Source organism: Oryza glaberrima, chromosome 12 (genome assembly GCF_000147395.1).
Source record: "Oryza glaberrima chromosome 12, OglaRS2, whole genome shotgun sequence".
In the NCBI taxonomy this organism is placed as follows: domain Eukaryota; kingdom Viridiplantae; phylum Streptophyta; class Magnoliopsida; order Poales; family Poaceae; genus Oryza; species Oryza glaberrima.
The window spans coordinates 5283095-5427273 of record NC_068337.1 but is presented as its reverse complement, the minus strand read 5'-3'; the positions used below and the strand labels follow the sequence as shown (position 1 = coordinate 5427273).

General features: G+C 42.9%; 7 protein-coding genes, 1 long non-coding RNA gene and 4 pseudogenes across 9 annotated transcripts; 2 read left to right on the top strand and 10 right to left on the bottom strand.

Annotated features, from left to right (window-relative positions):
- Positions 1-6468: 6468 nt before the first annotated feature.
- LOC127756860 (adenine DNA glycosylase-like) lies at positions 6469-8733 on the bottom strand (annotated as a pseudogene).
- A 93-nt stretch (positions 8734-8826) lies between these two features.
- On the bottom strand, positions 8827-10509 carry LOC127756861 (uncharacterized). Its single transcript, XR_008013316.1, has 5 exons — positions 10429-10509; positions 10161-10251; positions 9320-9467; positions 9096-9228; positions 8827-8867 (listed from the first exon to the last, which is right to left on the bottom strand). It is a non-coding gene; the product is annotated as an uncharacterized LOC127756861 (long non-coding RNA).
- Positions 10510-13069: 2560 nt separating this feature from the next.
- Positions 13070-27858, bottom strand: LOC127756856 (uncharacterized; annotated as a pseudogene).
- LOC127756859 (uncharacterized) lies at positions 22713-24825 on the top strand. The gene is made up of 2 exons (XM_052282245.1): positions 22713-24165; positions 24447-24825. The coding sequence occupies exons 1-2, from the start codon at positions 23178-23180 to the stop codon at positions 24488-24490; spliced, it is 1032 nt and encodes a 343-aa protein (XP_052138205.1). The 5' UTR covers positions 22713-23177; the 3' UTR covers positions 24491-24825.
- A 5349-nt stretch (positions 27859-33207) lies between the features above and the next one.
- LOC127757397 (uncharacterized) lies at positions 33208-35209 on the bottom strand. Its single transcript, XM_052282896.1, has 2 exons — positions 34849-35209; positions 33208-34420 (listed from the first exon to the last, which is right to left on the bottom strand). Exons 1-2 carry the CDS (start codon positions 35207-35209, stop codon positions 33576-33578), a joined length of 1206 nt encoding a protein of 401 aa, XP_052138856.1. The 3' UTR covers positions 33208-33575.
- A 2453-nt stretch (positions 35210-37662) lies between these two features.
- Positions 37663-41116, bottom strand: LOC127756858 (uncharacterized; annotated as a pseudogene).
- Positions 41117-44050: 2934 nt separating this feature from the next.
- LOC127756193 (uncharacterized) lies at positions 44051-50457 on the bottom strand. Its single transcript, XM_052281585.1, has 3 exons — positions 50388-50457; positions 45440-45676; positions 44051-44877 (listed from the first exon to the last, which is right to left on the bottom strand). Exons 1-3 carry the CDS (start codon positions 50455-50457, stop codon positions 44051-44053), a joined length of 1134 nt encoding a protein of 377 aa, XP_052137545.1.
- Positions 50458-51691: 1234 nt separating this feature from the next.
- Positions 51692-59423, bottom strand: LOC127757553 (2-dehydro-3-deoxyphosphooctonate aldolase 1). Its single transcript, XM_052283091.1, has 14 exons — positions 59279-59423; positions 59083-59167; positions 58067-58164; positions 57889-57985; positions 55616-55681; positions 55028-55087; positions 54832-54906; positions 54131-54215; positions 53518-53576; positions 52889-52933; positions 52506-52604; positions 52334-52381; positions 52161-52208; positions 51692-52083 (listed from the first exon to the last, which is right to left on the bottom strand). Exons 2-14 carry the CDS (start codon positions 59119-59121, stop codon positions 52027-52029), a joined length of 876 nt encoding a protein of 291 aa, XP_052139051.1. The 5' UTR covers positions 59122-59167; positions 59279-59423; the 3' UTR covers positions 51692-52026.
- Positions 59424-83507: 24084 nt separating this feature from the next.
- LOC127758006 (leucine-rich repeat receptor protein kinase HPCA1-like) lies at positions 83508-90390 on the bottom strand. Its single transcript, XM_052283604.1, has 19 exons — positions 90127-90390; positions 89919-90039; positions 89764-89835; positions 89566-89640; positions 89417-89488; positions 88501-88662; positions 88334-88408; positions 88173-88244; positions 88012-88086; positions 87859-87927; positions 87671-87745; positions 87472-87543; positions 86983-87117; positions 86416-86906; positions 85862-86023; positions 85630-85769; positions 85317-85536; positions 84696-84931; positions 83508-84310 (listed from the first exon to the last, which is right to left on the bottom strand). The coding sequence occupies exons 1-19, from the start codon at positions 90212-90214 to the stop codon at positions 83819-83821; spliced, it is 2904 nt and encodes a 967-aa protein (XP_052139564.1). The 5' UTR covers positions 90215-90390; the 3' UTR covers positions 83508-83818.
- Positions 90391-92992: 2602 nt separating this feature from the next.
- On the bottom strand, positions 92993-96260 carry LOC127756895 (glutathione S-transferase). The gene is made up of 9 exons (XM_052282280.1): positions 95986-96260; positions 95416-95460; positions 94932-95017; positions 94744-94815; positions 94438-94491; positions 94241-94316; positions 93861-93922; positions 93467-93526; positions 92993-93369 (listed from the first exon to the last, which is right to left on the bottom strand). The coding sequence occupies exons 1-9, from the start codon at positions 96065-96067 to the stop codon at positions 93268-93270; spliced, it is 639 nt and encodes a 212-aa protein (XP_052138240.1). The 5' UTR covers positions 96068-96260; the 3' UTR covers positions 92993-93267.
- Positions 96261-114588: 18328 nt separating this feature from the next.
- LOC127756226 (putative disease resistance protein RGA4) lies at positions 114589-120944 on the top strand (annotated as a pseudogene).
- Positions 120945-121589: 645 nt separating this feature from the next.
- Positions 121590-129599, bottom strand: LOC127756227 (uncharacterized protein At4g10930). Of its 2 annotated transcripts, XM_052281624.1 has the most exons (15): positions 129287-129599; positions 129019-129161; positions 128227-128312; positions 127596-127686; positions 127385-127434; positions 126912-126981; positions 126703-126812; positions 126540-126605; positions 125857-126434; positions 125369-125462; positions 124063-125242; positions 123883-123957; positions 123239-123728; positions 122334-122968; positions 121590-122190 (listed from the first exon to the last, which is right to left on the bottom strand). In XM_052281624.1, the coding sequence occupies exons 2-15, from the start codon at positions 129085-129087 to the stop codon at positions 121978-121980; spliced, it is 3807 nt and encodes a 1268-aa protein (XP_052137584.1). In that variant the 5' UTR covers positions 129088-129161; positions 129287-129599; the 3' UTR covers positions 121590-121977. The 2 variants fall into 2 exon arrangements, with proteins under 2 accessions (XP_052137584.1, XP_052137585.1); XM_052281625.1 differs by lacking the exons at positions 127596-127686; positions 128227-128312; positions 129019-129161; positions 129287-129599 and having other exon boundaries at positions 126540-126609.
- Positions 129600-144179: the final 14580 nt, after the last annotated feature.

The window sequence follows — 144179 nt, the reverse complement described above, 5'->3', positions numbered from 1 at the left end:
AATATACCAAACAGAGGCTTAATACACGTGAATGCAATGATATCTTGACATAAAGGGCAAATTTAACATGTCAATCAAGCATATAGGATAAAGAATAGTTAAATCAGATACGATCGGCTGAAACTCCGATGCTACTCTAACTGGCAACTAGAAGGCAGGCTAGGGATTGATATTCTAAGCACGACTTAATAGATCAAACTTAACTGATGCAGCATTAAGTATGAAAAGAAGAACAATATCTAGACAATCAAGCCGCTAGAAGATTCATAGAGTGGTAGATATCTTATACAATCCAAATCAACGTCAAGATCTAACCTAATCGGCTGTCTTTTGCATGCAAACGTTAGCCGATAATAGATTAAATAGAGATATTGTTAAGGATTATGTAAGATATATGATAACTCGGCGAATTATATAAACGAGATTAGAGTGTCATGGAGATGTAAGCACTAATCCATGAGAACATAATTCGTCATAACGAGTTTTACCTCTTGTTGAAGATCGAAACCGATGCAGCTCAACCCGAAAGCAAGAACTCGTCAAAATAAAACAAAAGCAAAAGGTGGCGATGCGCCGGAATTGTATTGAATGTATCTTTCATTTACATAGGGTTCGGGGTCTATTTATACCCGAAGATTACAAGATATGCCCGTACTGGCCACGACCATTATCTCTAACAAACTCTAAAATATCACGAGTCTTTGCGGCAGACTCTTGCGCACACTTATCTATAAGGAATTTACATAAATAATCCTAATTAATAGATACAATTGCCTTCCCAGGACTCTATCCATGCGTGGCAATCATCTTGAAGCACATCAACCCGAGCCCGATGTCGCGCACAAGTTCTATCGTTAGAATCGGCTATACCAGCTTACTTAACTTAACTCGACCTTAGCCGATCTAGCCGTAGCCGATCCAGACTCCAGCCGATTCTTGCTCTGTTCCAGAACTCGGTCTCCGCCTCCAACTCTTCTCCGATCAGATCCCCTTTCCTGGTACGAATACTTACCAAATTTGGTTGTTAACAAATATGAGCAGGTCGAGAGATCAAACCTGGGTCTGCTAGGTGAAAGCAATCAACCCATACCAATCGATGTAGGCACGATTCTCAAGGTATCAATATAGATTTGCCTTGTTCAAGAAAGAAGTTCTCCTACATAGTTGTAGGACAAAAGAGGTTCTACCTCTATGTCACACAGTGCTTGATTGGTTACAAAGTTTATGACATATAACTCTTTTTTGGTTCTCTTTCTTTCTCCTTTTTGTAACTCCTATTGTACAGTCATTGTTTCATATTTATAAAAGTTAACTGCTGAGCAAGCCTGGTAGTGATTTCAGTAAAAATGTCCCTAGGCAGCTGTAAAGAAATATTCACCCAACTCAAGAATCGTCATACTCTGTTGGTGAAAACACAGCTAATAAAAAAGGTGTGCACAATCCTCATTAGCCCTCTCTCATAGCCGGCATCTTTGTTGATTAGACCACCCCTTTTCTAAAGATTGTCTGCCGCGAGATATCTTCCGTTGATTGCCAACCACATGAAGAATCTGACAATTGATGGCGCCCTCGTCTTCCAGATCAGTTTACCATAGCTTGATTTCTTCTGGCCGTGCAGAACATGTTGTATGGAGAGGAAACGGAAAAGTGCCATCAATTATTCAATGGCGTCCCATCAATTAAAAGGCTTTGTAACTCCTTCTCTAGCTTCATACTCGGTACCGTCCATGGCCAATCAGATGTGCTCGTCGGTTGTCGCTACACTGACCATTGGAGACAAAGCGTCTGTCCAAACAAATAGAGATCTTTATGCTGGTGACCCTTTTCAATTGGCATGCAAACCATGCACCATGCTACCAGACAATGTCCCCCACTGACCTCCTCTTGTCCTTTCCACAAGAATCCTTGACATTTTTGCTCAATCTCCTCGATCGCCCATTGTGGTAGTTGCAATGATGCCATAAAATGTACTGGTAGTGCCATGACACCGTTTTAATTAGTCTGAGTTGACCTCCTGAATGCAGCAGTTTTGGCTTCCATTTAGCCAACATCAGAGGTTGTAACTCCGCTTTTGTTAGCCTTAGGAGGGAAAATGGCGGCCCAAATAGCTTATTTGGAAATCCTCAGATCTGCAGATCAGAATTGATTGAACCATTTTCACCGATGTTTCATCACATCGTATGTGGGTGATCACACTTTTCATCAAGTTTGTTCGCAATCCAGTTGCTGCCCCAAACATATTCATGATATTTTTAATTGGCCAGGCATCTTCTTCTCTTGATGGGACAAAAATAACCGTGACATCCGCATACATGGAGACCACTGGCGCTGTCAACTTGTTATCAACCTTGGCCAGAGTCCTTGCATCGATAGCCTTGGACAATATGACATGCAAGGTATCCATTACCAGAACAAAGAGGAGGGGTGACAGAGGGTCCCCCTGATGCAGATCCCTTGCTGGCTTAAAGGGTTCGCCCTCTACCCCATTGATTCCCACTGAAGTCTCTGCAGTGAGAAGTAGTTCAGTAATCTAGTTCCTCCACCTCAGGCCAAAACCCTGGTGCTGTAGCATTTCAAAGAGAACCCCAAAAGACCGGATAAAATACCTTTGTAACATCTAGTTTAAGGAGAATCATTGCTTTGTGACACCATTGGAATTGTTGTGCCGTCCCTTCCACAAACATGAAATTTTCATGAATGGCTCTTCCTCTAATGAAAGCTGATTGTGTGTGTATAACGCCAATTCTCAATCCTGTTCGCGGAGTCTTGTAGCCATCAACTTAGGCTGTGTTCTTTTTCAAGGGTTCCCAACCCATCTCCCTCGTTTTTCGCGTGTATGTTTTTCAAACCGCTAAACGGTACGTATTTTGCGAAAAAATTATATAGAAAAGTTGCTTAAAAAATTCAAACTAATCTATTTTTGAAAAAAAAAAGTTAATACTTAATTAATCACGCGCTAATGGACCGCTCCGTTTTCTGTGCGGGTACTACATGTTTGCGCTAGTTTTTGTTGTTTTTGATGTTTTCTGTGCGGAGGATGAGTTCTGAACACAGCATAGTGGCCTCGGCAAAAACTATGAATCAAACTTATGGGCCGGTAGTCCTTCAGCATCATTGGGCCTTCCTCTGGCAGCAGAATGACCCTGTGTTTGTTGCCATTGTATAGCTTCTCCAGTGCCCTCATGACTTCTCGTTTGATCATGGCCCGGCATGATATATAGAAAAGACCCGTGAAACCGTCTGACCTTGGTGCCCTTTTACTGGGTAATTCCTTGATTACACTCCACACTCCCTCTTCTGTGAATTGCGGTTCTAGGTCAGACAGATCTGCTGTTACCAAACCTAGTGCTTGAAGGTCCATCACTCTGTTTTCCTTGTCGGAACCCCCATCACCGAATCAATATATCCCCTTGCCATGTGACCATCATGATTCATGCTAAGGGCCGATAATCAACTTGTGCCGTCACACACTTACGCCTTAGCTTTCATGTGGAAGAAATATGTGTTTGCATCGCCCTCTTTAAAAACTTTATTCTTGCCCTTTGCCATGCGCTTATCCTCGCTAGGGAGGCAAGCGTCAGGTACAGCCTGCCCTTTGAGTCCAGCCCTGAATCGCAGCTCTTGCGACAACAGGGGCCTGTTTCCTTGTGCTACATCCAGTTGGAAGATGATCTTGTTTGTGATCTGGAGACGCGGCCTCAGGTTGCTTATCTTCCTCTGTCCCAATGGCGCAACTTCTTCGCCGCTCTGGCCATCTTGACAAAGAGTATCGAAAAGGGACCCTGACTGTCAACCTTCTGTTGCCACACCTCCTGGACCACCTCCTGAATGTCATCCAGTTTTGTCCAAAAATTTTTGAACTTTGACTGAAGCACTTTGGCAGGAAAGTGAGAGCGCTTGGCAGCAACTAGAGACAGAGGGCACTGGAAGCGACTGGGCTTTGTGTCACTGCAGAGTGTCGCTCCTAGCTCCATCATTGCTTGGTTCAAGTCTCCTCACCTTGAAGGGTCGAATCACTTAACCATTAAGCTCCCTGTGATCAACGAGTCAATGTTCAAGAGACGTGGAAGTTTTCAGATCACTGTAAAGCTTAGCTGTATGAGAAAATAATATGATTACAGGAGGATTAATTCAATATGCAGCTGTATACAGAGAAGGCTTGTTCATGGGACTGCAAATCGAGCTTGTAAATTGCGGTGCAAATTGGTTTTATGAACATGAGCAGTTTCACTGAGTGGTATATCAGCCCAATGTCAGTTCCGTGCACCATACTGATATGCAATGAATTACCAACTCGGTACTATTTTAGTATTACTATTTATAATATGTATGTGTACAGCTTTACTGGTGACCAACAAAGATAGTTGCTTACCAGAGTCTCTTCACCAAATCACCGTTGAGGAGGGTTATCACTTATCAGGGATATTCTTTACCTGCTGATAACTCGAACAACAGTACCATGATTGCAGCCACAACAGGGACAACCTATATTAGCAGGAAAGTTGCATAATCATGTGTATGTAAAGGATCATATCCATAGTGATTTGAATAGGATATAATTATGTGGAACCCAACTTCATTGAAAGATATAATTATCTGAGGAAATATTTTTACTACAATGAGTTGTGCGTCCCTTCTGGATTCCTGCTGGGTTTGTTCGCTGCTATGCACGGCACGGACGACGGTGGGGATGAATGGGGAGGAATGTGACCCGATCAGTTTGATGAGAGGGTTGCGCCAGGGAGATTCGCTGTCACCACTCCTCTTTGTGTTGGTGATGGACGTCCTGCAGGCCCTGGTAAACAAGGCAATCTCAGCTGGCGCCATGTGCGGGATGGGAGGCAGGCTGCGGCCACCAGCGATTTCTTTGTATGCTGATGATGCATTCCTCTTTTTCCGGCCGATGCAGCAAGATACGTGGGCAGTGAAAGCGATCCTTCAACTCTTTGGGGAGGCAACTGGTTTGAAGGCGAATTTTGCGAAGAGTGCAATCACAACAATCCGATGCTCAGAGGATCAGGCAATTTTGGTGCAGTCAATTCTGTGTTGTAGATTGGAGCCGTTCCCAATCACTTATCTGGGCCTGCCGCTTTCACTCCGGAAGCTCACGAAGCAAGATGTTCAGCCTTTGTTGGATCGGTTCTCTAAGAAGTTCGCCGGTTGGAAGCCTAAGTTCCTATCCGCTGGAGACCGTCTGACCTTGATCAAGTCGGTTCTGTTCGCTCTGCCTGTTCATTACTCGTCGGTGCTCGAATTACTGCAGTCTGTGATCAAGGAGATTGATAGGAAGTGTCGGGGATTTCTGTGGAAGGGACAGGAGGAGGTGAGTGGCGGGCATTGTTTAGTGGCATGGAAATCGGTCTGTATGCCATATGAAAAGGGCGGTTTGGGGATCAAAAACCTAAACTTCTTCGGCATGGCGTTACGGCTTAAATGGTTGGCAAAGAGAGGAGAGCATCGCGACAGACCTTGGACAACCGTTGAGACCAAGCAGCCGAAGGAGTTACAGGACCTGTTCTTCTCAGCCACACGGCAAGTGTTGGGAGATGGGGAAAACACAAAGTTTTGGCTTGCGGATTGGCTGCCAATTGGAGTATAAAGGCGAGATTTCCGTTAATCTTCAGTCATGTGGAGCGCAAGGGTTTGACAGTGGCGAGAGGACTACAGAACCATAGGTGGGTGCGCGACATCAAAGGAGCTCCATCCAACCGGGCCATTGGGGAGTACTTTCAAATTTGGGATGCGATCCAGGAGGTGCAGCTGCGAGGAGGGGAAGAGGATGAGACAATATGGAAGTGGGCCTCGAATGGGAGATTTACCCCTTCCTCTGCCTATGACATGTTTTTTATGGCAAACACAGAGGCGCGTTGTGGCAATCTAGTTTGGCACACGAGAGCACCGACAAAGGTTAAGTTCTTTATGTGGTTGGCAGAAAAAGGCCGTTGCCTAACGGCCGACAACCTGAGCAAGCGCGGATGGCCACACCATCAAACATGCTCACTATGCACCAGCAGCGACGAGGACCGTGAGCATCTCTTTGTTTCCTGCCCGTACACCACCAGAGTATGGAGGATGATCAAGGGTTGGGCTGGAATTGGCATCCAACTGCCGGCTGAAGCAGGGTTGGAACTAGGGGAATGGTGGCTCTTGGCGCGGCAAGGAGTTCAGACTAGCTGCAGGGGCGCTTTTGACACACTAGTTTTGCTTGTCTGTTGGATGGTTTGGAAGGAGAGAAACGCACGTGTTTTCCAGAGTCAGAGCCGGACAGCGGGTAGCCTCTTTGCTTTGATTAAAGAGGAGGTTGTGGTCTGGAAAGAAGCCGGGGTTTTCAAAGTTTTAGGAGAGTAACAACAGCATGATGTAATTGTTTTTTCTTTTGGGAAGTTGCCCTTGTGACAACATCCTTTTACTTCGACAGCCTCTTGTCGAAGTTGGAACCTTGTAAATATGTACATACCCCTTTCTTAAGTAAATTTGGTCCGCCTATCTTAGGCCGGCCCGGCTAGGTGTCAATCCCATGCGACTACATTCTCATCAATGAATCTCAGTTTTGGTGCTATCTTGTCCCTCCTTGCATAATCGATCCAAATCATCTACAGTAAAAAAATTAGGCATAACATGAATGATAGGATGTAACTGCTAGTATGCTAGTGTGGGCAACAGATGATTACCTTTCAGATTCAAAATCATCAGCTCAACAAACATCGTCAAGCAATTGTGTGAGACAATGTGAACATGTTGGCCAAGATCTTCCTTGAGAATCACCACTGGATCTCCGTTTCACATTTGTCCACCTCTTTCTCCTGTTCAATGCACCAGTCTCTTCATTTACAAGAACAGATGGGAACTCCCATAGCCCAGAGCGCAGGCCCTCTTCTGGCCACTTGATCAGTAGAAAAAGAATATTCATGCCCATCGCATCTGCTATACCTTGATCCAACCCGTGTGCAATTCGGACAACACAAGCAGCAACAAAATCACACCGTTTTGGTTTTTGGAACCAGTCTGTGGGTAGTCTGTAACTCTGACTTAAGCATTTTGGCTAGAAAGTGCGAGCGCTTGGCAATGGCTAGAGACAGGGCACTGGGAGCAACCAAGCTTCACCTTGCTGCAGAGTGTTTCTCCTAGTTCCATCATTGTTTGGTTGAAGTCTCCTGGCCTTGAAAGGTCAACAGGTTGACCAGTGAATCCCCTGTGATCAGGAAAACAATGTTCAAAAGCCATGTGAAAGTTTTCAGATCAGTATAAAGTTTCCAATTCAAAAATAGCTGTATGAACCGTTTCAAAAAACAAAAAGCTGTATGAGAAAAATGACATGATTAGGGCTTGCACTTGGATGAGGATCAGGGAACTGCAAATTGAGCTTGTAAATTGTATTGCAAATTGGCTATATGAACATGTGCATTTTGACTGAAGTTGTATACAGGTAGTTCAGTACAATGCCAATGATGTGCAAAATAATGATAATGTAATACGATGTATCACCAAACTCAGTGCTATTTTAGTACAAGTCACAGCAGTGGGATTGAAGACCTTGGCCTGGCAGACTGGTGGATGCAGGCCAGACTCTGTTTTCGGAAGTGCTACAGGACCAACTTCGACCGCGCTTGCATGCTGATTTCCTGGCAGATATGGAAGGAACGCAATGCACGGGTATTTGATCAACGATCCAGAAGCCCTGACCAGCTAGTGGAAGCTATAAAAGAAGATATTGTGGTGTGAAAAGAAGCTGGCTATTTCACGGCATGTAACTCTTAATTTTCCAGCTGCGGTGTTGTAGTTGTTCCTAGCTTGTGGGGGCTGCGTCTTTGCCACAGCACCAATTCGACAGCCTACTGTCGTTATAAGCAAGAAACTCTTTGTAACTCTATTTTTTTCCCCTATCTTAATGAAATTTGGTCGCCGGTTCCTTTGGTCGACCCGGCAAAAAAAAAGTACAAGTCACAGCACATAGGGATATGTATCTGTACAGATTTATCAGTGATCAACAAAGATAATTGCTTACCAGAATCTCTTCACTGTTGAGGATTCTTTTGGGTTATCGGGAATAACGTATAGCCTGCTGATAACTTGAATTTCCATCCCCAACAGGGACAACCTACATTAGCAAGAAGTTGCGTAATCATGTGAGGATGTAAAGTATCATAGCCATGGTGATTTGAATAAGATATAAATTGTGCTTCTGCTGTGCAAGGGAACTCGCATTTTCAACAATTTGCTTTGCTCCCTACTCTGCAACAAAAAAGGTAAATCTTATTAAGCTATAAAGATATTCATCCCAATATGCATGCCGAAAATATTGCTTTGCTCCCTACCAACATTTCTATTAGTTGTCTGTCAATTCATCTTTCTTGTGCATTGATTCTGTGTCCACTTCACTAAAATACGAGCCTAACTTTTTTTGCTGCTGCCACAATAACTGATTCTGGGGATGCAAATCAATTGGTGCATGCCCATAGACACTTGATAAGTCCAATGAGCTAAAGAAAACACACAATCTGATGAGCATGTAAGAATGTAATATCCAATGTTAGCAACAAGAACCAATATGGCCCCACTTACAACACAAACAGTAATTACTATACTACTGCCAATGGTAACAAAGTGCACTGAAGAGTAGAGCTTACAACACTCCAGCCTTCCAGGTAAGGTAGGTCTCCCAAAGAGGTTGGCAATGCACCAGTCAATTGATTGATTGTTCTCAAGGTGACTGCAGCTCAGAGGAAAGCATCCTAAGGAGTAAACAAGAAGAATAAAATTTCCAAAATATACAAAATAATGGGAGCACACATATACTGTAAATCACGGCAGTACCGCACCCAGTGAAATCAGGATTTTGACCAAATAATGAGCTACCATCAGCACTTCTGAACTTGAAAAAAAAATATGTAGATCAGATAAAAGCCAACTATAAGCAGAGGAGAGGAAAGAATTAACATTCTGAGCTTAAATTTTACAAGCCCCGATAGCATCATTAATTCCTTTAATGTTCTTCCCTAATAATATGCTGGAAAAAATAATCCTTAGATTTCAAATACTTCAAATGTTGACCAGAAAACCACATTAAGAGAAGGCAGATGACATGACCATTATACATTGAATGTATGTGGGGTCCTGCCTCTGAACTGCATTGCACCCAAGACCATCATGCTCGTAAGCAAAGGTCACCACCCTCTTGCACCCAACCCGATTGAGAGTACCGTGAGACCAAGATGGACATGGCGCTTGCTGTCAATATTTACCATAAAACGGAATTAGAAGAGAGCAGGTGATTTTTTTTTCATCTATTCTAAAACACACAGACATACAATTGCCTTACCATCTTGTATTGGTAGATCTCCATGGAATTCAAGATAGAGATAGGTCGATCAGACGAATCATTTGTCCTCTTGAATCCAAACCAAAAAAAGATGGCAGTGGAGGTGGAACATTTGTTCATATAAGCAAGACCTTCCCTGAGCATTCTCCTGTACATCAACAGTTGGTTTAATGAATTTTGTCTTGCCTGGAATGGCTAGACATTCAATATTTGCAAAATATGAAACTGCCCATGCATTTGCTGGGAAATCTTCCAAATAAATATGGTAGGTAGAGCACCCATTTTTACCAACTACAGCAGTTTGCATAACCGACCTTTTCAGGTGCTACTTTGTAGACACTACAAATAGGAAATTTGTAGTTGATATTCTTTGTCCCTAGAGCAACATCGAGAAGGTAATTTGCTCGTGACACTAAATCAGGATTCTATATACCATCAAATGGAGTATTGGATACCTGAGCAATAAAAAAGGAACAGAGGAGGCACAACCCTTCAGCTAGTTGTCTACATCAAATGTTCTTTTCTTAAAAAGTGCTATGTGTGTTGCAGCATGTCATACCAATTGAAGTGGATACAGAGATCAAGCTTGTTAAGCACACATTACTGTAGTTCAGCTACCTCTCTATAAGACGACCTTTTCATCACAATAACATATGCAGTCAGTTATTTCTTTAACACAACATTATATACATTATTGATGTTAAGTTTTACAAATGAACCACATGTTGTAATCTACTAATATTATGGGTTTCTAAACAACTTATTTCATCCAAATGTTTTGAACCCATTTAAAGCTATTGACAACGAAAGTATTAACACAATGCTATGCAGTAGTGCATACCTGACTGACACATTGCTTTATGCAAACTGGACGGTCCAAGAGCCCCTCCTCCTCAACAACACCCTCAGGTAGGCCAGCTGAGCATCTTCTTCTGTTTAATATTCAAAATCAACTACTTTTCAAGGAAAATATACATACTAATGTGAAATTTTAACACGTGTTTTATGTGCATTGTGCTCACAAGCAGTTGTATTACTAATCCAAATGAGAACATTGGAAATTTGAAATGTCTATGATAGTATGAATGTATGATGTCAAGTAAACTGACCTCTCCAAAAGCCTCCATTTTTAAAATAATATTTACTGATTCAGATTTATCCCTGATCTACCCACTGAACTGACTTATTCCTTCTGCAGAAAGATAAGAATGACACACTTTCAACACAATATGTAATTGAAGATGATTAAGTTCACACATTCGGATTTTCATTGCAGACATACTCTATGTAAGATGCACCCTCTAAAGACGGCAAATTGCTAGTGTCAAACTCAATTATGTCTTCAGTATTTGGTTCTTCTAAAGAAAAGCAGGGGAGTCCTCCACAGGCTCAATAGTTGAGGTGGAAACAGCTTTAGGATAATGGGTGACCTCAATAGGTTCAATCTCTTTGATAGTACCCCATACCCCGTTCCTCAGACAAATCATTGAACTCATTGGGTATACCATTTCTAGCACCATCACAACTTTTAGAACGAACTGCTGTGTAGTAGCTCTGATTTCCAGTCAACAGAAAAACAACACCTGGCATTTCTTGATTACTTCTGTTTTCAGGATTTTTGTTGAGTATGTTATAACACTTTCTGAAAAGGATTGCTTCAGAAACAAACATTGGCATCCTCAATACCAGGAAATGAAGAGACCAAAATGTTGAGAGTGCCATTCCACAGGAAGATTAGAAGCAGCAAAGAAATTGGTTGGTGGCTGCTTTGTTAGATGGGGTCTACCAGTTAGATCCTCAGGCTGGTTAGATCTGGGAGGTTTTACAGCTGATCAAATATTTCCACAAAAGCACCTTGCTGGATTTCTTTGAGCAGTATCACCATGTAATGCAGGAGCCTTTCCCTTAAAGTTAGTCAAACAATGAGGTATTTAGGCCTTCAAAAGGAACATTCTCATGAAAAATGAGAAACTCACAGAAAGAAGGGAAGAAACAAACAAGAAATACAAAGTTGACATATTGAAAAAGTTCATAACTAGAAGTGCTAAAAGCTAAATTTTCTCCAAGCATGATAAATAAAATAATTACAAACTCGCATACATTTTTACCCTCTAATAATTTCCCCATCACCTCAGGTTCTACATATGCAATTACACATGATTATTACCTTAAAGTTAGTGACTAGCATCTTCCATATGAATCAGGTGCCACAATTTTTTCCATGCATTTTTAGTTAATAATTTGCAAAGATTGGTTAGATGCAAATAAGAACTTAACATGGAACATAAATATATTAATACCTCAAAGTATCTGAAAAATAACATCTTATTTTTCATGCTATACGTAAACAAGAAACAGCATCAATGACTATGTACAAAAGAGCATAACAGATACCTGAGCGAAAATCCCAACTAGAGGTGAAGGGATTCCAAGTGATGGTGACTTAGCAGACATTGGTGTAGGGACAACAACAGAACTGAAGGTATGGCCAAGATTGTTAGGCCCTGCTTGCTGTCAAAGGATTCACTGTCGAGCCGCCCGAACAGTGGGAATGATTTCTTTTCATTATCCCGACAACGTTTCATTAGTTACTGTAACTGTCTATTTAAACATATCAATATCCTCATAAAAACTGTCCCCACACAGCATACACATGACATTCACATCCACTAGACGATGCCTTCTTCAGGATATGCATTTCCATTTCCCACCTTCCCATCATCTCCTTCCTCTAGCTCCAGGCCTTGATTCTTCCGCCTGTAACACACCATGTGGTGTGACATTGCCGCCCCCTTGAGGCGATGACAGAAAAAAAGCTTGCATATCATGGTAATCTTCCAAGTAGCACAAGCCGATGGCATTTCTCCCCATCGCACCAACACTTGAGTGTGAACAGTGTTAACCTTTTAACAAGACGGCAATTCAGAATTGCAGATGGTTCCAGTTCTCTGATGTGCTGTTGAAGTGGAGAGGGCAATCGAGAAAAGATCGGAACATGAGCTGGCACAAACTGCTTGAGCTGAGAGACATGAAAGACAGGGTGGATAAATGAATCTCCAGGAAGCCTGCAATTTGTATGCCACTTCCCCAATGCGAAACAAGATGGAAACGGACCAAAATACTTAAAAGCTAACTTGGGTAAAGCTGAAGCAACTGATTTCTGATCATAGGTTAGAACTTCAAATACACTTGTTCTCCCACTTGAAACACCAGCATACTGTTTCATTCTATTTTTGGCCTTAGACAGCTGCTGCTGAAGCATGTCAGAAAATAATTGATGATCTTGCAACAAAGTGGATGCCTCGTCATCACCAGCACCTCCAGTAACCAGCTCAGAAGGAAGGAAATGGCATACAGGATCAGTACCGTACAGAGCCTTGTGAGGAGTACAGAACAATGAAGTATGATAGCAGGTGTTATACCAGAACTGAACCAATGATAACCAAGAACACCAATGAGAAGGAGAAGCTGATGTCGCATAGCAGATTCGCAACTTCAAGGTAGCCTGAACCCCAGAATGTCCCACAAAAGCAGAAGAATGATAAGCTGTGATTTGACTCAGTCTGCAATGCAGAATTTTCAACAACGCATACTTTGACCTTGTGTTTGATGAGCCCATCCACCAAAGTAAACCCTTGAGAATTAGTGCCTGATGCTGCCAATTCGGTGAGAAGCTTCTGAGCAGAAGGATCAACAACCCTCCTACTGCTCCCCCCCCCCCCCCCCCCTCCCTTTTTTCTCTCTTTTCCCTTAATCCTCTGCCTCTTCCCTGTTCGCTTGTTCATTGTTCTCACGTCGAATGTCTTCAAGCTGGCCAAACTTTACTAGGGAAGTTGGTGCAGGTGTTCGTATGGCGTTCTTTACAGTGATGCCAAATGAGACTAGATGAGAAACCAAGTGATCACATTCTTGTTTCTGCATCTGCAAAATGAAGCGATAGAAAAACACCTATAATTTCAATATACCATCCATGATGCATGCATGCCGTTCAAATGATGAGAGAAAACGGAGATCTTACTTGATCTCCCCCTTGCACATATCGAACAAAAAAATCCGGTGCTGTTGGGGGTCCTCCAAGCCCACCTCCTAAGAGACCCCGTGCTCGCTTTGAACACATCTCTGCAGTTGCAGCAGAAGTACGCTTGTGTCCACGTCCATGTAATGCTGGCTCCTGAGGTAATCTTATGTTTGCATCACCCACCCCGGGGTCAACTGCAGACCATTTCATCTCTCTCGGAGGGGGTGCGAGACTCTCATGCTCAAACAACCCTCCATTCCAAGCATCAACATGAAGGTAATAAAATACCTGAATCAGATCATCCAATGTAACCAATACATCAATGCCACAGTCATGTGGATGGTGTGTTAAATTCGTCAAGGACCCCATCACTTGAGCACTAATTGAACTCCAGTTCTTGATAAAACTATTGACATAGTCTCTACCCAACTCCGGTGTGATCACCTCAAGGATTGCATCGCAATGACGCCTATGGATTTCACGAGATTTGGATTCCATAATCAGCACAACAAAAAGACCAATCCACATTGGCAAGTCCTTTGGGTCCTGACACTTGCTTGGAACAAAGGTACACAATCCGTGGAAGCATTTTCTAATGAATTGCAAATTAACAGTAGTGTTTCCTGTCCCATTGGGCGATATGGTATGGTGATTTCCTTTGAATCTGAGAAGGTGGCTATGGACACTATCCATATAAAGGCCCATCAAATCTTCAAATTCCATTTGGAAAAATCCATTTGTAGTACAAAAACCAATTAGCCATGCCATCCTGGCTAATACTACGAGTATGACATAGCGACCTTCATGTTGCAGGACATAGTAAAATGTCCCATCCAAAGGGGTAGTGTATATAACTTGGTCCCCAAAACGTATGCGGAAGGGTGAATTCATGAGAAGCCAATATTGAAAATGAGCCTGGCATCTGTTGAAATTTTCCAAGAACTCTTCCTCGGTACCTTCAAGACGTAATGTCACTGTGTTCTGCGAGCACAAAGAAGAAAGTTTAGATTAATGCCATAGAAACTATAAAGAGAAACATAAATTTGTGAATAAATCCAAAATATAGGAAAACCTCATATTAATGAGACAAAAGAAATAAAACCGTCCAATCTAATTTCATTCTAGAGGTATAACAGACCAAAGAGGCAAAGAACACTTGGGACTACATGATCCAAAGAACTCTCCTATACAGTAAATCATAAAAAAACAATTCTTGATAAAACTTACTCAAATGCACATACTAATTGAAAGTTTAGAGGCTCCCAAAAGCTCACACTGCCGGACCACAAACACTGGCAACAGCGGCATCCTATCTTACCCCCAGTGGCAGACATCGCACACCCCATGACCGCTCCTAGTAACAATACTGCACACTACCTACAAGGGGTCGATGAGACAAATCCCCTTCCCGTTGTTATGACCCAAGCTCGTGAGAGATCAAATCACATGAACTGGTGACAGTGTTATGGGTAGAATTTGGGAGAATTTGGGGGAGAAAACAAAGTAGGTCAAGGGGAACAGGGGAGCACAGGAGAGAAGAGAACACAGGAATTGTACTCCTGAACTCCTCACTGGAATCAAAAACTTTCACATCACCATAATATCCTTGTAATTATCAAAGCCAAGAGTATGCAATTATTGAAGCCATTAAATCTCATCAAGTGTTCCTCTGCATCTAGTTTATGTGCATTGCCATCCACAAGCACACACGATATTTCTTAAAACACTTGATCTGCTGCCTCTGCAAACAATGAAACTCCACCGACATGAGTGAGCACGATGTCCTTTCTCCTCCAGGCCCAGCGCACAAGACAACGAGCAATGCGTATTCGTGGCACCCACTTGACAACATGATGGTTACACTTGCTCAGCATGGAGGATGCAACTGATCTTCAACTACACTTATTGGACTTGAGGTATAGCTAATAAGTGAAGTGTCTGTAGGACTGTAGCTGCAGAGCCTGTCGAGGTGGCAAGTCCAATGTCCAGGATTAACCATCAAACACATGGGGGCATCGCTAGCTTCTGGTCGCTGGAGCACGGGCTGCACATACTTGACATCTAACAAGCAACACCAGCGTCCACGGAGTTCATGTTGAGCTCGTGCTGCGTCTTGGCATGATGTACTTGAATGAGACCGACAGCCTCGGAAGACGAGTACCCACTACCCGTCACTCTCGCGCGGGCGGCTCGGGGGGGCGAAAAAACCCTAGCCGCCCGCGCCTCTTCTCCATCCCCGCTCCTCGCCGCCGCTGGAGCTCGCCGGCGGCGAAGCCGGCAGCGAGCAGGGAAGGTGGCGGCGAGGCCTTTTTCTTCGTGGTGTTTCCTTCCTCGGCGCGAAGCGGACGGGACGAAGACGACGAAGTCCCCCACCGGCACGGTCCGAGGCGGCGGCGAGGTGGGGAGAGACGGCGGATCCGGCGCCCCCAAGGCCGGATCCGGCCATCCCCCACATGGATCTGCGCGGCGGCGGCGCAAGGGCTTGGGGCGGCGCGGCGGCGTGCGGTCGTGGTGGCGGCGGCGTGCGGCCGGCGGCGCGGCAGGCGGTTGCGGCTTGGCCGGCCCGGCTCGGGCGCAGAGGTGGCGGCTGGCTGTGGCTCGGCGAGGCCAGCCCGGGCGCTGAGGCGGCGGACAGCCGCGGCTCGGCGACGGCTCAGCGTGGCCGACCCGCGCGCAGAGGCGGCGGTGGCGCGGCCGGCTGCCAGAGTGTAACGCTCCGCTTTTTGCGTGACGTTAAAAACTAATTCGGCAAAATCCTATTCGCGAAAATTTTCGTTCTTTGTGTGAGAGTCTAAGTTGTGCCAAGGATCTCAATCTAATCCCGTTGTTCCCCCTCATCGAAATCAAAATCCTCCACCTCAAAAATTCCTCTTCCGATTCGAGTCTCCGAAATCAAATTCCGAAAGTCAATCCCTTCCCTTGAATCCTCTCCAAATAATTGTTCCCATTCCCGAAAGTATCAAACTCCCACTTTGTTTCCTTACTCGTCTCCTTGAACCCTTGTGTACAAGTATCAAATTTAGATTCAAATCCTTTTTTTTGAATCCCGTTGGCGACTCCTCCCTCTCATCCAAATCCCAATTCCGGAAGTCAATCTCTCCCTTCCTTGAACTCGTTGCCAAATCTTTCTCCCGATTTCGAGAGAATCGATCCTCATCCAAATCATTTCCTTGACTCCACCCTATGTTCCCGAGAACAAATACCCAAGTATTCCTTTTGAATCTTTTCCATGACTTCTCCTTGAGTTTCCCTTGATACATCCCTAAACCCTCGAGTTCGAATATCAAATTTGAATTCGAATCCAAACCCTAAATCTCTCCAATTCTATCCAAATCAGTTTTCTCTATGAAAGTCTAGTTTGCCTCCCCCAAGTTCTATGGGCCGAACACCCCCCAAGCCCATTTCTTCCCCTCTGCTGTCCTCCTCCCTCCTCTCGCACGAGCGATGCACGCGCATGAGCCGAGCAGAGAGAGAGTTCTCTCGCTCTCTCGTCTTCTTCCTCTCTCTCGCTGTTTCTCTCTCTCATCGAGCTCCTCCCCGGCGCCAAAACTCCCGCCCCCGCCTTTGAATTCCGCCGCGCCCTCGCGTCGCGCGCGCGCGCCCGCGTGGTCGCCGCCTGCACCGCCCGTGCCGCGCCTTGCCTGCCCACCGCCCAAAACGGAAGGGACATGCCTCCCTTTTCACCGTCCCCCTCCCCTTTTTCCCTTCTGGGCTAGGTCTCTCTCTCTCCCGCCCGTGTCTCCTTGCGCCCGGAGGCAGAGCACCAAGACGCAGACGCCAGCGGCCAGCTCGCCGCCCCCACCTTGACCGCTCCATGCTGCCAGCCCGCGCTCGCGTTTCAATTTTCGCCGTCCGATCCACCGCCTTCGCCGCCCAACGCACCCACGCCGTCCCCGCTTTCGCACTGCCCACGAAACCGCCGCTGCCGCCCGTGAACACCAGCCGAGCTCCCTTGACTGCCAATGTTGGTTTCCCTCCTCCAAACCGACCTCTCCTCCTCGCCTATAAAGCCTGCGCCTTCCCCTCTCGTTTCGTCTTCGCCTCGCTCGAAACACCCGCGCCATTGTTGCCGGCCGCCAGCTGCTCGCCCCCGCCCCGCCGCGACTGCCTCCTCGCTGCCGCGCTGTGCCAATGGCCGCGTGAGCCTCGGCGTCGGCCTCGTCAAGCTCGGTACCGCACCGCCGTGGCCAAGAGCGTGTGCACACGCTCATCATCCTTTCGGCATCGCTGCCTCCCTCCTTTCCCCGGCCGCACCCTCTCGGTTCCACGCCGCCCCGCCGTCGCGACCACCTCGCCACGACTCCCTCCGCGTCGCCAACGCTGCTCCTCTCTCGTCGGTGAGCTCCCCACCGCATCCATCCTCCTGCCGCACGCCATAGCCCGCCGCACGCCATTGCTCTGCCCTGGAGGTTGCTTGCCGTCGCCATGGCTCCCTAGACTAGCTCGTCGCCGCCCGACGCTTGAAACGAGTTCCTGAACCCGTGAAGAAGCTCACCACCCGGTGAATTGGACACCCGTTGCCCCGGCGCGTTTTCCCCTTTCTCCCCACCGGCGATGGCCGCCGCCACAATCCGCCGCCGTCGGCCCTTCTCTCGCCGATTCCTTGCGCCGTGACCCACCCCGTGTCCTCTTGAACCTCCCCGGCGCGCCGCCGCGGCCGCCCGCCTCGCCGACTGCGGCCGCGCCGTGCCACCCATCCCGCCGCCGCACGGCCGCCGTCGCCAGCCGCCGTGTCGCCGCCTCTCCCTCATCCGCACCGTTGAATCCTCCCGCCTTGACCCCCTCTCGCTTCCGGTGCCCGCCGCCCACTCCGGTTCGCCGCCGCTCGCCGGAACTCGCCGCATGCCGTGAGCGGTCGGATTGGCCGCCCGGCCTCCTCCCTCGCCCGTGCCAACGTGGCTGTCCACGTGGACGCCACATCTACCTGCCCGGCCCCGCGGAGACCGGTCAAAGGTCTCCCGGTCCTCCAATCCATCGCGCCGCCTTGCGTGCGCCCGGCCCGCGTGAGCCGTGTCGCCGCCTTGTCGGTCCCACCTTGCGCCCGGCACGGTGGACCGCGTCCACCGGCTTGCGTCGCGTAAGCCGCGCCTCGCTCGGCCTTGGGCCGCCTCCCTCCCGCGCGCCGGCCCGCTTGCCTCGGCCGAGCCGCAAATGCCCTGGGCCGCGCCCTCTTCGCTCGGCCCAAGTCTAATATACATCCCTCCTTGATTTCCCTTCCAAAAAGGGATTTAATAAATCCTTTTTCCTTTGTTCCACAAATCAATTCCTTATTCCAAAATTCTGTGAATCATTTTCCCTTGGTCCTGCTTGTCAGTGAAATTCAATAATATTCTTGAGAATATTATTTCTATAAATTCCATAGACCATTTCTCGTCTTCTAGAAATTCCAATTAAACTTCCAAAATTCATATCTCCTCGACCGCTCGTCCGATTGACTCCGTTCAACTTCTAATAATTCCGTAAAATTGAGATATATTTAATGGCACTATTAATTAGTCTAAATAGGGTTTTTCTTTTGGTCTTTTTAGGTTTTCGATTGTTTGCGTATAGTCGCGGTTACCGGATTTTCGTCGATCACGGGTTTTCTCAAAGATTCGTGAAGCTTCGTGAAGACCTTGAGCAAGGCAAGTCACCCTTTGATCAATTGCTCCTATAATTGGAAAATCATTATTAATTTGTTTGCAACTTGCATTAGTAGAATCACACACTCAACTTGCTTGGCCTCGGTTTGCGTGCCAAACCGACGGACCTACCCAGTAGTCGCACTAATTCCTATAGGTCATACTACCCTGATTCCTTGTCGCTCCACCCTTGTGGTACCTCGGTATTCGTGCTCTCTGAGCGCGTATACTAAATATCCCACATACACCGTTGTTTGTCGAAAACTTGGGAAATGGGTTTGTGAAGCCTCGAAAACCCGACATATGGTGTCGGTGTGTTTGAAAATAAAATGAATTGTGAAAACTCGCGATGCGAGGGTTGTGCCTATGTGGCACTGTCCCGTATTCGCATATAAGGACCGATTCCTGTGGGAAACTCATCGAACATAATCAAAATGCAACCACAAGGTGGAATGGGACACCCTGGCTAAGTAACTAGTCGGTTCAGGGAAACCTCGCATGCCAATAGTTGGGAACGCCGGGGCGGGGTCGGTTGGATCCAAATCGGGTTCCTAGTAAGGCAAGGAAGAGAAGCTTGCCAGATTACCGATCGAGGTGGTTGGAGTTTGATTTGTGAAAACTAAAATGGCCTATATTTATGTGAGGATTTGATCCTTCTATGTGGCATGAGGTATCCCTGGGTTGGCTTGGGAAAGGCTTTGTTGCGAACCTCCGATACCGACGGGTGTTCGGAATAAGTTCGTATCTTGTGGGTAAAGTGTACCCCTCTGCAGAGGTTAACTAACTGTTCGAACAGCCGTGCCCACGGTCATGGGCGGATGTGAGGTGGTTCCCGTTGCGTAGATTTGTTTGCCTATGCTTTGTGAAAAGTTGTTGTGGTGCGGGAATCGTAACCAGAATCAGCCTACGTGGCAGATGGATGACCTGAGTGGTCAGAAACGAATCTGTGTGGTTTGGGATGTCTGCGGGCATCATAGACTAGGCTTCCCGAGTGGAAGCGGATTGTTGTGCTACTGGGCAGCTGGACTCTGGGAGTCCGAGAAAATGAGAAAGGCTCTAGGAGCCGATTAATCAAGTGAAATGGCTCTGGGAGCCGAGAGGTAATGATCTGACCCGGGAGGTCGATACATTACCAATTGAGTTGTTGACAAGCATCTCTTAAGTCGATTTGAGACGCGAGTCTCTTTTCGGCCCAAACTTAACAAGAAGTGAATCACTTAGTGATTTCAAAATGGTTTCAAACAAAGGATTTGCAAATCAACCTTGCCTCTCTTCCAAGCTTGCATTAAACTCCTAAATTCCCGTGACTTGCTGAGTACGAAAGTACTCACCCTTGCTCTATATAAATATATATAGTTCCTTCGCTCTAAAGCTGAAGATGAAGTGAAGTGAAGATTAGGGTTTCGTCCTGGTTCCCAGCCGTCGCCTGTGGTGTTGGGTGTTAGTCCGTTGGCTCCGCTGCTGCTGCTGTTGTTGGTGTTTTCCTCGTCCGTGTCGTCGGTTGCATTCTCGGGCTGTTCTGAGCTGCAACCTAAGTTAAGGTAAATAAGTCCTCTATTTATTTTAAGGATTTGCAATGATTCATATTTGTCACCGTGGGTACCAGCACTATGTCCTGGGACTGGTACCGAGATCGCGGTTTCGTAGGAAGCGGTTCGCGCTGTTATTCCTACGACACGCTCCTATTAGGTGCCGTTGTACGGCGGTGCCGGATTGGGGTGTGACACAGAGGCGGCTGCGGCGCCCAGCGCGACGGCGTGCGGGCGTGGTGGCGGCGGCGTGCGGCCGACGGCGAGGCGGTAGGGCGGCGGCTGGCTGTGGCTTGGCAAGGCCGGCCCGGACGCTGTGGCGGCGGACAGTCGCAGCTCGGCGTGGCCGACCCCGCGCGCGGCAGCGGCGACCCCGCTCGTCCTAGCCGGGCAGCTGAGATGCCGTCGCGGTGGCTAGGTGAGGCGCGTGGCCGGATAACGGGGGCGCTGGCGGGTGGCGCCGGTCTGGAGCGGCAGCGCCACCGGCGGCCAGATGGTAGTTCTAAGGGAGCTGGCGGCGGTGGGTCGTCTTCCTCGTTGCCGGTCGGCACCCTCGCCCTTCCTGGAGCTCCTCCCCTTCTTTGCGGGGAGTTTCTAGGTTGGATTGAGGCGACAGCTCGTCAGCGGGGGAAGCTCAGGCTACTGATGCAATGCCACCTAGTCCCGGGTTCTCCTTTGGCCAAAATTGGCGAGGCCGCCGGCGGGTGGTGGACCAGAGGGGTCTTGGGTCAGCTCTCAGGGGTGGTGGCTCGATGAAGTCGGCCGACGGAGAGGCGTCGGTGTGGTGTGGTGGATGCTACGTGCTGCCATTTGTCTGTGTGGTGGTTCTGAGTTGGTGGACGGCTACCTGCAGTCAAGGTTGTAGGGTCCCAGGCAAAAGCCTAGTCCGGTGGTTCACTGGGCCGGTAGCGGCTACGTCTTCGGGCGTCGTAACCTTTTTGGGGCGTTGTCGAGGGTTTCCCTCTCCCTTTCTCGACGAGCTTCTCTGGGTGAAAACCACATCTTTTTCAGATGGGCAATGGCAGCATCCTGGATGTCGTGACCACCTTGGTGGCATCGTTTTCGGAGCCTCGTCTATGTGGTGTTGCCGTTAGCCTAGCGGCATTCGGCCACGCTTAGCGGGGGTCGTTTGGTGCTAGGCTTCACCCTCAGCGGTTTGTGCTTGGGTGGTAGTGCGTGGTGTGTGGCTTTGCACCTTGGTGCATTTGATGTTTTTTCTTGTAACTTTTACTCCTTAATATACTCGGTTGGCCTCCTTCGGCCTTCCCGGCGAAAAAAAAAAAAGAGACCGACAACCTCCACATAAGTAAACGCCTCAATTGCATTCATCACCTGCAATACGGAACAAATACTTGGTGAAGCACCTCTGTGGTCACTGGACAGAGCACACGGCTCACGATGACGCGAACAACACTTGCGGTGGTTAGCTCCTTGTTTCTTGGCATTTCATCAAACATCTTCTGGGCATCAACACTGGAGGTCACCTCTGGATTTGAAACTTGAAACACGAGGAATCCGCGTGATTTGAAAGGTGGTAAACAACCCAGAGCCACGGTCCAAGCTTGCCCCCAAACTCATCAGGCTTCGCCCAGAATCAAAATGCCACCACACATGGCTTCCTTCCTCTGTTCCCCTGCTACTCCAGTGAGTCCAATGGCGATGATCCCCATCAACACGATAACCGCCGCCTTCCCGGCTTCCCGCTGGTCGCGCTCGCGGCCGCCGCCGCCGCCGCCCTCAGCGCCACCGTGTGGTGCTCTCTCTCGCTCGCCGCCCGCGCGTCACCGCCATGCCCCCTGCGGCCATGCGCAACCTAAGATTCCTCATCAGATGGGCTGGGCTGGGCCGGGAGCTATCGGATGAGGCCCAAGAACAAATCACCCACGCCTTCCCGCCCTTGATGCCGCCTCGCCCGCCATTGGTGCTCCTCCCAGGCTGCGCGCCGCGGCGCCGGCGACCAAACGACGACGGTCGATCCCAACGCGCTTGATGCAAAGATGATCGGGGAATTCCCACGACCGCGCGACATTTGCTAATACCGCTTCCGATCCATCTCAACAACAACAAATCGATCATGAAAGTGTTAGATATGTGTATAGCAATGTAACCTTAGACTTATTTTACTGTTGGCCCATGAGGCCCATATACCATTGTATATGCTAGTGCTCTCCTGGAATACACTGTACTGATTTAGCACAATTCACATGGTATCAGAGCAAGGTTGCTCTTGCGATTCCCGTCGATGTCCGCCGCCGGCGAGCTCTTCACCGGCCTTGGTCTCCGGCGAGTGTCCTCCCTCATCTCTTCTCCCAGTGGAAGTTTTCTGCTGTGTGTCCTGTTTTTCGTGGTCACTTGATTTTGGGGATCGACCCTCTTCTCTTCTGGCTGGAGCATCTTTTTCTCCTGCTGGATCTGCTTGACTGCTTTTTCTCCTGCTCGAGGTTGCATTATCCAATTGTGCCAGCTGCAGTGGTGTCGGCTAGCTGCAGCCTGCAGGACCTGCAGCCTCCATCCTTTGCTGTCGCACTTGCCGCCAGGACTCTTTCCAACAAATCTGCCATGTGCTGGATCTCCTGCTGCTGATTACAGTACCTAATTGCAGCCACTAATTGCAGCAGCGGCAGCTCAGTGCAGCAATGCAGTAGCAGCGTTTCAAGTGCAGCAGCAGCTCAGCCTTTCAGATTGCAACCATGGCATCAGATCCACTTGGGAATGTCATTCTTTTGCCTTTGGATATAAAACTCAATGGCCAAAATTACCGTGAGTGGGCTTCCTCTGCTCGTATGCAACTCAGGTCGTATGGTGTGGCCTCTCACTTGAATGATGATCCACCTCATGAGAAGGAAGATGAGAAGAAAATTGCAGCTTGGCAGCGTAATGATGAGCGTGTGATGGCCTTCTTGTGCATGAGCGCTGAGGTCCCCATTAGAATGAATTTTATTGATCTTTCTTCTGCTAAGAAGATGTGGGAGTATCTTCAACAACGCTATCAACAGAGCAGTGCAGCTCTCCGCTTTTCTCTTCGCAAGAGCTTGCAAAGCCTTGAGCAGGGCGACATGACCATTGAGGAGTTTCATAATGCCTTCACCTCCTTGTCTAGACAATTGGATTCTATGGTGCCAAAGGCTGGAGGTGGGTGCAGACAGTGTATATGCAAGGAGAAATATGAGGAGCAGAGCCTTATGTTTGATTTTGTGATGCGTCTTCGATCAGACTTTGAACCTATTAGGGTGCAGCTTCTTGGTCGGTCTACTCTTCCTACCATGGCTGAGGCTCTCGCAGACTTAATTGCCGAGGAAACTCGTCTACAGTCACTTCCCAACGCCACAACACCGCAACACATTGTCCTTGCTTCTTCATTGATGGGAACCTCCTTGTCTGGTGATCATGCTTTCCAGCATGGGTCCTTAGCAACTTCTTCCACTCAGATTGTTTGCTCCCACTGCAAGAGGTCTGGTCACCGTATTGAGAAATGCTTCAAGCTACATCCTGAATTGTTGGCTGAGTTTAGGGCCAAGCGTGGTGCATCTCGTCGTGCCCCTAGTTCTTCAGTTACACTTGCTGCTCCCACTGTGACTGCAGCTTCAGTTAGTGCAACTTCAACCAATCATGGTACCAATCAGCCCTACATGAATGCTTATCAACCTAATGGATCAGCTTCTTTGGCCCCTGCACCAGGTACTTCTCAGTCATGGGTGTTAGACTCAGGAGCCTTTTTTCATATGACATCAGATGTGTCTCAGCTTGCATCCTGTCAACCAGTTATCAATGGTACATGTGTTCAGACAGCTAATGACACATCCTGTTTAGTTACTCACCAGGGCACTCTTTCCACTTCACAACTCACTGTACCAAATGTTTCTCTTGTGCCACAACTTTCCATGAATCTCATTTCTGTTGGACAACTCACAGACATGAACTATTTTGTGGGTTTTGATAATACCTCTTGCTTCGTGCAGGATCGTCAGACAAGAGCACTCGTTGGTACTGGCCATCGCCATAATAGCTCTCCTGGGAAGCTCTATGTTCTCGATCACTTGAGTCTTCCACCTTCATCTTTTGGCTCCACCACCACTAGTTCCGCAGCCTTGGGTTATGCATCTTCTGCAACTTTTCCACAATGGCATCATAGATTGGGGCATCTTTGTGGGTCCCGCCTTTCAACTTTAATTCGTCAGGGTGTTCTAGGTCATGTCTCAATTGATACTACTTTTGATTGTACGGGTTGTAAACTTGGAAAACAGATACAACTTCCTTACCCTATTAGTAATTCTAGGACTAGTTGTCCTTTTGACCTTGTTCATTCTGATATATGGGGCCCTGCCCCATTTGCTTCTAAGGGTGGACACAAATATTATGTCATATTTATAGATGATTATTCAAGATACACTTGGATTTACTTCATGAAACACCGTTCACAACTTTTATCCATATACCAGTCCTTTATTCGCATGATCCATACTCAGTTTTCTGCTGCTATCCGTATTTTTCGTTCTGATTCAGGAGGGGAGTACCTCTCAGCTGCTTTTCGACAACTTCTTTCTTCCGAGGGTACTCTTCCTCAGCTCTCTTGCCCTAGTGCCCATCCTCGAAATGGTGTTGCTGAGCGCAAGCACCGGCATATCATTGAGACTGCCCGCACTCTATTGATTGCATCATTTGTACCTTCTCATTTTTGGGCTGAAGCTGTTTCCACTGCTGTTTATCTCATCAATATTCAGCCATCATCTCGCCTTCAAGGAAAGTGTCCAGGAGAGGTTCTATTTGGATCTTCCCCATGCTGTGATCATCTTCGCATTTTTGGTTGTACTTGCTATGTTCTTTTGGCAACTCGAGAGCGCACCAAGTTGTCAGCTCAATCAGTTGAGTGTGTTTTTCTTGGCTATAGTATTGAACATAAAGGGTATCGTTGTTATGATCCCTCTTCTCGTTGTATTCGCATATCTCGAGATGTCACTTTCATAGAGGATCGTCCATATTTCTACTCTAAAATCTCGCCCTCCTCATCTCCTCAGGAGTCCATTTCTTTTCTCCATCTTCCACCTATTCCTTCTCAAGACCTAACCACCATCAGTGAGACACCTTCTCCATCTTCCATTCCTTCACCCTCTTTGGATATACCATCATCCACTCTAACACCAAGGTCAGAGATGTCACCTTTTCCTTTCCACTATAGTCACCGACCTCGAACTCCACATGAGTCTCAGCCTCCCTCTTGTCTTCCTTCAGATGTTCCAACTAGTACCATTAATGCTCAATCTGATGATCCACCCGTTGCTCCGCTCATTGATGATCCACTTGTGTCATCACCACAGTCTGCTACACCACGATATGGTCTTTGAGATCGCAGCAAGATAATGCCTCATCCTCGTTATATGTGTGCAGCAATTGATGGTGTTCAGGAGCCTAGTACATATCAAGAGGCTGCTGCCATTCCTGAGTGGCAATTGGCTATGACAAAGGAGCTTGCTGCCTTAGAGCGAACAAGAACCTGGGATATTGTTCCTCTTCCTTGTCATGCCATTCCAATTACTTGCAAGTGGGTGTTTAAGGTGAAGACTCGCTCTGATGGCTCTATTGAGCGCTACAAAGCTCGCTTAGTTGCTCGCGGTTTTCAGCAAGAACATGGTCGTGATTATGATGAGACTTTTGCTCTGGTTGCTCACATGACCACTGTTCGTACTCTTGTAGCCGTGGCAGCTGCTCGTTCCTAGACCATATCTCAAATGGATGTGAAGAATGCTTTTCTTCATGGTGACCTAAAGGAGGAGGTTTACATGAGACCGCCACCTGGTGTTGATGCCCCTGCCAATTATGTTTTTCGTCTCAATCGTGCTCTTTATGGTTTAAAGCAAGCACCTCGTGCTTGGTTTGAGCGCTTTAGCTCCGTTGTTTGTGCTGCTGGATTCTCTCCAAGTGATCATGATCCGGCTTTATTCATTCATGTTTCTGACCATGGACGGACTCTATTGTTGCTTTATGTTGATGACATGCTAATCACAGGGGATGACTTAGAGTATATTGCTTTTGTGAAGCAACGTCTAAGTGAGCAATTCATGATGTCTGATTTGGGCCCTCTTAGCTACTTTTTGGGGATAGAGGTCACTAATACAGAGGATGGCTACTACCTTTCTCAGCGTCGATATATTGATGATCTTATAACACGCTCTGGTCTTACTGATACCAAGACTGCCACTACTCCAATGGAGCTACATGTTCAACTTCGTTCTACTGATGGTGTTTTGCTTGAGGATCCCTCTCGATATCGTCAAATTGTTGGAAGCCTTGTTTATCTCACTATAACCAGACCAGATATTGCTCACATTGTTCATGTGCTTAGTCAGTTTGTCAGTGCACCTACCTCTGTTCATTATAGCCATTTGCTTCGTGTACTCCGTTACTTGAGAGGGACTGCATCTCGACAACTATTCTATGCACGCTCGAGTCAGCTTCACCTCCATGCATATTCTGACTCAACCTGGGCGAGTGATCCAATGGATCGTCGATCAATTACTGGATATTGTATTTTCCTTGGTACTTCTCTCATTGCTTGGAAGTCCAAGAAGCAAACTGCCGTGTCAAGATCCAGTACTGAATCTGAACTTCGCGCACTTGCTACTACCACTTCTGAGATTGTTTGGCTTCGTTGGTTATTATCTGATCTTGGTGTAGAATGCAAGGATCCAACACATCTTCTTTGTGATAACACAGGAGCTATACAAATTGCCAATGATCCTGTAAAGCATGAGTTAACTAAGCATATTGGAGTGGATGCATCATTCACACGCTCTCATTGTCAGCAGTCAACAATTTCTCTTCGATATGTGCCATCTGAACTTCAAGTTGCTGACTTCTTTACCAAGGCTCAAACTAGAGAGCAACACCGTCTTTACATTCTCAAACTCAATGTGATAGATCCTCCAAATCATTCTCCAAATCCACCTTGAGTTTGAAGGGGGGGCTGTTAGATATGTGTATAGCAATGTAGCCTTAGACTTATTTTACTGTTGGCCCATGAGGCCCATATACCATTGTATATGCTAGTGCTCTCCTGGAATACACTGTACTGATTTAGCACAATTCACAGAAAGAAACCCTAGCAAAGCCCCCCCCCCCCCCCCCCCATCCGACAAGGCAAAGGAAGAAGAAGAAAAGGAAGAAGAAGAAGGAGAGAAAATCCAACAAGGCAAGAACAAGAACAAATCCAAGAAGAACAAATTTCTTCTTAAAAGAAGAAAAAAAAAAGAAGAACAAGAACGAATCCAAGAAGGGAAGAACCGATCGATCGAGCAAGCGATCGATACTCACCCGGGGGCGTGGGGGAGGAGGAACCACCGCTAGATTCTTCTTCTTCTCCCTCTTCGGCGCCATTGCCGGCCAAGAAGCTTTGGCTCTCTCCTCTGCCTCCGGCGGCCGGCGGGTTAGTTAGGTGACCGTTATGCTGAGCTGACAGAAATGCTGACTCAAATATCTAACTTCTTGTTTTTTTTTTCCTAAGTGCAAATAATATCGTGGTCAACAAGATTGGTTTCCAACCTGCCAACACATATTAATATGGAGTATTTTGTTACCCTTGTGGAAAATAGAGACGTGTAAAAAAAATAGCTCGTACCAAGCACAGGCAATTATCAATTTAATTCATTGACGCATCATGTTTTACTTTTTTTTTTTCGGCTGAACTTTTACTCCTATTTGGTTTGCAAATGATTGGGGCTGCCCCTCAATGTCATATTGATAAAAAGGCAGGCAGTCTAAATATGCAAATTAAATGGGCTGAGAAATGGAGTAAATAAATTAGATGATGAGCTTTCAGAAGTGACTGCTAGATGAGCTTGCCGCAATGCTGCAGTATATACACAAAATATACAGGGCTCTGTTATGTGAGCCTGACACCTGAAGTACTGAGCATTTTTTACCAAACTCCAATCAATTTTTTTAACAAAAAAAAAAGTTATATCTCCCAACCTTCCGAATTCCTGGTGTCAATCACATTTACTCAACTATCTTGTCCCTCCTTGCAAAATTAATCTACATCATCAACTACAGTAAGAAATAAAAGAATGCGGAGACAGCAAATGATTGATTATGAGGTTCAAAATCATTAGCTCAACAACACATATCGTCAGGTGAATTCCATTGCCCATTGCTTATGAACAACACAAGCAGCGGCAAAAACACACCATGGTTTGGCTTTTGGAACTACTAAGTGCGTAGTCTGCAACATTGACTAAAGAATAAAAGCATTAATTTTGGGTGGAAATAATAAGCGCCTGGCGGTGGCTAGAGGCTGCATTATGTTGCTCCTAGTTTCACCATTGCTGTGGTTGTGGCGTTGTGCTGGAGCTCCCTGTGATCAAGGAAACAATGTTCAAATGCCATGTCAAAAACGGCCAAAGCTGAAATTTCAGAGTTTTCCACAGATACTCTGGGGAAAACACCCAGCTTTGCCAGATAGGGAACAGGGCCAGAAACACCGGCCACCAACTTAACTACTGCAACTCTAACAGGGATCTCAAGGAAGAGAAACAAAAACAAAACGAGTTTAGGTTCTGGCAAAGAACAGCAAGGCTCCAAAACACTGCTCAGCCTAAACATGGGTAACTTCTAGGATCTTCACCGCCATCGACTCCGCTCGAGCTTCTTCTCCTTTGTGCATCGCCCTACTCCACTGCCAAAGGAAGAAAATCACACGAAAAACAAGGGTTAGAGGTGTGGACAAGATTTTCTTTCTGAAAATCATGTCATTTCTGTTAGCCATAATACCCAGGTCACTGCACCCAGCAGCATAAGACCCTTTTCATTCATTTTCTGGCCAGGGTAGCCTAAAATTTCTTGAAAGAGCTGGGTAAAAGATGATGGAGCTATGCTGCATTGTGCATCTCTCAGCACACACCACAGAAAATTGGCCACATGGCAAGAGAAAACGATGTGGACAGCATCTTCTATCTCAGAACAAAGAATGCATCTCTCAGATCCTTCCCAATTCTTCTTAAACAGCTGGGAGGTTGGATTGAATCTTATCTTTCCACGCAAGCCATACAAAGTGCTTTACCTTCAGGGGCATTGGCGCTTGCCAAATATCTAGTCCTCTCATGTCTTTCACCCCATGAAAGGTTAGTATTTTGTAGCAAGACTTTGTAGAAAAGATTTGTTCTTCTCAAAAGGCCAAAGCATCATGTCTTCCTCATCAGTAAGAGATTTCAGCCATTCGTTGCCCAAGGTTTTCCCACTCCACCTCCACCGGGCCAAAAGACCTTCTGAAAGAAATCCCCTCAGGCCAAGAGGCCAGAGCATCAGGCACCAGAATCTCTTGTTGGTTACAGATTTGTTTTCAAAGGACAGGACCCAGTCCAAACATCTGACCAGAAAGAGATATGAGTTCCTTATCCCAATTTCCATTCAGAGTTGTTTTGGACCCAGAATTTAATTGAGTGCAAGCTTCTACAAAATTGTGACCCTCCCTCCTTTTCAGATTGGAAAAACCCCTTGATCTGTAGATATTTTCTTCTTAACAGCTCTATACAGGGGCTCATGTCCCCTGATTCCAGCTTCCAAATCCATTTGGATAACAGAGCGTGTTATACTTCATTGTTTCTGTGAACCCCATGCCCCCAAACTCTTTAGGACTGCATAAATGGTCCCACTTCATCATGTATTTTTTTTCTTGGAGCCATTACCTGCCCATTAAAACCTGCTCCTAACTGTGTTGATCTTGTGATGAATGCATTCTGGCAAGAGATAGAAACCCATTGTATAGGAGGGAATGGATGATAGGCAAGATTTGATAAGGATATCTCTCCCCCCAGATGAGAGATTTGACTTCCATGTACCCAACCTCTCTTCTAACTTTTTTTTTTTGACGAGAACCTCTTTTCTAATTTTTGTGGTCGGAATTTTAACACAGAGATCCCTACCTTTTGTGGACTGATGGGTAAAACTAGATACTTCATTGGGAAGAACCTACAGGGCGGTTGAGCATGTTAGCAACTCTGTTCAACTCATTTTACTCCAACCCCACAGCAAACACCTTGCCTTTATCATAGTTAATCTTTAGACCAGGACATGTCCTCAAAGCAGTAAAGAAGGAACTTGGTCACAGCAAGGTATGGGATAAAAATCACTGTATCATCTGCATGTTGTAGGTGAGTCAATCCCCCAGGGAGGTGTGGGACCAGCCCTGTTAGGATATTGGTGCTTTTGGCTGCATCAAATAGCTGGACCAACGCATCACTCACATAATTGAAGAGCAGCGGAGAGATAGGATCCCCCTGCCTGAGGCCTCTGTATGTACTGAAAAAAAAAAAAGATCTCTCTCCATTTATGTTGATACAGACTTTTCCACCTTCTACACAGATTTTCATCCAGTGAATCCATTTTTCAGGAAAATGCTTTCTGTCCAACACCCCATAAACGAATTCCCATCTCACTCTGTCATAAGCCTTCTCAAATTCTAGTTTCAGAATCACGCATCTTTGTTTATTTCTCCTTAGTTCATGCATCACCTCATGTTGTCACACCCTTCAAGTATGAGCCTGCCTGGAATAGAAGCAATTTGTGTTGAGGCAACGGTGGATGGAGCCACTACAGTATGTTTGTCAGAATTTTGCTGATACTTCAGGGAATCATTTAGCCACAGACAGGTCTGAATTGCTTGATTGAGGTAGGGGAGGGAATTTTAGGGATTAGGGTAATGGCACCAAAGTTCAACCTCCTTAAGTCTAACTCTTCATCATGAAGCAGTTGCAGCATCTCAAACAAACCCTGTCTCAGCTGTGGCCAGAATTGTCTATAGAATTGTGCAGGGAAGCCATATGGACCAGGAGCAAGGTTTAGTTTTGCTTCCTTGATTACCTTGTCAAGCTCAGTAACATCAAATTCTCTTATCAGAAGAGCAGCATCCATCTCAGAAAGGCATCTCTCTTCTCCACAGAAATCATAGAGCTTGAAATTCGAAACAGCTGTATGGGAAAAACACTATGGTTACAGGAGGCTCAGGGCAGATTGGTTGTAAGAACATAGACATTTTGACTGAAGTTATCAGTAATGTTAAGATGAATCACCAGTACTAATTTGTCGGAAATATATAAAACCGTGGAACATATACAGCCTTATCAGTTATCAACAAAGATAGTTGCTTACCAAAATCTCTTCACTGTTGAGGATTCCTTTTTATTATCAGGAATAGCGTAAAGCCTGTTACTGATAACTTGACATTTCCATTTCGGTCCACAACAGGGACAACCTACATTAGCAGGAAAGTTGCATAATCATGTGATTATGTAAAGGACCATACCCTGCATGGTGATTCGCATAGGAGATTAATTATGTGGAGCCCAACTTCATCGAAGGCTGTGGAGGCAATGGCTCTCGCAGTGTATCCCCAATGCCATGGAACTCATGGAGTGCTGATACTGTGCGAAGGAACTCACCGTTTTCAATAACTTGCTTTGATCCCTACTTTGCAGTAAAAAGGTAAATCATATCCAGCTACAAAGAGATTCATCCTAAAATGAATCTTATAAATGCATGCGCAAACTAATGATTTTCTGTTAGCTTATCGGGATATGCATACGCACTGTTTTTTACAGCATGTCACTCAAATAATCTACCCAGCTTTATAGAAAGACAACAGAACATGCATATGCACTTATTTGTCTGTCATTTCATCTTTTAAGGAAAAACACATTCCATATGCGTAACCATGCTTCAGCAACAAAGATTAAAATGAATTGTGCACCATATAAACCACAAAACTATGATACTTTTATATATCATTAAGTGCTGTGACTGTCTAATAACTTCCTATGACCAAGAAGTACTAACTGTAAGGTGAATTTATAATAAGAAAAGGATTATTTCCACTCATACTCTTTGCAATTCCACCCAAAGTAGTCAATTCGTCAACCGGTGAACTGCCAAGTGGCAACTTCAAATGAGATTGCCCAGCAATTGCAACGCAGCAGGCATCACGAACTAGTAGTCATAATTCCCTCCTTTGTAACACAAAATATGTTCCAAATAAAACTCTCCCTTTCAGACGAAACATCAAACAGTGCACGGGCACTGTAGAAGTTGTCAAAATTTTCCACAAAACGCATAGAACGTTCCCCTCCCCAATCCCGTCATTTCGTGCAGGACCAACCATGAATTTGTGATTAATGTATTTACTACTCACCTCCAGCAGAAATTGAGCCCTCCAGTAGTTCCCAAGACATGCCCACATTTCATTCACAACCTGCAAATTATTGCACCTCATTCTGCAACTCCGAAATAAAAAGAAAAGCCAAACAAACAGTAACTGTGGCATATATCACACCAATCTGCCAGAATTCATTACACTAAATGAACAGCCAAATTGTATTAGCATCTGCTGATCTGGAATATTTCAGATGCTTCTTTACCGAACATATGAAGAGGGCACGTAGTCATCGACGGGTGCATTTTTGTTCTAGTTACTTGTTGAAGCAGAATTTGTTGTACAGGCTTGAGTGTATTAGGAAACACACCACTTGTGTGACATGCTAAATGTGTTGCATAGTTCAGCCACCAGGTATTTAGCCAGCCTCTTGTCAAATATTACTCTTTTAGGTCCATGTGTCAATAGAACATGAGCCAGCCAGTATTCGAGCACAAAGATAGAAAATACTATTATCTAGTAGCAATATGGAGTAGGGTAGAGGCAGGAAAATATAAATTTGCATAAATATTCTTCCTAGCTGATTGAGTGAAGTTAGAACAAGAAATCCAAAGCAAAGAGAAGAACAAAAAAGGTAGGTACATCACATCATCAACTTACTGGTGCCCTCGAAGGAATCGTAATCACTGCTAAAAGTGCTTGTTCTGATTGATATCCCAATCTCCGTGCAAATTCAACAGCCATAAAATCAATTGAAAGAAAAAAAAATATGTTTTGCTCATATGGCAAGGTTTGCCCGACAATTGACATACACATGAAGCCTTGGTTGGTTCTGGTTCATATGGCAATATATATGGCACAAATCCTAATAAAAAACTTGCATTGCTCTTAGCTATTTACAGGTGGGCGATTTTTTGCCTGGAAATAAATAGAATGTAACAAAGTAGAAGGCTCAAAAGCCTTCTTGTAGCGAAGTGGGTAAGATTGACCAAAAGATCTCCACACCTATAGTGGCTAAATCCGCAAACTTGGCGCAATGAGACATACTTCCATGTGGTACAACCCTGGACTCAAATCTCCGACTGATTGAGCCATGCTGATGTGTTAGCTTGAACTCTGTAATAATCAAAGTGTTCAGTGTTGCAACAACCACAAACCTATTTTGGTCACGTAGCTTATCAATGGGACCTTGAAAGAGCTTAATTTGTGGGGTCATACGACTAACACGACAAGTCATAGTCAAGTTTAGGCTGCCACAGCCATCCTTGAGTTCATATATTCGAACTTGCAACGTTGCCTCAATTGCAAGGATGAAGTGTGCTAGCGTTATGTCCACCGCCATGCCGCAATCCCCATGGATGCGATAAATGTACGGTATGAAATTCGTTATCTCGCTGAAGGTGGCAGCCCCGTCGATGAGCACCAGATCATCTTGTTCATTCTCTCCCCTCTTGATCCTCAGGTCGTACTCGATCATCACGCGGGAGTTCATCGTGATGCCCCTCTTAGGGCCAGTCATCTGTATAAACGGATAGGAGACGTCGCGGATGGTGAACGGATCGTCCCTGGTGCGGTTGAAGACGTAGTTTCGCAGCGGGTCCAAAAGATCCCGCGCAGCCATGAACCCATACAGCTGAATAGCACCGGCACCAGCAGCTCCGGTGGCGAAATTTGAGATTTCGGCTAGCTCGAGGGAGAAGATCTGCATCATGGAGCAACCAATGTGCCACTGGCAATCGGTGACGCATGGCCTGCAGTCCTGCTCTGAATACGATGGTGTCATCGGTTCCAGGCGAGCTGATGATGGAATGGATCGATTAAGCAAACAGTGATTAGTATATACTACTCTCTCCGTTTCCGTTTCATCATATTATAAATGGCTTTGACTTTTTTTCTACTCAATTTTTTAAAATTTGACCAAGTTTATGAAAGAATATAACGATATTTCCAACACAAAACAAATATATTAGCAAAAATTATTCAATGTTACATTTTACAAAATTAATTTGGTGTTTTAGATGTTAGGTAATTTTTTTTATAAACTTGTTAAACCCAAAGAAGTTTGACTAAATAAAAAGTCAAACGATTAAAATGGAGAACAGATTTATCAATCAAAAAGTGGAGAACAGAACAGATAACTGTTAAATTGATGAAAAGTTTGACAGCAGATGGGGAGTAGTGGGATTAACTGGGGGGAATCGGAGATGCTTTGATGCTTTGCTTACTTTCGCTGGTGTCGTCGAGGTGGTAGAGGCCGTGCCAGTAGTGCGCATCCTTCCTGTAGATGGAGCCGTCGCGATGCTTGCTGCCCGGGATCACAAAAGCCGGGATGATGCCGTCCTCATGGCACGCCGCCGGCAGACACGACAAACCCTTCGCCGGCGGCGCCGGCGGACGCGACTCCTCCTCCGGCTGCAAATCCACCTCCTCCTCCTCCTCTAAATCCTCAATCGCCTTCCTCTTCCTGGAGCTAGGGCGACTGGCAACCGCCGCCTCCTCGTTAGCGTCGGAGGCTGGCCGCCGGCAATCGCCGCCTTCCATCGGATTCGAATCGAATAGGTTTAGGGCTTTGCGGTTTAACTGCATCGAGTCGCCTCTTCTTTGTTTCTTTTCCTTTTATTAATTCGTGCTGAATCGACATTTGATCGGAGTCGGCCAGTTTCAAGTTCAGGCTTCGGTCGGTGTGTACTTTAGCTGGACGGGGCTTGGGCTGTTAGAAGGCCTGACGGGCCAGCACCATATTAGTAAGAGGACGAAGTCTACCTTACCTCCCTTTACCTTATTAGTAAGAGGACGAAGGCCTGACGGGCCAGCACCTCATGCCTCAACCACAAAACCAGTTATAACTTTGTCCTCCAACTAAAAAAAATTGTGGCAAATCGACTCTTGGGCGGTTCGGGAGGTGGTTTCATCCGACGTGGCATCTTTGACCCCGTTGACTGGCTGAGCTAGCACGTGGGCTCGTATGCCAGTGTCTTGTAGAGAAGGTGTGGCTGGTGAAAACTCACTGAGGGAGGAGGAAGAAGCCATCGTTGCCCACGCCCAACGCCGTCACCTCACCTCCTCCTCCACCCATCCGCCACCGCCAACGCCACCATCAACCCGGGCAACAAAGATGCCCTCGCCTAGGAACCCAATGCCATTGATCCCTGTGGCAGCAGGGAGGGAGGAGAGGAGGTGGCGGCGAGGCCGGAGAAGGCGAGGGAGGGGATGAGGTGGCTGAAGAGAGGCATGGGAGGAGAGGCGGCGGTGGGGAGGGAGGAGAGGAGGCGGTGGCGAGGGTGGAGGATGCAAGGGAGGGAAGGGAGGAATAAGTTCACTTTACGTCTCTTATCATTCCGTCAAATTTAATTTGCATCCCTAAACCGCAATACAAGAAATCTTAATCCCTAATTTACAAAAACAATGCAAAAGAGATCCTATGGCACTACGGAGACTAGTTTTGGTTGACATGGCGCCTACATGGCATGTGGCCCACATGGCATTGACATCTATGGAAAAAAAAGGGACAATTTCATTCTTACCCCTACTTTTAAGTTCAATATTAATTTTGCCCCTGTTTTTTTAGGGATTTCGATTTTGCCCTTACTTTTTTCAAGCCAAGTAGACGTTTGCCCTTATTTTTAACAGAAGTTTGTGGACCTAGGGTATTGAGCTTAAGAAGTAGAAAAAAAAAAGGAACAAATAATTTTTCAATTCGTTGGTGGACCTTTATACCCTTGTTGAGTCATAACCAAACAATGCCGAGTCCTTTTTCCCTTCCCCAGTCCCTGTCACAAACCTACAGCGGTGAGCAGATGGTCGCGCGTGTCGAGCAGGCCAGGCGAAGGCGCCTCGACGAGGGGACGAGGCGACGGTGGGGTGTTGTTTAGGCGGCTGCGGCTTGACGCGAGGAGCAGGCGACGACGACGGTGGTGTCTCGGCCAGGCGTCGGTGGCTTGATGCGGGGAGGGGGCTTGATGTGGGGAGGAGGCAACGGCGCAACAGCTCGACGCGGCGAGGAGGCGACAGTGACGGCGGTGTCGCGCGGAGAGGAGGCGACGGCAGCGGCCCGGTCAAGCGGCGGCAGCGAGGAATAGGAAGCCGCGCGCAGCGAGCAGATCTCAGGGGTGGACGGGTGGTGCATGCAAGCAGAAGAAAAGCAGGGCGCGTCGCAGGTGCACGCAGCATCAACCTGACTCAGCTGTGAGTAGGCGGCAGGGAGGAGAAACATGCTACTGAACTGGATTTGCTTGACTTTGTGATTTGGATTTGCTTCATTTTGTGATGCTCGATATATGTCTTCTGCTAGTTGTGTAAAAAATGTCAAAAATGTTGCCAAACTGTCATTTTTTGGTCAAAATGTCCAAACTTTATCAAATTCCTGGCAAGATTATGTCAAATTTAGTTGATATTTTCTATCAAAATGGGGTAAACATTGAGATAAACATGCAATATCAAACAAGGTTATGATTGTCATTTCACTAAAGATTTAACACCGTCAATCTGTCCGTCCAAAGTAGGGGCAAAGCTTGCCTTCATTTAGAAAAAGTAGGGGTAAAAACAAAAACCCTAAAAAATAGAGGTAAAATCAACATTGAATATCAAAGTAGGGGTAAAAACGAAATTGCCAAAAAAAAAAAGGCCCACACTTCATGGACATAGGTTGTCCCGGCAAAAAAAAAAAAAAAATGATCTAGCACAAACTGCTTGAGCTGAGAGACATGAAAGACATGGTGAATCAATGAATCTTTAGGAAACCTGCAGTTTGTATGCCACTTCCCCAATGCGAACCAAGATGGGGAAGGATCAAACTACTTAACAGCTAACTTGGGTTAAGCCGAGAAGCAACTGATTTCTGATTATAGGATTGGAGCTTCAAATACATTTGATCTCCCACTTGAAATACCAAGGAGCATTTCTCATCAACATATTGCTTCATTCTACTTTGGGCCTTAGACAACTGCTGCCGATGCATGTCACAAAACAATTGATGATCTTGCAAAAAAGTGGATGCCTCATCATCACCAACGCCTCCAGTAACCAGCTCAGCAGGAAGAAAATGATATACAGGATCAGTACCATACATAACCTTGCAAGTACAGCCCAATGAAGTATGATAGCAGGTGTTATACCAAAACTGAACCAACGATAACCAACAACACCATTGAGAAGGAGAAGCTGATGTTGCACAGTGAAGATACATCTCTAAGCTGATTCACATATTCATGGAAGCTTGAACCCCAAAATGTCCCCCAAAAGCAGAAGAATGATAGCTGCGATTAACTTGGTCTGCCACCAACCCATACTTTGCCCTTGTGTTTGATGAAATGAACCCACAACCACATCCACAAAAGTGACCCCTTCAGAAATAGTGCCTTGTAGCCAATTCAGTGAGAAGCTTCTGAGCAGAAAGATCAACAACCCTCCTACTACTATGCCTCTCCCCCTCTCTCCCTCAACCCTATGCCTCTTCCCTGTTTGCTTGTTCATCATTCTTGTACTGAATACACTCAGGTTTGATCAACTGTACTAGGGGAGTCGGTGCAGGAGCTCGTATGGCGTCTTTAGCAGTGATGCCAAATGAGAGTAGGTGAGATACCAAGTTGTCACACTCTTGTTTATGCATCTGCAACAAGAACAACATAAGCACACCTGTCTCCATTTGGTTAATCCTCTTGAAAATTAAGATGAATTCTTACTTGATCTCCCTGCCCTGTGCATATTGAATAAAACAGTCCGGCACCATTGGGGGTCCTCCAAGCCCGCCTCCTAAGAGGCCTCTTGGTCTCTTTGAGATCCTCTCTGCAGCTGCAGTCATGGAAACACGCTTCTGTCCATGCTTCTGACCATGCACTGCTACCTTGGGGATTGGCTCCTGAGGTAGCCTGATGTTGGCATCACCCACGCCAGAATCAACTGGGCACCATCTCATCTCCCTTGGAGCTGATGGAAGGCCATCATGCTCAAATAAGCCACTGTGCCAACCATCCACGTGCAGGTAATAGAATACACGCATAAGATCGTCCAAAGTCACCAAGACAGGGATGCCGCAGTCATGCGGCTTATGGGCCAAATTGGTCAATGATTCCATTACCTGTGTACTGATTGTACTCCAACTGACTATAAAATCAGTGACAAAGTCGGTACCAAGTTCTGGCGTAACCATCTCAGTAATTGCTCGACAATGTCGGCGATGAATTTCTCGAGACTTTGATTCCATAAGCAATATCACAAATGTACCAATCCATATTGGCAGATCCTCTGGGTCCTGACGCCTACTTGGAACATATGCACATAAGCCAAGAAAGCACTTTCTAATCACAGCGGGATTAATAATGCTGTGACCAGTCCCTCTGGGTGATATTATCGCATGATTGCTTTTAAACCGCAACATGTGACAGTGAGAACTATCCATGTACAGGCCCATAAGGTCCTCAAACTGCATCTGAAAATAGCCATTGGTTGTGCAAAATCCGATTAACCAAGCCATTCTTGCCAACACTACCAGGACAACATGCTGGCCTTTGTACTCTAGGACATAGTAAAATGTCCCATCCAATGGCGTAGTATACACCAGCTGTTCACCATATCTGACATGAAAGGGTGAGTTTGTAAGAATCCAATACTGTAGGTGAGCTTGACATATGTTGAAGTTCTCCATAAACTCTTCGTTGTTACCATCAAGGCGTAAAGTGACTGTGTTCTGCTAGCAAAATAGAAAGGCATGATCAGGTTAATCACACAAAAGAAATTAACAAGTTAGGTAAGGAAATGGATGAAAAAGATATGGATCATTTAGTAATTCACTTTAGATATGTGCAGATAGCTAAAGTTAAGTGCAGGGTTCTAGCCAAATCCAAGATACAAAAAAACCACCTCCCTTCAGAGTTTGTATACAGATCAGCACTAATTAGCCAGTAGTCAGAACTAATATCAATTAGTGAAAAAAAACAAGAAATCAACTACTGCAATTGACAAGTTCTAATCACACCACTTCCCTCTCAACAACAGAATCAAGAACCCTATCAAACCACAATCCAAAAGACAAGGAGGAGAAGATTGGACCGCATGCCGGAACTAACCTTCAATAATTTGCTTTGCTCCATATTTTGCAGTAAAAATGTAAATCTTATTGAGCTACAAAGAGATTCATCCCAAATGCATGCCCAAAATGTTACTTTTGAGTGTTAGTTGATCAGCATATACATATGCACTTCTTTTGACCAAAGATCGATCAGAAGATACCCAGCTTTATAGAAAGCCCAGATTCCCAGCAATTGCAATCAGGGTTTCACTTATCGCACGATAATCGCGCGATTATCGCGCTTACCGCGGGGGTACGGTAGGGAAAACCGGCGATATGGTTTGGATGAGTTTTGACCAAATTCAAAATTCCGGAAAAAAATTGAAAAAAAACATGGATGTAGTTCTTGATTTGTAATTGCCAATGGTGAAGAAATTTTTTGAAATAGAGTAAGCTAAATTCAAATTTGAGGGCAAAACCGAAAATAGTTTACAAATTGGAAAAAGAAGACAATATTGGGCCATAAGTATCCTTCATATTCTTCCAATTATTCTCAATTTCTAGTTTTCTACACATATTCAACCGTATCTTTGAATTTTTTTTCCTATATATTTTTCATTTACATGATTTCAGCTACACAGCCCGCGATAACCGTGCGAATATCGCAGTTATCGTGGTAAACCGTGCAATTATCGCGGCGAAACCGCGAAACCGCCGAGTTTTGAATTCAAATTTTTGGATGCGATTTTTGTGCGATTTTAGACGATTATCGTGCGATTATCGCGGTTATCGCGCTACCGCGGGGTGACGATAACCTCGGCCCAAACGATAAGGTAAACCCTGATTGCAATGCAGCAGGCATCACTAACTACTTAACTAGTAGTCACGATTCCCTCTTCAACACAAAACAGATTCTAAATAAAGCTCTCTCCCTTTCAGACAAAAGATCGAACAGTGCATGGGCACTGCAAATTCTTGCAAAGAAGTAGAGATTCTAAATAAAGCTCTCTCCCTTTCAGACAAAAGATCGAACAGTGCACGGGCACTGCAAATTCTTGCAAAGAAGTACAGAATACCCTGCCATTGCGCCATCGTCGACAAGGTACATTGTGGAGGACGCGGTGGCAGCCGGCCACCAAATGGTGAGCCGATCGAAGCGCAGGGTGTTTGGCTGTACAGGTGGCGAACCCTTAAGCTACTCGGTTCATCGACCCCACAACGCAACGACGATCTGCAGAGAATTTCCACAATTGATTGCAACACGCGTATGTAAACAGCTAGCTTCCTGTCTCAACATTCATCGACCCCCCAACGCACGCAACGATGATCAGAGAGAATTTCCACAGAAACAGGCATGAAAAACCCTAGCAAAACCCATCCAGGAAGGCAAGAACAAGAAGCGAGAGCATACGACTCGAGTTAAATTTACTCACCCGGGGCCGTGGGGGAGGAGCACTCGCTCGATTCTTATTCTTCTTCGGCGCCATCGCCGGCCAATGGTGCGCCGCCCTCTTCACCACCTCCGGCGCCGGCGGGGTTGAGGGCCGGCTGACTCCGCGTCGGCGAGGGTGGCTACGAGGCGGTTACTAACTGTAGTAACCGTTATGCAGCTGGCTGAAGCCTGAAATGCCCAATAAAAATATCTGTTTTCTTTTTTTAAGTGCAAATATACTTTTTTTTGGAGTGCAAATATACTGCTTGAACAAGATTTGCTTCCTCCCAACATTTACATTATATGAAAAATTGACAAAGCACATTACAGACAAGATAGCATAGTACAAGAGTACAAGACATACATATACATACATACATGCAAGGTGGCATTGTGGCAATGTTTGGTCGCCTGACCCTTTTCCTCCTCTACATGCACACCTGAAGAACTGTCAATCTTAAAATTTTCACCAAATTCCAATCAAAATTGCTTACAAAAATATTATTTCTCCCCCCACCTTCCGAAATCCTTGATGTCAATCCCATTTACTCGGCTACGTCTTCATCAAAGATGAATACCTCCTTGCATCATCTACAGTAAAGAAGATTGGTAGCTACAAGGGAAGTGAATAAAAGAATGTGTTACTGCCAGTGAGGACAACAAATGATTGACTGTGAGGTTCAAACCCATTAGCCCAACAAACATCGTCAGGTCAATGTCATTGCCCGTTGCACCGGCTATGCCTTAATCCATGACCAACACAAACAGCAGCAAAAATGTCTGCAACTTTGACTGAAGAATTTTGGCTGGAAATAATAAGCGTCTGGCAGTGGCTAGAAGCAAGGTACTGGTAGGAAGCGAGCTTCGTCTTGCTGCGTGATGCTGCTCCTAGTTTCATCATCGTTGTGGTTGAAGTCACCTGGCCTTGAAGAGTCTGACCAGTTGACTAGTGGAGCTCCCTGTGATCAAGGAAACAATGTTCAAAAGCCATGTCGTTCAGACCAGTATGGAGCTTGCAATTCAAAACAGATACTAGCATATGGGAAAAACATTATGATTATCGATTACAGTAGGATCAGTGGAGATTGGTTGTAAGAACATACTCATTTTTTTACTTAAGTTGTACATCAGTAAAATGACTCTACTGCCAAAGCAATGTAAAAAGATACTCGCCAGTGCTATTTTGTCATAAATATATAAAGCCGTGGAATGTCACAGATATACTTATACGGCTTTATCAGTGGTCAACAAAGACAGTTGTTTACTAAAATCTCTTCAATGTTGAGGATTCTTTTGGCTTATCAGGAATCCTAGATCCCACTGATAACTCGAACAGCATTTCCATCCATAACAGGGACATCCTACATTAGCAAGAAAGTTGTACAATCATGTGAGTATGTAAAGGATCATACCCATGGTGCTCTGAATAGGACATAAATTATGTGGAACCCAACCTCATTGAAGGTTATCGAAGCAATGGCTCCCGCTGTGTAATCCCCAATGCCACAGACCTCACCAATTTATGCAACTTGACATGAAATGCCAAGCAATTGCAATGCAGCAGGAAGATACTAGTAGTCATCACTGTAACACAAAACATATCCAAAATACAACTTTCCTTTTGAGACAAAACATCGAACAGTGCACAGGAACAACAAAAGTTAACAAATTCTTACACAGAACGCAACGAACATTCCCCTTGCATTCCCTGTCATCTCCCACAGGATCAACCATGTATTCGTGATCAATCTATTTACTCGTCGCCAGAAGAAATCAAGCCCTCTGGTAGTACCCAAGCCCTGCCCACATCTCATTCACCTCCTGCAACTTATTCTAATCTTATTCTGCAGCTTTGGAGCAAAAAGAACAAGTAATTGCTGCTTATTCCACTCTAGTTCTGCCAGAACTTATTTATTATGCTAAGTGAACAGCCAAGTCAAATTGGCACCGACCAACATGGAATATTTCACATGCTTCTGGATTGTATTCTAGTGGTTCTTATCAAGAGGGCACCTAGTCATCTGGTAGTGTATTTTTGTCATAGTAACCTGTTCAACCTGAATTTGTGTTCTACTGGCTTGAGTGTAATTAGTAAAAACAGCACTTGTTTGATGCTACATGTGTTGCACATTTCAGCCACCAGGTTAATATTAATCGATCACTTGCCAAATATTTGTTTTAGGTCTATATGTCAATCGAACATGAACCAACCAGTATTTGAACACAAAGATAGAAAACGCTATTAATTTAATAGCAATGTGGATTATATAAATTTGCATAAGTATTCTAACAAGCTGATTGAGTGAAGTTGGAACAAGACATCCAAAGCAAAGAAAAGAACAAAAAGGAAAGGTAGATCATCAACTTACTGGTGCACTCTAAGGAGTTTGTAGTCACTGCAAAAGCTATTCTCCCAGATGAAACATAAGAAAAGCATCTCAACCTGGTCAACCTCCTCATCATCTCCTCCACAGTCCCCCACACTAACCCCCTCTATCACTCCGTTGTACAAACAAGGTGACAAATAAAAAGTGCCGGTTGATATCAATCACCAATCTCCATGTAAATTCAACAGCCAGAATATCAATTGAAAGCAAAGCAATATTTACACAAGTGTCATTCAACAACCCCCCTCCCACCTACACACCCCAAGACAAGAATCCCACACCCACATCACAGAAAAAGAACACACACAAAGATACATCAAAAGATTACCTACTATACAATGATTAAGAAGCTCACTTTTGCAGTTTGTCTGAAGGTGTATGGTCATCAATTAAATACCCTGCTATGGTTGGGTCTACAAGATTTGCCCTGACAATTGACACAGACACATGAAGCCTTGGTTGGTTCATATGGAAATGATACATACATGGCACAAATCCTAAACAAGAAACTTGCATTGCTCTAGCTATTTACAGGTAGGTGATTGTTTGCCAGAAAATAAATAGAATGTAACAAAGTAGAAGGCTCGAAAACTTTCTTGTAGCTAAATGGGTAAAATTGACCAAAAGATCTCCACACCTATAGTGGCTAAATCCGCTAACTTGGCACAGTGGAACTTACTTCCATGTGGCATAACCATGGACTCAAATCTCTGACTGATTGAGCTGTGCTGATGAACAAGCTTGAACTCTGTAATCATCAGAGTATTCAGCTTTGCAGAAACTACAAACCTATTTTGGTCACCTAGCTTATCAATTGGACCTTGAAAGAGCTTAATTTGTGGGGGCATATAACTAACGTGACAAGTTATAGTCAAGTTTAGGCTGCCACAGCCATCCTTTAATTTATATACCCTAACTTGTGCCGTGGCCTCAATTGCACGGGAGAAGTGTGCTAGCCTTATGTCCACCGCCATGCCGCAATCACCATTGATGCGATAAATGTATGGTATGACATTCGTTATCTCGCTGAAGGTGGCAGCCCCGTCGACAAGCACCAGATCATCTTGCTCACTCTCCCCCATCTTGATCCTCATGTCGTACTCGATCATCACGCGAGCGTTCATCGCGATGCCCCTCTTAGGGCCAGTCATCTGTATGAACGGATAGGAGACGTCGCCGATGGTGAACGGATTGTCCCTGGTGCGGTTGAAGACGTAGTTTCGCAATGGGTCCAAGAGATCCCGGACAGCCATGAACCCATACAGCTGAATAGCACCGCCACCAGGAGCTCTGGTGGCGAAATTAGAGATTTCGGCTAGCTTAAGGGAGAAAATCTGCATCATGGAGCCACCAATGTGCCACTGGCAATCTGCGACGCATGGCTTGCAGTCCTGCTCTGAATACGATGGCGTCATCGGTTCCAGGCGAGCTGATGATGGAATGGGTCGATTAAGCAAACAGTGATTAGTATATACTACTTGACAAAAAATGAAAAATCTATCAATCGAAAGGTGGAGAAGTTGCACAAAACCACATGGATTGTGGCACATGGCACATAACCTAAGATATTATGGTCCTAAAGTTTTTTTACAAAACCACACCGTTAAACAAATTGGCATACTCCTATATTAAAATTAAAAAAGCTTTACTTAGATGAATGTAACATTATGTGGAAAAAACTCATAAATCTGATATGTGATTGTAGAACTCAAAAAATGATAAATCAAAGTCAAAATGATCGATAAAGTGGTTTTGTGAAACTTTATAGCCATAATACCCAGGGTTATGTGCCACTATACAAAACCTCTATGGTTTTGTATAATTTAGACCATAATACCTAGCGTTAAGTGAAATTTACTCTTGTTAAATTGATGAGAACTTTGACAGTCGAAATGGGGGGTAAAACCGAGAGAGATATTATTAACTTGAGAGCAGATGAGGAGTAGAGGGATTAATTGGGGGGAATTGGAGATGCTCGATGCTTTGCTTACTTTCGCTGGTGTCGTCGAGGTGGTAGAGGCCGTGCCAGTAGTGCGCATCCGTCCCGTAGATGGAGCCGTCGCGATGCTTGCTGCCCGGGATCACAAAAGCCGGGATGACGCCGTCCTCATGGCACGCCGCCGGCAGACACGACGAACCCTTCGCCGGCGACGGACGCGACTCCTCCGGCTGCAAATCCTCCTCTAAATCCTCAGTCGCCTTCCTCTTGCTGGAGCTAGGGCGACTAGCTGTTGAGTTGTGATCCAAATTCATTTGCACTCCATTGAGCTGTGCGCCTGGGGACGCCCGGGGGTGCGGGGGCGGAGCCCCCGCGGTACGGATCATCATCCCTTTTAGGGTTCCACTATATATATACCTCTTGTAAGCCGCCGTACGGCGATGAAAACCTCACCTTAGATATAGTGAAGATATTTTGCTGGCTGGCGCTCGTGGTTTTTTCTCTCCTGTTTTGGGATGGTTTTCCACGTTAAATCTCGTGTCTTTTGTGATTGATCTATTGTTCTTTATCGTTTGTTCGCCTATCGTTTCCTAACAAGTGGTATCAGAGCTGGTTCCCAGATTAGGGTTTCGCGATGGCGTCGATGAAGTATGATCTACCGCTGCTAGACTACAAGACGAGATTCTCACTGTGGCAAGTCAAGATGCGGGCTGTTCTGGCGCAAACTTCGGATCTTGATGAGGCGCTGGAAAGCTTCGGGAAGAAGAAAACGACTGAGTGGACCGCTGAGGAGAAGCGGAAAGATCGTAAGGCTCTGTCGCTAATCCAACTTCATCTATCTAATGATATTTTGCAAGAAGTGTTGCAGGAAAAGACTGCTGCAGAACTTTGGCTCAAACTGGAATCGATCTGCATGTCTAAAGATCTAACCAGTAAGATGCATATCAAGATGTTGTTCTCGCACAAGTTGCAGGAGAGTGGTTCTGTGTTGAACCACATATCGGTCTTCAAGGAGATCGTTGCCGACCTAGTGTCGATGGAGGTACAGTTTGATGATGAAGATTTAGGTCTTTTACTGTTATGCTCACTGCCTAGTTCATATGCAAATTTTCGTGACACCATACTTTTAAGCCGTAATGAACTAACCCTAGCGGAAGTTTATGAGGCGCTTCAAAACAGGGAGAAGATGAAAGGTATGGTTCAGTCTGATGCGTCGTCCTCTAAGGGCGAAGCATTGCAGGTCAGAGGCAGATCTGAGCAGAGAACCTACAACGACAGCAATGATCGTGACAAGAGTCAGAGTAGAGGCCGTTCTAAATCCAGAGGTAAAAAGTTCTGTAAGTATTGCAAAAAGAAAAATCACTTCATTGAAGAATGTTGGAAGCTGCAGAATAAGGAGAAAAGGAAATCTGATGGTAAGGCCTCTGTTGTTACCAGTGCTGAAAACTCTGATTCAGGAGATTGTCTTGTTGTTTTTGCTGGTTGTGTTGCTAGTCATGATGAATGGATACTTGATACTGCATGTTCGTTTCATATCTGCATTAACAGAGATTGGTTTAGTTCTTACAAGTCTGTGCAGAATGGAGATGTTGTGCGCATGGGAGATGATAACCCACGTGAGATCGTGGGCATTGGCTCCGTTCAGATCAAGACTCATGATGGCATGACACGCACGCTGAAAGATGTGAGACACATACCAGGGATGGCGAGAAATCTCATCTCTCTCAGCACACTTGATACAGAAGGATACAAATACTCCGGTTCAGGTGGAGTTGTAAAGGTATTGAAAGGTTCTCTTGTTTACATGATTGGTGATATGAATTCTGCAAACTTATATGTCCTTAGAGGAAGTACATTACATGGTTCTGTTACCGCTGCTGCTGTTACTAAAGATGAACCTAGTAAGACTAACCTGTGTCACATGCGTCTTGGACATATGAGTGAACTTGGTATGGCAGAATTGATGAAGAGGAACCTGCTGGATGGCTGCACTTTGGGTAACATGAAGTTCTGTGAACACTGTGTTTTTGGTAAGCACAAGAGGGTAAAATTCAATACCTCAGTTCATCGCACCAAAGGTATACTTGATTATGTACATGCTGATTTGTGGGGGCCTTCTCGTAAGCCCTCTCTTGGTGGTGCTCGTTATATGCTTACCATTATTGATGATTATTCTAGAAAAGTGTGGCCTTATTTCCTAAAACATAAAGATGATACATTTGCTGCTTTTAAGGAGTGGAAAGTTATGATAGAAAGGCAAACTGAAAAGGAGGTAAAAGTACTTCGCACTGACAATGGTGGTGAATTTTGTTCGGATGCTTTTGATGATTACTGCAGGAAGGAAGGCATCGTTAGGCATCACACCATCCCGTACACTCCACAGCAGAATGGTGTAGCTGAGCGCATGAACAGAACCATCATCTCCAAGGCTCGTTGCATGCTGTCCAATGCTCGCATGAACAAGCGTTTTTGGGCAGAGGCTGCTAACACCGCCTGCTACTTGATCAATAGGTCGCCTTCTATCCCACTTAATAAGAAAACTCCCATTGAGGTATGGTCTGGTATGCCTGCTGATTATTCACAGTTGAGAGTTTTTGGATGCACTGCTTATGCTCATGTTGATAATGGAAAATTAGAGCCTAGAGCTATTAAGTGTCTATTTCTTGGTTATGGTTCAGGAGTAAAAGGATATAAGTTATGGAATCCTGAAACTAACAAGACCTTCATGAGCAGGAGTGTTGTTTTCAATGAATCTGTTATGTTTAATGACAGCTTGCCCACAGATGTCATACCAGGTGGTTCAGACGAGGAGCAGCAATATGTTAGCGTGCAGGTGGAGCACGTGGATGATCAGGAAACTGAAATTGTTGGTAATGATGTTAATGATACTGTTCAGCACTCACCTCCTGTTTTGTAGCCACAAGATGAACCTATTGCCCATCGCAGAACAAAGAGGAGTTGTGGAGCTCCAGTCCGTCTTATTGAGGAATGTGATATGGTTTATTATGCTTTTAGTTGTGCTGAACAGGTGGAGAATACTCTTGAGCCAGCCACATACACTGAAGCTGTTGTTTCTGGAGACCGTGAGAAGTGGATCTCAGCTATGCAGGAGGAGATGCAGTCTCTTGAGAAGAATGGCACATGGGAGCTTGTGCACTTGCCAAAACAGAAGAAGCCTGTTCGTTGTAAATGGATCTTCAAGAGAAAGGAGGGTTTATCTCCTAGCGAGCCTCCGAGGTTTAAGGCAAGGTTAGTAGCAAAAGGTTTCAGTCAAATTGCTGGTGTTGATTATAATGATGTGTTCTCTCCAACTGTAAAGCATAGTTCAATTCGCACATTCTTCAGTATTGTTGCTATACATGATCTTGAGCTTGAGCAGTTAGATGTGAAGACAACATTTTTACATGGAGAGCTTGAGGAGGAGATATACATGGACCAGCCAGAAGGGTTCATAGTACCTGGTAAGGAGAATTATGTTTGCAAGTTGAAAAGATCTTTGTATGGTTTGAAACAGTCTCCTCGTCAATGGTATAAAAGGTTTGATTCATTTATGTTGTCACATGGCTTTAAGAGGTCTGAATTTGATAGCTGTGTGTATATTAAATTTGTTAATGGATCACCTATATACTTGCTGTTATATGTTGATGATATGCTGATTGCTGCCAAGAGCAAGGAACAAATCACTACATTGAAGAAACAGTTGAGTAGTGAGTTTGATATGAAGGATCTTGGTGCTGCTAAGAAAATTCTAGGTATGGAAATCACTAGAGACAGAAATTCTGGTTTGTTATTTCTTAGTCAGCAAAGCTACATTAAGAAGGTTCTTCAACGTTTTAACATGCATGATGCAAAGCCTGTTAGCACTCCTATTGCACCTCATTTTAAATTGTCAGCTTTACAATGTGCTAGTACTAATGAGGATGTAGAATACATGTCTAGAGTTCCATATTCTAGTGCTGTTGGTTCTTTGATGTATGCCATGGTTTGCTCCCGGCCAGATTTATCTCATGCTATGAGTTTGGTTAGTAGATACATGGCTAATCCTGGTAAAGAACACTGGAAAGCTGTTCAGTGGATTTTCAGGTACCTCAGAGGCACAGCTGATGCTTGCTTGAAGTTTGGCAGGACTGATAAGGGGCTTGTTGGATATGTGGATTCTGATTTTGCTGCAGATTTGGATAAGAGAAGGTCACTCACAGGTTATGTGTTTACCATTGGTAGTTGTGCTGCGAGTTGGAAGGCAACATTGCAGCCTGTTGTTGCCCAGTCTACCACTGAAGCAGAATACATGGTTATTGCTGAAGCATGTAAAGAATCAGTTTGGCTGAAAGGATTGTTTGCTGAGCTTTGTGGAGTTGATTCTTGCATTAACTTGTTCTGTGATAGTCAAAGTGCTATATGTCTCACCAAAGATCAGATGTTTCATGAGAGGACAAAGCACATTGATATCAAGTACCATTATGTTCGCGATGTAGTCGCATAAGGTAAGCTAAAGGTATGCAAGATAAGTACTCATGATAATCCTGCTGATATGATGACAAAGCCTGTTCCTGTTGCTAAGTTTGAGTTTTGCTCAAGCTTAGTTGGTATGAGAGGCTATTTGGCGCCGAAAGTGTTTTTTTTTTTTGTCTTTGTTGTGTTTAGGGTGAATGATTGATTCATGCTACAAGAAGGAATTTGTCTCAAGGTGGAGTTTGTTGAGTTGTGATCCAAATTCATTTGCACTCCATTGGGCTGTGCGCCTGGGGACGCCCGGGGGTGCGGGGGCGAAGCCCCCGCGGTACGGATCATCATCCCTTTTAGGGTTCCACTATATATATACCTCCTGTAAGCCGCCGTACGGCGATGAAAACCTCACCTCAGATATAGTGAAGATATTTTGCTGGCTGGCGCTCGTGGTTTTTTCTCTCCTATTTTAGGGGTTTTCCACGTTAAATCTCGTGTCTTTTGTGATTGATCTATTGTTTTTTATCGTTTATTCGTATATCGTTTCCTAACACTAGCAACTGCCGTCCCCTCGTGCACGTCGGAGTCCGGCCGCCGGCAATCGCCGCCGCCGCCGCCTTCCATCGAATCGAATAGGTTTAGGGCTTTGCGGTTCAACTGCATCGAGTGCCCCTTTTTTTTTTTTATCAATTCTTGCTGAATCGACATGATCGGAGTCGGACAGCGGCCAACCAGTTTCATCAGGTTTCGGATTGGAAAAAAGAAAAAAAGAGAAACAACAAGGCATCGGGCATGGGCCATGGCCTCTTCGTGGGCCGTTGGAAAGCCTGATGGGCCAACACTTACCTTGACTCGCCTTGCTAGGACTGGAAATACTCTAGCATTAGATCTGGGAATAAGTTCATTCTAGGTTTCTCATCTTTATGTTGAGTTTGAGTTTCATTCTTAAATCACAGTACCAGATATAGAGTATCCAAACTATTAAAATCAGATCAATTTACATCTCTAAAGCGGTTTTGATGGCGGTTTGATCCTACGTGACATTTCAGTTACCAAAAATAAATTTAAAAGTGATGGACCCCAATTGGCAGTGGCACATCCCACTTCTCTCTTCTCCTTCCTCTCTGAAGCGGGGGCGAGCGACAATGGAATGGCCTCGCGACGCCCGTTCGGCGGCGGTGGCCGGAGAGCGGAGCTTGGAGCTTGTAGCCGAGAAGCTAACAGCAGCGGCTGGAGAGCGTGGGGCCGCCGGCGATGAGGACGGGGCTCCAGTCCCCAGCTACCTTGCGGTGCAGCTTAGGCGGAGACAGTGGAGTACGCGGCGCCACCGGCGATGAGGACGATGCTCCAGTCCCCTTGGCAGTACGGTGGCAGAGATGGCCACAGTATTAGGAGGGGCGAGATTTGGAGTTTCGAGTGGCGCACCGAGAGAGAAAAAGAAGCCTTATGATCCTGCATGTAAAAATCGATTTTTGAGATGGCACCTTAAATGATCTACGTGCAAAACAAGGTGCTACTAAATTTTGAATTTTGGAGAGCCCTGTGACTAAATCTTTATCTTCTCTTCTGTTCTCTCAGCCCCCTCTCTCTCATCACCTACTCCCTCTCCCTCACACTCCTCTCTCCTAGGTTCTCCTCCATCCCATTTCCATCTCTATCCTAGGCCTCCCTGTGAAAATCGTCGATTTTTGCAGACCTTAAATGGTAGGCGGAGCATTTGACCGTTTGTAAAAAATGTGTTTTAGCTGCTTGTAAAAACAGTTTTTCAGTGTAGGAAACTGCACGACAGCATCATCATGAAGACACAATTCGACCTCCTACTTAAGGAATACTGCTGAACTTGCTAAAAATACCAGTCTTGGAGTACATATACTCAAGAAATCATATTGTATGAAGTCGTGCAAGTGGCTAAATTTTGACCAGATAGTCTGTTGCTGTTGCCAATTTCCTCGGCACAACTTGCTCAAACGAAAGTTAGCCATCTACTGTACTTTATCATACACTTTTTCTCGTTGTAATGGACGGGCATTTTTCTACTATATATGTAAAAGCAGGGAAGCATATTTTGGGTAAAACAATGATCTTTATTGTATAGGCAGTACAATACAGACAACAGTCAAACAGGACAATATATGCTGGTCAAAACTATCAACCAAGCAAGCGTGCCCATTATTTCCTACCAACTGGACCAGATTATTCTTTGAAGGGGGTGAGATCGATCTTGAGTGGCTTCTTTCCCTTGGTGACTCGCTTCAAAGAAAGAAAAATAAAGACCCTTTAGCCTAAATATTTGTGTTCGAAAAAAATTGAATGTCGGTGTAACTTACAGCAATTGCAATCAGCTCCTCTAATAGCTCCTCCAAATTGCGCAGTGGCTAACAAAAAACACATTAGACAATATTATAACATGTGAGCGTACCAAGATTAGCGTGAATATTGCTACATATGAAAGAAAATATTGCATGGATGAGCTTTCTTGATAAAATATGCAGAGGTTTACCCATTGAGTTGGGCCATCACAAGGTGCATTCAAGGGATCATCGTGTACCTGTTGTAGGATTATATATCAAATTAAGTCCCAAGAGTACAATATCATCATTATTTGTGGAGTGTCACTGGGAAAGCAATGTAAGAAACAAAAGGCAACATTACAGCTTCCTCTTAGGTTTTACCTCCATGAAAATACCATCAACTCCGACAGCAACAGAAGTCCTTGCGATGCATGGTATTAGTTCTCGTAAGCCTCCACTTGCAACACCTCCACCATCAAGCTTACAAAAGAGAACCAAATACGCACAATTTGACAACCATCTACTTGCACAAATACATAGATATTTGAGGAAGGGACGGTAACATGGTGTTCAAAAAACTACAAACACGAGTTGCATGCAAATTTACATCAGATATAAGCTATAGATAGTTGTTAAAATATGGACACCCCCATAATGTTGATTCCTTTGTTGGTCAATATAGGATTTGAGTAGCACCAAAGTCAGCAGTTAAACTAGGAATCTTGCCTAAACCAGCAGAAGTGCATTGCACTTGGTAAATATACCTTTTTTCCAGCAGGCTGTTGTAGAGCATGAGTGACATCCGCTACCTGAAATGTAATATCCATCAATGGTCCATGTACTATACCATAGTTGATAGCTAATTCCCCCGCAAAAAAGAAAAGAAAAATAGTTGATAGCTAATTCGAAGGTCTATGAAATTATTGGGTTAAGAGAATAAAAAAATGAATGCATGACAAAATTGGTTTAGTATGAGAATAGCACATGAATGTATGACAAAATAAAACATATTTCACAAAGCTTAATAAGATAGAAATGCAGTTACTTTCTGATGAAAAAGATAACAAAAATCTGCTCAATTGAAGAAGTCTTCATCTTCGCTTGCCTGTTATGTCCCATGTTTCTTTTTTTTCTATTATTCCTTGAATTCTGTTGGTGTTAGGAATGTACAGAATCCAAACATACATTCCTCAAGGAATTCTGGTGAATACTGAAAAGAGAATAATGAAACTATTAAACATGGGTTCCTTGTAAAATCCTAGGTTGATTTTTCCATATATTGTTCCATCAGCCAATTTCATCAATCAGAAGCAAGCAGGACAAATCAACACAGAAGTCATCAGGTAGATTATGAAGTTCTGCTTCTGCACAACAGTAAAGTGCTAACACTTACAACTGGGCAATTAGCTTCTCTCAGCCACTCAAAATTCCTTGGATCAACAATTAGATCATCTGTGTTGGAATGAAAACAGAATTCAACCGTCATGAAGCAATCAAAAACATAATTTTCATTGGAGAGGGTGCAAAAATAAATATTAATAAACAGACAATGCTAGAACTGGGCATGCGATGAAAGGGAGCTGGTGGTGCTGGCTAAACATCCAGTTGTTTGTTTTCCTTCAGAACCTAAATAAAGAGGTCTGAAGCTTGTGGTTATCCGTTAAGTGGCCCTATTGCTTATTTGCATGGCAATTAGCCTACAGCTACCCTGAAATGGCTTTCAATGCCTTGTATTAGTGAAATCAAAGATCCAACAACGGTTAGGGAACACACAGATACATCACACATGTTAAGAAACATTTAGCCATACTGATACTACTAGATTGATCTTTCATCTATGGACTCCATGGCAACCATTATTCCAGACCATTGCACAGCGTACCACAGTAAGTATGTGTTTCTAATTATCCAATATCATATATTTACATCTATGACTTTTCACTTTGTGTTATCTTAAATTGAGCAATGTACAGAAAAGATAGCCAAGAGAATATATATTCCTTAACTGTAGCCAAACATGGTGCCACGCTCACAGACCATAACATTTTGATTTCCAGCAAGTCTGATTTTCTCTGCAGAGTTGGCCATAACCTGGAAAGATACAAATTTATTATGACAGACATATGCTAGAGATGCCTCCGAAAATTAACATAACTGGATGTGATAAAGGGATTTGCCTGAAACAGCAAGTAATTCTTAAAAGGACTTTACTCAAGTGATTGCAGATATTTCATGTTTCAAAGTTCTAGACTTCTAGTAACAATTATTTTTTTGACTTACAGGCTTGTATTATTAAAAATGTAGATGTTTGGACCAGCATTTATCCATAAAAATAAATAAATTATCAGCTTATGAATTGGCATGCGTGTCTTCTGTCTGGAAAAATGCTTATAACACAAGTTATCTGAAGAGAAATATAAATTCTTCTTGAAAGGTATCTGGTTTATCTGAATGGTGACAGGTTGAAAGGAAACAGATAATCCACTTTTCCTGTTTTATTATATTTTTTTCTGCTTAACTATCTAAGCTAAGCTGCTATGCAGTGTAGGATCCTGAAATTAAGGAAAGGATCCTGAAAAAATAGCTTCCATATTCTCTCAACAGTTAACCATGTATATATTAAATCAGAGGAACAGAACCTTTACAGTACCAACATAGGAGACTAGGAATCCATTTTTAGCAAGACTAAGCTGAAAGTACAACTCACAGAAGGAGCACAGAATTGTCCTTTCTTGATGTTGATAATTTTTCCAGTCTTGGCAGCAGCCACTAGAAGATCAGTCTGTTAACATCATAGTATGTGTTAGGCATGCAGAATGTGAAGTAAACTACAGAGTCGTGCTTATACTGCTGGTAGCACAATAATTCGCTACAAAAAAAAAATCCATTTGTCTCATTTGTACCTGGCGACAGAGGAAAGCTGGAATTTGTATGATGTCGGCCACTCTTCCAACGGCTTCACACTAATTTGGTAATTTAGTTAGAAACCATTGATTCCTTAGAGCAAGGATATGTACTGGGCGATTATAGACATAGTATATTAAAAGACAACAGTGCAGGAAAAGCGCAACAAACACATGCAGCATAAGGTGATTTATTCTCATGGAGTAGAAGTGGCTAATGGTAATAATAATAAGCTCCACATAATTTCTCTAATGGTGCTACATAGCATAACTTACTAGAAGAAGTAGTACTAGCAATATTAGCAAAAGGACGACTTCACTTTGCTAACAAATATATACCTTGTTTTTCTGATGATATTCAAACTGGCAAAAATGACTGGGACATGCCTTATTGAAATGAAAGAACAAGTAGCATTCCAACAACATTTTCAGACAAAACAATTGTATCAACAGAAAAAGATATAACTAGTTGATAGGATCTGCTGACAAAGAAAGTAACGCAGCAGAATTTGGTCTCAAAACAGGACAATTTTCCTTGGATACAAGATTAATGCAAGTCAATCTAAAAAAATGATTGATAACTGATACCTGGTGGCTTTCATGCACATCAGTGACCACTGGAAGGTCATATGTTGCTTTCACTTTTTCAAGTATCTGATCAGCAAAATTAGTAATGCATTAATGCAGTAGGGAAACCAACAATGTTATATGCACGAAGAGGCAAAAGAATAAACAATAAAATACAAAATACACTTCTGCCACGTTGATTAGATTAGTTGTTGGCATGTATATTATCACATTAAACACACATGGCCCTTACAGAACAAAAATATTTATGAATTGGCAACAGCTCTGAAACAGATCTTTTTGTAGGACTTCAATCTAGGAAAAAATAACATGGCACACTGGGTATACAAGTATACAACCAGATTTTGAAAACTGTGCACCTGCAACCTATGCATACAGATAATCACATATAGACAGAACAGCACAGAAAGCAGTTATCATCTTCCATTCAAAAATAGAAGTGGGCATAACATAAGTCATAAGTTGTCGCGAGCAAGGATTATCTGGAGAAGAATCAGGATGAATGGGGATAGATTGGATTATAGTAGATGAAATAACAAGGAACGGTCCTGAACCTAAACGGCGCGACGCTCTCCGTCGCCGCTGAGAAGGCAGGCTGATGGGCAGTAAGATAAATCTTGATCTAATGCCTAATTGACCTGAGATAGGATCCCTCCTTATATAGATGGAGGACTACTTAATCTAATCCTAACAAACCTTATCTAATCCTAACAAACCCTAATCCTATCCAATGAGCCTAGGACGCCCGGCCCAAAGCCCATGACATTACTCCCCCCTTTTTGAGCAGCTTGTCCTCGAGCTGCAGCACACCCTGCTAGACTCAAACAAAACACCATAACCTAAACTAATACTCTTAAGCCTTTTACATCTCGGCTTTTATTATGGACGAAAATAAAACAAAATTTGTTGATTGCCAAACTACTATGCAAATGCAAGCAACATACGTAGGACTACTCCACCCAACAGCCCTAAATGAAAGGAGACCACCACACCAATTTAGTACCCTGCATGCGTAATTAATTGAGGAGAGCTTGGACAGCAACCCAATCTCCAGCCCGTTTGACCAGCACTACAGCCAAAAAGTAGATTTAGGCCCAGACCAGAAGTCCTTGGTCCACAACCTCGTGACTGGTTTCTGTTTCGTCCTTGAAGAAGCAGCCCACCAATCCCAGAGCCACCAAGCCGGCCCAGATCCTTGAGGAACCATCGCCCAACCATCTGCTCGACGCGGCGCCACATGAAGGGATCGTCGAAAACACCGTGCACCAGATCCAAGCGCCGCACGACGAAAGCAAAGCGAGCGCTCGCCCACCTGTCGCTCCCGCAAATCATGCCGTACGCACGTCGCTACCTTCCTGCGCCAGATTAAACCTGTCGCACCCAGAATTTGCGCCGTTGCCCGAGGAAGCAGAAGCACCTCGTTATGAGTCGCGCTGCCTCCACGTGGTAGCAGAACGCCATTCCCAACGCCCCTGGATGGTGAGCCAGGCGGCGCATGCATGAGCGGCGACGAAATTGCCGACGCTGGCCCCAACCGTGCACCACCCATTTGCACTGCCGCCGTCGGTAGATGGAGCCTGCAGCCCATCCCTCGCCATGGTTGTCGGCACAACGCTGTAGAGAAGGCTGTCAGCGACGGGCTGCCATGGAGCGACGTCACCGCTAGTTGCTGCAGACTTCCGTGCTGTTTGAAGATGTGCCCCCGTGAACGCAACGACACCACATGCTGGTATGATGGTTTGGCATCCTTGAGAGAGGCCGCTTGCTCGGCTGACTGAGCCGCCAGGGCCCGGAGTTGCGCCGCCAAGTCCATCATCTTCTTCGAGATCTCGGCCAGGTCTTCGCTGATGTTGGGAACCACAGCGATCTCGGTACCCATGGGCACGGAACCGAAGCTCTGATACCAAGTTGTCACGAGCAAGGATTATGTGGAGAAGAATCGGGATGAATGGGGATAGATTGGATTATAGTAGATGAAATAACAAGGAACGGTCCTGAACCTAAACGGCGCGACGCTCTCCGTCGCGCTGAGAAGGCAGGCCGATGGGCACTAAGATAAATCTTGATCTAATGCCTAATTGACCTGAGATAGGATCCCTCCTTATATAGATGGAGGACTACTTAATCTAATCCTAACAAATCCTAATCCTATCCAATGAGCCTAGGACGCCCGGCCCAAAGCCCATGACATAAGTGTATATGAATTTGCAAGGTACTAATTTTTATCTAATTAGGAATTTCTGAATTTCCTAGTTTGAAACGAATTGACACACCTTCAGGCCTTCCTCCAGACCAGGACCACGGAAGGATTTTGATGATGTACGATTTGCTTTATCAAAGCTAGACTTGAACACAAGTGGCAGACCAAGCCTATTGTGGAGGGCAAATAGCAGGAAAACAGATTCATATATATCCAAGAAATAACTCAAATTACAATAGTTTGCTGCTCACTTGGTTGTGATGCCTTTGATGTGTTTTGCCATCTTCAGGACATGCTCCTCTGATTCGATCACATTAGGCCCAGCTAACAAGAAGAATGGTTGAGCAGCCTGTTGTAAGAATCAGAGGGTTCAGTTCTCACAGAGAAATAACCTGTGTTTCCTCTAAATAAAACCAGGCATTGAATGTGATCACACCAATAGTATATTTGTAAATATCAGTCAAATGATGAGAAACCAAGCAAAATATAACAGCCGCATGGTCACTGTCAAGATCACCATTCGGATTTTCCTATTCACGAAATACCAAGGCCTCGATCTCAGGCTCTCAGCATACTACAGAAAATGAGATTAAAAAAATATAGAGGTTAAAAAAGAAAATTAGTAAACCAAGAGAGCCACACAAACAGAAATAAACAAGTACGGAACACATATCAAGCAAGAGAGAGAACACTATATCCTGAAGAATTTTTTCTATTCCTTCGAGCAATTCGTCGACAAGAACATTTCGCTAAAATAACACAAATAAGAGCGCCCTTTAGGCTGCTCATCGCAAAAGTAAATAAAGCAGAAATGGGAAGCCCTAAGGTAGAAATCTGAGCATAATTTCTTACAGAGAAATATGTAGTAACCCCCACAATCCTGGAGACTTCATGAAACTCGGAGATTGGAACCCGCGAACAAAATTGGGGTATCATGCGGCTAAAATGGCACAATGTATTACAACCAATGCTGCTCAAAGTCTGAAATTTATCATATGCAGCAGAGAGCATATGCTACCAAATTCAGTTCCTATGATTACCCCCAATCTGAACTACAGTCCACTCGACCACTCCAACAACGCAAGATCGAACAACTATTCCCTGAAACGAACCACCGGCAAGGAAGCAATAGAAGGGGGCAGGAAAAAAATCTGAAAACCCCACACCACCACCACCACACGCGCACGCGGGGTGATCGACGAAATGCCGCAGCAGACCAGACCAAAGAAACGGAAGGAACTTAGGAAGGCGATGGTGGATTTGGCACCTTGAGCTGGCCGTAGAGCGCCACCGACGAAGCGTCCATTGCCTCCGCCGCCGCCGCCGCCGCCGCCGCCGCTCCCAGTCCCACACTGCAGGAGGCAAAAAGAAGAACACCAAAGAACCGCCTCACTCACCACTCGCTCCAAGAGGAAAAAAAACCCCACCAAGAAGACGAGGAATGCGGCGGCGGAGCCACTGACCAGGGTAAACTCCGGCGAGGTAGAGCGGAGGAGGGAATCGAGATTGGCGAGTGGTACAAGGAAGAGGAGATGGAGCAGGAGGAGGAGGAGCAGAGGCGACAGGATGGCGACGCCCCGTGTGGCCGTGTCGGCGAGCACGATGAGATGGATCGTGGTGGGCTGGGCTCGTCTCACCCTTATGGGCCGTGCCAAACAAAAGAAGAAGAAGAATTAGTTGGAATTTTTTTCATTTTTAAATTTTTATTTTTTAATATTTACAGAAATATTGTACCAGAAAAAATATTTACAAAAATAGACCCTGCCGCCCTCCCCCTTGCATTTACCCCCTTGCAAAATACATTTTTGGTAGGGTGAAAATTGCATTTACCCCCTTGCTGCCCTTGTAGAGGGCGGCAAGGGACCTCAGTGCAAAATGCGCAAACCTTGCCGCCCTCCACTTGGACAGCAGGGAATTTCTGTAAATACTAAAAGATAAAAAATTTAAAAAGAAAAAATTGAATTAGTCGTAATGATTGCAAAAAGAGAAAGGAGTTGTAATGATAAAAAGAAGAGTCATTTAGCTCATTAATCTTGTAAAATGCATATTTAGCTCCATAATCTTGACTTAATGTAGCCCATGCACCATGAGAACCTCAAGCTAGCTCTGCTGTAGGCGGATCTCGTGACCCCGAGCTCCCCAGACCACCGATGCTAGTTCTGGAGTAAAGGAGAGGGGGGACCGCTAATGTCCATGTGGCTAGATCCACGGCGCTCGGCCACCAGCACTTGCCTCTGAGCTTCGAAGAAGCCCATGACCGTAGACGTCGTCTCTGCTTTACACACCGCCGCCGGATGTGTGTAATGGTGGAGGCGTGCACCCGCAGCTGGATATGGAAGGGACAAAGAGAGGGTGGGGACTGCACCAGTGAGCAGGGGCGGCCCTAGGCACCGGACAACCAAGGCCATGGCCGGGGACCTAGGGCAAATATCCAATGGACAGTCACAAGTTTTTACCATGTTAAATTGACTATGGGCTGAAATGCAACGAGATGTGAAGTGGGACGGAGCTTCCCCCCACCACCGCGGCCACTGGAGAAGCATGTCGCATGCAGCCCTGCCTGATCCACTGCCTCCGAGCTGACCACCCTGTGTGTCGGCAGTGATGTAACCGCCTTCACCTTCTCATCCGTTGCACCCGACCGTTGCCACCGTCGCCAAGCATAAATGTGGCCGGATCATCTGTCAGTACTAGAGGCAGAGCATGTAATAGAACAGGAGCAGCGGTGCACCTAGCAAATCGAGATTCGAGAGGTCTGGTGTGTCTCTATCTATCTATCTATATAAATTGGCGAGGACTCTCGATATTGTCTTATCGCGCAACGCCGCTTAGATTCGTTGGATCACACATGCAGTGTCAGAGTCATTTGATCGTGGGAGCTGTGTAGAAGCCTACTACGCATGCATGCCATTTTTGATATTGTACGTGCATGTCTTTTTTCCATTCTTACAAAGTTCTTTCAAACTACTTATCCGATTTATAATCCAATTACATTATTATGTTCGTTGCAATTAAATCTTTAGACAAACCAGCTATCACTAGCTGTGTAGTCACGTCCCCTCTCTCTCTCTCTCTATATATATATATATAGATATAGACACACACACATTGCCGTGGTGTGCTACAAATTGGGCCGAATGTAAAATATATGCCAGCTCGGAGTGTCGCGTTGACAGTAGTACACCATCAAAGGAGGTTAAGTTGGACATGCTTGGATGCATTAAATCATAATCAATTATGGATCTAAATATGCATTTTACAATATCAAGCAACATAAGATGTATTTCAAACCGGACTATGTATTTCAATTAAAAAGGAAAGTAGGCGTGCATGTATAAGCATGAATATTTCATAGCTTCAGCCCGTTGACGTGTTTGCCATCAACATTTTACTCCTACAAAGAAATGTAATTCTAACATTAAAATTTTTGTCAAAAAACTAATTTTAAGTACTACTTTTTCTCTAACCACCCATTAATATTTTTCCTAAATTACCCCTGACCACCTTCCTACTCTCAACTATTTAATGGGATATCTAAGGGTGTGTTCGACTGGAAAAGCTAACGCACGTGCGCGCCGGCGGCGCGCGTTTCGGGCCCAAAAGGCCCACGCCGGCGCGCGCGCCTCCTCCTTTTTTTTTCCCGTTTTCTTTACCGATTTTTCCCTTTTTTCCCACTTTTTTCTGATTATTTTTTTTAATCTTTTAGCATGTTTTGAGTTTGAAAGTTTTTAAATTTTGAGTTGAAAATTTTCGAATCTGACCTTGAAAGTTTTCAAATCTCGAGTTGAAAGTTTTCAAATCTCGATTTGAAAAAGTTTCAATTTTTTTTCAAATCTTGATTTGAAAGTTTTCGAATCTCAAGTGGAAAGTTTTCAAATCTCGAGTTGAAAGTTTTCAAAATTTTCAAATCTGGACTTGAAAGTTTTCGAATCTCGATTCTCGAGTTGAAAGTTTTCGAATCTGAGTTGAAAGTTTTTAAATCTCAAGTTGAAAGTTAATTTTTTTAAATCTTAATTTGAAAGTTTTCGAATCTCGAGTTGAAAATTTTCAAATCTCAAATTGAAAGTTTTCAAATTTTTCAAATCTGGACTTGAAAGTTTTCAAATCTCGATTCTTGAGTTGAAAGTTTTCGAATCTGAGTTGAAAGTTTTCAAATTTCAAGTTGAAAGTTTTCAAATCTGAGTTGAAAGTTTTTAAAATTTGACTTCAAAATTTGAAACTTAAATCGAAAGTTTTCAAATCTAACTTAAAAAATTTTCAATCTGTTAGTAAAAAAATCTCCCAAAAAAATTTCCAAAATCTTTCCTAATTACTATCATTAGTGTTAAGTATATTAACTAATATTGGTAGCTAAGACTAACGGGTGGAGGTGGGAGTGCTCGCTGCTGGTGCGCACGCGCCAGCTAGCATCCTCCGTGTTCGACACTCCCCTTTTCCATCTTCTAAGTTACTCGTTTCTCGAACTACTAAATTATATGTTTTTTTCCATAAATTTTCTTCTATAGAAAAGTTGTTTTGTAAAAGAAAATCATATTAACCTATTTTGTGCTAATAAGCTATCTCATGCTCTATGCAGTGACAAGTTCCCAACTCGTCCCAACAAAGCTTAAGCCGTTTTCTTACTTAGTAATTTATCTTTTAAATTTTATAGTTGTATTCTTTTAGATAGATGGAGTATGATTTGTGGTTAATGTTCTTTTCATATTATTTACGGATTATTGAAGCGATATTGAAGCAAATGATTTACTCATGCTTCGAAAAATATATTTTCTTAAAAAGACAATTACTCCTAACACAGTAAACAATTTATTTTCAGTTATTCATTAAAATATTTAATTTATCATTATAATCAGGGAGATACTTCAACAGCATAAGGCTGTGTTCGGTGGTGGGTGTTGGGAACCCATCACACACGCACAGAAAACGGGCGGTCCATTAGTGCGTGATTAATTAAGTACTACCTCCATTTCAGGTTATAAGACTTTCTAGCATTGCCCACATTCATATAGATTTTAATAAATCTATGCACACATATATGTCTAGATTCATTAACATATATATGAATGTGGGCAATGCTAGAAAGTCTTATAATATGAAACGGAGGAAGTATTAGCTATTTTTTTAAAAAAATAGATCAATATGATTTTTTAAGCAACTTTCCTATATATATATATATATATATATATATATATATATATATATATTAAAAAAACATACTGTTTAGTAGTTTGAAAAGCGTGCGCGTGGAAAACGAGAGGCGGAGTTGGGAACTCCTAGTATCGAACACTGCCTAAGGCCCCGTTTAGTTCCCTAAAAACTTTTCCCAAAAACATCACATCGAATCTTTGGATACATATATAGAGCATTAAATATATATAAAAAGAAAAACTAATTGTACAGTTTGCATGTAAATCGCGAGACGAATCTTTTGAGACTAATTAGGCCATGATTAGCCATAAGTGCTACAGTAACCCACATGTGTTAATGGTGGATTAATTATGCTCAAAAGATTCGTCTCGTGGTTTTCAGGCGAGTTATGAAATTAGTTTTTTCATTCGTGTCTGAAAATCTCTTCCGACATCCGATCAAACGTCTGATGTGACACCCAAAAATTTTCATTTTACCAACTAAACGGCCCTAAGTCTAGCTCTCATCTAATTATCACCCGTCGGATGCCCAAACCTGCTCCCATATGCTCATGGCATTATGCTCGTCGGCGTCGTCGCATTTGGACCTGCCTGCATATATAAAAAAAATTGCGATGCAACTTGTACGGATTTGACCATCTTAGATAGATACGGGCAATCTAGCAAACATTTGGCTAGTATTTTAATCTTACACCTTTTCAAGGTCATGGTCAGCGATTACAATATACTATAGCAAACATAAGAAGCTACGAAAACTTAACATAAACAAATAATCGTGCGTGCAATTTGCTTTAATTATATTATGCCAAGTTGCTCCAGTAGTATATACCGGCATACCGCGCATTGCCAGCTAGAAATTATCAGAAATACTCGCAACTAGTAGCAGTTTATTATAGCATCGGTTAAACTACGTAGACAAACTATCCATCACATGTTTTTCATTATTACAATATTGGTTTGCGAGTTGTAGTTCACTCAACGAAGGCATATAGTACTCTCTATGTCCATAAGTACAAATACAAGAGATTTAGGTCGTTTAGTTAAGTTTAAGGTTGAGGTGAAATTACTTAGATCCTCTTAGAAGTTTAGTTGATTGACATGTGTAGCGATGCAATAATTATTGAGCAATGAATGCAACGTTTGATGGATTAGGAATTACTACCCCCATGGCCCCATCTACTAGTACAGATATGATTTTTGCAAGGGGGCTAAAATTTATTTTTGTAAGCGGCTAGGTGGCCCATCTCCCGCCAACTGTATGAAAATTAGTATTTTTCTAGTCGGGTAGGGCACCGTGCACGAAAGGCGAGTCCCGGGCAATCAGTTAAGCCGCCAGCATACGAAAAGAACAAATCGCAAAAAAAAAGTTCCCAAAATTAAAACCCTAGCTAGCCCTAATCCACCACTGCAGTCATCGTCATCGCCGCCAAGCTCCTGAGCGTCGGATCTATTGCCATTGCCATCGCCGCCAGAGGTCCCTCAGCTCCCGAGGTCAGCACCGTCGTCGCTGCTGAGGCCCCGTAGTTCCCGAGGCTAGTGGCACCGGATCCACCGCCACCAAGGCCCCGAGCACCGGATCCACCGCCATCGAGGTCGAGGTCCCGAGCGTCGGATCCGCTACCTCATGAGCTCTCTGCCTCGCACACACCAAGCTACCGGTGCCGCACCCGGCACCGCCGCCGCTAGAAGCTCGTCGTCACCACCTCCGCCAGCCTGCCGTCGCCCATGCTAGAAGCTCGCCATCTCGACCTCTGCAAGCCGGCCATCATCGCCTCCTCCTCTCATCGCTGCCGCTCGGAGAAATGAGGAGAGGAGTGGAAGAGAAGCAGAGAGGTAGGAGAGATTAAAGGACATGGAGGCTGGTGCTATATTTCCGCATACATGCCTCATAGGACTTGCGAAAATCAATTTTTGTAAGTGGGTATTTTCTGGACACCCCTAAAATCATTTTGCATTGGATTTTCTTTTGATCCGTTTGTAAAAATAATGATGACGCTCTCTCTCGTGGCCCGATCTTCTGGTGAGGGGATAAGTCTCGCTTTGATCGAGTGCGACGTGGCTACCACCCAGAACAAGTCCAGGACGCCGTGAAATCGCTACACCACAAACGATGTCATACCAACCGTGACGCGCGGTTGATGATCCCTGCAATGCAAACGAGAGAACACTGCAAGAACAAGATAAGATGCAATCTAAATATTGCGAATAGGTGATTAAGCACAAGGAATAGTTGCGATTGAAGTGGTAGATCTAATCGATCCGACAAATCAACACACCAACTATTGGGGGCTCTGAATCTATAGTCGCCGACTAGTCGAGCAAGGACTAGAGACAAGGTGAATGGCACTTGGCAAAATTCAACTAAACAAAACCCAAAATGTTTTTGAGGATGTACAAAGCTATTTATAGAGGAAAATAAAGCTAGGGTTAAGTGCTAATTCGTGGAGGTAGAGGGAGACACTTCCGAGATGGGCGTCTATTACAAGGCCCAAGTTCAGTTTCAGCAACAACACTATCTTGTTTTGGCGATTCCTGTTGACTCGAGATGAATTTGGACATGAGACTGGATGTGTTTGAAAGGAAGCGAGATAATCTTTCCACGAAGTCCAAGATCACCCAAATCGGAGTTAGCATGAAGGCGCTAGGTCCGTTTGAAGTCAGTGCTGTCTCCGGAGGCCGAACTGGATTCCAAAACTCATTAGACTTTAATATCTTGTAGATCCTCCATTCATCCGATGTATTCTTTGGCAATATTTTATATTTCTCATGCTTGGTTGTATGCATATACTTGATGGTCACATCAAAAAAATAAAGGGGTGTTTGCAAAGATCATTTATGTAGTAGTGATCTCAAAATAATAATAACTTTTAGCTATAAATTTGGACAAGGGGATTTATATATTTGTAGCTAAAAGTTGCTTCCTCTATCCCAGAACGTAAGTATTTTTATGTTAGCATGTGTATTAAGATAGCAGGTGTGAATGATTGGAGGAAGGTTGTGACTGATTGAGCAAAGGAAGTAGGTGAAAGAACGTAAGTATTTTTTAGGTTAGCATGTGTATTAAGAAAGTAGGTGTAAATGATTGGAGGAAAGTTGTGACTGATTGAGCAGAGGAAGTAGGTGAAAGAACGTAAGTATTTTTTAGGTTAGCATGTGTATTAAGAAAATAGGTGTGAATGATTGGAGGAAGGTTGTGACTGATTGAGCAGAGGAAGTAGGTGAAGAAGAATGATTGTGTTTGGTTGAGAGGAGGAGGTAGGTAGAAAACAACTTCATTTTGGGATAAAATACCTACATTTTGGAACGAAAGTAGCATTATATTTTTGTTAACAATGAAATTTGGTAAGCCCGGAGTAATCATCGGCTTAGAGTCAGCATCGGCTTCTAAGTCTTGAGATTAACCGATGAGAGTTATTAAGTCGTCACTTGTCAGATTCTTGCTATATTCGGTTAAGGAAATTGATCTACTAAAGGAAGCTTATCCAGAAGAGACCGAGTTCAAAGAGAATGCGGCATGGCAAGTGTATCTATTAATTAGGAATAGTTTGTTAGTTTCCTTTTATCTTTAGGAAAGTGTGTTTAGTGTCCGATAAGGACTTTATGTTTTCCTTTTATCTTTAGGATAGTTTCTTTCTTGTCCGACAAGGACTTGTATCAACCCATGGGTATAAATATGTACACCCGGGGTCTATGTAATCTATCTTCACATATCAATACAATTCGGCGCATCGCCACCTTTTACCTTTTCTTCTTTTTCGACGAGTTTATTCTTGTCATGGCGGCTTGCATCGGCAGGGCTAGGGCTTCGATACTCTGATCGCGTCAGTGTAAGCGTTTAATCTATCATATATATTAGTTAATCTAGTTTTAGTATCTCGATTTACTTGTATCGGCTGCTATTCGCTTTAGGGTTAATGCCGGTACCGGCTAAATCGCTTTACTAGATTAGATTAGCTAAGGTATCCACCATCCTGAAAATTAGTTAAAGGCTTGATTGTCTAGACACTATGTTTCTTTGCATACTCTGAGTTGCATCGACTTTAATCGTGCTTAGAACCATAGCCTCTAGCCTGTCTTTGATTACAATAAGGGTTTCATCGGGGTTTTAGCCGATGAGTTATCTGGACGTTGCATCAGCTTATAAGGATTTCATATATATATAAGTTGGATTTAGCCGATGACAACAAAGGCTTCACTGTTTAATCTAATATGTGGATTTTATGACATCGGACCTCCAGCCGATGTATGCTTTAACCTTCGGATCAATGCTTATTCTATCATATCATTGCTAGCCGATTGGTTTCTATTGGATTATATTATTGTTATATTATATTATTATCAGCCGATTGCTTTTATATCATCATCTACATCGGACATATAGCCGATTGCTCAAAACCTTATCGCTATCGGTTGGTATCGGCGTCGGCTATTATCGGCCATTGGCTGGAACTACTCCACGACTTGTCAGCCGATCGGATGTTTTGATCTACTATTTGCATATCTTGTCAGTTGCAGGATCAAACTGACTGGCACGCCCGCATCTCATCAATCTTTGGACCTGCACAGGAGTTAAGCAGATCTCCCAGGCCGGTGTGTTCGATTTTTTCGTCAACAATTTTAGGACTAGGTAATACTATCTAAAGTTGCGAAGTGAGTGTAGCTTAACTAGTTTGGTTCCTTGTAGTGAAAGTAGTTCACCCGAGTTTAAATCCTCGATTTGACACAGGTGCTCGCATTTACGGCTAATTGTTCTTCAGTAGTAGGCAAAGTATCCGTCGACAGCAAAACACCCGTGGTGACTTCGTCAATCTCAAGATATGCCAATCCAATCTTCCAGATATGCTTGTAGGGGGTAGGGTGTATGTTTGTGTATTCATAGAGGTGAGTGCACACGCGTTATGGACGCATGTGTTTCCGCGGTGTTTAAAATAAGTACTACTATTTAAAGTCCTTTATATTTATAAAGAAAATTTAAACCCAAATTTCTTATATTTACGGATGGAGGGAGTATATTTCTTTGTTTCGCCAGTGAATTGTACATGGTACGAAGCAAACATGTGATCTAATAGCTCAAAGGGTGTTAGCCGTTAGATCACTATTGGAGAAGTGATATTTGTTGTGATTGCAAAAATCACATTCGAATAAGAACCGGAACAAAAGAAGATATTTAGCCTCGGTTCATAAGCGGCACGACACTTTATGAAGTCCCAGTTCAAAACATCGTCAGGCCGTGTCAAGCCCCCCACTATCTTAATTTAGTCCCGGTTACTAAAGATCAAGACTTTAGTCCCGGTTCAAAGATTGGAAAAAAAGGGCAGCTGCACACGCCTCGCATGCCTCCCTCTTTCTTCGTCCTCATCTCCTCATGGCCTCCCCGCTTCGCCCTCCTCCTCCACTCCTCCTCTCCTCGATTTTCTCCTCCCCTTCCCAGCCCTCTCCGTCGGTGAGGCGACGGTGGGCGGAGGCAAGCGGCAGCGGGCGGAACCGCGTCGGCGGGCGGCGGCAGGTAGCGGGTGGCAGCTAGTGGCGCCCTCAGTCGGGTGTGGGCGGGTGGAGTGGCCACAATTTGGTGGAGTGTGGTGGCGATCTGATCTGTGATTGTTTAGAGGTTTTTGTGAATTTGTGTTGTCAATTTGTGATGTACATTCGATCTTTAAATTTGTGATGTCAATTTGATTTGTAATGTTCATTCGATTTGTGAATTTGTGATGTCAATTTGAGTATGTTTATTCGATCTTTGAATTTGTGATGTTGGTGAGTTTGGCTCAAAATCAATACGCAAACAAAAGAAAAAAATGAAAAAAAAAAAGAATTTTAGTCCGGTTGGTGTGTTACCCACTGGTCCCAGATTGGACGTCCCGATTACATACCCGGAATTAAAGGGGTTGCGAATCGGGATTAAAGATGGGTTTCCCAACAGTGGATTGTTCGATTCTTCCTCGTATACAATGAGGGGAAATTTCATCTATATACCACAAACATTTTGATGATACCAAGCAATACCATAAAATTCTTCCACCTTCACAAAGTACCACAATGCAGAACCATTTATTCCAAAATACCACAAAGATTAACTGAAAACTGGACAACTTTATTCTGTGAACAAAATTGCCCCTTCCATGTTCTGTTCGACCGTTGCCACCACCGGAGCTGATTACCACGGGACTCGCCGGTTGCCGCAGCCACCACAACATGTGCAAAGAAACAGGAGGAGGAGATCCGCATGCAAGGCTGTCACACAGGCACCGTCAAACGTGGCTTGGCAGCCTTGTCTTCTTCAGTCTGATGAACGTACGTACGACAGCTGGTACGAGGATATGTGTTTATTCCTGCTATATATCCAACTGGTTCATGCATGCATCGCTGCGCAGTCTGCCGGAGTCGCCGGCTGCAGGTGCATGGAATTCGCCGTCACCTCCGGCAAGCGGCGAGGACGGACGATCTCGCTGTTGGATCTGGCAATTTTTGGGGATGATTCGCTGGGTTGAGAGGGGAGATCTAGCAAGGGAAATTTTGTCCACAAAATAATGCTGGTGATGTTTGTGGTATTTTTGGAAGAAGAAAGAATTCACTGGTATTGTTATACCATCGAAATGTTTTGTAGTGCGCGCGGATGATTTTTTTTTTTTCATACAAGTGAACTATACATGCATGCACTGATGCACTGCATCATGGCAGAAATTAATTTCTTCGACCTGCTGCAACCGTGTCGGCAAAAGCCACAATGATCAAGCCTAGCTATCTACCGGTAGAAAGTTCGTTCGACGAATATAAGCCATCAGAATGCAAGTCCTGTCGCCAAAAAGAGAATTATTTCAGAGCAACAGATTTTTTTTGTTGTCGGCTGAAATGTACTGTCACCCTCTTTAGGTACACGATCTGTACACAACACCACACACTCCCATATTCCTTTTAAGATATTTATTAACAAGACATTATAGTTGAATAAGTAGACACATACAGTTAATTAATGAAGCGAATACACACATATCTATTATATTATTAAATGAATAGAAAAAGGAGCCTCCGCGTTCGCTCTCATGCCCTAGAAATTCCCACATTAATCGAAGAAAAAGAAAAAACAGAGTCCATATAGAAATACAATTAGGAAATAACTGAAATTCAGAACTAAAAAATTAAGAAATATTAGAAGAGGAGACTAAAATCCATGTAGAAATATTAAAAATAAGGAATATTAGAAGTAGAGTATAGAGTCCATGTAGAAATACAATTAGGAAATAACTGAAATTCGGAATTAAAAATAAGGAATATTAGAAGTAGAGTATAGAGTCCATATAGGAATTTAAAACTAACTAAAATTTGGAATAAACATAATAAAGTTAAAAGTAGAGTTTAGAGTCCATATAAAAATACAATTTACAAATAACTAAAATTCGAAATTAAAAAAAACGTGGGAAGAAGAGTTTAAAGTCAATATAGGAATACAATTTAGAAGTAACTGAAATTCGAAATTAAAAATTAGTTTAGAGTCCACATAGAAATACAATTAGAAATAATAAAAATTCAGAAATAAAAATAAATAATATTGGAAGAAGAGCATAGAGTCTATATAGAAATATAATTTACAGAAAATTCGAAATAAAAAAAAAGAAATATTAAAAAAGAGTCAATATATATAATTTAAAAATAACTAAAATTTGATATTAAAAATAATTAATAACTAACACGTATATAAAATACAATATGAATATTACACACTAGTAGTTTTGTAAAGTTATTGCAAAATTTAAATTATGTTGTCATTTTAATATATTTGAATAATATAATGAGAAAACATACTATATGCTATTATATGAGAGAAAATATAATGATACTAGCCGCGCAATCTGTGCGGGCCACCGTGCTAGTTCATAGTTACGAAACTAACAACACCGATAAGCCCGAGCGACTAATACGTCCGACCTGCCTAAGATGGTGTAGCTTGACCACTTGAACTAGTGGTCGGTCTTTTATTTGTGTCACTATGAGTTTAAGGCATTAACATGGGTATACATAGATTGGTAATATATTTTGTTTACAATATTACAATCGAATAATATTGACATGATATAGATGATATGCATATATAGCTCCACTGAATCTGCATGCTTTCTTAATTGAAAATGTACTTGGCCAGCCGGCAGGTTCAATGTACATATCAATCAAAAGATATGATATTATTCCAACAAGAGTTCGATGAAATCACCTTTAGGTTGTGATTTTGTGAAGAACTTGCATTTGTTCACCCTGTCTTGGTTGGTTGAACGAATGGTTGGTCGCTCGATCTAGCCTTCAGCTTTTTATTCTCTGGGTACGTACGATTAACTTGCTGTGATTTGCTGGCCGTGCTTTCAATTCACCTGCTCCGATTAGGGGTGAAAACGGTACGGAAACGGACGGAAACCTTCTTTATCGTTTTCGTTTTCATATTTTTTTCGGAATCGGAATCCCCGGATATGAAAACGGAGTCGAATATTATCGAAACCGAAAACGGAGCGAAAACGAACTGGCGCGAATACGGTAACGAAAGTTTATCGGAATAAAAGACCCCCTCAAACTGATAAATCCAATTGAATAAATTATCTATGTTTAAAAGAGTAATGTTGTTGATAAATCCCAATATAGTACAAAAAATATTCTTATTTAATTTTAGATTTGCATAACAAATATTTTTTTAAAAAAATAACAGCCAAACACCATGGTATTCACTATTTAGTGCTTAAAAAAAGAATCCAGGGTATTTCAGTCACAAAATTTCTGGTAATTCCGATAAAATTTCCGGAAATTCCGAGAAAATTTCTGGAAAGTTTCCGACCGATTCCGAGTTCCGACGGAAACTGCACTTATCATTTCCGATTCCGTTTCCGAGAAAATATTTCCGAATTCGTTTCCGTTTCCGAAAAATTCCGAAAAAAATTCCGACCAACAGATTCCGTTTTCGAAAATAGGTCCGAAATTCAGAAAGTTTCCATACCGTTTTTACCCCTAGCTCCGATCACGTTGAGAAACCTACGGCGGCAGTATAATTTTGATGCTGCTTTGTGTTTGGCTTTGAGATTGGTGTGACGGCAGCGGTGCTTGCGTTAGCTTCATATTTTCTCTCCCTCTCTCTTTCACTCACCGATGTATTTAATACTTTTATTTTAGAGCATGTATAAAATGAGCTCTTATATAATAGCTAACCCATTTTATTTTTCTCTCTCTTTCATATAAGTCTATAGTTGGTTTATATGCAGTATTATCCTTGTTCTAATTAATAGTATATTTGCTTGGTCTTTTTATCTCTTCATCTGATCATTTGTTTATAGTGTTCAAATATGTACGCATGAATGCATCCATTTTTCAGTAGCCAATTAAGATTTTTGTTTTTCTTAGAAAGGCAAGAGATCAGCCAAATAAATCGATTATAACGCTACAACAAAAGTGTCTATTAAAGACACTGTGGTAGAGGCATGCATTCTGAAATATGCCTCTAAAAAAAACTTGTGTGGAGTCTAATGGCATTTATTAGAGGCATTTAATAAACTATCAGATAAAACAATCTTGAGACATTTATTATCAGTATTTTAGGAAAAAATGCCACGCACAAGAGAATAGTGGAACAATTTAAGGAATAAGAGTTACAAAGTTCCAAAAAAGGAATACGGAAAAAAAAGAGTGATGATATAACCAAAATGAGCTACTTTCTATCAATAAGTACTCAAGACAAAGAGTCGGTTTTCAACTTCTGTGAACGTGCGGCTTTTGTTGCCACGATTGTCAATTTGTCATCTCTTACAAGAGGCGACGCGGCTAGGCACCACAAAGGCTAGGTGATGTAGTGAAAAAAAAATGTTGACATAATACGGAATTAAACAGATATGAGAAAGCAACAATTCATTAGAAAGGCAATACAAGGCGCATGCAAGTGTATCCCTAACATGTGGGCCATGACAAATTCACAATGGCAATTGGCAAGTGATGATGCATCGCCCTAAAGTGGTTTTTCACATAGTTTTCTAATATTTCTCCTTTATTTTTCAGTATTTTTTTATTCCGTTCTTTTTATCTTTTTAGTTGTCATTTTCTTTAAGTCCCTTTCCCCTAGAATTTAAGGTTTTTCTCTACTAGTTTCAAATATCAGTTTCCTTTAGATATGGAACTCCTTTTAAAAAACTATTCCCTCTATCTCATGATATTTGTCTTTTTAAAATTCAAAAATTGTCCTAAAATATTTGTCATTTTAAAAGTACTTGTCACATCAACTACTTCCAATTCAAATTTCTTCCTGTTCTACCCCTAACCACCATCCCACATCAAACTATGCGTCATTTAATAAGGGTAGCTATAGTCTTTTTCTCGTAACCTTAATACATGCTAAATAACCTAGAACAACAATTATTAGCATAACCTAGAACAACAATTATTCTTTTCTTTTTTGAGAATTACACAGTACAGCGTAGACACTCACGACTTACGCACACTCCCCCCTATGAACGCACAATTATTCTGAGATAGAGGTAGAATTAATTTTTAAGTTCTCTCACCAGCTTGTGGGATAAACTAAATTAACTGTGTGTGACAGGTTATGCCTCCCAATATAATATCATATTTTGGTGTTGGGATCACCTGCACTTTTAATAGAGACTTCGAGTTAAGCTACCGCACAAAATAAAGACATTAATTTTGTTAACGAACGGATCGGATCGTTAGCTACAGTGCTGATGTAATAGCACGGGTATCTTCGAACGTTTTTCATGAAAGGAGTTGTTTATGCACGTTTCCCATGTGGTAATTTTTAGTTTGCTTGAAACCATGGACTTGGCAGGTTGACAGTCAGCATTTCACTTCTTTTACGCAATGTAAGAAACTCATGGTTTTTATGCATTGTGAGATGATAGGACCATGAGTTATTCTCCACACTATTTACAAATAATTGCATATAAATCATCACCGCAGTGGCCTTAATTGACAATAAATGATTAATTGTACTAAAGCAGTTTAGACAATACTATGTGCTTAATTGACAATATTATTCTTGCTATGTGCTTTTGACAATAGTAGGAAGAATACCTCTGCCTATATCAGGACAGTTCCTTGTATCCAATAGAAGCACATACTAAATTGTATATAAACTTTTTTTCTTAAACATACCTTCGTTTTTAAATATATGACATGTTGATTTTTAGACGTACATTTGACTATTTATCTCATAAAAATATTATGATGTAAAAATATAAGTCATGCTTAAACTAGTCTTTTAATAAGACAAAGGGTAAGCATAAGTCTGGCATGCTTTTTTTTTAAAAAAAAGGAGGGAGTAAAAGAATTTTGTATGAACAGTATTATGAGACTATATTTTGCATATCCCCTCACCTGAATTATCAAATTCGATTCCATCCTTCATCCACCTAACATTAAATTCTTATACAACCATACACTTCAGCCCCAATCTCATCCAATGGTGTAAGAACTTTAATGAGGGTATCAAAGTCTTCTCTCTTCATTCTTTATATATATGTCATAATAACCTTAGAAATCTTACATTCAAATTATCTACACCGAGTAATTCAAAATAATAAATGGATTAAATTAAAGGATAGAGACAATTTCTTGCACAAACTCCACAGGTGTAACAATTTCTTATGTAGTCAACCACTCAACTGAAAACGTACAATCAAGCTTTTGTGGTTGGGCTTAGCACTAACACTCTAACATGCCCTCTGCTTGGAACATACGGACTATTTCAGAACTAGTGGAATTGAGCTTTTCTCATGAAATTCATGCATTTCAAACAAAAACATGATTAGATTATGTTCCTTTTCCTAATCATTTTAGAACAGAAAGAACAAGGGATAGTGATGTTTGAATATAATTGAGTAAAGTAATATACCCGTGAACTGGCAATCAAACCAGTACTAATACTAATCGACAATGATATTATTTTTAGTGCCGCTTTTAGGTGAACAGATGGTGATAAGGTGTTGTGAATTTGTGATGACCCTTTTTCAATAGCGTGTGGTATACACTACAAGAAAAACCTTAGGTAGAGGTACTTTTCTAGAGGCTATTTTCTTCTAAAATTAAGAGTTATGTAGTCTAGAGACACTTTTTAAGAGGTATTCTAAAAATTGCGATAATATTTTTGTTGTACACACCTTTTATTTGTATAGCATCTTTTTGATACTTTAAAATTTGTCTTATATATACAGGCATTTTCTTGAAGCATTTTAAACTCTCTAATAGCGCTTTTTAAAATGTTAATATATGCTAAGTAACTAGTTATAACTAACATGATGTTAAGATGGTTAGTGCTATGAAGATAAAAATGATTTTCTTAAAAGGCCTTGAGTTCATTAGTAATAGCATGCGAAAACGTTTTTCCTCTTTTTTACATTGGTTTGCTATAGTTATAGTATAATTTAATATTTCTATAAAATGTATCAACAACATAAAAAAAATGCCTCTAGAAAAGTGCTACTAGGCATAGAGACATTTTAAAAAATAACACTTTGTTTACATTCATCAATTTTCATTGGTTTATCTACAGATTCCGTGAAATACAATGATATCGCTCTGAATGGTTTTTACTGGTATCGGGATTATAATCCCAGATTGAGATACCTCCGGTATATATAATTTCACCAGAACCTGCATGCTCTCTTCAAAATGATCGTGGCCAGCCGGCAGGTACACTGAATAGATCAAAATATTCCAACAAGAGTTCGATGAACATCACCTTTGTTCACCCCTGTTGGTTGGTTGAATTAATGGTTGGTCGCTTCACTTTTCTCTGCTCTAGCCAGCAGCTTTTATTCTGCACGTACGATCGATTAACTGCCTGTAATTTGCTCACCGTGCTTCACGTTAAGAAACGTTTACTGCAGTACAATTTTGATGCTGCTTGCGGCCGGCTTGGAGATTCGCGTGACGGCAGCGGTGCTTTGCGTAATTAATCGTACCTTTGGTTGGGGCTATTTTGTCTCGTCTGATCATTTGCTGTTCATGGTGTGATTCAGATATATATATGCATCCACTTTTCAGTAGCCAATTAAGTGGTTTCAATAAAAATAAAAGGCAAGAGATCAGCCAAATAAATTGATAGGGAATAAAAGTTGCAAAGTTTTAAAATAAGGAATATGAGAGAGGATAAAAGAGAGGCCACATAGGGAGGAAAAAAAAAGTACATGCATGCATATGGGAGTGCGAAGGCACGCTGGACGTCCAATATTTTGCTTTTTATCGGACGCCCGACGTGGAGTATATAGTCTTTGAGAAGACCAGAACAGTTCATGAGAAAGGCAATACTAAGGTGCATGAAGCTACATATGCAAGTTGATCCAATAAAGTGGGGGCATCACAAATCCACAAAATCAATTGGCAAGTGATGGCATCGCTCTAAGTGGTTCTCCAATCATTTTCTTTTGTTTTTCAACATTTTTTTCTTCTATTTTTTTCATTTTGGAGTTGTCATTTTCTTCAAGTCCCTTTCCCTAAAAAAATAAGTTTTCCTTATGGATATGATTTTTTTTACCTTTAGATTGATATGGAACTCTCTTTAAAAATTATATCAATTTTTTAAGTTCTTTCACCAGCTTGTGGGATAAACTAAACGGTGGAAGACAGGTGGTGCAGAATTTTATTGTTTGGCAGCACTACAACTTTTTCTTTTCTTCAGCAGAAGCTGTACAAAAGGGGTTAAATACTCTCTTATGTAAATGCTGTTTAAGATTCACATTCTGGCTATATCTCTCTATCACGAGTGCACGTTACTACTTCCGTCCCAAAATAAATACAGCTGTGTATATCCGTGCCTAACGTTTGACCGTCCGTCTTATTTGAAAAATTTGTGAAAAATTTAAAAATATTTAGTCACACATAAAGTACTATTCATGTTTTATCATCTAATAGCAATAAAAATACTAATCATAAAAAATTTTCAAATAAAACGAACGGTCAAACGTTGAATGTGAATAGTGCAAAACTGCACTTATTTTTGGACAGAGGGAGTAATTCCGTACCATCAAAGTGCACGCAAGCCAAGCCAACCTGAAATTTTAACCAGAAAAAAAAGACAAAATTGTATAAACTATCTCATTTATCACTCTACTTTTAAATTTCACCCTCATAATTTATTTTGTTGCAAAAGCCCATCCACCTAACTCCGAAATTATACCCTCCGTGCATATGAGTAGTCAATTCAACCCATTATATTTCTTCTAATATAGATTCGTTGCCGATCACCATCACCGATCGCCTCCATGCTCACCACTCTCATTGTTCATAGTTGTCTTCATGCTTCAAGCCAGTATGAGAACAAGCTTGAGTCGAACTCACCTCATATCCACATGAGTGATTCGGATATAAATAATATATGGTCCACAGTGAATCCACATCGGCAAAAATGTGTTGAATTAGTTACTCGCGTGCGTTGGCTGAGCAGCCTTTTGTAATAAAATATGTTATGGGGTGAAATCTCAAAACATACAGTGACAATTGAGGTTGTTTGTGCAAAAAAAAATTCAAAACAAAGCATGGGTATATACGCATGCTTTCCATGGAAGAATATGTATATGCACGTTTTCCATGTGGTGGTTATTGCTTCTGAGCACGGACTTAATTAACAGGTCGACAGTCAGCATTTCACTTCTACGCAATGTGAGAAACTCATGGTATTCATTTAGGAGAATGATTGGACCATGAATTATTTTTCCACCCCTTTTACATGATAATTGCATACGGATCATCACAGTACAGTGGCAATAATTGATTAGTTGTACTAAACCAATTTGGACAACATTAGGATTCTTGATATGTGCCTTGAAAAAAGTAGGAAGAATACTCTCCTTATATCAGGACAGTTCCTTCTACCCAATAGCAGCATATACATAAATAAGCTTTTTTTCTAGCTCGGACATACATATATAAACTTTATTTACTAAAATAATTTATAAGGATGGTTCCTTGATTTTCTTTTTCCAGTCTCCCCTCTGAATTATCAAATTAAACATGGGTTATCTGGTGAACGCTCACATATTTGTTTTTGTCACTGGATATCACACATTATTTTATCATTCTGGAGAGAGAAACTTTGTTAAATGACCAAAATGCCATTCGTGTCATCCATTGTTTAACACGGCATTGCTCGCACCGTCATCTACTCTATTCCTCTCTACGCACAACGCTGCTGTCCTATTCTCTCTCAATTTTTCCCTCCCCCTGACTTAAGGTTTGCTCCACCTTATCCCATGGAGTGGGCCCTTTACCAAGGGTATTTCTATCATTTTACTATATAAATTTAATATATGCGATGTCTGGTGATGAAGAACCAAAAATAGTGCGCATACTAGTAAACTTACATTTTTACGGTGTCCTCTCCTTCGGCAAAGACCATATGAATTTTTAGTCTCCTATAGCAAATTTTACCACAATCATCCATCCAACTCCCTCCATCCACGTATGTAGGCATTATAGGTGTTTAAAATTTGTAGACAAATATGTGTTATGTAGTATTTCACCTCCACCCAACCATCCAGCATTATATTCTTATTTAATCACAAGCTTGAGCCCCTAATCTCGTCCAATGGCACGATGAGGGATATTAAAGTCATTTCCTTTCCTCCAATCTTATAAATCTCACATTCAAATTACCTATACCAAGTAATAATCCAAAACTATAAACGGATTAAAGGATATGGATAATTTCTTGCATACAGCCTCTCTATTATAATGTCCTAACAGGTCATCAACTCATCATATATAAAGGTTAGGATGACTAACTAGTTATTCCTCTGAAAAAATTATATTAGTAGTTCTGATTTTATATATGATAACTACTTACAGCAGTAATAAATATTAATTCATTCAATTTCATACATAAATGAATTATTATGAACTCACAATTGTCCGTAAATTCCAATTAACGACTAATCTCTTAGTATTACCATTCCTTCTGACAAAACATATACTGTTTTTTGTTTCACAACACACTAAGTTAGAAGATTAATTAACTTAGTACAGGTTTTTCTTGTCAAACATATATATGTAAGTCGGTCTTGACAGTGATAAGTGAATCTTTTACCAGCTAAGCAATTCCATCCCCCATGAATGATTAGGATGGTTTGATACTTTAGAAGGGATAAAAACAACTTGGCATGCAAAACTGATGGTGCGGGCTTGGTGTGTAGTGCAATTGGGAAGGATTGTCATGATAGGAAAGGGGCAGGGGGGAGGTTGTGAGACCAACTGAATAAATCGACAGACGAACAAAAGTGCAGCAAGGGGAGAGGAACCTCCAGCAGCTACCAAGGCAACCCTGCCTAGTTGCCTCCCCTTTCCAAAAGTGCTTTGGAAAAATAATATCTCTCTTCACTAGCTTTGTTGCACTCATCAGAGTGGTAGAAAAGGAAAGTTCAGTTCTAGCTGGTTGAATTCCATTGCGAGTACGCGAAATTGGTGCGATTTTATTCTTAGTTTGTCTCTTGTATTTTATCAAACATGTTTGACCCGAAACTCAAGAAGAGAATTTTCGCACTGATCGCATCCTAAGTTCTGATATTTTGGACAGTGACAAAGTTTCTTATTTCTCTTGTAAATCACTATCCTACCACAACACAAATTCTATTCTCCACTTTATACATGTTTTACAACAAATCACATTTTAATCGAATTCCTCTCTCCCAACGACCAAACTTTTTTCACTGTACATCTAATGAATTTTATCGGACGACTTAAGAAATTCGATTCTCACATAATAGCCAATAAATGTTTTTGGACATTAATTGGATGCACACATGCTAACCAACTAAAATACTTTTCCATGTACCTTACAAGAGGAAAGACTGTGGCCCACCCCTCTCCCACTTGGACACTTGGTCCTTTGATGCAATGCACCTATCCTCCCTCCATACCTAGGCTTCCAAGATTTGAAAACCACCATCTTCAGTCCACAGATAAAATGGCTGCCTTCCCATCATGCTCATCTCCTTCACATCACATCTTCCCCCCCCCCCCCCCCCCCCCATCACCAAAAAGGGGGCCAGGTTCCAAGCTTGTTTGCACAAAACTACTATCTACCTGCTTCATCAGCTTCACAAGTTCTGTTCTTGCACAACTCCATTTGCTCCAATCCTTTTCTTCTCTTCTTCCTGGTCAAAATTTTCCTAGTTCCCCTTTGATATCCTCCTGCATTTTGGAAGTTCTTGGTTGCCATTTTCAGTTTGTGTTCTTGATCCTCCTGAGTGGAATTAGTTCCAAGATCTCCACTGGGTGAAATCAAGAAAGGGGGAAATCTGTCCAGAAATCCAGCAATACCAAGTTCAAGATCAGAGGTACCATTTCTATTTTCTCCTTGTGTCCATTAATCTTTGGTTCCTTTGAGTTTTTGATCTGTTTCATCCAAAATCTTCACTGCAGCAGCTGTCTTGCTCCCTCTTTTTCATCTTGCATGCCATTTTCAGAGATTGATTAACCTGTTGTTTATGTCAACCTGACCTTTCTTGAAATTCTTAGCAAAAGGCCTCAATAGTCAAATATGTCTGTATGTTATAGCCGGCCATTCTACAAATCTCTCTGAAATTCATCATCTTTTTTGTCACAGATATATTCCTTGCAAGAGAACTTCCAAATCAGACTGGTGAGAGCCAAGAAATTACTCCTCATCAGAAGATACATCATCTTCAGAAATCCATCACAGAAAATCTCTCAGAAACAAACTGTCCGGACAACACATTTCATGCTTCTTGAGCACCTCATGATCACAATGGAGGATCAGATGTTCAGAGAGCAGCAAATGCAGAGAGGTGGAAGGCATCATCAGCATCACACCACAAGGGAACAAGAACAACAGCAGAAGCAGCAGCAGCGGCGGCGGCGGCTGATGAACAATGCGGCCAACGGCGGCGGCGGCGGCGACGGCGGCAGGAGCTACTTCAGCACGGAGGCCATCCTGGTGCTGGCATGCGTCACCGTGTCGCTGCTGGTGCTGCCGCTCATCCTGCCGCCGTTGCCGCCGCCGCCGACGCTGCTGCTGCTGCTGCCGGTGTGCTTGCTGGCGCTCCTGGTGGTGCTGGCCTTCATGCCCACTGACATGAGGACCATGGCCTCTTCCTACTTGTAAGTAGGCAATGAGAATATGTACAGGCAATTTTATTTTTCTTTGACTATTTTTTATGTGTTTTTAGTTTTTGTTTGTGACTTTGTGTGGCACATAAATAAGTGCACGAGAAAAGGAGAGAATTTTGAGTTGTTTATGGAGGCTAGATGACCATTGTTTGCGTTTGATTGGATTCAACTTCACTTTCAAAATTGTGAGCCATTGAGGGCCTGCTTGGCACGGCTTCAACTTTAACTCCACCTCTCTTGGAGCAAGAGCTCAGCTAAACAGTTTCAGCTCCACCCAAAATAGGAGTAGAGCTAGTGGAAGCACTCTCACAAAATGAACTAGAAAACAGTCTTAAAAAAAAATGAACTAGAGATGTGAACCTGGGTTTAAGCTGCTCCAAAACTCCACTTCAGACCCAACTCCTGAAGTTAAATTTAGGAGTTGAAGCTCTACCAAACGGACCCTAAGTGTCCTATACTACCTCTGTCACAAAGTAAGTTTATTTTTCATCTATCCTACACGTACCAATACATAACAAAAAGACAAAAATACCCCAATTTTATTACTATCACAAGCAAATATTTCTTTCTTTATCTACTCATAATGTATTTATCTTCTATTTTTTCACAAACTTTGATGCAATAATTACTCAAGAATAAACTTATTTTAGAGCAAACGGAATAGACTAAAAATAAACTTTTTTGCGGGAAAGAGATATTAATCCACATTAAGCTGAAGTAACAGGTTTTTTTTTGACAAAAAAGTTAAATTAGCCATTTTTTTTATTTTTCTGGTGAATTAAGAGATATTTCATTAAACTGAAAATTTCCCTTCAATTTCACCTCACTTGTAGAGTGAAATTAACCTAAACATGAGGGGGAGACAACCTTAAATGATGATCAAAGTGTCGGTGTCCCATCAGGTTGTATTGCTCCATTGGCAAGCACTAATGCCAAAATGCCAATTATTTCACACGTTGGAGGTGACAAATGGTAGCCGGAAGCATGGAACGGAGAGTGTTGTTTTCTTGCAAGCAATCTATTGCTTTGGTTCAGATTTTCGTTTTCTCTTTTGAAAGAATGATCACTAAGTGTTTGCAGTGTCAGCCAAAGTCTTACTGCTAATGACTTAAATGTTGCAACTTCAGATAGGCCCATTTCAGATATAGTATATTTTTTAAGAGTTAGCGTTGAAAATTTTAGATCAAACAACATTTACATCGACTAACTTGACTATGCTTTGCTGCAGGGTTTTCCCTATCGGAAAGCAAGAAGATTTCGGTGGGGTCCGAAATTTCGGATATTCTGAACAAATTTTTTGAAATTTTAACACGTTTTTACTGAATTTGAATAAATTATGACCAAATTCATAATTATTTGAAAAAAGGGAAATTTTCACTCGAAATATTTGCTTGCCGGAGGGGGCGAAATTCCCGAAATTTCCATCCCTGTTTTGCTGCAATGAACATTTACACAATTTCAAGTCACAAATGTTCTCTGCTGAGCTCAATCTAGACGGTCGGTTCTCGATACATGACTGAAACATCAGAAAATATATGAGATCTAGCCATAGGAAAATGCCTTGGCTAAATGTTTCTGCGACCAAGTCCAAGCTGATGATATCTTGAGCATCAGAAATGCTAATTAAATATGGTAACCCCACTGTGCATTGACAGCACTGCAACTGTGCAGAATTACAATTCAGAAATCATCAATGGAAGTTCACAGATTTTACAGATGGTCAACATGCAGCAGATATTAACAGGCATAGGAGTAGGCCCCTACCCTGCAGAATTATAATTCACCGTCAATTATAGTTCACAGATTGTACAGTTTTTCACATTCACAGGAAAAACAGTAACCAGAGATTTATCAGGCATTGGCCTCAAATCTTCAGAATTATGCTCCAGAAATCACCAATGGAGGTTCACATGTTCTACATTTTTTTCTCACAGTGGACAGGTCAGCAAGCAGCACCGACTATTGTGCATTGGTCCCCAATTCATTTTGTACAGAACTACAGAACAGTACATATCACTACTACTAGTCTTCCAACCTGTGATCACGGTAACATGGCTGGTGCCAGCTGACAAAGTGCATCAGATGATATAATTTCCCCAATCACCATGAATTTGATCACAGCAAATTTGCTGTGGCACCAAGACCAGGTACAAATTGTGGAATGCTGTTTATGGAAAAATGCGCGGGAATTATTTTTTCATCTATATACAAAAACTAACTGAAAGTTTCTAGTGAGAACAATTGGTAGTAAACCAGAATATGTGCCAACCATCAATGTTAAATTTATGAAAGCACATTGGCATGGAACAAATACTTTTTTTTTTACACTTGCATATGTAATTAAGGCAAGCAAGGTAATGAATGTAAGGTGTTTAATATAATTAAAACATGTAAAATAACACTAGGCAGATGGAGATTGTACTACATCTTTAACTGCGAAACATTTCAGCAAAATACCCTATCCTTTTTCTTCTCGGTTACTTAAATAGATTGTTAGCATAATACAGAGATGTACTTATCCAAATGAGTACTAATACACATGAAACACAAGCTGAAAAGAAAACTGGTTTTTTTTTTTTTTTGGGTATAGTTCGATTGACAACGACCCCAAATTCTCAATTAGCCATCATCAAACATTCAAATTCAAAAATCCAAACTTAGCATGCATAGACGACCAAAATTTACACAAATGAAATCGTACATACTCTAAATCATCAAGCTGTACACAAAACGTTGGAAACAAATCCACCATCTTCACTTGGGCTCCACCCTCATCGACGGCAGCCCGCCGCCGCTATACTCCGACGCGCTGTCGCCGCCGCCGCCGCCATAGGGGTGGCGCGGCGTCCGGCTAGCGGCGTAGCTCATGGAGTCCGACGCCGCCGACTCGGCGGCGGCCGCACCCCCAGCGCCGGCCACCTTGGCGATCCGCTCGATCTCGGCGACGGCCTCGCCCATGGAGGGGCGGTCGGCGCCGGACTCCTCGACGCAGCGGAGGGCGAGGTCGACGTACGGCTCGAGGCCGGCGAGCGCCGAGGAGGCACCCAGCGCGGGGTCGAGGAGCTCGTGGAGGCCGTACATGTCCTTGCGGCGGTCCACCGCCTCCTTGACCTCCCGGACCACGTAGCGCCCGCGCTCCAGCGGCTTCCTCGCCGTGATCACCTCCAGCAGCAGGACGCCGAAGCTGTACACGTCGCTCCGGTCCGTCAGCTGCTGCGTCATGTAGTACTCCGGGTCCAGGTACCCCTGCCACGCCACATCCACACGTGTCAAACAAATGGCACGATGAAAAAACATGGATAGCTTAAGCTTTTGGGTCAACTGGTTGGTCGAACAGAATACAACTCAAGTTCTTGGGTTGACTCAATGGTCGGATGTTTAAGAAGTCCAAAAAGATATACAAAATTTTACACTAAAACATGGTACCTCTCAAGAACCTTAAAATCATTATATAAAAATTGCTTAAGCTTTTAGGTGAACTAATTGGTCAGAGACTGAATAATTCAAGCTTTTTGGTGAACACTTTGGTTGGAAAAAAGAAGTTTTAAGCTTTTAGGTGAAACTATCGGTGATAAATACTATAGGATTTTAGGTGAATTTATTGGTCGTTATGAAATATTGTGCTACTTACCATTGTGCCCTTGACTTGGGTGGTGATCTGACCACGACCGTCCTCGCCGAGAAGCTTGGACAGGCCGAAGTCAGAGACCTTGGCATTGAGCCGCTCATCCAGGAGAACATTGCTCGACTTGATGTCACGGTGGATGATCGGAGGGTCGGCGAGCTCATGCAGGTAGGCGATACCCTTCGCCGCACCGAGGACAACCCGGAGCCGCCGCTTCCAGTCCAGCCTCACACCAGATTTCCCTGAACAAAGTTTCCGATGGCACCACCATGAGAGACAATCAGTGTTTGCACTTTCAATAACCACTGAAATTTCCAAAATTTCAATTGTTGCCGGAATTTCGAAAAAAATCATGAATTTTGGTGTTATTTACCGAAATTATTTGAAATTTTAACATATTTCGATTGAATTTAAACAAAATTGACCAAATTCCCAAATATTTGGAAAATTCAAAAAATTTCGGGGGAGATTTGTGCTTGCCAGTAGGGTCCGAAATTTCAAACCATGGAGACTATCAGTATCAGAGCTATCACTTCTAATTTCTACTACTAATAGAGACCGCTATAAAATCTGTCGACATTTTCGCATTCATCTTTAAAAATTAATAACAATAAGTAGTAGTTTCACCTGTGAGGCTCTCCTTGAGGGTGCCATTGGGGACATACTCGTAGACGAGCATCTGCTCACCCTGGTCGAAGCAGAATCCAACGAGGCTGACGACATTCTTGTGATGAACCCTGGACAGGAGCTCGATCTCAGTCCTGAACTCGAGGTTGCCCTGCAGGGAGCCTTGCTGGGATCTCTTCACGGCAACCAGCTGCCCAGTAGGAAGTGTTCCCCTGTAAACCTGCAGTGATCAACACCTCTGAACATTTCAAAGTTCTGAACATGTCAATGGAGGACAGAATGCATCAGAAGTGATCAGCAATGGCTTCTTCACCTTCCCGTAGCCTCCGGTGCCGATGTCATTGGCCTCCGAGAAGTTGTTGGTGACCTTCTTCAGCTCGTCGAAGGAGAACATCCTCGCGCCTCGCACCTGCGGGGCAGTGCTAGTGCTGGTGCTCTTGATGTCCCAGGAAACTGAAGATGATTGCAGTTGTGATGCCACATTCAGAAGAAAGTATGAAGCAATGAGATGTTGTTAAACTGAATTAGATGTGAACAGTGCTAACCATAAGACTGGCTCCTATCTTCAGTCTGCTTTGGACTTCTCTTCCTTCTAGCAATGCAAATTATGAGTGCAAGCAATGCTGCAATTACAGCTGCACCTCCAACCGAAGCACCGACGATAAGCGGGATGTGGTTCGTGTTCGATTTTGAAGTTTGCAACGCCCCTGAATTCATGAAACAATGATTCAGCACATACATGAGCATTTGTTGACTGAGTTCAATAAAAGCTTCCATTATCTAGAAAATGAGCATTTGTTGAGTCTCTGTAACCACAGCAGGAGATACCATCTAAAGTATGAATGGTCAAATGCGTGTCAAAGAAATTACATAATTACTATTTGACGCCATTGACTTTTTGATACATATTTGGCCTGTCGTCTTATTGAAAGAAATTACTGTTTATTTGATTGTGACTTGGGTTTATCACTAAATTACTTTAAAACATGACTTACATTTTCGGATATTTGCACAATTTTTTTAATAAGATGAATAGTCAAACATATGTCAAAAAGTTAACGATTCCATCTATTAAAAACCGGAGGGAGTATGGTCTTACCATTAGCAAAGGAGTAGGTCTGTCCAAGGAAATAGTATGGGCCAAAGTTAGAAGGAGGCTTATATGTCTGGTTACTCAGGATGAAGCCAATGCCAGAAATGTCTTGCTCACTAAACTGATCCTTGCCACTGGGGTACACCTCCAAGCTCATCTCCAAGTTGTTGTTGGCATCGACGAATGGGTCGTGGATCGCGATCGAATCAACCGGGAGACTGAGGCTCAAGAACTTGGTTTTCATTGTCCCCTCCAGCTGAATGAAGTATGAGCTATTGCCCAGGTCTGAAAAACCTGGAGATCTGAAGAAGAGCGTGCCTCTGTATGGCACAGAGCAAATGCAGTTTGGGCTCAGCTGTTGGGTTGAGAGGCATTGGGGAGGCAGGGCAGGGCAGTTGGAGGTAGTCTTGTATGGTGGCAATGCCGGGTTCGATTGTCCGGAGGCTTTGCAGTGCGCGTCGTCGTTCCCTTGGTTGCAATATGGATTTCCTGAGAGCCTGTGAAGAGAGGTGAATCAGCCAGGACTCTGAAAATCTGAATTCTGACAAAGGTAAAAAATGTTATGTTTCTTACATGAGTGTCTTCTTGTATGTCATTCCTGCACTAGTAACTGTTGTGATATCATTGTCCCGCAAATCGACTAGCTGGAGTTGGCTGCTGAAGTCTAATATACTTAGGGTGCCATTCAGATGGTTGCCCCGAAGCCTCCTGCAGTTGTCTTGAAGTAATCACAGAACTGAATTTGAATTATACTACTCCCACCGGTTTTAATATATATCGCTGTTGACTTTTTAAGATACATTTGACTCTTCGTCTTATTCAAAAAGAATTCTGCAGTTATCATTTATTGTGTTGTGACTTGATTTATGATCAGAGGTTCTTTAAGCATGATTTATATTTTTTATGTTTGCACAAAAAAATTTAATAAGACGAATGGTCAAATGTATGTTCAAAAGTCGATGACGTCATATATTTAAAACCGGGAGGAGTATTTATATCTACCAGTTTAGCTCAAATGGACAGTAACGTTGTGTTCTAAACTAGCAAGCAATGGCTACTCACAATGTCTGAATTGAGGGAAGACTGAAGAGACCTTGCGGTACCTCCCCACCGATGCGAAGATTTTCTAGGTACCTAGAGCCATTCAAAATCAGAAAAAAGAGAAAACCTTGATGAAAAAAAAACCATGAAATAGCAGAGAAGAGAGATTTAGATAAAATGTTTATGATGATTAGCATGGCTGAGCAGAGAGGATAATTACAGTGAAGTCAGTGATAGCGAAGCGGTGAACCAGGTGGGCACATCAGATGGACTGAAGCTATTGTTGCTCATGTCCCTGTAACAAAGTTGCAAGGTAGTATTTGAAACCATCCAGAAAGTCGCACAGTACGATAATTGCAAATCAATTTTGGTTTTCACATTGGAAGGGTTGAGTGAATCATCACTTACACAAAGCTGAGTGAGGTCATTCCTGTTAGGTCTGGCAGTGGACCAGTAAGATTGCAGTTTGCTAGATGGCTAGTGTCAAATGAAAACATATATTAAGATATTAATATTGAATAATTGACAATTAACAAAATCAGACACTCATAGTAAACTCACAATTCTGCAAGGCTGGTTAGATTTTTAAGGTTGGTAGGAACTGGCCCAGTCAATTGTGGATTGTTGTCGAAACGCCTACATCAATTGAATTTCATGACAAAAGGCAGTAGTATCAATCTCTGAACTTTATTTTCTCATCCATAATATGCATTTGTACTTACAGGACTTCCAGCGTTTTAAGAAGGCCGAGAGTAGAGGGGATGCTACCGGAGAATTTGTTGTTGTCAAGAAGCCTGGATAATTACAGATGTAAGAAATCAATCTCAGATCTGAGCTTCAATTTAACACAATTTATGAGGGTGAATAATTTGGTTAGTCATACAGATGTATCAGCTTCATATTTGAGTTGAAAATCTGGCTAGGTATGCTGCCAGAGAGCTGGTTTATCCCAAAATGGCTGCGACAAAATGTGTATACATATTCATCAGACAACAGACCAGAAGATCAAAAATCTTATGACATCAATAAAAAAAATAGTAATGTACTTACAAGTGCTTAGTACTTGTGAGATTATCCAGACCAGGACTTGTCGCATTGGATATTGGAAGTCCTCCAGTGAGCTGATTGTCAGCCAGATCAAACCAATATAGCTTTGAGAGGCCGCCAAGCGATGGCGGTATGCTACCAGTGAACTTGTTGGAGTTCAATGATCTGCAGGAATGAAATACAATTAGCAATCCATTTTTATCAGGAGCATTATACTGAAATTATGTGTAGAAATATTACGAGAAGCAATTACAATGTCAAAGGATTATACAATAACACAGAACAATATAATGATGCGTAGATCTCCTGTGTGTTTGAGAAAAAAAAGAACAAAGAATAAAGTTGCTACTTGTTAAGTTGCGAAGTAACATATAAATGCTGCAGATTTCATTAAGGAATTTCTGCAAACATATCAAGTGCATAACTAGACCATGTTTGCAATATTTTAAAAACCTTGAGCCATTAATCCTTTGTGTTATTGAAATGAAGGACACCAGACCTGAGAATTCAATATTATCTACTAATGAAACAAGATAACATTTTTTTGTTCATTCTCCATAACGAATATACTTGAATTGTCCCAAACGAAATAGGTTTAACTGCATCACCCTTCTCTTTCTGAATGTTCAGACCAAGTTCTTAAATTCTTACTACAAGATTATAAGCATGCATGACAAAACGCTGACCAATTCAGCTATTGGTAAATGGAAGGACACCACTCGATTAGGAGTGAGTATAACATAAATTGCAAAAGTCTAAAAACCCAACCATAGTATTTGACAGTTGGAAGGTCAATCCAAAACTTAGGGAAAACATCTTGTGTTCAAGAAGATAAAGTTTAGGACATGCAAATGAGATAGTAGGCCTTAGATTTTGGACATAGTGAAGAATCAGCAATCAGGTCTGAACAGTTTCTTACAGAAATATCAGGTTTGAGAGCTGGCCTATCTCCTTTGGTATTTCACCTGTAAAGCCGCAGCCGACAAGAATTCTGCAGAGAAATGAGAGAGGACACAAGTCAAACAAGAATCCATGCACTGAAATTCTCCAAAGTTTAACTAGTCTCACAAGTTTTGGAGCTTGCTCAAGGTTCCAATGGTTGAAGGAAGGGGGCCATTCAAGTTCTTGTTGTAGGATAAGTCCCTGCAACAAGAACAGAAGCGTTTCAGAAGTTTGCATAAATTTCCAAATTTCCAACTATTGTACATGTATACGCTCGATTTGCAATCCAAAGTGCTCAAACTACAGAGAGAAGAAGATACATACAGGTACTGCAATTCTGTTAAGGACTGAATGTCCCCGGAAAGCGTCCCGAACAGTCCGAAACTTGACAGTCTTCTGTAAAACACCATCAAAGAAGGAAAAACACAATGAGAAGTGATATCCATGGGCATATACAAATTTCTGATGCTGATACCAACATGGATGTGACCCGGTTCCCGGTGCAAATTATCCCAATCCATTTGTCTCCACATGGATCGTTGCCAGCCCAATTCGATGGTTTGTTTCCCCAGCTACCTGCAATCCCATTGAGTCCAGAAGCTGCAGCCATAGACAAGATGAACAGCAAAGTGAGCAAAATTAGCACTGTAGTAACAGATACTTTTGAAGAACTGAAACTATACTTACTGTCTTGTGCGTTCGTATCGGCCGAAGCGACAAAAACTTGCACAAGAACAATCAACAAGAAGATGATATTCCATGGAGAAACCCCCATGTTTGGGAAGTTTCTCTCTCTCTCTCTCTTCTCTCTCTTGAGCTGCCACTGAAATGCTTTTAGCAGCTCATCCTTTTGCAAGGTCAGAAGCTCTGATTGAACTGCAACAGGCTAGATTAGTTGTTAATGTAAGGTAGGAGATGACACAATTGTATATCCATCAAGAACTGGTCAACACATTGATATGCATGATTGATCCAATAAGTAACCTGCGTACCACTGGGTGTAGAAAAACTGTACAAGAAATGGGGGAGAAGACCCAGATGGAGTCAACGGTCTGCAATTTGTGTCCGGAAAACGACATGATAAATTTCTAAACTGTTATACATTTAATTTGATGATGTTGGTATCACATAAATTTTATCCATTCGAGTTAAATGGTTTTGGTAACACATCGCAATCACTTAAGCTGATAAGATAGTTTCTGAATGAGAAAAGGTTGAAGAGCATGTGCATGCGAGTCTTTGACCCAAACAAGAAGGAATTGAATTGCAGGTACAAGGAAGTACGGTGAGTAGTATAAAATTGAGGGAAAAAATATGGATGATGTGTAATTGCTCCACATCTAAATATCTAATTGTTTTTCTTTTATTCTTTTGTGCGACCATTTTTTCAGTTGTTTATCGCCAACATGAGCTCAACCTGCTACAGACAATTGCAAGAAATATCCCTCCTAATGGTCCTAGTTCTTAATTAGTAGCTATAAGCAATTGTCAAGCATTTATACTTGTGCAATTTATAGTTGAAAACAAGTTGGCACGACCTTAATTGAATGGGTCTATGCATTCAATCATAAGGATTGGCATGTGTGTTAGCAGTTGCAAGTGGGGAGAAGAGAAGGAAATAAGAGAAAGCAATAGCTAAGTTTTCAGAAGCACTTGTACTTGTGGATGCATGAACTTATATTTCGACTGAATCGTATCCGATAAAACCATCCAACCAATTTCGTATCACATTTATACTAGTGGTTAGTACGATATTAACTGAGTCTATCTTCAATTTGGCTTTTTTTTTTGAGGTAACCGACGGCAGGAGATCTGCCGGAATGCCATAGAAGGGGGTGAAAACAAGTTTTACAAAGTTGACAGCGAAAGACAGAGCTTAAAACAACTTGAAAATACAGAAAAACGGCCTAGAGATCTTTGGTCAAGGCGGTTTAAAAGCGAGAGCTCTAATATCTATATCTTCTTTTATTAGATGAGCTACTCTTAACTCCGAAGCCTCAAGATTTTGGAAGATTCTTCTATTCCTCTCTAGCCAAATATTCCACCAAGTAGTGAGAAGGCTTCCAGTGATATAGATAGCCAAATATTCTTCAATTTGGCATTTTTCCAGTTCAAATTTCTTCAATATAGCTCATTGAAATTCAACCTGATTCCAACATCAGCATGGTGATTGCAAACATAATATATTAATGGTAGTATATTGTGCTGAAATGGAATTCAACAAGATCTGTCATGCCCACCATGCCAGTTGAGACAAATCGCTCCAATAGTTGATTTTGGAGTCCTGCAACAGGTCATGTGTGACTGCGGTGGATTGATTAAAGTATGTGGAGGTCATTATCTAGTTGAATCCTAGAATATAATGTATAAACAAAGTATGATCCTTTCTTGCTTCCCTTCTCAAAGAAAAGAAATGTAATCCAGTAGTATCTGTCAAGGAATTTGTGGAATGATGTTTTGGACATTTGTTATCGATATCCTTCTAACTTTCCTATGTTCTGTAAATCTCTGGGAATGTTTAGACTGCTTAAACGGCAATATTGATTGGCTTCAACGATGCCATTGCTCCTTCTGATCACTTGTAACAGATGATGAGATATTGTAGAAGGTGCAGGTGAAATTTTAGAGTGAAGAATGAGGAGAAGAAGAACAAACAGAAATTTGTGGATGCTGTATTTGGATATCATGAATATGCCGTTTGAAGTCTCTGCCCTTTGACAAGTGGGTGTCAGCAAACGAGACAAGCCGACAGCACAAGATACCTGTACTTTTTGCCATTGCCATATGGTCCTTTTGCAAAACTTACTTAACAACATTGGTCTATTTCTAAAATAATTTTCGCTGAGGATCCATTTGCAAAAAAAAAAGTTTTGCAAAATCATCATATAACAGAAATTTTCTACAAGATATCCAAAGCGTAATAGCATTTTTTTGTGATTACCCGGTAGACACACAGGCAAACACCACTTGCAAACCCGCAAATACACCCCCTCTCACGCACTCAAAGATATGGAAACCAGCGGCATATCTCTTATCTCACTAAATTCCTATTGAAAGCTCACTAACGTGTGCATAATATTTGTAGGTGCTAGGATTTGAACCCTAATGAGTAGAGTCATGCACCCACGACTTCACCACCAACACACCATCAATGCTTCCTTATAAAGTACTATTATTTTGAATATTTATTATCAATCCTTGCAATATTTTTGTTTTTTTTTGTTATTTATGTTGGTTAGGAGTGCAATATTTTAAATCAAATTATACATTGCATTCAGATGAATTTATATTTGTTTTTTTGGATTTGTTACATAATCTGAACAAATGATCCAATCAGGGTTTGAACTTTCAATTAGAAAATTATATTTAGGGGACTCTAATTATGAATGTCCTACTTCTATCTGAAACTATTCGTAGAAATTAAAACAATATTTTTATAGGGAAATTTATAATTTAAAGAATAATTTTTGGTTTTTAAATCTTTTAATTTGTGGCCTGAAAACCGCAAACCGTAGTCTACCTGCAATGCTGATTAGATGTAGACATGTACTCATTCATTTGATGACAAATTCCGTATTTATTACCAAAGTGTGACTGAGCACTTGAGTTGAGCTGCTTATATTTGATTTGTGGAACCACAGTTACATACATTCAAAACATCTGTTAACACATTTCTGCTATTTTTAGAACTAACAAACTTAGACATTCATGCAAAATGACAATATGACATGGTTGGTGGAGAGCCACATTCTCAAACACTGACCCTCTTATACAAGGGCAAGCAGGTCTTGCACCTTTGGATATGGCAGCTCGATTGCAATCTTGATTTTAGCATGAAGGTGCATCTGGCTGATTCTTTGGAAGTGCTGCCTGAAATGCAGGAATTTCCATGTATGTGTCATGGAGTCTTGCCAAAATTGGGTACTTTGTCTGCAAGAAAACAAAATTTTATTGCTGATATTTCTGAATCAATTAGGATGGGAACGCTCGTTATATGTAGAGCCAATAGCAGAGGAAAGTTGCGTACGATATCAATTTGGAAGCGATTTATGCCAGCATGGATCTGTGGTGCTAGAAACACATCCCCCTGTATGCAAAACATAGAAGATCATATTAATTAAAAGTTCATTGCAGAAGAAACATGAATATTAACCCTATCTTCAAATACTAATAAGAATAAATATTAATGAGATGCCATATTCACTAGGTTGATTACGGAATGTGTAAGCCAACTGAAGTACAAAATTTTGTTGGACAAAACTGTATATATGGTTTTCTGATATGCAGATTGCAAGTTTTTTTTTTTCCAAAAACATGACCTTTTGAAGTTTTTTTTTCCTAAAATGATTGAATCTCATTTCAGAGTGATAGATAAAGGGAAGAGATGTATCAATAAAGAAGAATTGGTTAGGAATACAAACCAATTGAACTTCGTCCCCAGTAGCATATTTAAAGTTGGATCCTTCTAAAAGCTTTTCGATTGCTGAAACAAAGAATAAGGGCAAGCCAACGTGGAACTGTAAGTATCACCAAAAAGGACAAATTCAAATAGTTTCTGATCTCTTGTAAATTTAAAGTAATGGAGGTTGTCAACTGATTTACATTCATTTTCCAACAATGCAGAAGGTATTACAACAACAACATGAATGTCTTATAAATTCACACACTTCCACAACACTTTTGACAAGGATATCCAGAAATGTAAATGCAATATAGAACAAAGAAATATGTTTCGCATTTATTTTAGCACTGAAGGTAGAAGAAGATATTATATTTCCAAACCAGATGGAAAATAACAAACCTTTGAAGCCCTTATCAATATAATGCTGAACTATCTGAAGACTCTCATCGGGGCTTAGCTTACCCTCATGCAAACCCTGTAAATTGGTCCCATAAATTAATATTCCACAAACACCATTGCACTAATACAGAAATTAGTTACAATGACAAAAACTTCGCAGTGGTAACTAGATGTTGGCAAAAAGACAAAAAACTTACAATTACAGCATAACCTTGGAGAGGTTGGATGCTTGAACAAACTATGTTTGCGATCTGTAACAAAGAAGGAATACACATATTCAAATGGGGTGCAGATAAAAGTGTGCTGGATGTGTCAATTATTTTTTGCATATTCACATGAAAATATACAGCTTATGGACAGTATTTGTGCAAACAAAACACTGAAAGTTCAAAGACCTTTTTATTCAGTTCAGCAAACCGTTTTTGTGCCATAGGACAGGAGAAATATGGACCGATAATTTGGTAGTAGCGCAAGATACAGAGACTTTGGCATCTGACATATACCTGAAGATTAAGAGCTTTCTTTTTGAGATCCTTAGGTAGGAGAGCATGTTGAGGGTATTTATCTTCAAGATACTGTTTTTTATAAAAAAAAAACAATAAAGTTTGTTAATGACTAACATATACATTTGTGTATTGGAGAAATAAATCCATGAGAGAAAAATAAAAACTGAAGTGCTAGCTATACTCACCAATGCAATGGCGAGAGAGTCAGAAACAACTAGGTCTCCATCTACTAATGCTGGTATGTACTTAATTGGATTGATTTTCTCATAGTCTACAAATGGAAATCACAATAATATGTAGTTGTTAAATAATGCAATAGTAGCTTGTGAACATTAAAGATACTATGATGAAGCAATGACAGTGAAAGCATTTCATCGTTCATTATCAAAGAGAACACATTGAATTCATCAAGCATACTGCAATTCCAATGTCAAGGAAATTAATTGTCTGTATGCAGTCAGCAAGGAATTCTAAGTGACAAGAGAATCCTATTGAATACTGAGGCAATAAGTATCCTCATCCTCAATCACATCTAGTTCTAATGGCATCATATTTTCATCCATTGGATTAACTCAGACCATGGTCACCCTTCCTTGTATGTCATGAATTCTAAAAGCAGAAATGAAGCACATAGTGTAAAACATGAAATGTGTGTGACTCTTTGGTTACCTGGATCTGTTCGAGGATTGACTGACTTGTACTCATAATCCACACCTTCAGCACAGACAAAAATGATTTATTTTATTTTTAGCTTATCTAACTATAAGAACTTACAATGCATATCATCTGATAGAAAAGTATGCTCCAAGTTTGTGCGTTTATCAATAGTAATCAAATTTTAACTGTGAATCTGTTAGTTGTCAATTGACAAGTCAGCATATCATCAGGTTCTATTGACAATTTTTTTGCAGCACCAGACTGTTAGGAGCATCAAACTAAAGGAAATCAATTAATCAAGTGCATATCTGATCTTTTGTTTCTTCTTTAGAGTTACTTTTACACAACTGTTCCTGAGCCACCTCTAACAGATGGAGTTCTCAGTATTGGCCCAGCAAATAGATAACTCTAGACCTGACTGTTGCAAAGCTTAAGAGTATATACATCATGAAGAGGCCACATCTTCCCTGACCCTCTTAGCTAAAGCAGTAAGAGTGTTGACTAAACCACAACTAATTTGTTGAAGCTCAGTGAAGCCAAAGAATCAAGCAAGCTCGCTCCAATTGCTCAAGAAATGCTTACCTTTGAGGTTGAGAACGATCCGGATTCGGTGAGAGCAGGAGCTGATCCAGGCACCGTACAGGATTGGCTTTGACGACGCCATTGCTGGCACCTGCTCCTCCTCCTCAGCTAGTAACTTAAAACAGATGATGAGATATCGAGGTGAAACCGTGAAATTAATGGAGAATGAAGAATGTGGAGATGAATTATGAAAGAGAGAAAATTGAGGATGATGTATATAGGAATAAGTTGACTTCGATGAGTAGTCTCTACTGTTTGGATAGCAGGTGTGAGCAAAGAGATGAAGAGAAGGGACAGGAGAAGATACCAGTAATGTTTGCAATATGGTCCTTTTTCAAAATTCATTTCACAAAATAGTGTCCTCGGCGAAACTTGTTGTCTCAATGGAACCCAGGTCTAGCACCAACCTCTATTTCTGGAATAAGTTTTACGGAGGATATATTTGTAAATAAGTTTTACAAAAGGACCATACTGCAAAAAGATATCTCTGAAAATACTGGCCAGGTCTTAACACCTCATGATATCAGCTCGGTGGGGCCTACAAGATATCCAGAAATCAGGAGAGGAGGTGTAGGGAGTAGTCGACAGTTACCTTGGACCGATTGTAGAGGAAACAGACAAGACAAAAACTATGATACCTTTCACACTTTCTTTAATCAGAGCAACTTTTTTTTTAATCTACTGCTTATAAAAATGTTGCTCATTTAGCACTTCAGGTCAGTATGAGAAAGTTTATTCAGGAATAGTTGAGGTGTTTACATGTGTACCAACATTCAATTCTGCTTATGTCAGTGCATACGTATATGTGCATCATCAGTGGACTAATCACATACTGCATCTGAAGTTCAGACAGGGCATTTTTTTTTAGAGAACTAAACGTGGCATTTATTCACTTACATATACAACAATATCATATCCCTAGGTACTGGAGTACTGGATGGATAATGTTGTGGGTCACAGGTAATTCATGTCCCAACATCTTGTTTACACTGAACATTTTACACTGAAATTACATGTATGGCACTGGAGACTAGAGGATACATTGAACAAATCATCCAATTTTTTTAACTAAAAGATACATGAATATCAATGTATACGGCTCGCTTGGAATCCTGACTATTGGGGATAGAGGTGCATCTGGTTGGTTTTGAGAATGTACAACTTGAAATGCATGATGTCGTGTGTATACTTCATGGAGCCTTGCAGACTTCAACTACAAAAGAATAAAAAAAGAAAAAAAAGGCCGAAATTGGTAATATAGATTTTCTGAAATTGGGGTGATATTGCTTCTATAGATACTGGAAAAACCAGCAGCCCTATTAATCTGCATGTATGACTAAAAAAATCATATACTTTAATTACCGCAGGCATCTTGATGGAGCAGCGCCCTTCAATTATCAGGATGAAGGTGCATCTGGTTGGTTTTCAGGGACCGCAGCTTGAAATGCTGGAAGTTCCATATAGGCCTTGTAAAATCTTGCCAGAATTGGGTATTTTGACTGATAATTAAAAATAATAATTGCCATCATTAGTTTCTGAGCAGGTAATCTAAAAGGTTTTCTCAAGACTGACAATGATTTTGTTAGAACCTCAATGGTTACTCTCATTGAGAAGAGGATGGCACAAGAGATGGGGCAATTTTCTGGTTTTCTCTCATTCACAAACACAAAGCCATACCTTCCCGAGGAAGGTTGGATACATATATATAGCCATAGCTGGCTGCAAGCCTATTGCTGCACTCTTCTAGTCTAAAATTCGAATTTTGAAAGGGATGCTGTCCTAGAGGGCATCCCAACTGAATAAAGCATAAAGGGGGGCATAAAGGAGATGCTAACCGCTGCTGTCCTACTAACCGCAGCTGTCCTAGCAACTGAAAATATGCTAAAGGAGTAGATGCTGTCCTGAAAAGGTGAAAAGGTGAAACTACCCAAAAGCAAAAGAAAGAATCACAAACAAGGACCACAAAGACTTATCCATCATTCTCCCCCTAAGTCTTGTGCGTCGTCTTGTGGGGAAGTTGGGCCATCCCAATCCTGGAGCAGAGCTCGAGGAACTTGATTCTCCCAAGAGGCTTGGTGAGCAAGTCCGCAAGCTGGTCCTTGGTGTTGATGTAGCTCGCCTTGATGCTCCCTTCCTCCAAGTAGCTTCGGATGAAGTGGTACCTCACCCGGATGTGCTTGCTCCGTTCGTGAAAAACGGGGTTCTTTGCCAGGGCCAGAGCGGACTTGCTGTCCACCCTGAGCTCTACCGCTCCAATGTCTCTGCCGAGGAGATCACCAAGCAGTCGAGCAAGCCAGAGCGCCTGGGTCGAAGCGGCGGATGCCGCCATGTACTCGGCCTCGCAGCTGGACAGGGCCACCACCTGCTGCTTGATCGACTGCCAGCTAACGAGGCACTCGCCGAGGAAGAAGAGAATCCCGCTCGTGCTCTTGCTGGTGTCGATGTCGCCGGCGTGGTCGCTGTCGCTGTACCCGACGAAGTGTGCCTTGCCAGGACACCTCGGGTAGTAGAGACCGTGGTCGAGAGTCCCCGCAACGTAGCGGATGATCCTCTTCACAGCCTGCTGGTGCTCCGTCGTCGGTCGCTGCATGAACCGACTGACGTAGCCGACGGAGAAGGCCAAGTCCGGCCGTGTGTGGGTGAGGTAGCGAAGACTCCCCACAAGGCGCCGGTACTGTGTAGCATCCACCTCCTCCGTCGTGCTATCGCGGCTCAGCTTCAGTCTCTCCTCCATCGGAGTGAGAGCTGGGTTGCAATCGGTGAGCCCAGCTAGCTCAACGACGCGCTTGGCGTAGGCGGTCTGTCGAAGCGTGATCCCGGAGTCGTCCTGGTGCACTTCGATCCCCAGGTAGAAGGAGAGAGGCCCCAGATCACTCATCTGGAAGGTGGCCTTCATCTCCTCCTTGAACGCCGCCACCTCCGCATCCTTGGTGCCGGTGATCACCAAGTCGTCGACGTAGACACCTACCAGCAGGGCATTTCCTCCATTGCCCCGCCGGTAGATGGCCGCCTCGTGCGGGCTTTGCTCGAAGCCCATCCCCTTGAGCGTGGAATCCAACTTGGCATTCCACGCCCTCGGTGCCTGCCGCAAGCCGTAGAGGGCCTTGTGCAGGCGTAGCACCTTGCCCTCCTTGCCGGGGAGCACGAATCCCGGAGGCTGGTGCACATAGACCTCCTCCTTCAAGTCGCCGTTCAGAAACGCCGACTTGACATCCATGTGATGGACACCCCAGCCTTCCTGAGCAGCCAGCGCAAGGAGGAGTCGCACAGACTCCATCCGTGCCACGGGAGCGAAGGCATCATCGTAGTCGATCCCCTCCTGCTGCACGAAACCGCGTGCCACCAAGCGAGCCTTGTGCTTGACGATGGCTCCGGCTTCATCCCTCTTCAGCTTGAACACCCACTTAAGGGTAATCGCGCGGTGACCACGAGGGAGGTCAGCAAGCTCCCAGGTGCGGTTCTCCTGAACCGCGTCCATCTCCGACTGCATCGCGGCACGCCATGCCGCGTGTTTCTCGGCCTCTGCGAAAGACCGAGGCTCACCGTCGTCGCACGCAAGGTGCAACTGCGCCTCCAGGTCGCGAGGCACCTGTCCCGGCACCGGCTGGTCGCCGAGAAGATCTTCCATCGTACGGTACCGTAGCTGCTCGCCGTCGTGGTACGCGTCGATGCGCTCCCCGTCGTGGGAGAGCGGAGTAGCGAACTCCACCGGGCTGCGCTCAACACGAGCTGGCGTTGGAGTAGACGTGCCCGGAGGAGTGGCTGTTGGTGCTGGAGCGCGTGGGGTCACCGGCTGGGGCGGTGTCGGCGAAGAGCTCGTCGTAGTCGAAGTCGTGGTCCGAGGATGTGTTGGTGTCGAAGTCGGTGGAGGCTCGGGGACTGGGGTAGACACGCTCGGTGAAGAAGAGCTGCCTACTCCCCCAGCTCCCTCGAAGTGGACGTACTCGATGGTGAAGTCGTCGTACGTCGGAGTCGAACCATCGTCCATCGCCTTGTCCCATACCCACCCTCGCCCTTCGTCGAACACTACGTCGCGCGCCGTGCGCACACGCTGTGTCTCCGGGTCGAGAATCCGGTAGGCCTTCGAGCCCTCCGCGTAGCCGATGAACACCCCTGGGGTGCTCCTGTCATCGAGCTTGCCGATGTGTCCAAGCTCCTTGGCGAACGCGAGGCAGCCGAAGGCCCGTAGGTGGGAGACCGCCGGCTTGCGCCCATGCCAAGCCTCGTACGGTGTCCTGCCATTGAGAGCCTTGGTAGGCGAGCGGTTGAGGATGTAGACGGCCGTCACCACCGCCTCTCCCCAGAAGATGGCCGGCATCCCCCTCTGCTTGAGGAGAGCCCGAGCCATCCCCACAACCATCTGGTTGCGCCGCTCGACGACGCCGTTCTGCTGCGGGCTGTACGGCGCGGTGTAGTGGCGCTGAATGCCCTCATCAGCGCAGTACGACGCGAATTCAGCCGCCGTGAATTCGCCGCCGTTGTCGGTGCGCAGCACGCGCAGCTTGCGGCCACACTCCGCCTCTGCAGCAGCCTGCGCGTGCCTGATGGCGTCCGCAGCCTCTCCCTTGTTGCCGAGGACCATCACCCACATGTAGCGGGAGAGGTCGTCGACGAGCAGCAGGAAGTAACGTCGTCCTCCTGGTGTGGCCGGTGTCACTGGGCCACACAAGTCCCCGTGCACGAGCTCGAGCCGTTCCTTGGCTCGGAAGCTCGTCTGTTGGGGAAAGGGGAGCCGCCGCTGCTTCGTCACCACGCAGACGTCGCAGAGCTGCTCCACGTGGTCAAGGCACGGCATGCCTCGCACCATCTCCTTGGCACTGAGCTGCTTCAGGGCCTCGAAGTGGAGGTGCCCGAAGCGCTCGTGCCACTGCCACGCCTCGTCGTCCCGACGAGCAGCGAGGCAAACTGGTTGTGCGACCTGCGCGCTGAGGATGTAGAGTCGATTAGTGCCTCTGGTTACCTTGGCAAGAAGGCGACGACGGCGATCCCAAATCCTCATGAGTCCGTCCTCGACCAACACGCGTGAGCCGTTCTCATCCAGCTGTCCCACGCTGATGATAGAATTCCTCAACGCGGGGATGTAGTAGACTCCGGTGAGCAGCCTGTGCTCACCGGACTTGGCAGTGAAGGTGACGGAGCCAACGCCCTTGATCTCCACGCCGGAGGCGTCCCCAAACTTGACAGAGCCTCGGACGCTGGAGTCGAACTCGGTGAAGAACTCCCGTCGGCCGGTCATGTGATGGGTGGCGCCGGTGTCGAGGTACCACCCATCAGCCTTGTCGTTGCTGGAGTCGTTGCAGAGGGAGACGAGTACCTTCGGCTCATCGAGGTGGAGAAAAGCCGTTGCGGCCGGTGCCGCTGGAGGTCGCTCGATGCTTGCGTGAGCCAGGAGCAGAGCCGGTTCTTCCTCCTCCACCCGTGCAACGTGGGCCTAGCCGCGTCGTGGCTGGCGACAGTCTTTGGCCCAATGGCCAAGCTTGCCACAGTTGCGGCAGGCGTCGTCTCGTGCCGGCTTGTGGTTGCCGGCGGCGCCGCCTTGGGCGCCTCTGCGAGCACCACCCTCGGCGCGTCTTCGCGCCCACCGCAACTGGACACCTCCGCGCCCCTTGCGCGGCTTGCGGCCGCCTGTCGAGGGAGAAGACTCCCCCTTCCTCCCGTCGCTCTGAGAAGCCTCCCACTGTTCTCGAGTGAGATGGAGCTTCCCGCCGATGGTGATAGGCCCCGAGAGAGGCTGTGGCTCATCACCATCGACGACCTTGAGGCGACCTAACGCCTCCTCTATCGACATCGTGGAGAGGTCCAGCAGAGACTCGATCGAGCGAGCGATCTGCCTGTACTTCTCTGGGACGCAGCGAAAGAGCTTCTCGACAGCTCTCTCCTCGTCGTAGGTGTCGTCGCCGTACTGCACCATCTTCTGCAAAAGAGTGTTGAGACGGAGGGCAAAGTCATCAACATCCTCACCCGGCTTGAAGGCCAGGTTCTCCCACTCCTTGCGGAGTGCCTACAGTGTGGACTTGCGGGCGCGGTCACTGCCGATGCGTGCCGCAGCGATGGCGTCCCAGGCCTCCTTGGCAGTCCGCTTCTGGGAAAGCGAGAACTGCATCTCGGGCGGGACTGCAGCGATGAGGGCATCCAGTGCCCGCCGATCCTCATCGTAGTCGACGTCGCTGTACCGGACTGCCTCCCACATGTGCCGCACCTGGAGCCTCACCCTCATCACCGCGGCCCACTCGATGTAGTTGGTTTTGGTGAGGGTAGGCCACCCACCGCCGGGACCAAAGTCCCTGACCACCGTCTGGACGCCGTGGTGACCATGCCGCCGGTCAGGGGAGGGAGAGCCGTGCTGCCTACGAGGGCCGCGCGCGGGCTCCGGGCTGCCGCCGGCACGCCAGCGCCCGTCTAGGTTCCCGTTGGCGGGTGCGCGGTCCCTTGGACCGCCGCCGCCGCCGTGGGGGTGGGCTGCTGCCCACCGCTCTGCCCGCTCCCGCGCCCTTCCTCTTGCCAGCTCCTCAAGCTCCCTGTCGGCGGTGATGTCGCCGGCGATGGAGCCGTTGATGCTGCTGCGCAAGGTCTCAACCTCTACCTCCGCCGCACGTGCCGCATCTTCCGCCGCCTCTGCTTCCGCCTCCGCCCTGGCTGCTGCCAACTCCGCTGCCGCCAGTCTGGCCGCCCTCGCTGCTGCTGCAGCGGTCTGAGCCGTTGCTCGCCTGCGCTCTTCTGCTGCGGCGAGCTCGGCGTCCTGCTGACGCCGAGTGCTCGAGGCGACCGAACGCCGAGACCGAACGTCGGACATGGCGTGCCTCCGGGAGGCTGCTGCGTGGAGAGGGGGAAGGGAGAGGGGAAGGAGCAGCCGGTGCTGCTGCTGCTGCTGTTGGCTGAGAGCTCAACCGAGCTTGGGAAGGGGTGGAACAGGAGATGTTTAGCCTACAGGAAAGTGTGGCTCTGATACCAGATGTTAGAACCTCAATGGTTACTCTCATTGAGAAGAGGATGGCACAAGAGATGGGGCAATTTTCTGGTTTTCTCTCATTCACAAACACAAAGCCATACCTTCCCGAGGAAGGTTGGATACATATATATAGCCATAGCTGGCTGCAAGCCTATTGCTGCACTCTTCTAGTCTAAAATTCGAATTTTGAAAGGGATGCTGTCCTAGAGGGCATCCCAACTGAATAAAGCATAAAGGGGGGCATAAAGGAGATGCTAACCGCTGCTGTCCTACTAACCGCAGCTGTCCTAGCAACTGAAAATATGCTAAAGGAGTAGATGCTGTCCTGAAAAGGTGAAAAGGTGAAACTACCCAAAAGCAAAAGAAAGAATCACAAACAAGGACCACAAAGACTTATCCATCAGATTTTAAAATGAAGGACAGCATATAAGAAGTTCCCTACCATATCAATTTGGAAACGTGTTATTCCTGCGTGAATCTGGGGCGCTAGAAACACATCCGCCTGTACACAGGAAAAGAGTAGACAATAACTTCCAGTGTATATTGCAGTAGTTTAAGCATCAAAGACGATAATTTTCAGTAAAGAGTGCAGTGATATTAGCTGTATCGAGTGTAGCGGGAGCTTGATGGGAATAGATGTGATGAGTAGTTTAATACTGTATGGACGAAAAAACATATGCAAATGGTGATCCTAATATTAATTACAATGATGCACTCTGTTTATGAAGTAAATTGCCAAGACAAAACAAGTATTATCCATCCAGAAAAAAAAATCTTCAGTTAAAAACACATACCAATTGGACTTTATCTCCAGTAGCATATTTACTGTCACATCCTTCCAGAAGTTTTTCAATTGCTGATGCAAATCAAGTGAAGAGTAAGAGTGGACCAGCATAACAATCAGCGAGTAATAAGTAAGGCATCAAGAGCAGAAAATATAGCAAAAGAGACAAACAATATTACTATATTATGCACAAGGAATGTCATCGTTATACTTTATTCAGGCACTAGGCTTCAGGCAGTGTCAAGATATGTGTACTTGAGGATGAAAACAATAGGAAGTGATGGAGAACATCTATAATAGAGTGTGAGAACTCACACCTCTAAATCCCTTGTTGGTGTAATGCTGAACTATCAGAAGGCTCTCGTTGGCGCTCATTTTGCCATCAGCTAAAGCCTACATAGGTGTAGCACAAATAAATTTGCACATAAATCATTGCACTAATACTGAAAAAGATGACAAGACAATTCAGCAAAACAGCCAGTTGCAGGTCAACCCACAATTACAGCATAGCATTGAAGAGGTTGGATGCTTGAACACACAATATTTGCAATCTGCAGCAAACAAAATAGCATGCATTATTTATACAAAATATAGTGCTCAGGATTACAGATAAAAGCATATATTAAAACGAGTAAACAACCACTTCCAGTCTCTAAACATAACTGTATCGTAGAATTGGTCCTTTACCCCCTTTATATTCGTAATATTCAGTGGGTCCTTTACCCCCTTTATATTCGTAATATTCAGTGCAAAATATAACATGAAAAATATATTCGCTCAAAACTCTTGGTAAAATGTTTACCTGCATGTTAAGAGCTTTCTTTTTTAGATCTTGAGGTAAAAGAGGATGCTGGGGATATTTGTCTTCAAGATACTGCTCAACAGAAAGCAAGACTTGTAGTCACTAATGTTAGAGATATGAATTAAAAAAAAGATTAACTATGTCCTGAAAAACCACAACATACCAATATGATTGCTAGAGAATCAGAAACAGTGAAATCCCCATCTACTAATGCTGGCACATACTTAATTGGATTGATCTTCCCATAATCTACAGCATGGTAACATTGAGAACGGTCAAAGTAATGTATGAGCAACAATACAGAGTCTCACATTTCATTTTGTTTGAAATTTTTAAATAGTTTTTAGGTGGTGAATTAGTGAGACACTTAGAAATATTACTAGGTAACATATATTTCTGACATTAATGAACTATCAATCTATATATCATTTATGATAATAATTACCATTTCCTTGCTATCACATACCATATTCACAGAGCCAATGAGCTGAACATTGTGACACAGAAGATTTATATTACTGACCTGGATCACCCTGTGTCACAGCCCTGTACTCATAATCAATACCTTCATTACAAAGAAATAGTTCAATTAGCATTAAAAAGGCAAATATTATGAAATACGCAGAAAGATCTATCTATGCATGCTTTAAAGGAGAATGGGGGCATTGAACGAACGCACAACCTCAACCACCACAAACTTCCAATCGATCACTAGGTTATTTGGTAGCTCCAAAACAACAACCACAGAGTAAATCATTCAAGTTTCAGCTGTAACTCCTGAATCCCGTAGCTTGCAAAGAACTAATATAATAACTGGAATCCACATATCCCTCCGCGTCGAAAAAAAATTGCCCATATACAACTGGTAAATTGCTGACAAGCTACCTAGCCAACACAACATCGAATTCTCGTCAGACTGAAGAACTCGATACACGAACTGCATCATATTACTAGTAGTCGACATAATACTAGTGCTAAAACCCAGTAGCTAGTGAATCTTTAATAATCACAATTAAGTCTCTTTTCACCCAGTGGCCGAGACACATGTGTAACTTGCAGTTGCAGGTTTGAAGCACCCAATCCATCCAATCCTAGACACTCCTCCGATCCTCCGAACTAACTAAGCGTTCTTCTCATAACAACATCAATTTCCCCCAATCCAATCAAACCAAGAAACCGGGCCACATTATCCCCATCTCCCCCGAGGGCGTGGAACGGAATCCACCATCCAAGAAGCAAGCAGTAGACGCGGCCACTGGTTTTGCCGGTTACCTTTGAGGTTGAGGGCGATCCGGACCCTGTAGGAGCACGAGCTCATCCACTCGCTGTAAAGAACGGGCTTCTTCTCCGCCGCCGCCATGGCCACCCCGCCTCCTCCTCGGGTAGGTGTGTAGGGGACGGAAGAAACGAGGGCAGGTGAGGTGAGAGTGAATGTGAACCGTCGGATCGGGGATGGTCGGCTGGGATGCTTTCTGATCGTCTCCCTAACCTCCCTCAACGTTGGGTAAATTTTTTGCTTATGTATAAGAAAATATAATGTGTGTGCTTATATGACAAAAGGGGGAAAAAATGAGAAAGAGAAGGGAATAGCTGCAGTAAATATTTCTTTTCCTGATACTGTGTAATGTGGAGCGCCACATTGCCGGACCGGTCAACCGAGGTTTGGACATGATTCAATGAGTTTGTCCTATTTTACTATAAATCTATCCCCCACTAACTCTTTAAGCTTAAGTAAAAATGTCACATCATCATCTACTAACAAGATGCCACATCATCATCCACTAATTAACAACATGCTACATCATCATCCACTAACAATCATCACATTTAAACATGATGCAAATATGCTATATCTTTATAGTTTTTATAATTTAAGAGCTTTTCAAATACAAACATGTTAAATTATCATCCAACATAATTCACATAATGTTTCAATGTATATCTTTATTATGTTTTATGATATCCTATATACTTATATAGTTCATCCTCACTTAGTTACTGCTTAAATAATTAATCTATGGTCCAAATTATATTTCTCCTTTTCTCCAATAATTAAGTCATATCACATCAATTGTTTTTAGCCTTTAGATGATTAATCTACGGTCCAAACTATCTCCCTACTTTTCTTCTTCCATAAAGTCATACTACTTTACTTTTTACGTTTGAATCACCATTCTACGTACTAGCTATCTTACACGTTAATTTATTTAATCTGATGTTATCTAGCTATTTTACACATTATTTTTTTATTGTTATCATACTAAATTCCCGCAGCAATGCGCGGGGTTTCATCTAGTTTTACAAATTCATGGACCTATCCGTTCGAACCTGATAAAGATTATTTTTTTCGAGAATTACACAGTACAACACAGACACTCACAACGCACGCGCACTCATCCCTATGAACGCACACACGCAAACCCTACCCTTATGAGCATCTTCGAAGACTTGGCCGGCAAATCCTTGAGATTGATGAAGTCACCACAGGAGCCTCGCTGTTGACGGGTACGTCGCCTACCACTGAAAGCATAACGTCGTTAAATTCTGGGAAACTTGACTCCCTGTCGCCTACCACTGAAAGCACAACGCTGTTAAATCCTAGGAAATTCGCTCCCATGGGGAGTCGAACCCAGGACCTCATGTGCTACTGAGACTCTTTTAACCACTAGGCTACAGAAACTTTCGCAAACCTGATAAAGATTAAATTAACACACCTAAAATAAGAAAATTATTACCACGTAATTAAAAAGTTTTAATTATTACAAGTTTAATATTTGTTTAATATTTGTAGAGCAACATCTTAAAAACCAAGATAAAATATGTATCAATTACTCCCTTCATTCCACAAGGATGAGACATTTTATAGTATAATGAAAATTTTTATTGTAATGTAAAATGTCTCATCCGATCTTAAGCCCTGTTTAGTTCGCAAAAATAAAATTTTTGGGTGTCACATCAGATGTTTGACCGGATGTTAGAAGGGGTTTTTGGACACGAATGAAAAAACTAATTTCAACTCGCCTGGAAACCGCGAGACGAATCTTTTGAGCCTAATTAATCCGTCATTAGCACATGTAGGTTATTGTAGCACTTTATGGCTAATCATGGACTAATTAGGCTCAAGAGATTCGTCTCGCGATTTTCCCCCCAACCGTGCAATTAGTTTTTTTAATCTATATTTAATGCTCCATGCACGTGTCCAAAGATTTTGAGGAACTAAATTTTGATGTGATATTTTGGGGAACTAAACTAGGTTGCTATATTATGTGACGGATGGACTAGAAAAGATCAGGTGGTTGTTATGTACTATGGCAGTGTTCCCTTCAAACTTCCAAAATTCCGTCACATCAAATCTTTGGACACATGCATGTAGCATTAAATGTGGACGAGAAAAAACCAATTGCATAGCTTGTATGTAAAATGCGAGACAAATCTATTGAGCCTAATTACGCCATGATTTAACAATATGATGCTACAGAAAATATTTGCTAATGACAGATTAATTAGGTTAATAAATTTGTCTCGCAGTTTACAAGCGTAACCTATATTTTCATCCTTAATTCCGTAGAGCTACATAGGCATCAACTGACACGTGGGCCCAACGTGTCAGTCTCACACACTCCTTCTCATTAAGCCCACTAGCCGAGTTTTTTTTTTTTTGAGACCAAGCCCACTAGCCGAGTTGCGAGTTGCAACTTTCACCTCTTTTGCGCCCTTTTTTGACAAATTGACCCTTTTCAAAAATTTATTTCAGAACTAACCCCTGCCAAAAACTTCAACCAAAAATAGGCCGTTTTCTCAGCGCCAATGCTTTTGGCGCTGAGGTTGGGCGTGTCAACGCCAACGGGCATGGCACTGACATCGTGCCACCGTGGCGGCTGGGCCGATACCCCAGCTGACGTGGCAACTACCTCAGCGCCAACCGCTTCGGCGCTGTGATGGCTAATCTCAGCGCCAACCGCTTTGGCGCTAAGGTGCCAAACGTCAGCGCCAACGGGCCTGGCGCTGAGGTTTGGTAGTTAGAGCCTGGCCGAGGCCGCACCCGACTAGCCTCTCCTCTTTTCTCCCCCACCGCGCGCGCTAGGGTTCGTCGCCCTCTCTTCTCCCCTCACCAAATCTCTCCCAAATCCACTCAAATCGAAGGGGATTTCGTCGGGATTGAGTTGGGGATCGATTGAGAAGGTAAACTCCTCTAGAAACCCTAATTTTCCCCATGTTTTATTGGATATTTCGCATTGTTTTGGTTCCAACCATGGTTTGTTAATTATTGGCTCGGATTGGGATGTTAATTGGATAATGTGGGTGGGGATGTAGTGCGGAAGACACATATTAATCTTGCTCCATTTGGTTCATGTTGATTTGTAGAATTGAGAACCTATATTTTGGAAAGATGTGTGGTGATGGTTAGGGCTTTGTTGGATTGATGTGTGGTGATTGAAATGGATGCAAGGGGTTGATGTGTGATGAGGTCTAGGCACTATGTAGGAGAAGGGAATTTTTTTTATGAATAAAGTGTAGTATTTGAGTTGAAACAATTAGGTAGTGTTTTATGGAAAAGTTGGACATGTTGATAGGTTTGGAAGTTTTGGGATTGCTATGGTATTTAGAGATTATTTTTAAATTAATTAATGTTTATCTATGGGTTAAATATTGTAGATGGATAGATTGGTCCGGCTTCATTATGGTGGTTGTGTGGTAGATGAAAGTACCGGTGGAAGCCAATTTGAGGGAATGATTGTTAGACAGTTAGTGTTTCATGCAAAGCCTACATTTGAGGAGTTAATGTCTCGCATTAAGCATGAATTGGATTGGAGTGATGAGTCGGTTGGTATGCAAGGGAGATACGATGTGGGCGGCGGTGTCATGTCGCATAAGTTTATGTTAGACTTGAATGAAGAGATCGAATGGCAAACATATATAGATATAGTATTGGGGTCACATTTCAAAGCTCTTGAGGTGTTTGCATGGAAGAAAGAAGGTAGGAAAGGGAAGAAAGAACTTGTAGACTTGAATGAAAGTCCACTCATAGAATCACCCATTAGTTCTCACGAACTGTCGGAGAGGTGTAGTAGGAAGGAAGAATTAATTGAGGAAGACGTGGAGGTGGGCGAGGGAGTAAATGATATGGTGGATGTGGAGGTCAGGGAGGAAGTACATGGGGAGGAGAATGTCCCGGTAAGGGAGGAAGTACATGCAGAGGACAATGTGCCATTAAGGGAGGAAGTTAATGTGGAGGAGAATGTATCGGTAAGAGAGGAAGGAGATGTTGAGGATGGTCGGGAGGTAGGAGATGATGTGGAGTTGCCTGAGGAAGAAGCAAATGCTAAGAATGTAAGTTTGGGCCTAAGGGAGTTGGTTAGGCTGAAATTCTATACCCGACAGGAGTGTGAGGAGGCTATGATACGCAGTGGATTGAACCCAGGCTGGTTAGAGTATGATACAGAGGATGAATTGGATGACTCCGCTTCTGACTCCGATGATGATCGTCCAGTGCGTAAGATGTCGGAGCATGAAAGGACTGTGTTTGAGAAACTGGTGGGTAGAAACCCTGAAATAACACAATTCGAGGATCTTACCAGATCCAGGCTAGCAATTGCTGATGGGGATCCACAATATGACGGTGCCTTCGAACCAATGTGTGATGAACCAAGGAAGGGGTTGGAATTTCGATCGATGGAAGATCTAAAGATATGGCTGCAGAGTTATTCTATCCGTGTCCACCGGCCTTACCATGTCAAGGAATCTAACGCGTCAGTAAAGTATACTGTGGCTTGTCTCAATCGCCGTTGCAAATGGCAGATTAATGCAAGGAAGAGTGGAGGAGATAGGTGGCGGGTGACTAGGGTGGACGAAGACCACACATGCTGTAGTGTGGAAGTAACCGGCAAGCATTTGCAACTTACTTCGAGGTTTATTGGAAATAGGTTACAGGCATTTGTGCGAGCTTAACCAACTTTGTCTCCTGCAGCTATTGTCGAGGCAGTTGAGCAAATCTGGCACTATTGGCCTACATATGGCAAAGCTTGGCGTGCTAAGCAAGTTGCTATGAAGGTCATTTGGGGAGATTGGGACGAGGCGTATGTTCGCTTGCCTACACTGCTGCGTGCCATAAAAGCAAAGAACCCTACCATGCATTTCCGTGTTGAGGCTCACCCCGAGAAGTCAAGGATGGTGGAGGGAGTACAGAGGCGAGTATTTGGACGTGCATATTGGATATTTGGCCAGTCCATAGAAGCATTCAAGCACTTGAGGCCGGTGCTAGCAATTGATGGCACTTTCTTAACTGGTAAATACCAAGGTACATTGCTCATGGCAATAGGGGTCGACGCAGGGTTACATCTTGTTCCCTTGGCGTTTGCTCTGGTAGAGAAGGAGAATACATCCAACTGGGAGTGGTTCATCAACATGTTGAGACACAAGCTGATCGGTCCTAATAGAGAAGTGTGTATAATTTCTGATAGACACCCTGGCATTTTGAATTCCATCAACCACAGCATGCCTCATCACCTAACCATTCACCACAGGTGGTGCATGAGACACTTCTGTGCTAACTTCTACACAGCTGGAGCTATGACTGATCAGATGAAAGATCTTGAGCGCATATGTCAAATAAATGAGAAAGCATTGTTCCTAGATGAGATAAAACACCTCTTGGGTGTGGTCGGAGAGAGGCCAAAGAAGTGGCTAGAAGACCATATGGCACTTAAGGTCAAATGGGCAAGAGCATTTGATACCAACGGACGTCGCCATAGCATCATGACTAGTAATATGGCCGAGAGTTTCAATAATGTATTGAGAGGCATTCGGAAACTGCCGGTTACAGTTATTGTGGCATACACATTTTCGAAGTGCAATAGTTGGTTTGTTGATAGACACAAAGAGGCAACTGTAGATATCTTGAGTGGAAAGAAGTGGCCCACAAAAATTAAGGACATGTTGGAGGAGCAGCAAAGACGAACCTTGGGGCAAAGAGCAGCATGTTTTGATTTCCCTTCGATGAAGTATGAGGTCAGCGAGCAAGGCGGAGTCACGGCGGCTGGGGTGCAATGGGGTGAACGTCACTACGTCGTGGTTGCGAGAGATAACACATGTAGTTGTCAGTTCCCTCAGCTCCATCACTTGCCATGCTCCCACATGATAACCGCTTGTAAGTTGCGAGGTTTGGATGTGGAGGTGGCCCCCCGAATGTGTTATGAAGCTTTCAATAAGGCTGTGCAGGACACGTACTCCCCTAGGTTTGAACCTTACCTAGATCCATCGCAGTGGCCAAGTTATGATGGAGAGTTCTTCGTTCCCGACTTGTCATTGAAGAACAACACACAAGGAAGAAGAAGGACAAGAAGGTTCAAGAACGACATGGACAAAGCGTACAAAGGCTCAGCCAACCGACGGTCACAAAAGCCGAACAATACAAATTCAGAGCCGGTCATGCAAAATAGATGCTCGCTATGCCACGAACTAGGCCATAAGAAAACTAGGTGCCCGAAGCGAGACAAGTCTAAGGATCGACCGAAAAAGCACCGTAGGACGGGGGGAGGTGGTGAGGGTAGCACACAGGTGGGATTGGATGACATTCATATTTTTTAATGTTTTAAATTTAGTTTGCATTACATTTGTTAAGTTCATATTGTTGCTTCAATGTTTACTTTCTGTTGTCCTCCTTTCCGTTCTCATTGTGATTTTTCCATTTAATTTTTTTGCAATTACTAATGATTCCATTTTCATTTGCAGGATGGAGCATTTTCCGGGGTTGGAGGACTTCTACGAGGAGAAGCACCAGGCTCCACAGATTGCGAGCGGAGAGGTTAGCATCAACAATATTCCAATTTTTTTTTCTTTGATGAATTTATTTTTTCTTCTTTGATTTGATTCTGTATAGATAGATCAACCATCATAGAGATATCTCAAATGAAACACACACAAAAAAGAAAAAACCCCATTTTTTTTGTTCTGTTTGTTTCACACTGTACATAGAGAGAGATCATGATTCAGCGGTTGATGACCATTTTTTTTTCTGTTTGTTTCACACTGTACATAGAGATAGATCATGATCAAGAAAAAACCCCTTGTATATGATATATTGTCGCTAACTATATGTACCAGACCAGGGTCAGCACAACAGGACGGAGTTCGATGTGTACTTGGCGTGGCTCCACAGGACCTACCGTCTTGTCCTACGTCCGGCCTGGACGCTAGCCGACATAGCGGATGACCCCGAGGATGTTGAGGAGCAAAACGAGTACGATACTCGTACCTGTCAAGGTACCACGGTCGAGACGGGACCTGTTCGCGACAGAGTGGTTAGTTCTATCATTAATGTTGTGACTTACTTCATTTCAACGCCATAAATGTTGTGACTTACTTCATTTCAATCCTGCAGGCTCGAGAGCTCTTGCGGACCGTCAACGACGCGGGAGTGGCGCTAGGCACGGCTCCTGGCTCCGAAGGAAAGGGCGGCACCCTCTGCAACGCCCTACAGGTAATCGTTGGAATAAGAGATGAAACTACGTTGTTTTCTTCCAAAATTGATAACTTAATAGGGATTATTTTTGATACAGAGACTACGGCAGCGGTGTCGGAAGTTGGCAGCAAGGCTCGGCTGCAGGTCGACCGATGTGGTCGAACATGCTCATGCCCACCAAGAGGGGGATGAAGAAGAGGAGGTGGGTGACGAGGAGGGCGAGCAAGACAAGGAGGCGGAGGAAGAAGGAGATGACGAGGAAGAAGGGGATGACGAGGAAGAAGAGGAGGTGGATGAGCTCGGTCCCTCGCAGCTGGAGGACGCACCAGAGTCGTCACAGCCGGATCTCTCGCAACCCGGCCCGTCTCGACCACGACGCCGGTGGGCTCCTTCGCAGGACTGGAGGTACACCCCCGACGTGCCTCGTCCTCGCACTAGAGGTAGGAGGAGGTGAGTGCATGGTTCAATGTATGGATGGATGGATAGATGGATGGACTTGATGCATGGTTCGATGGATGTATGGACTACGACTTTTGCTTATGTTGTGTATGGATGGATGGAAGGATGGATCAGATGTTTTTATTTCTTATATGTATGGACTTAATGTATGGATGTATTGATGGATTCTATGGATGTATGGAATGATGTTGGGATTGATGGATGGATGTATGTTTTGTATGGTTCTCTGGATATATTACTGCCTGTGAATTTCTGTGATGTGATGTCTGCCTGTGTTGTGTGCAAAGTCTGCAGTTTTGCTAAGTTTAGCAGGGCTGGGACCTCAGCGCCAGGGAAAATGGCGCTGACATGTCCAACCTCAGCGCCAGCGCACCTGAGATAGCTGCCACGTCAGCTGGGGGATCGGCCCGGCCGTCACGGTGGCACGGTATCAGCGCCAGGACCGTTGGCGCTGACACGGCCAACCTCAGCGCCATGTGTTTGGCGCTGAGCCGACGGCTTATTTTTGGTTGAAGTTTTTGACAGGGGTTAGTTTCGAAATAAGTTTTCCAAAAGGGTCAATTTGTCAAAAAAAGGGCTTTTGCGCCCCCCATCACATGCCGAAGTTGACTGCAATTTTTTTGCTGGGTTTCAGAATCCGTATCAACGGTGCACATAAGGTGCTTAGAGCACCCACCATATTACTGGTCGTACCTGATAGACCGATATTTAAAATTAAAACGAGTTAATAAATCTAAAGGTGCATTTTATAAATAAATTCACAGCATAATTTAGTAATTTACCATCAGACCATAAGGACATGTATTTTCCCTGTTTGTAGATAGACCCAAAGCCAATCCGGTTGGTGCTTTATACTACTTTCATCATAGGCATCAACTGACATATGGGCCCAACCTGTCAGTGCCCTACACTCCTCTTCTCATTTCTATCCGACTAGCCGAGTTGAGACCACCGCCGCCGCCGCGATGGTCGCCGCCGTCGTGCACCATTGCCGGAGCCACCTCTGCTCTGCGCCCCCAACCTCGATAAGCCACCGTCTCGGCCGGCTCCCGTCCGATCTAAGCGCGTGCCTGCCAACGGGGAGAAGTCAAGACTGGATCCATCCTCCGTCGTGGGTACCTCGATCCGATCCGCGACCAGGTGCGCTCTCACGGTTTAAATTTCAGACCCTGAATGGATCGATCCCACGGTTTATTATTTTTTTTTGTCACTAACAAAGCTCTTGGGCAACCGATGGGTCTCTGCTTAAATTGTACTTAGCACTAACTTGGAACGCTTGTCTCTATCTCAAATTGTTTGGTCCCCACAAGATGGATGGGGACAACTGAAAATCGGTGTGAAGCTTCCTAATCTTTCTTTTTGCCTTTGTTTCGTACTATGGTGGATTATGACAATCTTGTTTAGTGCAACAGCTTTTGGATATTTCGGTGTTTGGCAAACTACTGTTATTTAAATCTATATGTTGCAAATGATGATATTATTGTATTATGAAAATATGAAACAACTAAAAGACACATGATAGTTGGATAATAACATATTGTATCTGACCGTAATTTGATCTGTAAAACAGACCGGGTCAGTTATAACTTTTTTTCTTGTACAACACTTTAAAGAATAAGCATAGTTCAGCACAAACAGCAACCACAAACTGAATATAGAACTTTACTCAATCCATTTCAAAGAGAAAGTAGTTCGAGCACCACCTGTGTTTGTTTTCTCTCTCTACATCATCTCCACTCCACATATCTTTGAACAAAAGCTTTCCCTAGCAACCAGCAGTTCTCCAAGCCGCCATGGCTACTTCTGCTGCGGTGGTGTTTGCAGGGAAATCAGTGGCAGCTCCTGTCATCAAGGAGATTATCACCAGGGCCTTAAACTACCTTGATGGCTACCTCAGCGCTAAAAGCATGGAGGAGATGAAGAACAAGCTAGAGGAAGGGATGCTGCAGATCCAAGCAGTGCTTGATGTCGTCAATCCAGATCAATTCAAGGAACACAGCGTAGCGCTTGATCGGTGGTTCTGGAAGCTCAGGGATGCAGTCGAGGAAGCTGAGGACGCCATCGATGAGCTCGAGTACTATGAGCTTAAGGAGAAAGCCAAGGATTACAAGATTAGTGACTGGGGCTCACCTCTTGCTAAGTGGAAGCATAAAGTTGTTAAATCCATTAAAGATGTCAGTGTTTTGGATAAGTCTGTGAATCAATTTACTCACCGTGGTACACTCAAGAGGCTAAAGAAAGCCATGGATGGTTTAGACAAGGCTGCTGCAGGTACCACAAAATTTCTTGAAATTGTGAGATGCCTCGATGGAGGCACCTCCAGCAGTCAAAAGCTGGAACATTTGGCTAGCAGCAACGATCGTCAGACAGGTTCCATGTTAACTGCAGATAAGTTTGTTGGCCGAGAATCGGAGAAGAAAAGGATTATTGAGTGGTTGACCAAGGACACATCAGTTAAAGAGTCTGAAATTGTGCCTAGTGCTAATTATGTTCCTATCTTCTCAGTAGTTGGTCATGGTGGTATGGGGAAGACTACTTTGGCTCAAAGCATATGTCAACAAGAAGAGGTTGTAAAGCATTTCCAGGTCATTTGGATTACTGTATCAACTAGCTTTGACGCAACCTCAGTGACAAGGAAAATATTGGAATCTGCTACAAGGAAAGAACCTAGCAATAAACATTTGGAACCACTACAGCAAGATCTTAAAGAGAAACTAAACTCTGTTAAGTTTCTTCTTATCATGGATGACGCTTGGGAAGAAGGGAAAAGAGATGAATGGGAAAAGTTGTTTGCTCCTCTGCGGTCCGGAAAGAATGGGAGCAAAATTTTGTTGACGACCCGTATGGCATCCGTGGCAGACATGGCTGCAAAAGCTATGGGAGTTGCAAGAGATTGCTTGACATTACAAGGACTGGAAGAAGGCGAAAATATTGAACTCTTCAATCATCATGTGTTTTCTGGTTTGAATTTGCAAGACTATGGCCACTTCAAAAAGACTGGAGAAAAAATTGCAAGGAAACTGGGAGGATGTCCCTTGGTAATTAAGGTCACCTGTGGACATTTGCAAGGTAACATGACCGTTGAATACTGGGAAAATTTCTTGCACATACACTTGGAGCATTTTAAAGGGTCTGACATTGACATTATGAAGGTTCTCAAATTAAGCTACCAACATCTTCCAACTGAGTTACAGATTTGCTTTAGGTTTTGTAGCTTATTTGCTGAGGACCACGAATTTGACAAGGAAGATCTTGTGCATATGTGGATGTGTTCAGGATTGATCTCGCAGGCCCCAAGTGAGACATTAAATTTTGAGGATATTGGAGAACGAATATTGGCTGACCTAACTAGAAAATCATTCTTTGATGTGAAGTCCAGAGTTTATACGTATGGTCTAGACCATAAAGAATACTATGTCATGCATGACTTAATGCATGAATTAGCAAGAAATGTATCCTTTGGTGAATGTGCAAGAATAACTAATCCTATCAGGTTTAAAGATATACAGGACACAGTCAGACACATATGCATTTCATGCATTCCTCAATTTTCTATCGATGTGGTAAAGAAAATATCCCAATTTAAGAATCTTCGAAGTATCGTAATTGATACTTTATCTGTGATTGATACTATATCTGTGGTTGATAAGGATACAATGTATACACTTCAAAATATCATTGAAAGTACAAAATCATTACGGCTATTTCATTCAAGGTTGAGAATAAGATTTGATTTTTCCAGCAAGTTTGGAAGATTGAAACACCTTCGCTACATTAATATATCTGGCATGTCATCAAAAGGGATTTATCATGTTGCCAAACTTTATCACTTGTTGGTACTTTCGATTTCTAGCCCGACGATGGTATTTCCTTGTTGTAGGAGCTTGTTGTGTGTAGCAAAACAAGAGAGATTTATGGTGAACCTTTACCGTTTGCGACATGTAGCCTATGGTTTTAATGACTCAGATACGTACAATTTTTCTGGTATTCTGCCTATAAGCAGACTCGAATAAATTCGGAGATTGAGTATATACCATGTGAAAGAAAGTAGGGACAACAAAGTGAGCTCAATCAGGAACTTACATTGTCTTCGTGAGCTAAATGTTCTTGGTCTTGAGAATATTGAGAACCATGAAGAGGCCATCAATGCCAAATTGAACGAAAAACAGCATCTCTGTTCGTTATCTCTTCATTGGTCACCACATACTGGTGAACATGGCAGTATAGATGAGTTGGTTCTTCATCACCTTAAGCCACACGCTAATATCAGGAAACTAAGAATTTGTGGCTATGAAGGGCGCGTCGTACCATTTTGGATTGAGAACCTTTCTGTCAGAAAACTGGTATCAATCAAATTAGAAAGTTGTATAAACTGGGAACAACTACCGTCACTTGGAGAGCTAATACTGCTCAGATATCTTTTGTTGAGAAATCTTCCAAAGCTACAGCAGATTGGCCGGCATTCTCATATGTCTAGTAGTAGTTCCATGGAGCTGTTGCTACCTCCAAATTTTCTTAGTCTGGAAATAGAACAATGCCCAGAGCTGCAGGAATTACCTCTTCTACCTCCTAGTCTGCTATCATTTCAAATAAAGAAAGTTAATTGGACTAAACTTCCAAGGATGGGCAAGCTATGCATCGAGAGTGACCGACCAGGTTATCAAATGTTCCCTGGAAGACAGCTTTTTTGAGCAGAAGCAGCACATGGTAGCTCTAAGAAACCTGCGCATCAACAACTGTATACATCTGGAGTCTGCATCGATACCATTTGAAGCAATGAATTCACTCACATTTCTAGATATCTTGGACTGTCCGAAATTGAGGGCATTGAGAGGTGCTGGAGAAAAGTTCCTGCCATCATCACTTCAACATCTATTGATAAGATCATGTGGCGACTATGAGCGTACATTGTTTGGGTCACTGCAAGAGCATCAACTCACCAATCTCTTCATGTTGTGTCTGAAGAACTGCTCGAACCTGGTATCCACCCCCTCTGCAGACGCTTTCAGTAATCTCACCTCGCTACTGGACATCATCATAGAGGGATGTGAGAATCTGTCATCCTTGGGTGGGCTTGAATCCCTTCCATCCCTCTACACGTTGAGTTTGAGTAATTGCTCGAACCTGGTATCCCTCCCCTCTGCAGAAGCTTTCAGTAATCTCACCTCGTTGAAGAATATCTCTATAGAGGGATGTGAGAATCTGTCAACCTTGGGGGGGCTTGGATCCCTTCAATCCCTCTCTGAATTAACTATCAGATGTGCTAAACTCATAAAATTTGGTTCATCCGTAAATCCATATGCATCTGCTTGTGAAGAAGAGCATCTGGTGGATTCAAGAAGCTCCCTGTATATCAGCCGTCTTACAATTGATCTTCCATCCCTGTTGCTTGTTGATCCTCTCAAGAGTCTCTGCCACACTGAATGCTTAGTAATTGAAGATGCGTCACAAATGGAGAGTTTACCTGATTGTTCGCTACTACAGAACAGTTCATCCCTTAAATCCTTAATCATATGCAAAGTCAAGACCTTGGAATTGCTCCCACTGAGTATGCGAGACCTAACCTCCCTCCAGTATTTGAAGCTATCAGGTGTTGACCAACTCCTCGGTTCACTTCCAGAATTGCCCACCTCCCTGTTGGAGCTTGATATTTGGCGATGTGGTTCAGAGTGGGAGAAGAAATTTAGAAAACATGGAATCCCTGAAAGAAACAAGATTGCCCACATCCTTAGAGTGAGAATAGGTATCTCCACCTTCAACACTCACATTCTTGCTTGCTTTGAAGCGTGCTTGCTTGATGTCATAGTCAATTCACTGCTCTTTGTTACCCTTTTCACCTACTATCGTCTTTTGACTGTTAAGAGTATGATGCAATGTCCCTGATTTAGCTTTCTTTTGTTATCATCACTCAAGCTTACACTGTCATCTGCTTTAAGATCAAATATTTAAGTCCCACTGCCGTTACTTCATGTATTTATTTATGGTTGCCACTTACTGATGACTGACTGCAAACCTATGACAGGAGACTCGTTCTTCATCATGGGAAAGGAATGCTACGGAGAGACTAAGATGAGATTAAGGTATGTTTCAGCCCTTGCGGATTGATAAAACAATAAATTCCTCTTTTTACTCTGAATAATCATTTCTTTTACAAAAACTCTGAACAATCAATTGCACATGCATATATAGCATCGATAAAGTTGCACAATATCCATCAAGGAAACTGTTTTTTCCCCTCATAAAAGAATGGCATAGTATCCTAAGTCTTCTTGAGGCAACAATATCAATGCGAAATAGAAAAAATATAATTACATCATCAAAAGGCTGAATGAAAATAGTACTGTTGGATCCATTGATCCTCCTAAATACCGATAAGTGGTCTATGTTTTAAATTTCAGTACTATATAGTGACAACTTAGAGATTCATTATTCAAAATTACCTTTTTTTCTCAATATACCATATTTGGTAGCCCCAAAAGACACAAATGAAGCTACACGTTAGGTTCTGAACTAGTGAAGTGCAAGCTTCACACAAATGTTTACAGTTTCCATCAACAACTGCTCCTCCATGTTAGATTGTAGTAACTTTTTAAGTAAATAAAAGGATAATGTTCTTTTCTAAGTCAATCTTTGTTTGCTGTACGAGTTTAGCTCTCTCTATAGCTATCTTAAATGTTCCTTTCATTTCCTGCACCATTTTTTACTCTAGTTATGCAATTTTATCTAGTACCATACTCATGGATGAGTGCTTTCGCTCCTTGCGTGATGGGAATTATAAGTTTAATTTTACATTTTGCTTCCATCCTACAATACGTTGTTCACACTTACGTTGTTCATCTAAAAAGATGTGTCATAATAATATATCTTTATTAACAGGCATGCGGGCGATGAAGAAATATTTTCCTGGTTGGACGAATCAAAACATGTCCAGGGAATTGGGTCAGTATCACGGCTGGTTCAGTGAACAAATGCTCTCTACGAAACACCAGTTATTAGACGGTTGTTGCTCCAGTAAATATTGAGGTAATGCCCCACTGCTGAGCCACAGGCAAAAGTTCTTCCCTTTTTTTTTTTTTGAAACAATATTTATCTAGACAGTTTTGCGGTCGTTAGATGCTGAAAAGTTTGAGCAAACAACTTCAAAGTGATATTTGATTCTCTTAACATTCTTTTGGCTTCTTACTCCACTTCTATTCGTCTGTTGCCAAATCCTTCATGCGTTGCCAGGAAAGTATAGCAGACCATATTCTTCCATCTCGGCTTATTGATGACGGTTTTCTATGGATGATTGTTCCATCTTTTATGCATTCACAACAAGAAACAATTCAGTTTAACGCGTGCAAGTGCATGCATGCAGCAGTACCAGCAGGAGAACCAAAGTTTTTTGTTCTTGGAGATCTCATGGACAATGTAGATTTGAATGTGCAGTCTTGGTTTGTATGTCAATGATGAATGATTACTGGTGCTTGAGGCTGTCTGTAAAATTTAATGCCTTCCTGGGATCAAATTACTAGTACAGCTTGTATGCCTTTAAGTCCTCGTGTATAGTGCTGGACTGTCTCTGTTTTAGTATATATATTCATCTTTGCAATGTCTCAAAATATATTTTGATAGAAAGGGGTAAATCATAGCAAAATTGAATGTTTCAAAAAATTCTCGTTTCAGCTCGTGCCTTGTTGAACCTGACATAGTGACATGTTTGATAAGCTATTCCTTTTAAATAGTTTTTCATAGCTTCCTCATGTATGTTGTTACCAAACACTAGTAGTAGATTAAAGTTTGCACCAGATAAAAACACACTTTTGTTTCAGTGCGTACTCACTTTGTACTAGCTAAGGCTAGGGCGCGTCAAAATATATTTCAATTTATACGAGGTTGCGTCATGACAAGCCTTATGATCTCTATCTGAATCACAATCGATTACTAATCTCGGTTTTACTGACCACTGTACCATCCAACAGGAGACAGTTAATATGCAGAAAGCCGAGAAAGTTTAGAGCCTAAAGCTAATGTACACTAATGTTAGAGCTCTTTTAAAGGTGGTGGCCCTATCAGGCATGAATACAGGTCAGGAGCAGCTCATTGAAATGGCTCTTGCGTTTCATTCACTTGCCAGTGTGGAGAAATTCTCCACGTCAAACACGACCTGGAATTGTCAAATGTTGATCATACGTTGTCTTGGTTGCTCAGTACGATCAACTAAATACGAGCTGCACACTTCTTAATTTAGTCTGAAGCACGTGTAAATCTACAGTTATCGAAATTCTTCCTAACAATTTTAAGATTTCATATGGTCTAAACTAATTTTTGGGTTTTGCCCCTCCCAATCTTTTTGTCCCTTTTACCTTTGATTCAGTGATGCAGTCGCCACTCGCAAGTCGCAATGGCAATCTCGAAGAATAGCCAGTCGTCTTTAAAAAAAAAAAAAAAAAAGACGACGAATTACATTTGACCATGCCCCTGCAGGGTTTATGTATAATTGCTGAATTGTCATTTTGGCAATTGACACGATCCACATTTGTACGGGTTCGACTGTGTCATGTAACCTTTTGCTGAGCTGCCTCAACATACTGTAGGGCGAGTTTTTTGACCTTGTCGCCCTCCTTGATCAGAAAGTTTGCATTTTTAGCGTCAGAATGGTATTTCATGACCTTATCTGTTGTTTTCGCGACGGCCCACCTATACTGCTCGACGGTAATTACACCGCTCTTGCAAAGTGGTCTGATGTTCTCTTTCACGAACATTTCAACCTGCATACATTGGCATGTCAAACAAAGCAGTTTTAAAAAAAGTTTGACTTATTATAATTATAATATGAAACAGAGGGAGTACCATGCAACACCAACTGGTAGCGAAACACATACAATGTTGTGCAACATACAAGTTGTTTTACCTTCTTATGTATAGAACCAGAAGAATCTGGTTTGTGATTATCTGGATCCCGTGCTGACTTCTTTGAATCATCCCCACTTTGGGCTAGATCGGTGGACAACTTGTTTCTGTTCGGAAGTCCATTGTTCAACTCCGCATTGTTACAGCAGGATCTCTCTTCGGTGGAGTCCAAGATCGGTATCTTCCTGTCCTTTTTACTTTTTGTCGGAGAGCTATTCGCCTGACAAGTTTGGTTACACGAATCACTTGCTGGCACTTTCACCTCTTTTGCGTCCCCCACATACCCAGCACCTTCATCAGGCGTATTCGTGTAAGCTGGAATTTCTTTATTTGACCCATTTGAGTTTCCGTGTTCCGCACTACATCCAGCTTCATCCAAGTTCACTGAGACAATTTTATTTGCTGTTACATCCGTAGATTCCTCTCCGAGTATCAATTTCTGATGCTCATCATCAGTATGTTTTGATTGCTGAGATGATGTTACGCTATGAAGGTTTTGACCATTTTCATCATGAATATCAATTAGCATGGAGGAATCATCAGCATCTTTGTGCGAGGATATATCCCTCACAATTGAATCAGAAGTTGACTGCAATTTTTTGCTGGGTTCAGAATCCGTATCAACAATGCACCCTCCTGCATTAACAAACAAAATATCCTTTGCACTTAAATCTTTATGTGACGAAAATTTGGAAAGATTGGAAAGTGATCTGGGTTGTTTTAGAGAACACGCAGGAGGGTTGCATATATTCGCATCAAGAAGAAAATAAGTATCAACACGATCTAGCAGCCCACCAGAAAATACCGCAACCCAACACAGGCATGCAGCTAATCAACAACACAAGAGTACTATTACTAAACAAAGATAGGCAACCTAGAAAATCCTACAAAGTGTATCAGAATTACCTTCAATTGTGGTGTTCTTTCTCTCAGGACTGTTAGGAGGGGAGTCCAAGAGGCCTGCCATTTTGAGTGCTTCTTCCACGTTGCTGAAGCCAACAGTTTTCTCTGGCACCAGATCTCCACCTATTTCACCCTTTATAGTTTGTATGGGACTTGCAGGAAGATCAGAGTGGCCTGTTCTATTTAAAGATTCTTCAGTATCACTGTTACAAATGTTAGTATTTTCAGTTTGAACTTGCTGTGGTAATGGTCCGTTCTCTGATTCACTTTTTTCAATTAGGTCTGAAGCATCATTCTCTGATTTTCCTTTGGCAGGTTGACGAGTAGCTTGAGAGCAAAGATTCACATAAACTGATTTGCTACTAGACCTTTCGGAAATATCCTTTTCTACATTGACAGCATCAGCAATGGCTAATTCAGTATCTGCACATCTGCGAATGACAGACAAATTTGCTTTCTGCAGATAATGCTCCGCAATGCGGTAAAGTTGTGCCTGACATAAATACCTTCAGTTGATTACTTGGCTATTGGACAAAAATACATACGTGCAATTAATCTAAATTTATCTTATGTAAACAAAATAGCCTTCAATATTGACTTGACTAAAAAGGTGCAAATGAATAATAAAGGCCTCCATGAATGATCACCTGTCTAACTGAAAGTGGAACTTTATTGTGACGGCCAGTTGTGAGCTGTGGTCTCATATCGACAGGAAGTTGTGCCTGAAAAAAACAAACAGCTGTTTTAGATGAATAGAAACAAAATATGATACTAGAGAAATTTTCAATGAACTTTTGGAACATCTTTTAGGATAAGAAGACACATACTAAGAGAGGGTAGTTTCCCTTGAGATCATCAGCAACTTCAGATTTGTCTTTGCTTGTAATAGAACTGGCATTTTTTCTTGCCAGGACCTCAAGAGCCCATTTTCTTTTGTCATGCTTGATATCACCAGCAGATTGGTTCTGCTGATTAGGTGCTGCCTGACTATTTTTGTTCTCTCTTCGGCCAGATGCTTCTTTACTAATGATTGAAGAACTCAACACTCTCCCAGTGCTGTTGGGTGAACTGATTTTGGTTATTTCAGTCCCTGGTGTGGGTTTGTTAGGTGCCTTGCTATTATTAGGTGGGCATCCTGCAACGGCAGATAAAGGTTTTACATCATCCTTCCTGGGAACAACTGACGCATCAGCCAAATATACCCTGGACAAAATGGAGTCAGTATTCACTCCCTTCTTATCTTGAGCAATTTCTTTATCCATTTCTGAGGATTTCTTGAGTAACTGAAGTACTGACTGCAGTGTCTCGATCTTTTCAGGATTTATCCCTGAAGAGCAACGATGTTTCCAGAATTCGACTTCCCAATCACGGTGCCATGCACTTCGTCTCCTTCCAGCGGATGATCCATACAACTTTTTGGTCAGATTATCACGTATCTTGCCCTTCTGAAGCAATGCCCTCCTTGATTTTATGAGTGAAAGATTAGCTCTTCCCGCTGGTTCATCTGCGGGCTTTCCAATTGCCGCGCGGAATGCAGTCAAAAGTTTTTCATCAAAAGCGTTCTCCTTCTCAAGTATTGTAGTGCCAGTGTCCCTAACTACTTCCCTGATCTCTTGTTGTAGCTTTTGAACTACAGCTGTGGATTTTTTTCCTTCTTCCTTCCGGAAAATCTTTTTCACTCTCAGGCCAGGCTTATCTCCTGCTCTTCTTCCTACAGGCCTTGCCAACTCTCTACCAGGATCTCTGCTGTAGTCTTCTCCTTCAACTATGCTCATTATATCAGGAACAGATTTATCCGATCTGAGAAATTCTGGCGTATCACCAATCGCAGCTTTTGCTGCACTGGAAGTAGTACGATCATCTGTTGGAGAAATACCTGAATTCCCAATCATATTAATTTCCTGTTCTGGCACTTCTGATCTTGCTCTCTTTGCAGGATGACCAATTTCATCACCTGATTCCTTGTATTTAACTTCTTCCATGTCACTGATAGATTCTCCATCATGCCTGAAAAAAAAAGAATAAGGGGAAAATTACTAAAATGAAACTGGAAAAGTAGATATGCAACACACTATGTTTTGTTCAATCTATGTAAATCTTGTGGGACAATATTACAATTTAAAAGATACTCACATGGATGTCAACTGCCCAACAGGAGCACTTCTCATCTGCTGAACCTCACCTGCATCAATCATATCTATGTCGTTCGATCTTGCCACATTGCCAGCTGCATTGATAAAAGAGAAATAATTCATGTTGGCTGTACCGTGCCATGTCTACAGGGTCTAGTCCTAAAAAAAAATGCATTGTAGTGTTCGAAAAAAAAAAGATGGGCATTGTGTAAAAACAAGATTATGCCACTTTTCAGCTTGCTGATGCTTGGTATGCAAAAGAATAAGACAAACAATTGTTGACATGAAATTTCTTTTCATAGTTGTGGTAAGCACAGAAACCACGGTATCCAAATACATCAACCTATCAACAACTGGTGGTACGATCAAACATTCAAATAAGGTGGTTAAAAAATAAGTTAGGCACCTGTTGATGCATGCAAATTTCTGATGAGCTAGATGAATAAGGCTTACAAACATTGTGCATGAATATGCATACTACCAACAAACCTGGTGAAGAAAGTTGTGGAGATTCGATGACAGTAGATCTTGCATTGTTTCTAAACAATGCATTCTCCTCTCCTGAATTTTCAGCTACTTTGCTGGTTTGTGAAAATGAACAGGATGGAGCCTGTACATTTGACATGTTACCCTGCTCTGGTCTAAATAACGTATGCGCTGACTCACGTATTGGTGAAAATTCCAATGGCCTTTCTGTTGCCTCAGAAGAAACCGTGTGGACAAGGTTCAGTTCGGAGTATCTATTGTGTGACATACTGAAACCATCTGAGTTCCTCAATATTTTGGCATCTGCAACAGTTTTGTTCAACAGATCATCTTTGGAATAGCTTGGATATGAATTGGAATTCAACCCTTTCTGTTCAGTCTTCAAACCATCCCGAATTTCAGAATGTACACCAACCATTGAGACAACAAGGGCAGTTTCACCTTCATCAGCAACAGATACGGACACCCTCCCAGAAAATGATGCATCAATAGTTGTCCTATCAGAACCAGTTGAACAGTCCCCACTGAAATTTTGTTTCAAGATAGCATCTGCCTTGTGTTTCACTTCAGTAGATACGCATCTATAAAATAGGATTGATATATTAATTATTACAAAAGAAGAGCAAACGAAGAATCCTTGATAACTAGTGGTGAGGGGTTATGAAACGTAAGAAAAATGGAATTACCTTGGGCACAACCATGAATCTTCTGTTGCCATTTCCGGATTAAAACCCACACATAGAGCATGATACCTGGCTTAAGGATCAGTAATCAGAAAACAAATATGGTCATAAAGTCTCAACTAATAGTGGACACATTTAAATTTGATAATAATATAGCTATAAGTACCATAAATCACAAGAGTCACAAGCAATTGATGTATCAAAAGTTGAATCATCCTCCACTGACACAAGTCCACTCCGAATCTTGCAATCACCATCATCCAAACAAACTACTGCCTGGAGGATGGGGGGAAACAGCAAGTAACAAAATCATCTTGATGAGATAGATAAGTATGATTTTTAAAAGAAAATGAAGAGTCTATTGAGTATTATTACTTCTGCATCAATATAGTATGATGGGAAGGAAAGAGTGTTGCTTTCCCCTTGCAACCAATCATCATCACCACTGCACAATAAGAAATACAAATTGGAGAGTGTGAATATGGCATTAATTTTATATCTATGTGCATTACTTGAAAATAAATTGAAGGAAGATTATGAAGCATAGAAGAACTTCACAATAATGGTATGGCACGAAGTCACAGGCAAATGATGTCATTGATTATAGTTATACACAAGAATTAACATGGTCAGGTGACTCAAAATAATTTTTAATGGAATTGTGATTCCGTAACTAAATTTGTAATTATGACGATGCTGAACATGTATCATTATGAGATGAAAGACCAAAACAGGGAAAAGCATGAGCCTACCTAATGAGGAAACAGGGAAGCAAACTGTAAGACAGTTAAGCTCACAGATGTTAAACTATGCATGCAAACTTAAAATATAGGAACTTTCAACTTTACCTGGTTAAAGAGTATTCATCTTCATTATTGACTCCAGTGGTATCATACACCTTTAATAAATAGCAAATAAACTATTATATTCCATGGCAGTTCTACCTTTTGAGGAATTAAGTTAAATTTCTTTTCCATGTAAAGAATGTCAACGCAGATATTAGGATTTCTTATTTTCTTCCATGGAAGAATGTCAGCACCAATGATATTTTTCACTTACTGGCGTGCATGTTATACGCTGAAATTCACTTTTGCAAAGGGGGCAGCGATTAGTGATGGCAGACCAGTTGTCAATGCATGTATAGCAAAACCTGGTGTATGAAATCCAATTCTCCATTGTTAGAATTAAAAAAAACTTCATTTATCACTGAAAAATACAATATCAGTACTAATATGGATACAAATTATTTTAAACAAAGAACATAGAATGAGCAGTCCAGTTACCAAGATACAATGCGTGAGCTCGACAATAAAAAAAAGTTATGAGCGGAATGCCAATTTGGAACTAGAACACTTGAACATCACAAAGTAAATGCAGGGAAAAATATTGAAGTAGATAAGCAAGTAATGACGACTAGGGGATACAGAAATGCAGTATCAAATGATGATAACCTGTATGGCAAAACCAATATGCCCTGACATGCTTAGTTTACATACAAGAAACTATCAAATAAACAAATGACATCTTGTACTGATTCACATTCCAGTAACATATTGTGACCAAGGAAGTTCCTAGCTGCATAACGCTGACCATCAAGAGCCAAATGCAATATGCATATAAGCAGTTATGCAATAATGCTATAGAAGTGACAAATATGTTGGATAATTGTTGGTCCATGATGAAACCCTACCAGTGTTGACAGCAATCCAGAACTCCTCTATCAATGACAATGTCTCTACAAATTCCACAACTTTCATTCTCAAATGCATATGTTTCCTGCAAGTGAGTTTGGATGGACTATGTTAAAGCACAAAACATAACTACATCAGGACTGAAGGTACAAAGTTGATTGCTACTGCAAAAGCAAGAACACAGCAACATAGAACTACTATACAAAGTACAATTACTACTCTTTGGGTGAACAATGCATTCCACCTCAACATAACTAACTCGCAGCATTGAATTGCAAGAGTGGAGTAACAAAGCTGGTGAAGGGAAGTCCTTGTAGCACAAGGATAAGGGGATGAGCAAGAAAATATAAAGCCATTATAATACAAAGTAACATTATCAGTGCCTCCCCCGTTTTCCCTTGACTCTTGGTGGAGAGAGCGGTATGGCCTCTCTTATATTAGAGACCATTTCCAACTAAAAATTGGATTAAATGTCAAACAGGGATTGACTCAAAATTGAGACATGCCCATGCTGTAATAATAATACGAGCACTATAGCGATTCGTGAATTGCTCCGAGCAAACCGTAGTATGAGTAGCATAAGAACATTTTATAAATCTAACTATGAGATGGGGGTGTAGAAGCTTCTAATGCACTGGTATCCATCCCCAACCAAATTCACCCGGCCATGTTTAGTTGCTCCCCTCAACTCGAATTGACAATACCAGCAGCAAACCCTAAGGTTTAGCACCTAACGAAGCAACAAGAACTACACACTGTGCGAAGGGGGAAGGGATGCCATATTGCCATACCAGATCGCCCATGTCTCCGAGAGCTCGAGCTCCACTCGACTCGCCATCCACATCCATATGCATCGACATCGCTACTGATCAACCAGCTGCAGATGCCGAGCCTTCGCGATTCCCCACAGAGAAGCGCCCAGCACAACGAGCACCTGCAGATCATCCCAACAGCAGAAACCAAAAAAGAAAAAAAAATCATGACCAATCCAAGCACGGAAGAGCTGAGCTCTGGTTGCAGCCTCCCGCGTCGAATTGGGGAGAACTTGAGCTCGATTACCGCAGGATATCGGATTGGGGGGCGGAATCACCCCGATTGGGGTTGTCCGACGCCGAGGTGATGAGGCGGCGGGGTAGCCACCAGGCAGAGCAGGCGACCCCAAGGCGGCCAGGCGGCGGAGACGGGAGCCGACGCCGGCGCCGACGAGCCGAGCCGGCAAGTAGGCGGCGCGGCGGCGGGTGGAGGCGGAGGCGGAGGCGTCGTCTCGCCGCGGTCGGTGGAGGTGCGTCCGTGCCGGCGGCGCGGCTCGGTCGGTTCGACCACGTGAGCCGCACCGCACCTGGGTTTTTTTTTTTTCTTGGAGCCGTACGATCAGGGTTGCACGGTCCGGATCGAGGAGAAAAGAGGGCTCCGATGCTGGAGGATTTTTTTCCTTTTTGGGGATGGAGAGAAGGGAAGGGGGAAGTTACAATTCATTTATGTTTGAAGGAGTTTTTGTAGGCTGCAGTTTTTTTAAAATTAGAAGTTATTTGAATAGTTCGGATTCTGAAAAGCTATAGTTGGATAATTGAGAAAATGAGGTAGAAGTTAGAAGCTGGCTATCAATTACTTAAGCTCCCTCAAACAGCACAAAGAAAGAATGAGGAGCTGACGGTGTGGGTTAAGAGGAACAAAGTTGTAAATTATTGTGTGTATGACTCTATGGGATTTGTATTGCATTTTTGTTCAACTAAAAACGTTAAACAATTCCCTGGTCAAAGAGAGAAAAGAACAAACTCTAAAATAAAATATACTTCCTCCTTCAGTTTTGTATATAAATATTTTTTAATTTTAAAATGGACTAACTAACGTCATATATCAATGGAAATAATAGAAGGAGAGAGTGTGTTTTTTCCCATAGCAAAGATTTAGTTGAGCAATTTAATTATCTAAAGATATCATAAGGCCCTATTTAGTTCCCACGTAAAAACTTTTCACATTGTCACATCAAATGTTTGGACACATGCATGGAGTATTAAATATAGACAAAAAAAACTAATTACACAGATTGCGTGTAAATTGCAAAATAATCTTTTAAACCTAATTGCTCCATGATTTGATAATGTGGTGCTACAGTAAACATTTTGCTAATGACGGATTAATTAGGCTTAGTAAATTCGTCTCGCAGTTTACAGGCGGAATCTGTAATTTGTTTTGTTATTATTCTATGTTTAATACTTCAAATGTATGTCCATATATCCGATGTGACACGCCAAAACTTTTCACCATGGAACTAAACACAGCCTAAGCTAACTTGCCTACTCTGTTCTAGTAAATTCAAAACCACACTTTAGCTGTGTTTAGATCTGAGGGTGAAAATTTTTGCCGTCTCACATTGGATATAAGGACACACATTTGAAGTATTAAACATAGTTTAATAACAAAATAAATTACGGAATCCGCTTGTAAACTGCGAGACGAATTTATTAAGCCTAATTAATCCATTATTAGCAAATATTTACTGTAGCACCATATTGTCAAATCATGGAGCAATTAGGCTTAAAAGATTTGTCTTGCAAATTAGTCACAATCTGTGTAATTAGTTATTATTTTAGCCTATATTTAATATTTCATGCAAGTGTTCAAACGTTCGATGTGACAGGGTGAAAAATTTTAGAGTGAGATCTAAACAGGTCCTTTATGCTAAAAATAAGCAAGGAATAAGTCGAGTTGGTCTACTTAACCCCCTAAAATATGAAACCGGATATTTTTACCCCTTAAATATGAAAACCAGTTCAAAATAACCCCCTATAGTAGTTTTGTAGGTGGTTTTGCATGACACAAAGATTAGTCTAGTAAACCCAAGTTGATTTAATTAACTATTGCTTTTCACTCACTGATCGATATGCCTAAAATGTATGGGGGAAATTTCTTATATGCCACTCAAAATTGGCCAGTTTTCTTATATGCCACTTAAAATTGGCGTCTCCCTTTTATACTACTGATTCAAGTTTTCCCACCCTTTTATGCCACTCCCATCACTATACCGTTTGTTGACCGTTAGTCAAATGTAAGTTTTTCCATAAATGACCAATATGCCCTCTCAACTAAATGTGTAAACTTTAAAAATTCATAACTAATTTATTTTAAATCATTTTTGAGTGAATAAAATTTTCCTATAATCAATGAAAAATGCTCTTTATATTAAAAATATTGTTGGAAAGCTGCATGTTTCATGTTTTTATTGAAAATATAAAAATTTATTTTTTTTGTGCCACCACCATCACAAATGAATTCGGAAGCTGCGGTCGTTTCTCCTCCCCGCACCGCAAACGCTTCTCCTCCCCCATCCCCCGCGCGCACCAGCAGTGGGTCCGCCAGCCGCGGCGCCGCTTCTCCTCCCCCACACAAGCGACGAGGTCACCAAACGCCTCAACCCCCCTCAGCTCTGGTCATGGCGTGCACTGATCCAATGATTCAATAAATACCTTAAACCCACTCGGTCGTGATGTGCATCAGATCAAAAGCCTCCACCCGTAGCAACATGAGCGAGCCACCGCCAGCATCAGTGCATCAGCAGAAGGGGATGCCGGCAGTAGGCCAAGCGACGGAAACGAGCCATACCACCCGTACCAGTTCAAGGGAAGTTATGGGCGGTTCCCAGTTTCTGTCTATCCCTCTTCTAATGACCTGCATTATTTGGTTTGTTGCATCTCTTCGTGTCTTCTCCATATGTCACAGACATGCTGCTGTTTGTTGTGTTGCTGCCCGCTCTGATTACACAGGTTCATGGATCCATCTGCTAGGCGATGTGGTTGTTCCCCTTTCATGTTGAATTGCTGATCCCTATTTTTCCCAGGTCATCCCTAATCCAGCATTTCAGGTAAATATCTCTTTCTAATCAACATTGATTAATGCACATCGTTTCTCAGCACTTCGGCTATTATGTTCTTGACAAATTTTAATTAGTATCCCAACTTGCCCTCTTTTCTTTCGTACAACAGTATTTGTGCCTGCATTTTACTTACTCCCTACTTCAATTTTTGCACATATTTGATTGCAGGTTTATTTCTGTATTTAAGTACCCTACAATGCTGAATAATAAATAAATTGGCGCAAATTTCTTCTTATGGTGTACACATCACTAAATTTGACTGCAAACAATACATTTTCTGTTATGCTCAATTTTAAAATCATTTTATGTTACCTTGCAACTGTCCATAAACCTTATATTTTATATTGGTTTTAGTATTATGTACAAAACACTAAGTAAACTTACTTACTGATGAATCGTCCCTGCATATAATTCCTAATTTTCTTTCAGTGAGCTGACCAGGTTGGTGAAGTAATTATTTTAGATGCAACTACGGACAATTATTTGAGGTGAAAATTTACAATTAAAAATATCATCTCACAGGCAGCAGGTGATATCACACAGGTCACAGGATTTTTGTGATTGGAGATAATTTTCATCATATGCAGCACGATGATCAATGATGTAAGTGAAAGGTATATACTGCGCAGGTCCCTCCTTTTGGTTTTTCTTTATAAATGTTAATTGAGTTCATAATTTAAACTATGATATTATGATCTCAATTTTTTTTTTGAATTTCCTTATCTTCCTTATTATGTATTGAGGAGACTTAAGAATAAGTCACCTATATTGTATAAAAATTTTCAACTATTCATTTCCATTTTCTCATATGATAGGTACCATCAGTTTAGTTAATCAATATACCCACCCCCTTATTGTGTAAACCATAAGTCACACAAGAGATAAAGACTGTTCTTTAGTTGTCACCTGGATTCATCCTGCTCTAGACATTTGTGCAGCTAAAATCCTTGAATTTAGAATCTATTTATGAATGTTTTAAACCCATGCCAATACATAATATCCCGCAGCAACGCGCGGGGTATCGTCTAGTGTCACTGATGAGTGATGGCTGGTGCTTTGAGGCTGCCTGCTGAATGTCTGCCTGGGATCAGACTAGTTAGCTTGTAATTTTATGCCTTCAAGTCCTCGTGTCTAGTACTGGACCAACCGTGTCTAGTGTCCATCCGTGCAATATGTTCAAAATGTATTTTCATAGAAAGGGTAATCTCTAGATAGCGCATGACTAATTAAATATTAATTAGTTTAAACTTAAAAAATAAATTAGTGTGATTTTTAAGTAATTTTTATAGCATTTTTTTTAAAAAAAACATACTATTTAAAAGTTTGGGAAACGTACACGCGAAAAATTGTGGGATTTTGTCAAGCATCCTTACTATTAACAAAATGAGAATGGCAAGCTCTCAATGGTAGATCACAGCAACATTCAATGTTTCGAAGACTCTCCTCCTGCCTAATTAAATAGTTTTCACCTTTTTTTGATAAATTAGTCCTTTTAAAAAACTTATTTTGAAACTAACCCTCGTAAAAAACTTCAACCAAAAATAGGCCATGGTCATTGGCGCTGAACCCGTGGCCGCGTGGATCCGAAACCGATCTGCATGCTGACGTAGCTCGCTATTGGCGTTGACCTCATAATCAAGTTAAAATGCTCTAAACAAGCATGTAGCGTAGTGGTGTGGCCTATGTGCACGCAAACTTGAGGTAGCAAGTTCGACTCCTTCGAACAGCTCTTCTTTGTTCTTTTCTTTCGGACCTTTTTTTCCCAAGTTTACCGTCCTTTTGTCCTGCTAGCAAATCTTCCTTGTTCTTTTCTTTTGGCACTTCCCCAGCGGTACAAATCTTTCTTTTGAAGGAGTCGAACTTGCTACCTTAAGCTTGCGTGCACAGAGGCCACACCACCATGCTACAATAACATTGATGCTTGTTCAAACCTGTGAGCATTTTAGCTTGGTTATAAGGTCAGCGCCAACTGACCTCGTGCCACATCGGCATGCAAATCGGCTTTGGATCCACGTGGCCACGGGTTTAGCGCCAACGGATGTGGCGATGACCCTTTGGACCTCAGCGCCAATGACACTAGCGTTGAGCCCACGACCTACTTTTAGGTGAAGTTTGTGAGGGTTAGTTTCAAAACAAGTTTCTCAAAAGGAATAATTTGTCAAAAAAAAAAACGGTAGTTTTCACAGCTTCCTGATCTTGTATGTTTACAGAATATACTAGACATGGGCATTTCGTTTTGCTTCATGTTTGATACATATTTTTCACTTTTAAACCAGCGCATGTCAATATAAATTTTATTCCTAATCAGATTGCATTATGAACTAGCTAGATGTGGATCCTGTGGACAATACTTCCAATCCGATGGCAACGAAAGGCCATAATGCAAATTCTTAGCTTGTGAGACAAACAGAAATGCCATATATCGACTTATCACCTCTCTGACATGTGTGATCTTCAAAAGAACCATAACGGATTACTACTATCTCGGTTTTGCTTATCACTGTACCATCGAATAGTAGATATTCCCTATATATGTCCCTCAAAAATATAAGCGACTCCTATCGTTCAAAATTTGTCATGTATAATAGTAGAAATTTCTTCAGCTGCTTTATAATTGAAAATAATCAAAAATCATATACCTTTTATTTTCTCCACTAACTTAATTTGTTATTTCAACCAATTAAAATCATCTTTCATTTAATGTCACCACTAATCCTGATAAAAAATACATAAGTGTTTATCTTAACTAGTAAAAAGTGAAATCCAAAGTAAAACAAGAATGAGCCATATCACTTAGCAAATATTAGCCATTGAATTTACTACAAGATAAAAGAGAGTAAATAAATTTTGGACCGTTGGATTAGATGGATCGTAAAAGAACACATTCAAGATGCTTCCAGACGAAGCTACTAGAAGTGGAAAGTAAGAAAGGAAGAAAAATACTTCATCCTTTAACTAAAGATTCATTAGTTAAGATTGAGTTATCTATGGCGTATTCAAAATGTATGTTACGTGATTAATTTTGTTTGTAGCAGTTAATTGTTAATGTATTTGAGGAAAACATTGCTACAAAGACATCTATACATTCCTTCCAATAAAAAGATCATGGTCACCTGATATATAGGTTGAATGATTTTCAAACAAATTTAAAATTAAAATAAAAATATCTTCTTAAAACCTACAAAATATATGAGCATGAGTCACAAGGGTGTGCACCAGTAAAAAAATAAGTGGATGATAAAGGGTAATAATACAACGGCAAATATACATGTAAAGACGATGACTTAGATACCTATTAAAGTTTGCTTTCGCTCATCCTAACCCAACTTTTTACTAGAAACAACATATTAGCACTCTCATATACTCTATCACATAACGGGATGTGTAGAGTCTCACAAATACGCGACATCAAAGGCTAGTATTCTAGAACAGAGAGAGTATATGAACAAAGACAGAAAAAAAAAAGGGTTAGTAATACTAGAGCCTAAAACTCATGTCTTCTATGTGAGCTCTTTTAAGGAGGTGGTCCTCCAAGGCAAGCATAAATGAACAGAGGTCAGGAGCAGCTCACTGAAATGAAATGGCTCTCTGTTTGCTGGTACATTGTCTAGCGTTTATTCACGTGCCATGTCTGGAGCAATTAGTACCGGGTGGTACATGAACATTCCATCATTCCATTTCCAATGGACAGCTGAAAGTATTAGGTGGGTCGCTGACAACTGAAATGGCAACATGGAAAGAGAAGGCTTCTAGAGATTCGGTTCAAAAGTCACCCATTGTTTTGGTGAAATGTACTGTGTTTTTTTGGTGAAAATCATACAGTTAAAGTGATAACCCTACAAATTAAATTTTGGTTCTATTATAATATTTGGGAAAGTAATACTACTAGTTGAGAACTCAAGCATATGGGTAAAGTGTTTTTTAAGGTTGTTCCTTTTGAACACTTTTCCAACTTATAACCTTCATTTTCCGTGCGCATGTTTTTCAAATTGTTAAACGGTACGTCTTTTTAAAAAAGATATTTTTTTAAATAACATTATATTAATTCATTTTTGAAGTTTTTTTTAAGCTAATACTCCCTCCATTCCATAATATAAGGCACAATTATTTTTCTTAGATGTTCCATAATATAAGGCATGCATACAAGCATGCAATTAATTATGATATCTTCTCTATTAAATTACTACTTTTTTAAATCCTCCACTCTCATGTTACCTAATCCTATTGGATGTATATATTATATTTATTAGGATGATCCAAACTACAAGATGGTAATAATTATTTCTTGGTCTTTGGATTAAGAGTGGTTGTGCCTTTTATATTTTAGAATGGAGGGAGTAGTTTATTTATTATACGCTAATCCACCGCTATTTTTTGCATATACGCGGAGAGATGATTCCCAACCCTCACTTACAAACTCAGCTTTAGGTGTGCAAATAATAATGGAGAGAAAGAGAGAGATATTACATTTTTGACCCTTTCCCTTCATCATTGGTCTCACTCTACACCGGTAAAATCCTAAAACTGAACCAAAAACCATTTTCATAAGCTCGGTTGGCTTTGTCATGGAAGACGCCCTCAGTCGCCGCCTCCTTTATGCGCCATCTCATCATAATGTTAGTTCAAACCAAAATAATACATTCTCCATATGAAAATATAGCTACCTTCAGTTCCAAATCAAAACTATAAGGACATGAAAACATTCTACTGGTTGGATTTACTCTGCACGCGCTCCAATAAAACACGGGTTTAGTGGCGGAGACGAGAAATGATCACACCTACTAATGTGTAGTGTGTTCTTAGCAAATCCCTTTATATCTTCAGTTTTTCATAGTATTTTGATAAGATTTTAGAAATTTGGTGCTCAAGCCCTAATTTACCCCACCCTTATTTGATCACATACTAGTCTGGTTTGAATTTTTGAAGGGCTGGATGGTGCCAAGACAATTAATAGTGCCAAGATCACCATTAATTGAAAGATCATCATTAACTGGAACACGAGGATATGATTCGTGTGACCTCATCTGGTACTCATTAATTAGCTACTAGCAATTTTAATCCACCGCGCCGCGGCCATCAGCAAGTCAGCAAGTACATGGGTCACAGCAGTGGTAGGTCCGCGGCCACACTTGTTCTTTTGAGACTACCAGTAGTTGCAAAACCGTGTGATTATTTTACGGTTATCATAATTATCACATGTTGTAACACTAGTTTATGAAACTATGGTAAACTCACCGTAATTGCACGGTTTTTCACTACCTGCATGGTTTTACGGTAATCGTTTTTATCGTGGGGTGATGGTAATCCTACGCAAAACGATTCGGTTAACCTGGTCACTAGTGTGTATGAAGCTATGGACAAAGCTTGTCTTGGAGCATTTGTCCAATAGCTATTGATAGGGCGTTACATGATTCAGATTCTAATTGATTGACTTAACGATTAATACTCCCTCACTCACATTTTAAGTGCAGTTGTTGATTTTCGTCTCCAACATTTAACCGTCCATCTTATTTGAAATATTTATAAAAAATTAACAAAAATAAGTCATGTATAAAAACTAGTATTCATGTTTTATTATCTGATAAAAACAAAAATACTAATCTAAAAAATTTTTTAATAAGATGGATGGTCAAATATTGGACGAAGAAACCCACAACCACACTTAAAATAGAACGGAGGAAGTAAGAAGTAGGAAAATAAACAAAGCAACAAAAAAATCATTTATAGATAAAACTTATATGTATATATAATTCATGATTTCAAAACCAATGCTAAAATAGGGCATGACGAAAAGACATTAAAATCAATTTTATAATAATTTAAGTTTTGGCTATATAGATAAGGTAACAAGCAAACGATGAGAGGTAACAAGCAAACGATGAGAGGCCCATACATGTGTACCATGAATCCGTGATGGATCATCACCATCCCTCTACCAGGCTGGTGGTGGCCCATCGACAAATTATCAAAGGTACTAGCTTCAACTAAAGGCGTGTTCGGAACTATAGGTTTCAAACTTCCACTTGTTTGTTTTTCACACGTACATTCTTCGAACAGTTAAAAATTATGTACTCCCTGCTTCTAATTTGACTAAATTTATAAAAAAATAGTAATATTTTTTACCTAAAATAAAACATATTAATATTTACATCACCAAATTAGTTTTATTAAATTAATAATTAAATATATTTTTATAATATATTTATCTTAGGTCGAAAATATTACTATTTTTTCCATAAACTTGGTTAAATTTAAAGCGGTTTGACTTTGACCAAATTCAAAACATCTTATGATCTGAAACGGAGGGAATATTTTAAAAGAAGTTATAGGAAAGTTGCATATAAAAATCATACTAATTTATTAATCATACTAATTTATTTTTAAGTTATTTTAGCTAGTACTTAATTTTTAGTGAGCTATCCTGTTTTACATGCGCATAAGAGGTTACTAACCTTCTCGGGAACACACCGGCATCCTAATCATCCTTGAGTCTTGTGGGCGAGTTCATGTTCTCGATGGCCTTGATTTTCTCGGGATTACTGCATTAAATTGGGAGTCAAGATTTGCTTTGCTTCGGTTTCTCACCCTCAGAGCTATGGACAGGTCGAAAGAGCAAACGGCATAGTACTACAAGGGATCAAGACCCGTGTCTATGACAAACTCATGTCACACGACAAGAAGTGGGTCGAAGAACTCCCCTTTGTTCTATAGGCTGTGCGTACCACACCGACAACATCCAATAAGGAGACACCTTTCTTCCTCGTGTATGGCCCAGAGGCTATGCTCCCTACGGAGCTACAACATCAGAGCACACGAGTACAAGGGTACTCCGACGAGGAACAGGAGGAGCAACGAAGCGACGATGTGAATCTACTCGAGGAACATCGAGAAAGAGTTGCCGTCAGAGTAGCGAGCTACCAGCGGGACCTTCGCCGATACCGCGAGAAGCGCATCAGAGCACGCACACTTTCGATTGGCGATTACATCCTCCGACGGGTTCAAAGTCAAGCAGGGCGCAACAAGCTCTCACCCAAGTGGAAAGGACCATACACGATCAGGCAAGTCTTGCAGCCAGGTGCATTCAAGATTGCAGACGACGATGGTCGCGAGTTAGAAAATTCCTGGAATATTGATCAATTACATAAATTTTATGTATAAATCAATAATCCATATTTGTAAGACATCTCACGATTTCAATAAAGTTGATTTCAGGTAACGAATATTGTCAAAGTGTTCCTTCCCGACGATCCCTTACCACGACGACACCTAAAGTTGAAACCTATCCTCATGTCCCTTTACGCCGTCCTGACAAGGCCTCTGAGGAACCTAAGGGAACTTCGGCTGGGGACGCCTAAAGCGGATAAGGCCTTGTCGGATCATGTAGAGACAAACGACCATGTAAGACCTAGTCATGTAAGAGTTTCCGCCGTGCGTATTAACCAAGCCGTGTAATCGAAAATTAAGTTTTCCAACATCACGGCTAGGGGCTAGGGTCAGTGCTTTTTCAACCAAGGCAGGTCAAGGGTCCAAGAGCCTTATCCTCCGAGAATAATTCTCCGACGACAAGGCTGGGGGCTAGGGAGAGTGTATGGCTCAAGTGACTGATCGAAGTCGCAAAGTGAGAAAACGCTCATACACAACATATCCAGAGTAAGAAAACTTAGTTAGATAGATTCCTTTTCTATTTCACAACTGTTTCTTACAAGTCATAAATACTCCAAAATATATTACATGTTTCTTTGAGATATTTTTCCTACAGTATACAAAAACTACCAGGACGGCCAACGCCAATCTATGGACCGAAAAACCTTCTCGGCAAGCGGCGCCATCGACTGCGCAAGATCGTCGATCTCCACGGGAATCCTCCGAGAACGCGAGAACCCTTCCTAAAGGAACTCGAGGTGTAGCTGCGGGCGGTGATCTCGGATGCAGGCCAGCACATGTCCTCCGGCGTACTAGCTCGATCGACGAACTCCTGCTTCAGGGCCTCGTCGATACGTTTACCGATCCCTTCGAGCTATGCGCAAGCCCCATTCAATCACGAGATATATCCGGCCGCCGACTCCTCAAGATCTCCGCGGGGAACTCGGAGCTCCTTGCAGACTCCCGCCATCGCCGTGCAGCAGCTCTTGAGGTACGAGTTGAACCACACCTCGCGGCCTCGGAGAGCTTCCACGGCCTGGTCCTTCTTCACCTCCACCATAGCCCTCTCGAGTTCGGCCACCTCGAGCTTTGTCTTCCAATATTGGATTCGATGATCTCGCTCAGCCAACGTGTTCTCGAAGTCTGCCCGACACGGAAAGGACTAAGTCAAGCTGTCCTTCTCTTCCGAGAACACGGCAAATTAAGTCAATCCAAACACAAGAAGTGAAGGAGACCAAGACACAAACCTAGGGACGTCATCGCCATATTCGCCTCCGCGGGCAGGCTTTGACTGATCTCCTCCCACGGCACGAACGGCTCGAGCGCAAGCGCTGGAACGATCACCGGCATATCAGACTGTCCATGCTGCCGGACATCCTCGACATCAACATATCTACAATGACAAAGATACTCGGATCACGTGCTGAGGAAACAAGGGAAACGACTGTATAAATAAAAGTAGTTCGAACCCACAGAAAGTTTTACAGTATGCTGATTAGGGGGTACAAGGGAGCTAAAATCCTACTCTTCAAAAAGGGGGAGGACAGACTCCCCCAAGTCACCGACTTCCTCCATCGTGTCCTTACGCGCGTCATCGACGGCCCCCCGGTCCAAAGCATCTTTGAGGTCTAAGTCGGGATGCGCCAACCTTATGCATGCAAGGACATGACACGCCCCGATGAAGATACCATTGGACGTCTCCTCGCCAATCCTAGCCGCATGGCGGGAGGGAATCACCTCCATCGCCTACGCCAACTCGGCGAGTGACGACGTCAGCGAGTACTCGTCAGGGTGCGCCGGGATGGTAGTCGTGACACCACACTCCCCGGCGAGTTGGTGCAGGCCGGTGTACGATGTCTGCAGCGAGCCTCGGATCTCTGTCAGGTGGTTCTCGAGCTCCGACATCCAGTGCTCGAGTCCTTGCCGCTGCCTCTCGTTGCCGGCCACCAACTCCCTTATCTTTTGGAGGTCCTCGCGGGTCTCCGCCAAATCGTGCGCCAGCTGATCGGCGTGCTGGGTTGCCGACGACGCCGCCGCCCTGGCCTCCTCGATCTTGCGGCCTACACCGCGAGCGCCAGCCTGGAGGATGCGCTCCATTTCCGCTTGGAGCTCCCCCCAGGTAAGGGCCTCGGCAGACAAGGGCCGAGTAGGCATGAGGCTGACGGTAGGGCCACTTAGTGCCACCTCCTGGTCCTTAGTACCGACCACGACTCCTGTCGAGGTCGCCGCAGGGGACGCGCTGGAAGCGGCATCAGTCCCGCCTTGAGCCGCCTTTGCCCGCGCCGCTCTACAAAGATTTTTCTCTTCCGCGTGAGGCGAGGTGATCGGAATTTTGAAAATAACAGGATCTCAAGAACGTTTATTTGCTTCTCGCCGATCGTCACCAACCTTTGCCTTCGCTGGGGTGGAGGAGACGCGTCCGAGTCCTGAGTAAGATGAAATGGTAGGAGATCAAGTTGTTCTGACTACGCGCTAGGGAACGACAGAGAAACTTATGCCGAGTTTGGCACTTTCCGATGGGTCCCGAGTACGGAGGAGAATTTCCTCCCCTTCTTTGGAATGTTGCTGCCACTCGTGGTAGCAGCAGCAGCAACAACAACGTTGGACGCCTCCTTGGCGACGCCCTCCTTCAACGACGCCACCGCCTGGTGGTCCACGAGTGGTCCGATGACGTCCGTCAGAGGGAGAGCCTGCATAATGTGAAGTCACGACACGATCTCGAGGAGAAAGATGTAAAGGAGTCATCGAGTACACTCACATTAATCGCAGCAACGCGTTCAGCCGGGCCCTTCTCGCAAATGGGGATTGGGGTGTCGCTCGCCGTTGAGGGGGCGCTGATCATCACCTGGCCGATGCGGCGTCCCACGGTGTCACTGTACACACTTGTAAATCGAGAACGAGAACTCGATAAGTCAGGAGAAACAGGCGCACCCGGAATAAAATTCAAAATACAAGAAAAAATACCCCGAGGAGAGACCCGGGTCGTGTCCTCTAGCCCAGAGTAATCAAAGGTCGGATGGGCGCGGGCCTGCAGCGGTTGGATCGCATACCTACAAAGTCGGCGACAACTTCGTACCCTGACAACCCCCGTTTTTGGAGGACATCGATGATGTCGATGAAAGATTGGAGGGAGGGAGTCAGGGCGGGTTTGGCGGTCTACTCTAGGATTTTGTTTGGCTGTTCTTCAGGGACAACAAGGACAGGATACGAGTTCTCTATTTGAAGATAGAACCATCTCGCCCGCTACTTGCTGCGAGAAGATGGGAATTGGAAGAGGATGTAACGCGACTTCAGGCGATCCCGAAGTCGGAATCCAACACATCCAGATACCCTGTTGGGTTCCATCCAATGCAACTCATAGTAAAAGCAGAAGAGTTCAAGGAAGGGCTCTACCCTAATGTAGGCCTCGCAAAGATGAGAAAAGATGCTAAGGAATGCGATGGAATTGGGGGTTCAAGTGAAGCAAAGAAAGACCATAGAAATTCAAGAAAAGAAGAAGAAACTCGGAAGGCGGAGGAAGAAAACCGCAAGAAATATAGTCCTCGACTACAACCATGCGGCCCAAGATGGGTTCAGATTCAATACCTCCTGCCTCCCTCTGCATAGTCCCATGACCAGGGAGGGCACCATAGTCTTGCAGCTTCTTCATGGATGCGGTGGTTGAGGTGGACTTATCAAGATCCATCGCCGCCGGAGGATCGCCGGAGAACAAAGTGAAAGAAATGGGCTAGGGTTTTCTTTGCGGAGAGCGAAGAAGACGAAGAGCGCTAGAAGGCAGGAGAAGTTTTCTGGTGAGCGGACTTCAAATGGATCCCCAAAACTTCTTTAAATAAGCGCACTACTGATGGTGCGTATTCCAAGGAAAGGAGAGAGATTGCCGCCAGAAAATTCTGGGTCCGTTATGAGCGGTGGTTTTTCAGACTTCAATTTAAATTCACTAATGACCGTTGAACTTCATGCGGCATTGTCGATGACTCTTTGTCTCTACGGTTCTCATGCCGAGATCGACCAAATGAGAACGACAACGATTCCGACATCAGAAGTCGTGATCGATTACATGAGTTCATTTAAGCAGAAGTCGGGGGCTACTGTCAGGGTTACGGATAAGGTATACCCTCTATCCTTGGACGTACGATGAGTACTCATACGGTATACCCACGCGTATACGGATAGTTCCTGTATACGTTAAGGAAATCTATCACGTGATAGAAACATAATCCATGGATGAAAGGAGTCCTACTCGGACTAGACTGGGTCTTTACCATATCGTGAGGGGTCCGATATCTCCGAGTCCTACTTGGAGATCAACTAACCCGCGGTATAAAAGGGACCCCCTGGGCAGAACCTAAGGCATCGAATATCACCGCCAACACATCCACCATAGCCTACGAAGCCGGAGCCTATGGGAGCCAAGTCGCCGGGAGATCTAGTCGAGCCAACTCGACTATGGTCTTGTCGGTATCAGCGAGTTCTGTTATTCCCTTTGTAATATGTGGTTTTCATCATATAATATCATACCAACTGGATTAGGGCTATTACCTATCAAGGTGCCTGAACCAGTATAATCCTTGTCTTTTGTTTGCTTGATGTCGTACTACGTAGATCCTCGTTCCAACGGACCCCAATACCCTATATATCCGGTCCACAGGCACTAGTAGGAAATCGTCCATCTATGACATTTTGCTCATGACGTTGTATAATTTCGTCATTGAATACAGCATATCTATGACGAAATTTCATGTTTCGTCATGGATCACTCATGGCGGAGGGTAGACATCGAAACTCCATGACGAAATTTAAAATGGTGTCATAAAACAATAGATAATTTCGTCACAAAATGGTGCGCACCATTCATGTAACACACTTATGACGCTCCTTTATTAATACAATATGCTGAAATATATTTCGTCAGATGTAAGTAAATCTCTATTCTGC

Coding starts and splice junctions, on each gene's coding strand:
- LOC127756859 (XM_052282245.1), top strand. CDS start 23,178: ATGGCATCAGATCCACTTGGGAATGTCATTCTTTTGCCTTTGGATATA. Junction 24,166..24,446: donor TTCTTTGGCCCCTGCACCAG/GTACTTCTCAGT, acceptor TGCTTCGTGCAG/GATCGTCAGACAAGAGCACT.
- LOC127757397 (XM_052282896.1), bottom strand. CDS start 35,209: ATGCAGTTAAACCGCAAAGCCCTAAACCTATTCGATTCGAATCCGATG. Junction 34,421..34,848: donor CCTCGACGACACCAGCGAAA/GTAAGCAAAGCA, acceptor TTCCATCATCAG/CTCGCCTGGAACCGATGACA.
- LOC127756193 (XM_052281585.1), bottom strand. CDS start 50,457: ATGGAAGGCGGCGGCGGCGGCGATTGCCGGCGGCCGGACTCCGACGTG. Junction 45,677..50,387: donor CGAGGGGACGGCAGTTGCTA/GTGTTAGGAAAC, acceptor ACAACTCAACAG/CTAGTCGCCCTAGCTCCAGC. Junction 44,878..45,439: donor CCTCGACGACACCAGCGAAA/GTAAGCAAAGCA, acceptor TTCCATCATCAG/CTCGCCTGGAACCGATGACG.
- LOC127757553 (XM_052283091.1), bottom strand. CDS start 59,121: ATGGACGCTTCGTCGGTGGCGCTCTACGGCCAGCTCAAG. Junction 55,682..57,888: donor GTCTGGAGGAAGGCCTGAAG/GTGTGTCAATTC, acceptor TTTGCTGATCAG/ATACTTGAAAAAGTGAAAGC. Junction 54,216..54,831: donor GACAATTCTGTGCTCCTTCT/GTGAGTTGTACT, acceptor GTATCTTTCCAG/GTTATGGCCAACTCTGCAGA.
- LOC127758006 (XM_052283604.1), bottom strand. CDS start 90,214: ATGGGGGTTTCTCCATGGAATATCATCTTCTTGTTGATTGTTCTTGTG. Junction 88,409..88,500: donor CTCACAAGTACTAAGCACTT/GTAAGTACATTA, acceptor ATTTTGTCGCAG/CCATTTTGGGATAAACCAGC. Junction 87,544..87,670: donor TCGCTATCACTGACTTCACT/GTAATTATCCTC, acceptor GAATGGCTCTAG/GTACCTAGAAAATCTTCGCA.
- LOC127756895 (XM_052282280.1), bottom strand. CDS start 96,067: ATGGCGTCGTCAAAGCCAATCCTGTACGGTGCCTGGATCAGCTCCTGC. Junction 95,461..95,985: donor GATCGTTCTCAACCTCAAAG/GTAAGCATTTCT, acceptor TCTGTGCTGAAG/GTGTGGATTATGAGTACAAG. Junction 94,317..94,437: donor TCCAAGGTTATGCTGTAATT/GTAAGTTTTTTG, acceptor ACCAATTTACAG/GGTTTGCATGAGGGTAAGCT.
- LOC127756227 (XM_052281624.1), bottom strand. CDS start 129,087: ATGTCGATGCATATGGATGTGGATGGCGAGTCGAGTGGAGCTCGAGCT. Junction 126,813..126,911: donor CATACTATATTGATGCAGAA/GTAATAATACTC, acceptor CCCATCCTCCAG/GCAGTAGTTTGTTTGGATGA. Junction 126,435..126,539: donor GATTCATGGTTGTGCCCAAG/GTAATTCCATTT, acceptor CCTATTTTATAG/ATGCGTATCTACTGAAGTGA.